Genomic DNA, 144,179 nt, shown 5'->3' on the forward strand with positions numbered 1-144,179 from the left:
TGTCTAGCAGTTATTGAATGCGTGGGTGTACCCGCTTTGCCCAGGAAAGTAAATGAACTCTTATTACCAGCTTTATGTCTCAGCCTTCGGTCTTTAGAACTCACTCCCACAAAACTCCTCTGGCTCCTGCTTGTACCTGTAGCTGGGTGTCGTGGCTTCCTGAGGGTCCCTTTCCTCTCTTATGGTGCCTAAGACCATCTTGGCTGGATCATCCCACAACTCCATCCTAGTTATGCACCTCATGGCCAGAAGGGGAGGTGGGAACTGATCTTGAGGGATACTGTTTTGAGGGGGAGAGGCAGGCAGGAGGGCTTGCTCCTAATAGGAAGCAGAGTTGAATTTTGCAGGCTCGTTACGTTCAGGGAATCTGGGAATTAAAGATTTTCAGGGACGTCAAGGCTGATTTCTATGCTGATTTCCCATCCGCTATATCCAGGTCTGGTTTTTTTTCCCCGACAAGAACCTTGGCCTTGTTATGGCAGACCGGCCTGAGTTGGGAGTTGAACCTCCTTTGCATCTCAGATCCTCTGCTAATTAAAACCTGAGCTTATTCCTCAGCCTTCTTGGCTCTTCTCCTGCAGGAGGTGAGGGTGCCTTGGTTGCCAAGGGAGCCTCTGACTTTCACTGTTGGCTTTTAGCTGCCCATTAATCACTGTCACCGGAGCAACAGTCACAGTGTCCTTGTAGTGGGTAGTATCCAACCCACTGTCCTTGTAGTGACTACTGTGTCCATCATTTTCAAAAGCCTGATAAACTGTGTGTGCTAGTGTTTTCCCTTCCTTAGTATATTATTCCAGTCTACCATTGGTGAAAGTCTTCCCAGTTGGGCCGTCCCCTTGTGCCAGGGGCTATCAACTCCGCCTATCACTTCCCCGATGCCAGCTTGGGGATAAGAGATTCAGCTCCCAAATTCTATTTTATACCTGCTTTCTCAGACTACTCTTGCGACCACCACAAGCTGAGTAGCCCAGGAAGCGGACCCTGAGACCAAGTTCAGTATACAGGCTATTTGATGGTGTCCTTGGGATCAACACGTGTGGATAGGGTGACCGATGTATTCTGGTTTTCCTGGGACATTTTGATTGTAGCACTGAAAATCCAGCCTCCTAGAAACGCCCTCTGTCCTTGGAAAACCAGGACAATCAGCAACCCGACATGTAGAAGGGAGGATGCAGAATCAGGGTTGAACGGAGGGATAAGTCAAGCTGGAACGCAGGCCTGATGGCCTCAGCTGACCCCGTGGAGAAAGAATTCTTGAATTAAGTTGGCCCGTCAGAAACGTCCAGTATCAGGCTGAACAGGTCTGCTTCCTCAGTCATTAGATGTGGGCTGGCCTTGGGAGAGCAGCTCTATTGCGGAGACAATCTCTGAATGGGGCTAACAGCTAAAGGCTGCCTGTGGACAGCACTCCTATGGGCTGGGGCAACAAGTCCTTCCCTGGAAAGGGATCTGGGGCTGCAGGCCTGTGTCCAATACAAATTTATGTAAACATATTCATATATCTGCATAAACATCCGTGGAGGGATGCACAAGACCTTTGTATCAGTGGTTGCCTCCAAAGAGAGGCAACCAGGCAACCAGGAGAACAAAGTGGGAGAAAGAAATAATCCAATGATACGCTCCTTTGCACATTTTGCATATTTTTATCATGTTAAATGCATACGTACCTCGCAAGCATGAATTTAGGTCGAAAAATCTAGGCAATAAATAAATAAACGTGGAAATAAGTTAAGAAATAACTCAACACCTAAGGATATAAAATGTCTTTTTAAAAAATCCACTCTGGGGCTCCTGGGTGGCTCAGTTGGTTGTGTCTGACTCTTGATTTTGGCTCAGGTCATGCTTTCACAGTTTGTGAGATCAAACCCTATGTCAGGCTCTGTGCTGAGAGCATGGAGCCTGCTTGGGATTTTTCTCTCTTAACCTCTCTTTGCCCCTTCCATGCTTGTGCTCTCTCTCTCTCTCTCTCTCTCTCTCAAAATAAATTTTAAAGAAAATTGAAAATAAATTAAAAAATACTAATTTGACAAATATTTATTAAGGACCTACTATGTCCCAGGATCCCAGCGTTCCAAAAATGAAAAATTGAAAAAAACCGCTGTTCTTGGAGATCTAAAAGTCTACCACACCTTTTGTTAACCAAATGGGTAAAAATATTTAGATTCCACCAAGTTTATGTTCTTTTTTTTTTTTTTTTTTTTTCAGTAGGCTTCATGGCTAGTGCAGAGCCCAATGCAGGGCTTAAACTCATGATCGATCCTGAGATCGAGTCTTGAGCTGAGATCAACGTCAGACGCTTAACCGACGGAGCCATTCACGTGCCCCTATGTTCTTATTTTTCAACCTAAACCCGCATAGCCAGCTGGCCAGCAAGAGATGAACGGTAACATCAACAAACGGGGTTGTGATGGAACTGCCACTTGATTTCACGTGAACTCCAAACAGCATATCCACCAACACTGGGCTTTCCACATTCATTTTGTTTTAGCCTTAACTTTACCCTTCAGTATTAATATTTCCATTTCTGTTTCTTCCTTTCCCTTCCCTTTCCCCACAAATCAACTTCTTATGTCAATTTTTATATGGTCCTCAATCCTTTGCAGAATGATTGTAGCTATGTATAAACAAAATATAAATGCCATCTGCTATATGTATATGTATATACATACATATACATGTATACGTATATACATATATACATACATACACATATGTATATACATATATATGTATATATGTATAAAACACTATGTATGTGGATGTATATATATACATGTGTATATACACACATACATATATGCATGTGTATATATACACACATACATATATGTGTATATATACACATGCATATATGTGTATATATACACATATGTATATATACACACATATATGTATGTGTGTGTGTGTGTGTGTGTGTGTGTGTGTGGCATATGGGGTCAACAGGGCTGAGCCAGACCACTAAACATGTTAGCATGTTTATGAGACCAGGCACCAGAATACAAATAAAAACAATAACATCACTAATAAAAAGGCTAGCAGGGTTAACTCTCTTCCAGTGTTTGCACTGAGCAACACCGTTAATCATGTATTTCCTTAGAATTCCATGGGGTTGCTCTTCCTCTTTTAAGATGTAGTTCTTACGAGGCATTCGCTTCTAAAAGACTCTATTTTCATCAAATTGAAAATCTGATCCAGTCTGAAACCTTCCCCATTAATCCGTTATGTTACGTCAGGGGAAATTTCTTCTTTGCGTCTTCATCCACACCTGCCCTGGATAGCTTAACAGAGTGAAAATACCGATGGCCCGCGAAACAATTCCATTAGCCCCCTCTTTATCCGCCCCCTCCCCTCTTCCCTCTGCTTTAAAGAATGACCTTTTGCAGCTTTTCAGCTTTTTTACCCAAGGTTTTCATGCATTTCTAAGACGTTCTCCTTCATCGCGAGAGCTTCCCCTGGCTGCTTGAAAACAACGCGCAGAGAAAACTTGTGCGTGAACCGACACACCTTCCGAGCCACGCGGGCGCACGGGCCTCATTTCTCTTTTTGCCACTTTCTGTATGAAGGAATGTGCCTAAAAGCCTGTAACTCATCGACGTTCGTGTGAGTTAGCCTTTTATCTCACACAGTTGCGTAGCCTCTCCTCTTAGACACGGGATCAGTTAAGATTTTGTTATGAAAGAATACATCTCCAAATAACTGAAGTTTAAGAAAAGCAAATTTGTTCATCCCTTCTGACTCAAAAGGCTGAAAGTGAAGCCAAAGGCACTGGTGCATCCAGGTACTGAAACTATTTCAGTAGATAGTTCTCTATTAGAACTCCATTTTTTTTTAATGTTTATTTATTTGTTTTGAGAAAAAGAGAGAGAGGGGAAGACAGAGAATCCCAAGCAGGCTCTGTGCTCTCAGCACAGAGCCCCACAGTGGGCTCAGTCTCACAAAGCAGGAGATCATGACCTGAGCCAGAATCGAAAGTCGGACGCTTAATGGATTGATCCATTCGGGCACCCCAGCACTCTATTTTCATATCTGCTTTTTATGCTGCTCTTTGTGTTGGTTTCATGCTCTTCAACCAGAGACAGATTTCCTCCGTGTGGCCGGAAAGATGAGACTCAGCAGCTCTCCTTGAGTCAGGAACCTCAAACTTGGAGCGATCCCTGTGGGCAGGGGGGTGGTGTGCCATGACTGGCCAGGCCTGGGTTATGTACTCACGCCTGCACCCAGAGGGCAGGCAGGACTTTGTGACTGACCGTCGTTCCAGAATATCATGGGGTAGCAGGCAGGGTGGAAGTGAGGAGAACGGGGCAGATTCGAACAACAGCTTACCACTACCTGCAAACCAATACCTGAGTACCGAGGAAGTACTGAGTATGAAAAGAAGAATAGTTGAGGGGCGCCTGGGTGGTTCAGTCGGTTGGGCGTCTAACTTCAGCTCAGGTCATAATCTCACGGTTCGTGGGTTCGAGCCCCGCGTCAGGCTCTGTGCTGACAGCTTGGAGCCTGGAGCCTGCTTCCGATTCTGTGTCTGCCTCTCTCTCTGTCCCTCCCCCATTCACACTCTGTCTCTCTCTCTCTCTCTCTCTCTTTCTCTCTCTCTCTCAGAAATAAAGATTAAAAAAAACCCACTATGTGTAAAAAGAATAGTTGAAGTTAGTTAAAAGAGCCTTAGGCGATGTCAGCCAAACAGTGGACGTAAGTAAGTGCTTCTGCTCAAGGTCAGTGTAAAATATTAAAAGTACTAGCTGCTGAGAGATAAAAATGTCAGGAGAGAAAGTAGAAGTCCAGAGAGAAGCTTAGAGGAATACAACAAAAATAAAAATACATGTTTAATGAGTAAAAAGGAAGCGAAACAAGAAAAAACACTCCCCAAAAGGAGGGGGGATAGAATAAAGCAACACACAAAATCTCCTTTATTAACAATGGGTGGGCAGAAGACATTAAAGAGAAGGAGACCAAGTAGGAAAACCTCATTCTCAGGACGTGAAAGCATTATGAGAAATTAGAAGTGATAATGCGTACTTTAGTGTATTGTGGATTTGGTTTAAGGGTAAAGTTTTGATTTCACATCGGGACTACAGGCGGTGATTTGTTTCTTAAGTAAATAGGAAAAATGCCTGATGAATATGTGAATGGCATTGAATGATTGAAGATTAACAGCTAGAAGCAGTTAAGGCCTGGGTTAAAAAAAAATCACACTCATGTGTAAGCTTGGTGAGTCAGAATCATTGTAAATGCTACGAGGTAAGAGGTAATTCTCGGGAAGTCACCCTGGCCGAAGTAATATCCTTCACAGCAGCGAGCTTTCACAACGGAATGAGGTTTTTTGACAGTCATTCTTGGCCGGGAAGGGAAATCAGCAAATGTGATGTAAGAGTTCCGTTTTGCTTCCCAGGTAAAAAGAGGCAAAGGGGACAATGACAGCAGGTTCTGAAATGTAGGAGGCTGGAGGAAAGAAGTCTTTTTCAGAGAATTTCTGTAAAAAGCGCACAAGGGTTGCTGCTGTGACATTGCGGAGTATGGGTTGGAATGAGTTACTTCATTCCGTTGCGTGATGAAACCACCAGTCAGAGATGCCATGCGATTAAATTAACTGAGATAATTGTTGAAAATAAGAGCATTTAAAGGGCAGAATTCGACCTGACATGCTGTAAAACGAATGGCTTTGAAAGTGCCATTGGAAAGGGTCGCTTAGGTGTAGGGCCCTTAGAAGTTTGAATTTAGAACAGAATCAACACGTTTCTAAGTTACACGGGACAGAGGTTATCAGGATCTCCGCATCTGCGAAAAACTACTGGAACAGAGGAGAAAGGGCAGAAATGTGCAGACCTACCGGTTAGCATAAGTTCATTGTTAGCAATTGTAGAGAAAGGAAAATAATTGTTTCTTTAATAATACCCTAATATTCTAATACTGTGATGTTAATCACTTCTATGAATATTGTTAAAATATGTATGCATTTTTACTAAACTGTCAGAGAGAATACACCTGAAATTTAAATAAGGAATAAAAACTTAGCTGTCAACCTAAAAATGTCCCTACCTGAAATTTATATAATAAAAACAGCTGCCGACCTAAAAAAGGTCCCTATGTGCATTTTAAGTCTTGGACAATTTATATAATTTAAAAAACCCATTTATTTATTTTTGAGAGAGAGAGGAGGAGGAGGGTCAAAGAGAGGGAGAGAGAGGATCCTAAGCAGGCTCTGCACTGTCAGCACAGAGCCCCAGGTGGGGCTCAACCTCATGGACCACAAGATCATGACGTGAGCCAACATCAAGAGTTGGACGCTTAACCCACTGAGCCACTCAGGCTCCCCAAGTCTTGATAATTTAAAAATGTCTAAATCGGGGCGCCTGAGTGGCTCGGTCGGTTAAGCGTCCGACTTCGGCTCAGGTCATGATCTCGCGGTCCGTGGGTTCAAGCCCCGCGTCGGGCTCTGTGCTGACAGCCCAGAGCCTGGAGCCTGTTTCAGATTCTGTGTCTCCCTCTCTCTGACCCTCCCCTGTTCATGCTCTCTGTCTCAAAAATAAATAAATGTTAAAAAAAAATTTTTTTTAAATGTCTAAATCAAATGCATCTATCTGTATTTACCGAGAGAAATTTGTTCATCCAGGTTGGACAAATGCCATGGAATGTAGAGTGAAAGGCTTAGGACATATTCTTACTGCTGCTACTCATGAGTATTGGGCAAGTTAATCTTTCGAAACCCATGTTTTCATCTGTAATATCAAGGTTTACATTCAAAAAACAAGGATTGCCTGCTACGTGTGGGCGCAGCGCTATAGAAATCGGTAGGACAGGGTGCTAGTTCCCTGGAAGCTTCTATGAGTGGGTGGATGGTGGTAACGCTACAATCACAGAGCTGTTGAGAAGCTGACTAGGAGAGTAGAAATGTTTGCTAAACTACAAGATTTTATGCAATTATTATTATTCAATAAAGTTAATGAACAAAGTGATTCATAGTTTGCTAATGGGAGGACTCATAAAATTAAAGACATTTCAATAAGGAGATATTAGATAAGCTTCATTGACTCAAGATTTTATAATCCTAGTCTTTCTAATCCCCACTTTTGCGATGCAATATATGACTGATTTGTGTGTTTATCACTCCCCCTCCCAATGCTGTCTCAACCAGGGATTTAAGACTTTTCCAGTCCTACTCCATTAACTACTGTGACCAATTATGTCCATAATATAAAAGCTAATAGGGCATTCATTCTTCCTAGACTCATTTCTCTCCCGGTGGAATTGGGAGAAGGAGGTGAGGCAGACATTTCACGTTACTCCTAATTCCCATCTGCTCTAATGTTTATGGGGGAGACGGGGCAAGTGTCATTCATTCAACATCTGTTGACATCTACTTACCATCCTTGGTTTGTAGCCATATCATTTGAAGGGTCGAGATTTCCCACCCAGTGTTGGGCAGGAACATTCAGTACCCTGGGGATGTCTATCTATTTCATTCCTTTGACTGCTGTATCAATCTTGTGGTGGTGTCTTTTAGTTGATTTATATCAAACTGATAGGCTTACAGATGACCACCAGTATTTCAAGTGAGGAAGCCATGCATTGAGCACCAACAGAACTGCTTGCTTCCAGAGAGAACTTATTACACTAACATATTGGATTTCCTTGGGATAGGCTATTTTGCTTTTTACCCAGTTTTTATAAAATAATAGAAGCCAAAATGAGCAGAAGATTACACATGCACATACACACATTCACATACACATGCACACACAATCGCTTTATATTTATAGCATGGGAAAGAAAAGCTTATTAATTGAATAGTTCATCCATACTTGAGGAAAGGGAAGAAATCTTAGCCAGCTAGTAAGTTCCAATTACAGTGGTATTGAATCATGTTCAAATTAACTTAAAGGGTTTGTATACCAGGACAGTATCTCTTGTTTCTTATATTAAAAGTGATGTATGCAATGAAACCTAACACCAATAATGAATATTTGTGAAACCAATGGAAAAAATTTTTGAGTGATTTTAAAACACATTGTTCAAATAGTAGATAAATGGTTGGTGATAGGCTTGGTCAATATCCTTAAGATGGGAAATAAGTGTGATTGAGGGCCATATATAAATACTTACTATTGAAAGAATGAAAAAAAAAAACTAGGCTAAATTCACAAATCACATACATAGTACTATACTTGATGGGTGATTCAAAGAATTTTTTTTAATTTTTTTTTTAATGTTTATTTATTTTTGAGACAGAGAGAGACAGAGCATGAACGGGGGAGGGGCAGAGAGAGAGGGAGACACAGAATCGGAAGCAGGCTCCAGGCTCGGAGCCATCAGCCCAGAGCCCGACGCGGGGCTCAAACTCACGGACCACGAGATCGTGACCTGAGTCGAAGTCGGACGTTTAACCGACTGAGCCACCCAGGCGCCCCTTAAAGAATTTTTTAAGGTAATTTTGACTATTGGAGATTTTCACTTTATTCCTTAACTTTCTTTTTAAAAGTTTTTTAATGTTTATTTTTGAGAGAGAGAGAAAGAAAGAGAGAGAGAGAGATAGAGTGAGGGAGGGGCAGAGACAGACACACACACAGAATCTGAAGCAGGCTCCAGGCTCTGAACTGTCAGCACAGAGCCCAACGTGGGGCTCAAACCCATGAACTGTGAGACCATGACCTGAGCCAAAGTCAGATGCTAACCAGGCACCCCTGACTTTCAAACCTAAGATGTAGCTCTACTATATATTGAGAAATGATTCCTTGGTTTTATTTGCAAAAATGTGGCCCTTATTGTGATAAAATAATATTAAGTAGGAAATTAAAAGGTATTTAGTAAAAGCATAAGTAAACTAATAGAAGGAATAGAATATGATATTTATATTCAAAAGGATAAAAATTAATCATGCAGTTGAATAGTAAGAAACTCAATGCATGATCAATAAATGATCCCCAAAGAAATTTTGGGAAGTATTAAGTCAGTAAAGCTAAAGATGCTTCTTTGCAAACATATGAAAATTCTTAGACTCCTAAGTCCCTAATGCCTATCTCAGAAGCCACATACACTTTAAGAGGCAAACTCCCTTTATACCCAAGGAGCAGTTGGTATTACATTGATGACATAAAGTTAATTAATGGAGGAAAGCGCAGAGGGCTTACTGAGTGATCTTGGTAAATTTTTTATTTGGGTAATTTAACTTCGAAATTTCATTTTCTTCATCTGTAAAATGAGGGGTAATAATACTTTCAAGGGCTATTATAAAAATTGGATATAATGCATTTAAAGGTCCTTACCATATGTACTGCTTAGGCTCCTAAAAAATACAAACTGCTATGATTAGTACAATTGTACCTGGCCTTTCTAATTACATGAATAAATTCATTTTATCCTTATGACCCTTACTTGTAAATGGGAAAGTTTCAAGAACAATCATATAGGAGATTAATACAATATTTATAAGAATTGCCTTGCTTATTCCCTGGCTTTTAAAAGTCCAGTAAGGAGGGGGCGCCCGAGTGATTCAGTCGGTTAAGCGTCCAACTTCAGCTCAGGTCATGATCTCGCGATTCACGAGTTCGAGCCCCGCGTCAGGCTCTGTGCTGACAACTCAGAGCCTGCAACCTGCTTCAGATTCTGTGTCTCCCTCTCTCTGCCCCTCCCTCGCTTGCACTCTGCCTCTCTCTCTCTCAAAAATAAACGTTAAAAAATTTGTTTAAGTCCAATAATGAAAAACTTGTAGAATTTTAATCAAGGAGACAGTATTAAAGTGAAATCCACAGGCCCCAAATGGTGTCACTTAGGCCAAATCATCAAACTGGGCTTAATACCCAACCTAACTTCAGTTTCAATGGCCCCAGAAATGTAGTCTCAACTATTCAGCCAGGAATGTTCTGATCAGCACGGATGAGGCAATCTGTCACATGGGCCTCCCCATTCCTGGACCTGATAAGACACCCCCCGCCCTTCCCCTGAAGGAAAGGTGATCTGGCCTGTAACAATCCTTTATTTTCTTTCATCAATAGCTTCTTGCCTTTTCTTCTCCCTATAGAAATCTGCTTTTTTTTTTTTTTAACAATTCCTTACAGCTCCCCTCTACTTGCTAGATGGAATGCTGCCCAATTCATAAACCAATTAATAAAGCCAGTTGGATCTTTAAAATTTACTTAGGCGAATTTTTGTAATTTAACAGCAGTAAACGGAGGAAAACTGCATCTATTTTTATTTTAAGTCATTTATTTTAATTTTCAGAAAATGCACTTTCCAACGACAGAATTACCCAGTTAGGACTGTGACAGAGCCAGGGATGAACATTGTTTATAACGCGTAACCACACAAGAGGAACATTTTTTTTTCTGTGATTATCATCCGACATGTGTTGATTCGATGATTATTGATGACAGATCAATGACTTAACAACCAAATTCTCTTTCTCTCGGAGTCCTGTTTTAAAGAATCTTGGAGGGAGAATTCCAATTGCGTCTCGAGACGTGCTCCCAATAGTGAGTCCCACATCTGACCCCCTTGACCAGAATTGCTGATGAGATAAACATTTTCTTCATCACAGGGGAAGTATCGGAACAAACTGAAATACAAGATGAAACTCTGTTTTAGGTTAGGACTTCACCTATGACTTTTTCTGGGGAACTATATCATTTTGAGGTACTTCTCACAAAAGAGAGCTGGGTGGGACAAAACAGCTCTGAAATCAGTTGAGAAAGAATGACATCCTCTTGACTAAAATACGTTAATCCCTCATTCAATCGGAGAGTGAATGGAATGTCCCGCACTTAACGAAATTAACAAATGAACGTATTTGATCTGGATCTCTTGCCAGTTGAATCCTTCATTCATAACTGACCTTTCCCCCTCCTTATTTGAAGAAGGAGGAATCATGGAGAGAACAGGTCACAAGGACGTTAGAAGGATGCTTGTTGCCTCCCTGCACAAATACTCTCAGGGCTGTGTCTGTATTCACCTTTGGACCTCGGCTTTCTAGCGTAGCGATCCACATCGATCCACATCGTAGGGATCTTAGAAAAACCAACGAGGTGACACAAACTCCCACCAGCTGTCTCTCCACCGCTCAGTCAGGTTTTGCAAATCCTTTCTGCACTTCCGGTGGGAAGAAACATACAATCCGAGATGTGCTGCAGTGTCACAGGCCTTCGCGGACTTACCTGCATCACAATTACCTGGAGGCTAGCTAAGTGACAGGTGTTTAGGAGAGAAATTTTACAGCATGCTTGGGTGCATTGACAGTTTGAGGCACTGCGGTAAGATGTTTACCTACTTTTTCGTAAATTGTACATATTTATTATTCCTATCTGAGTTGCAATTGCCTCATCCTAAAAAAAAAAAAAAAAAAAAAAGAATGGAACAATAATACCTCCCTCAAAACACTCTCATGAGAATTAAATGGGACTTCTAGAAAGGAGGGTAATTAATATTTATTGAATTATTGAATACCTACTAAAGGTAGGTTTATTTCTTCACATGCTTTATCTCATTCATTAGCTTCATTTTATTTTTAAACATTTTTTAAATTTATTTTTGAGAGCGAGAGAGAAGGAGACTGAGTGGGGGAGGGGCAGGGGGCGGGAGAGAGAGAGAGAGAGAGAGAGAGAGAGAATTCCAAGCAGGCTCCACACTGTCAGCATACAGCCTGACATCAGGCTCAGTCTCTCAAATCGTGAGATCACGACCTGAGCCAAAATCAAGAGTTGGACGCATAATCGACTGAGTCACCCAGGCGCCCCCTGCTTCATTTTAAAAATGAGGAAAATGGGGGAGCCTAGGTGGCTCAGTCGGTCAAGCGTCAGACTTCAGCTTAGGTCATGATCTCGCGGTTGGTGGGTTCAAACCCCATGTTGGGCTCTGTGCTGACAGCTCAGAGCCTGGAGCCTGCTTCAGATTCTGTGTCTCCCTCTCTGTCTCTGTCTCTCTCTCAAAAATAAATAAGAACATTACATTTTTAAAAAAATTTTTAATGTTTATTTATTTCTGCAGGAGAGAGAGAGGGAATGGGAGAGAGAAAGAGAGAGAGGGAGACACAGGATCTGAAGCAGGTCCCAGGCTCTGAGCTGTCAGCACAGGGCCCCATGTGGGGCTCAAACTCACAAACCGTGAGATCATGACCTGAGCCAAAGTTGGACGCTCAATGGACTGAGCCACCCAGGCACCCCTAAAAAATTTTTTTTTAATGAGGAAATTAAGCTGAAGTAACCAAAGCTAGAACCTAGCACCCAGAAAATAAATACTTAGTGGGTGCTTATAATGTGTCAGGCACTTTTCTTGGTTGTAGTAAATCTCTGTTTCAGAGAGATCTTTAGCATAAGCATCCAGAAAATGTTTGGGGGTGAGGGGAGGGTGATGGCTTATAGGGAAGAAAAATCGATAGCACTGTTTTGGGCCATGCTGGGTTTCAGGCATGCCCTCCAGCACTGTGGTGTGATAGAGGAGAAATAGTCGAGAAAAGAACCACGGACATGGCCAAAGAGGTGAGTGGAAAATCGCAGGAGTTTGAGGTCATGGAAACCTAGAGAAAAATGGAGGGAATAATCCCTAGTAAAGCTACGATAAAGTCATGTAAAATACAGAGAACTGATCACTAGTTTTGGCAAAAAGTTGGTCTTTTATTCAATAAATATTTATTTAGTACCAACTCTGTATTAGATACTGCTCAAGGGACGAGTGAACAAAACAGATGAAAATCCCTGTCCTCCTGGGGTTCATAATCTGGCGGGGGGAGGTGGAAGGTGAACAATTAAATCACAGTGTTAACCTTAAAAGTAAGACCTGCCTGTTATTTTACCTGCAAAAGAGTTGATTTGGGAGTAAAAGAGGATTTGCAATCTGGGACAAACTAGCTGTAGCAAAACCCTAGGCAAGTGGGGAGGGGGGGACAAAGGAGAGGCATGCTCAAGGAGAAAAGGGGTAATTTGGCAAGGCTATTTATTACGGACTAAAAGTCCCCTGGAGTAAACTGGGAGTTCGAAGCGCGGTGGCTTCTCATTGGCTGAGCTGTTGCGGGAGGGGCGGGGTTAAGGAAAGCCGGTCCTCCTCCAGCAGGCCGTGTAGAGGAGTATCTTGGGCAGGGTCAAGTCAGTCTCTTCCTGTTGGGCCTGCAATTGACTACTGAGTGGTAAGGTGTCAATGCTCCCCCCTGTGGAAACCTCCCGACTTTATTTTAGGGAGGTTCCCCCTTACTAATTTTCACAATAGCATGCTGGTTGGTGATAAGCACTTTGCAGAAAACTAAAGCAGGGAGGAAGCGAGTTCAGGATGAGGTGGGTAGGGCAGGGTGGTGATTAAAATAGGGTGAGCAGGGAGAACCACACAGGTGACTTTTGAAGACCTGAATGAGCAGAGGGCATGAATGAGCTATGCAGGGCCCTGGAGGAAGAGCCCTTAAAGGGGGAGAACACCTGCCAAAGAAATTGCCTGGAAAGTACAAAGACTCACCAGGATACTGGCCTGGCTGGAGCAGAGTAAGTGAGGAAGAGGGTAATCGAGGGGGGCAAATGGGGGCATGGGGGAGGCTGTGGGGAGCTTTCACTGTGAGACAGGAAGCCAGGGATTTGAGCAGAGGAGGGACACTGGCTGAGTTCCTTGTTAACAGGCTCATGCAGGCTGCTGTGTTGGGAATAGACTCTTGGGGACGGGAATGGGGTGCTAAGCAAAGGCTGAAGTAGGGAAGTTGGTTAAGAGGCAACCGCAATAGGTTAGGTGAGAAATGGTGTCCCCTGGGCCAGGTGGTCAAAGTGAACCCAGTGAGAAGTTGAGAGACTCTGGATACACCTTGGATCTAAAGCAGATTGGATTTGCTGATCAGCTGGGTGTGTGTGTCTGTAGCATGTGAAAGAAACCACCTAGCGTAACATCGAGATGATGGGCCTGAGCAGTTGGCAGGATGGAGTCGAGGAGGACTTCAGGAAATTCGAGATTCTGTTGTGGATATTGTCCTTAAACATGAGAGGGGGGCGGAGATCTGCTTCAGTGAAGGGGCCAGCCTCCGTGGGGGCGTGGACAGCTCCTCAGCAAAATACAAGCAGAAAGGTGCAAGCCCATACAAACTCTTTTTTCCAATTAATTTTTTTTAAAAATTGAAGTATAGTTGACATACAATGTTACATGAGCTTCGGCTGTGCAACATAGTGATTCAGCGATTGGACAACTCTATACATTATGCTATGCTCTCTCTGGACGGCTTCTATTTTTTCAATGAAAGAGCACTCGGGGTCATCGGTCAGAGTGAATATGCAGGGAGGAAGTGTTTGAAGTTTGAGGAGACAGTTGTTGAGGAGAGTGGGGGAATGAATGGAGGAAGGCAGTAAAATTCGGGGGCGGGCGGAAACAGCTCTAAAGGCCCACTTGACCTTAAGGTGGTGATGTGTTTTCCTTCAGGCACCTTAAGGCACACAGGTACAGGTGTGGAGTCAGAAGAGCCGGAATTAGCTGTGGCTGAAGGTTTGCTGAGTACCGTGGAATGAGAGCTGGGGAAAAATATTCAGTGTTCAAGGAATTCACTCACTCCATGCCTAGGGGTATGAGGAAGTGAGAATTACCACCACTTGAGAGCCTCAGGGAAAACTGTGTCTTGGGGGAGAAAAGGGTTTAATTCGAGACAAAGAAAGAAAGAAAGCATTCAAAGAGGCTGAGGAGGTGGGGGGGTTTTGTTACTCTTGGTAAATCTCTTTCAGTGGAGTGGTGTGGCCTGCCTGGAGGGAGTCAGGAACAAGTTTGAATAGTTGACAGAAAAGTGGACAACTCTTTCAAAAATTTTTGCTCTAAAGGTGCTGGATGAACTGAAGGCTGGTGTGTGTGTGTGTGTGTGTGTGTGTTGGGGAGGGGGGTGAATATTGGAAATTTGATGAAAGATAAGGGCCAGGAGAGACAGTCCTGAGGTTGGGAGAATGAATTTACTACGGAATCATAGAAAGTTTGCTTGGCAGTATTGAGGGTCCACTTGACGTGTGTGGTCCTAGATCTGAAGCGGGATCAGTCAACAGAGTTGTGTCATTTTTCCCCACCGGGCCATCCCCATCCCAGGGCGTTGGGATGTTTGCAATGAAATGCTGCAAATATGGGGCCGCCATCTGGGCTTCAAAAGGAGGGAAGCAAGGGCATGAAGGGGGTCCTGGATAACGACAAAGGGTCTGGTCGAGGGCCTGGAGTGAGAGGACTAGGGTCAATGTACTTGAAGGGGAGAGGGCAGTAAACAGAGAGGGGGGTAGATGAGCTTCAGATTGTGCAGATGGTGGGTGCCTTATTGATTTTCTCCTCCAACTGAAAAAAGCACTAACCAAGTGAAACCTTTATGATCAAGGTGATGTTGCTTTTGGCTTCCTGAAGGAAAACGCTTTCTGATTATATCACTGGTTTGGTTAGGGGTGGTTTGGCTAGTAGAGTTGGAGTCAGTGGGAATTTCACAGTTGATTCCGGTGTGAAATGAGTGCCTTATGCTTTGTTACAAGGAAGCACTACAGCAAACAGGGGAAACCTGTAAATTGTTTTGACGCCACTATGGAGAGATACATTTGGCTTTAACTTTTCACATACGTTTCATGATGCCAATATTAAAATAAGAAAATGCTCATTTCATAATGAATGGAAGTTTTCTCACGAATTTGATATCCTCAGCAACTTTAGAGAATAAAAGGGTTTCTCTGGGAGTGTACGTAAAAAAGGAATGAATTTAAGCGAGGATATTTTGCTGTTAAGGATTTACAAGTAAACATAAAAAAACCCTTCATTATAAAATTCTTTATTCCACCGCATTGCCATTTAAAATTCCAAGAATATAAGCAAATATCGTCCAAAGTCAGAAGTAGATTCAGGGTGACCATCTTCAGTGTTTAGTGACTTAATAGTATCATGGGAAGGTTCAATTCATTAAAAAGAATAATCAAGTTTCATTTGCATAATAATCAAGATAGGCTTGGTGTACAGAATTACATTTTCACTTGGCTTATACAATTCCATTTTCTCCAACCGGAAGCTGTGTAGGATCCAGGCCCACTTTCTTCATGGACACGGCCACGTCAAACAAATAGTCGTAACACTCACACCTAGAAAAGAAAAAGGAAAGAACGGAAGGTCTTAGTGAAAGAGAGTTCTCCAGCCCTCCCACATTTCTCCTCTCCGTCAGGCTAAGCCGGCTCCTAGTGCATTGTTTTTTTTCTCAATTCCAGGCCAGATTTTTCTCATTTTGCCCCCAGCATTATTAAAACATGGAAAGGAACCATTTTGAATCATGCAACCATATTACATGCATCTCAGGAAATAAAAGGGAGTTTAAAATATACTACTTAAATTTAAATTTTTTACTCCGTGTCACTTTTTGAAATAAATGTAGCAAATCATTATTAACTTGGGTTAGCCTTATTCTCCCTTCTAGCCTTACACTTGGGAGAAAAAGAGCTGTTTCCTTCTCCTTTGTATCAAGTGCACAGTGTCTCGCCAAATAACAGCTTGTCCAATAAATATTTTGTAATAAATGAATACATAATACAAATCAAGTATCTAGAAATAACAGACTTAAATTTAATTTTTTTTTTAATGTTTTCATTCATTTTTGAGACAGAGAGAGAGACAGAGCATGAGCAGGGGAGGGGCAGAGCAAGAGGGAGACACAGAATCCAAAGCAGGCTCCAGGCTCCGAGCTGTCAGCACAGAGCCCAGCACGGGGCTTGAACTCACAAACCGCGAGATCATGACCTGAGCCGAAGTTGGACGCTTAACCGACTGAGCCACCCAGGCGCCCTCAGATGACTTAAATTTAAACCACTTTGACCAATAACACACAAAAAAGTCGTACTTCCTTTCAAATCATAAAACACACTTCATTCCCTCTTCACATCTGGAGTATAGTGACTTGTCCCACATGCCCTTTGATGGATACTTACATGGTTTTGGCCTTCTCCCAGGTTTCTCCCCAGACGTACACTCCATGACGCCTGACCAGGACCGCGCAGGAGTCTGGGTATTCATTTATCGCGCGAGCCATTCGTTCTTTGAGGTCTTTCTCCTCAGGTGTATTCTCAATAATGGGTACCACTAACATATCATCATACCTATGGGACAAAACAAGCCATTTTCCCCACTAAAGCAAATAAAGGTATTCATATGTAAAATTTACAATTTTTTTCACGGACCAACTAGACATTCTCTTTGTATCTGAAAGCCACTCCACGTTATGAACAAGATTTTGCATGTTATTCTGTATATCTTGCATAGAGAGCTGTATCAAAAGACGCCTTGGGAATCTGGCAGGTATTATTCTAAGTGGCAGAAATTTGTATAGGATACCAAAACCTAACAAAGAAATTATCAAGATCATACAAGTATTTCCTTGAGGCAGAGACAATCATAGTATTTTTAATAGGAGATGAGAAATGATAGATCCAAGAACCAGAAACATAGAAAGGATTAACTATTGAACTACTTATTAAGTATGGGTTTTCCAAAGATACAAAATCATTTTATTTTATCTCTGCAAGACCTCAAAGTGTCTCAGGCAAATAAATACATACGGGTGTGGTTTATAGTACTGGGTTAGCAAGAACCTTCTGGAAATAACTATTAAAGGTGTGATAGTACTTTTAGAACATTCTCAAGTCTGTGGCATTAGAACTTCTTTCACTTCCACCTGTTTTCAGTAAATACATGTGATAAAATCAGAACATGCATTTCCTTTCTGTTCATGTAATAATATTTACGCAAATAACTTAGATACTGGTAAAATTAAGTCTATCTCTGAGGTCATTTATACCCAGTCAAACTCGGACATGTTTTCCCTTTTACATAAATTTCTCTTCCCTTGTTAAAGGAATATCTCCTTTGTCACTACCTCTATAATGGCCAAACTTAACAACAACAAAAGAAGTTCGAAGTAAAGTTTTACCAAAAATTGCTACTTTAGGGCAGGTATAGGCTAAGGAGCTGTCACGTGATAAACAGCCTGGCCAATCACTACCAGCAGCATTATGGAGATGTTTATTATTTCACTTAAGTGAAATAGAGGTAATTGAAGGATATTCTTAAAATATGGAAAGAATGAATTGCTAGCCCCAAATCTTTCTTTTTTTTTTTTTTTTTTTAATCTTATTTTTGAGAGAGAGAGACAGAGTGCAAGCAGGGGAGGGGCAGAGAGAGAGGGAGACAGAATCCGAAGCAGGGTCCAGGTTCTGAGCCCCTGATGTGGGGCTCGAACTCACAAAATGCAAGTTGATGACCTGAACCGAAGTCAGACATTTAACAGACTGAGCCAGCCAGACGCCCCCCAGATCTTTCCTAATGTTGGCCAAGAGAATCACAAACATATATTTTCCTCTAGCATACACTGAAAAGTCAGACATCTTTTCCTGAGTAAAATAATATCACAGCAAAATGAGACCTGAAATTCAACCCAAGCCACCCACTTTACAGACTGAACACTATTCCTTCTGAGTCAAATGAGGAACAGAGCCAAGATGGTCCTCTGACCTCTAAACAGCGTGCTTTTCACTCTGCCACAGGCCACCCGTGTTGCTGCCGGAAGGAAGGACAACTACACTTACATACATACGGTAACCTCCCCTGAGGAGAATTAGGTGTGTATTTGAAAGTTTTTGTTTTTCAAGCTGGACTTAAAAAATACAGAGCATCAAAACTCTCCTTTGTTCCTTCGTCCAGCCTTCACTGCCCCTTCTTTTGAAAACTGGACTCTTAGGATTCTCCCCAAATTCTGAAGAAAGATCACTGCCTCCTGAGCTGTGATAATGACCCTGTTACTGACTTCCCAGCCAGGATCAAATAGAATTGCAAAAGACATTTCAAAAAGGTTTGTATTCTTTAAAATCAGAAACGTTTAAAGTGATCAATAAAGCGTGTATGTTATGATGCATAAAAAGTGGCATGTCTTGATTCGGGCCATTCTTTTTCTCAACAGAATTCCAGAAGGCTCTCTGCTGTCCCTCTACCTGCCCTTTCACGCCTCCTTCTCATCTGCTTTTATTTCTTCACCAAAGCAACCAAACGCTGCTGAAATTAATAGCACACACAATGCCTCTCCTTGGAGACCCAGAATGGAAAGGCAATGTGGGGCTATCCTTTCCTTAGTATGTACACTTTCATAATTTAAACATTTCACTTTTGTAAATAGATATTCTGCAGTGCTGAGTAATGCTGTAGGCATACAATAAATAGTAACTAAAATCAAGTCATATTGAGTTCCCAGCGCACTAGTTTAAACATGTACATGGATTCTACTACGTGGATTAACAATAAGATATTGCTGTTAAGAACACTTTAGAAAAACTGGCACCCGTTTCCTCTAAGCAAGGTAAGGTAGGATCAGGCCCTTTGGCAAATTAAGCAGCTCAGGAATAAGAATGCCAGTACATTCAAATGAAATGCTTAGCTTGTACCTGAACACTGAGAACGCATTTCTTCCCATCCCTGTATTCTAGATTGGCGAACATTTTGGTGGGCTGGCGGATTTGGTTGATTTTATCTAGAAGGCCTCCATTCTATACCATCTATGCCACTTTCCATACTGAAAAATTATAAAAATACATAGATCTACTTAATTGAAATAATCGTATATATGAAAATATTCTAGAAATACTAAATTTGAAAAAATTAAAAATTTGTTTTATTTTTTTTTTATTTTTGAGAGCACGAGAGAGAGACAGAGCATGAGCAGGGGAGAGGCAGAGAGAGAGGGAGACACATGTCCAAAGCAGGCTACAGGCTCTGAGCTGTCAGCACAGAGCCCGATGTGGGGCTTGAACTCATTTATTTAATGTTAAATAAATTTTAACATTTATTTATTTTTGAGAGAGAGAGAGAGACAGAGTGCGAGCAGGGGAGGGGCAGAGGGAGAGGGAGACATAGACTCTGAAGCAGGCTCCGGGCTCTGGGCTCTCACGGGTCTTGAACTCACGAATTGCAAGATCATGACCTGAGCTCAAGTCAGATGTTTAACCGACACAGGCTCCCCTAGACATACTAAATTAAATCAAGATGAAGCTTTAGTCAGGGCTGAAGCTTCCTGGAGACAAAATGAAGGTGAGGGGACCACGCTCTCAGGGTGCTTCCATACAGGAACATAATCTTTCCATCTCTATAGAAAGCTCAGCCAAGGGTTTTCCACTTAACTCTGACAAACGGTTTCATTATTCATGTTGCTAATAATTTACCAAGGCTGGGGTGGTGGTGGGGAGGAGGAAGGGTGGCGTCTGATTTGTGTCACTGAGAACAGATCTGGAAGTGTAATATTAAGTGGGGTATTACTTAACATAGATCCCACAACATCTCATTAAAGGCATAAAAAAGATCAGTAGCCTCTTTATCAAAAGACAGAAAAAATACTTTTGAAATTACTTAAGCAAAAATAGAAAAAAATACCTGTAATACCCTCCCGAAGTACATTTCCTTATTCCTTTTATCATCTCTTGATGTGTAATTTTAAACTCTCGTCCTGGAAAGAGAAGGGTGGCCATGACAGCTGCTTTTGAGTGGGTATGAATCACTGCACCTGCTCCTGGAGGAGGGAGAAGAAAGTCACATACTCAGGGAACACAAAATGATACCTTTAAAAATATATATAAGTGATACATAGTATATATATATAACATATATATTATATATCACATATCATATATATATTATATATCACATACATTTATTTGTATATGATGATGACCTTGTTTTTCTTGGCATGGAATAATAAGTTGGCAGTAGACAGGAGGGGAGGGATGGAGGTAGGAAGAGAGAAATACTAACAGAAGCTGCAAAGCTGCAAAAAGCATTTAAACTTTATCAGCATCAGGGCAATGCACAATACACATGCTTAAGAAATAGCTTTTAGATGGTCTGAAGTGTAACTAGAATAATCATGGAGATCATAGTCCAATATTCCCATTTAATTAGGAGTTCCTCTGTGCCAGGCACAGGGCAAATCCCCATTATGTGTGATCTCTTGATCTTGAGTCCCCCACAACAACCAGAGATGTCAATTCTATCCCCCCGACTTAATGGTCAAGGAAACGGGGGTTCAGAGATGTTAAATCACTTGTCTGCGGTTCACAGATAGCAGTGGTGACACTTGGATTTAAACCGCGGTCATGGTGACCCTTAGTCATGGAGTTAGGCTTCAGAGTGCAGGCCATGTCTCGGTGGCATCGGGGTTGCAGGGTTTTAAGGTACAGTGTAATGGATTTACCTAAAAAAGGATTTGCATGCTATAAAATTCAGTAACGGCTATTTTTGCAATTGGAAGTTTATTTCGCTTTACGCTGGGAGAGATGTTTCATGCTGTTAGCATCTGTTCCTGAGATTTTACGCTGTCGGGAGCAGCTGACAGTGTGCGGGAACAGAACACAGCATGAGACCATGCTCAGAACAGATTTCATTCAGGGGCTATAAAAAGCATGGTTGTAATGACTTTATTGCTCTGGTGTTTCAGGTATAATTTTCTATTTTCACACCGTCCTCTAGGCTCAACCTTTCCAGACTGGTTTTCTATCACAAATTCTGGGAATTGAAATAAGACTCCTACTTTTATTATATGGTACACTAAAAAAAGAGAGAGAGAGAGAGAGACAGACAGACAGACAGCACTATTCCCACTAAAAGTAAAGGCCACAATTTTCCCTCACTTGTAATCTTACTTACCTTCTACAAGTTCCCAGAGGTAGACCTCTACACTAGAAGTAGGCATCTGATTGTAAATATGGTGTTGTCAGTCAACCTGACAATCTAGTGGAGTCATACTAGGTTGGAATTCTGGCCCCAGTACTCACTAGCTATTTATTTTAGGAAAATCTCCCAGAGCCTCTGTCCTCTCGAATACAAAATGGAGTAACAATGGGCCTTCCACGTGGGCTGATGTGAGCACTGAAAGTGTTAACATAATTAAAGTTCTTGCACACAGTAGGTGTTTGAGAAATGTTAACTACAACAATTACAATTATTTAGAAAACCTACTCTGTAGCAAATAGTTCTTTATGGTGAATACATTTTCTGCCTACCTCTCATTGTGTAAGCATTCATGAAAAGAGGAGTGCACTGGCTTTTTTTAAGATTCTTATGCGGCAGAGGTCCACTTATGTCCTGTTCATTGATGTCACAAACAAACATGTCTTCAGGCTGTTTGTAGAGGGGGGCAGAGAAGAAAAAAAAGGCTTATACGATATCAATTAGAAGTGTCCCCTTTCTGGTGTGTGCTAAGATGTATGTATGCATATTTAACCCATCTTTTAAATATTCATATAATTGTTTCTCTTCCAAAATGTTTTAGCCATTTTGAGAAATAAAAACTGTTTTCTACTGATAAAAATATTCTCAAGAGAGCTGAAGTTCTTCCTTTAGAATTTGAAGAAACAATTGATATGGAAAATTTCATATGCATGTAATGATACTTCATCAACTTAGCTTCTTGGCTTTCCCCTGTCACTTCACAACTATATTTCAGAGAAACTCTACAAAGAAATCATCATTCTAAGATGGGGGTTACAGTTTTTTCTTCATATGTCATCATAGGAGGAAAAATATAGAGTAGAATTTTCTCATCTCCTGAGAAAGGGAACTGGCACTCAGACATGTTAATCTCAGGAAGGTATATTATTCTTAAAGTTGAAGTAATTAAGCAGATCCACAGATTTTTTCCTAGTAGTGCATGCATACTTCTGACTTGTGACTTTCATTTGCCAGGGTTTATTACACTACAATATAAATGTTTTATTAATGAAGGATTATGCCTTAGGAGTTAAGTGTTATGTTTAAATTTTCAGCACTCCAGCATTAATATGGCATGAGGCTTCTCAAAAATCTGAAATAAAGTTTTATAACTTAGATTGGAATAGCTTTGCTATTGTTTAATATGAGCCAGTTTGGTCCATTGAGACCATCAACGTGATCACCCTACCAGCCTGATAAAGACAGTGTTATAATGCTGCAAAAATTATAATCACTTTGTAGTAGGACTTAAGATTGTGCCATTCACTTGTGCCCTCTAGAGGATGAATGACAATTCAAAAATATTAGTTGCATGGAGGTTCACCTTAAAAAAAAAATTTAATAGTTACTTAAGAAATGTTTATTGATTATTCATTTAAATTATCAATATAACCCCCCCTCAAAACTTCGTCTAAAATTAATTCCACTTCACAAAACAATAATAGTCAAGTAGAGAAGAAAAGAGCTTTGGGGTCAAGAAGGAAACTTTAACATACCTGAATCCGTTCCTTTTGCACTCCTGAAGGAGCGATGTAGATCTCATCGCTGGTAACACAAAATGTAGAAATTGGTATGTATTTAACTCTACTGTTCTGCTTTTGAACAAAGGCAAGTGTATTCTTACAGTCCAATCATCAATATTCTTTATAAATCAAATCACACAGAAAGCTGCTTGAATTAATTACTGATGTGTGCTGTATAGAAAGAATAACAAATTACTAATGCGCTATAATTACATTACAAACGTAATGCTGGTGATGCAGTAAAATGTTGACAGTTTTCATATATATTTCTTTATTTCTGTTTACAGTGCAAAATCAATGGTAACCAGATTTTTATCTGGTTATGGGAAATAAAACAAGTCTTTGGCATCTTTAAGCATGAGATTGCCGTTTATCTCATTAAATGTGGAACAGTTATTGCAAAATGGGAAGATATGCTCATGAGCAGATGATCTCTGTCTCACAAGGGATCAAGTTTAATTTTAGTGCTTGAAATGCTCTGCTTATAAAACATGAAGTTCAGGGACCCCTGCTGGACACCTTATTAAATTACAGCATTAACACTAAGCTACTTTTTGGGTGGAATATATGCTTCCTATTTGAAAAGCACATCTTTCTTGTGAAACTATTTGGTAATAAAGCTGAAACAACTGTGGAAAGTTAAAAATACAGATAAAAGGCACGGTTCCATCTGGAGATGTGTCTGTTACAGAATGTTGTGCTAGGGGAGATGCTATAATGTACCATTTGTCACAAAGTACTCTCAAATTTGATTGGGAAATTAATTTCAAAATCTTCTCTAAATTCTCTCCAGCCTCAACAAAGGTCCTTTGTCTCCTTTGTCAGTTTCAGTGGCTCCCAGAAGGTAGTAAAGAGCTGCCACATACATGCGATTGAAAGAAATACCAGCACCTGAATGCTCCAGCTTCTGCCGCTGAGACATGGATGTAGGGACACTGGTTCCTGGTGAAAAATGAGGATGATGGCCTATATTGAGTCAAGCCATCAATCCAGTTATTAATAAACCCATAGACTTGTAACTGACAAAAATGAAAGTTCCTTTAAGGGTCCACTTGTAAACTAAGATCTGGAAAAGAAATGTCTGGTAATGGGAGTGAAATCCAAACCACAGTAAGCTACATTCAGTTGTTTTCATGAAATAGCTCGCTTTAGAGCTTTGTTGCATAAAAAAAGCCCACGACATAAGAAAACAGAGTGGCACTCCTCTGGAACCAGTGGAATCAGAGGGATCATACGGTTAGAAAGAGTTCTTTGCAAATACCGGGGATCCAAATCTTCTTTCCTTATGTAACATGGAAGAAATTCTAGACTCATGTGTGATATATACTCAGTGGACTTGTAGGGTAAGTCTTCTTGTGTGGGGAGAAATGTATGCAGTCCTGGGAACAGACCCAAATAAAGTTTAAAACAGCCTGTTAGTAAATACACTCCATCTACAAAGTGGGAAAATTCAGGGTATTCTGTTTATTCAAGTGATTTTGTAATCTGAATCTGTTTTTATTGCTCCCTTTGTGAAAACAAAACTGATCAACTTTGGGTAATTAAAAGATTAGCTAAATATGTTTTAGAAAAAATATATATTTACATCTACAAAGAAGCAGGTACCTGGATAAAAATGTAAAGATGACAGAAACTCTATTTTATTTTTGAGAGAGAGCGTGGGGGAGGGGGAGAGGGAGAGAGAACCTTAAGCAGGTTCCATGCCCAGCACAGAGCCTGATCTCAGGACCCTGAGGTCATGACCTGAGCCAAAATCCAGAGTTGGACACTTAACCGATGAGCCGTCCAGGCGCCCCGAGAGCCTTATTTTAGAAGGGAAATGTGCCAAAGACTAAAAGGGAAGTATTTACTTGGTGCCGTAAGCCACAAACAAAAAGCATTTTGCATCTGAAGTATTAAGTTTTGAAATTTATTTCCCGGTACTGCTCTTTCACTATTCCATAAGGGGGGAAACAAAATTCAAGAGTTCAAAATACATCTATGTTCAGTTGCGTCTATTTTTATTTACTGCCTAGCTATTTAAAAAAATTTAAATCTAGGGGCACCTGGGTGGTTCGGTTGAGCGTCTGACTTTGGCTCAGGTCATGATCTCGTGGTTCCTGAGTTCAAGCCTCCCATTGGGCTCACTGCTGTAGCTCAGAGCCTGTTTTGGATCCCCTGTCCCCCTCTGTCTGCCCCTCCTATTTATGGTCTCTCAAAAAAAAAAAAATTTTTTTTTTAATTTAAATCATAATATACCTCACATATCTTGTCTACACTACAGGTTTATCAAATTTAATTTTAATAGCATGAATAGGACTGGTGTCTCTGACACGTTTCAGTATCACACCATGAAAACAGGAAATGCGGGGCACCTGGGTGGCTCAGTTGGTTGAGCGTCCAACTTCAGCTCAGGTCATGATCTCACACTCCGTGAGTTCGAGCCCCACATCGGGCTCTGTGCTGTCAGCTCAGAGCCTGGAGCCTGCTTCAGATTCTGTGTCTCCCTCTCTCTCTGTCCCTCCCTTGCTCATGCTCTGTCTCTCTCTGTCTCAAAAATAAATTAATAAAAACATTAAAAAAAACAAAAAACAGGAAATGCTAAATGTGAATGGTAGTGCCCCAACCTAAACACAGTGGCTGCTGAGTGTCTTGGAATTGCTTCGATTACTGTCATTTTCTTGCTTTTCTATTTCCTCCTTCTGATTTAACTCTCATATGTATCTTAAGCTGTCTTTTATACACATCTTTTGGTACCACACACAAGTAGTATAATCTAAAATGGTAGCAGCCAAACCTTGGAATCAGTAAATAATTTTATATCTCCAAACATAATCTATTGGGTCTGTCCTTCATTCCAAATTTATTTGCTTTAAGCATCAAAGAAAACCAAACTTTCACCTATAACACGAGAATAACATAGCAGATAGTTAATGATGTGGGTTTATGAAGTCATTTAAATACTAGGAAAAAAATTCAACATTTTACTACAAATTACCCCTTTACTTTGCTTTATTTTGCAAAGCACACGTTTAATAACAGTCCAAACAATGCCATAAAATTGGGGCTGTTTCCACCCGTGACCTCCAGGAGGAGCTCCTCACCCATTAAGAACCTAACCAAGGACCAAACATTTTCGCTTATGACGCAATGTCCCCATAAATTGATTGTAGTGCTGTAAAAACCATTTAATTTTAAAAGGTGCCCCGTGAGTGTTTTAGGGTGACCACACACATTTTCAGTGCATGGGTTAGTAAACTTCTTCTAGAAAGAACATAGTCTTTTATGTCTTTATGATAAATAAATTTACTTTTGAGATTTGCATTCCATTTTCACTTTGCCATTTTTTTTAATGTTTCTTTGTTTTGAGACAAAGAGTGAGGGAGAGAGAGCAAGCGAGCAGGGGAGGGGCAGAGAGAGAGGGGGAAAGGGAATCCCAAGCAGGCTCCACGCTGACAGCATGGATCTCACGAACCATGAGATCATGACCTGAGCCAAAATTCAAGAGTCAAATACAACTGACAGAGCCACCCAGGTGCCCCATCACTGCCATTTATTTAAAGAGCCACTTCAAAAATGGTTATTTGAACTCAGTTTGATAGAATTATTTTGTACATATTTGTACATACATAAATTTCTGCATATGCAAATAAAAAGCAGTTAACTAAAGGCAATGTTTAGAATAGGATTTATTATAAATATAGCTGAGAAACCAAATTATTGGGAACTCAACTAAATGGATAAATGAAACAACAGTGACAAATGTCATTATCTTAGGACTTTGCTCTGAAGAGTCAACTTGAAAGCTTTGGCAAAATAATCTGAAAACCTGCCAAATGCTGAATTGGATTGATGGAGCACTGGGTTGACAGAGAGGAGGCACGGATGGATGTGCGATGCACCATGAGGAACATGACCTTTCCAGACTGAGTGCATCCCTATACATGGAACTGTGACAGCTGGGTCCCTACTGACGTTGCCCACAGTTCAATTACTATTCCATGAGTTACTCGGTAATTTGAAGTAGATGAAATTTCACTGGCATCATCCTGTAGTATACCGAAAAATCTCTTTTGTTCTAAGCATTCTGATTAAATTTTCCATTCCATTCCTTTCTACGAAATGCAGCCCCCTTGGCGGTATTACTATATAGATTCGATATTATATAAATGTTATATTAATTCAATTTTGTTAAAGAAAGTGAATTAGGATAAAGAAAGAAATCAAGTTACTCAGTTTAACATTCAGCCTCCAGATAGTACTATTCCTAAAACAGTTCAGGAGAAAAAAAAAACATTCATCCTATTCCAGAAACACTTGAAAGAATGAGTTTCTACAACTTGTATTTTCATTACTAATAGTCACTTGTTTCTTTAACTTCTTGGAGGAAAGACACTGAACATACCTAATGAACAAGTAAAATTCTTTCTGTTTCAACCAGTGTTTCTTGTTTTATCGTCTGAGCAACAAAGACCAGCAGGTGCTATCCATGAATGATGATACATGATGCACTTAGAAAGGCATAATGTCGTCTTTTGACTTAATAAAATGTAATTTTTAGTACTTTTGATGGTTCGTAATCTGTGTTTAAGTGACTTTAAAATATGTATCTGAACCCTTGAAACAAATCCTGCTTACCTAGAAAGGACCCTTTCTTTCTTTTTTTTTTTAATTTAATTTTTAATTTTTTTTAATTTACATCCAAAGTACTTAGTATATATATAGTGCAACAATGATTTCAGGAGTAGATTCCTTAGTTCCCCTTACCCATTACCCCGTCCCCCCTCCCACAATCCCTCCAGTAACCCTCAGTTTGTTCTCCATATTTATGAGTCTCTTATGTTTTGTCCTCCTCCCTGTTTTTATATTATTTTTGTTTCCCTTCCCTTATGTTCATCTGTTTTGTCTCTTAAAGTCCTCATATGAGTGAAGTCATATGACATTTGTCTTTCTCGGACTGACTAATTTCACTTAGCATAATACCCTCCAGTTCCATCCACGTAGTTGCAAACGGCAAGATTTCATTCTTTTTGATTGCCGAGTAATACTCCATTGTATATATATACTACATTGTCTTTATCCATTCATCCATTGATGGACATTTGGGCTCTTTCCATACTTTGGCTATTGTTGATGGTGCTGCTATAAACATGGGGGTGCATGTGTCCCTTCGAAACAGCACACCTGTATCCCTTGGATAAATGCCTCGTAGTGCAATTGCTGGGTCGTAGGGTAGTTCTAGTTTTAGTTTATTGAGGAACCTCCATACTGTTTTCCAGCGTGGCTGCGCCAGCTTGCATTCCCAAGAAGGGACCCTTTCTAATTCCAGACATAGAAACATACCTGGCAGTGTGCAATTTAACTTTGGGACTCCAAAGACCGAGGACCAAATTATTCTGTTTAGAAATTGTGATTCTTAAATCCTTAGGTATTTATTGTATGTACAACTTCTACACACTTGTCATTCAGTTACGCAAATACTCATTTCTCCATTTAGAAACTAGATACTTTCACTATCACATAAAACTGAGTACCAGTTGTTCTTTGTACATAACACATATTAGGCTCTTCATGGGCTACTTACATGGAGAATTCTCACAAATGACATCAGGCAGAAACTTACCCATGTTTCAAGCTAATTCCTCCTCCAGTCCCAGTGACCCAGCCCAAGTGGTAAAACTGTTTGCAAAGCTCTGGGATCAGGTATCTTGGATGTTCCTTGTCCTTAAAAAGAAGATAAGGATTTTTCAAACAGACATTATATTATTGGGTGACTTTTCTAGCTGACATCTTTGCTAAGAAGCCAAGAAAATCTACTATAGAGAGGGTACCATGAGGGAGAAAACTATTACAAAACATACTTTGTTTTTTAAAGTTTTTATAAAACTTTTTTTTTTTTTTTAATGTTTATTTTTGAAGGAGAGAGAGAGAGACAGAGTGTGAGCTGGGGAGGGGCAGAAGAGAGGGAGACACAGAATCCAAAGCAGGCTCCATGCTCTGAGCTGTCAGCACGGAGCCCGATGTGGGGCTCGAACCCACGAGTTATGAGGTCATGACGTGAGCTGAAGTCAGACACTTAACTGACTGAGCCACTCAGGTGCCCCCATAATTTGTTTTCGATGTTTAGAAAGTGGATCTATGTTATTTGGCAACCTGGAATTATTCAGGATAGGGCCATATAGTCCAACGCTATGGAATAGGCTATAAGAACAAGGTGGGGAAATGCCCAGTATATAATGCAAAGCACCTACTGCAATGGCTGAAATAAAATAGAATTTAGTGCTGAAAGGAACATGTTTTGGTCTGTCCAGCAAACTTCATTACACAAAACATCTTATTCAGTGAAGTCATGATATACATATGACAGCTATTTGTTCATATTCTGTGTTGGTCTGATTTTATTTTTATTCTAAAATGTCTTTTTTCCATAGTGATTACATTGTTTTTGCTTATTACAAAATCAATATATACTCACTATGGAATATAAAGTCAAGAAAAAAACATAGGAAGGACTCACTCAGAAGCAATCACAAATAATACTTTCTGGGCCCATTTGTATGAAGATATGTGTGTATAGGAACAAATGTATATATGCTGGGATGAACATAGAGCTTTTATTCATGTATTTTTATTGAAGTATAACTGACATATAGCATTATATTAGTTTCAAGTGGATAACATAAAGAGTAGGTATCTGTGGGGGCGCCTGGGTGGCGCAGTCGGTTAAGCGTCCGACTTCAGCCAGGTCACGATCTCGCGGTCCGTGAGTTCGAGCCCCGCGTCAGGCTCTGGGCTGATGGCTCGGAGCCTGGAGCCTGTTTCCGATTCTGTGTCTCCCTCTCTCTCTGCCCCTCCCCCGTTCATGCTCTGTCTCTCTCTGTCCCAAAAATAAATAAACGTTGAAAAAAAAAAATTAAAAAAAAAATAAAAATAAAAAAAAAAGAGTAGGTATCTGTATATTGTAAGTGATCAGCACAATAAATCTAGTTAAAGTAAGAGCTTATTTTTATGAAGTCTGATGATTACTTCTTTAGGAATAAAAAAATATGATGTTTCCCCATTTTTTAAAGTTAAAGTTAATAAAACCCAAAACAATAATGAAAAATGCAATGAATTCCATTTCTGGCAGTATGAAATCTAACTTTTACCTTGAAAACAACTGAAAATGTTGAGTAATTTTTTTTTCCTGAATAAAGTTAAAAACAAAATTTCAAATTAAATTGCTGAGCTAGCAAAAAAGTAAAGAAGGCTTCACAGTGGCCATAAAAGAAAGCAGGGTGGGGGCTCCTGGGTGGCTCAGTCAGTTAAGCATCCAACCCTTGATTTCGGCTCAGGTCACGATCTCATGATTCGTGAAATTGAGCCCCACATTGGGCTGTGTACTGCCAGCGGGGAGCCTGCCTGGGATTCTTTCTCCCCTCTCTGCCCCTCTTCTGCTTGTGCAAGCTCACTCTCTCTCTCAAAATAAATAAACATCAAAAAAAAAAAAAAATAGTTGTTAAAAAAAAAAAGAAACCAGAGTGAGTCTACCCCGGAGGGAAGCTCTGAAGCCATTTCCCTGAAGGTATTTGCAGATCTCTGGTGAGCTTGACCTTCAATTTTGATAGCTATGCAAGCTGTCAGAAACACGAAATAAACCCTAGGGTGTGTGCTCAGAATGAGGTACCTAATAGGAAATCCCTCCACAGGCTTGAAACCAGATAAGAGGTTATACCCCCCAGGTAAGGGTAAACAAGAAATAGACCCTCTGTGCACAAAAGCACAGCTGGGAAGCTTGCCTGTATAAATCTTGGCACTGGATAAAGGGGAGAAATACCTTTGGGCCCAGAGAGGGCTGACTCTTGAGCACACCAAGTTTTTAGCTACTTCACTGGCTTTCTGAAATTATAGTGTTTTCCCCGATTCACTGTTAATATTTTACATACACTTTGTATTTTATCATAAATAATAGTTTGATGGAGTCGACTTCAAAATGTAAAATTAAGAACATGGGAATGTTAAAATTTTTTAAAGTTCTGACTCAACACAGGCTTAGGAGTTAACGGACATAAAGTCAAACTTTCGTTACACTATTTATTGCTTATATGACTATGGGTTTCGGTTTACTAATCTACAAAATGAGAATATTATGAGGAGTAAAAAGAGATACAGTGCTACAGGCTTCCAGGTATGGAGTGAGTAAGTTTTTTTAAAAATGAGAAAAAATGGAGATAAAGCATCCAGGACAACGTGTGACAATGTTAGTTTCCCTCCCATTTTTTTCGATGTTATATTAGTTTTTTCAATGTACAATAAACTCTGACAATTTAGGCAATGCTCGCCATAGTAAATGCAGTTACCATCTGTCACCATACAGTGTTATTACATTATCGACTATATTCCCTATGCTGTACTTTTCATCCCTATGACTTATTTATTTTATAATTGGAAGTTTTACCTCCCTCCCATTTAAAGTGCTAAAAATTCTGGAATTGAAACTAATAATAAAGCTGTGTTGGTTTTCCTTATATCTGTCCCTACAAAATCTAGCCAGAATTATCCATGCCTTGTATAATTTGCCATTTTCTTTTTTAGTGATACAAATGATATTTTAATTATATATTAAAGAACAGATAAGGAGAAAACTCCTACAGTTTTCCAATCCTTAAAACCATCCATTTGCACAGAAAGTTGCAAACATTATAGAAAACAGTCTGTTATTATGGGTCTCCCCTTTCCCTTTTGTCTTCCAGTCCTGAGTTATTGTAGCAACTAGCCAGCTTCATACTACAGTGATAACCATGATAAGGCCGTTCCTGTTAATAAAGTTTCATTCATTTGTTCATACCCACAAAATTTCAATTTTAGGAAACTGTAGCAGTGGGAACTAACAGATATATTTGGTAAAAATGCAATCATCTAAATTGTTCAGAATGGTAAGAAAGTAAGTATCAGAATGTATATTTCACTAAGAATTGACAAGAAGCTTAGTTAATATTTACTTCTCCCCTGAATGTCAGTAATATTACTTATCTGTGACTATTATGTCTGGGTTTGTAAGAATTTTGAAACACATAACTGAAGATAGATTGCAATCAACTTCTGACAGTAGAGGTCCTATAGTGTGAGGGAGAAACATTTAACAGTATTTTGTATATAGCAAAAACATTAAAGCCTAAAAAGTTTTTGAAGCAATACTTAATTTTTCCGGTTTTTCAGTCCCGTTATTTTTTTTTTTTTTTTCAACGTTTATTTATTTTTGGGACAGAGAGAGACAGAGCATGAACGGGGGAGGGACAGAGAGAGAGGGAGACACAGAATCGGAAACAGGCTCCAGGCTCCGAGCCATCAGCCCAGAGCCTGACGCGGGGCTCGAACTCACGGACCACGAGATCGTGACCTGGCTGAAGTCTGGACGCTCAACCGACTGCCCAGGCGCCCCTTTCAGTCCCGTTATTTTATGGAAATCAGTTTCACTGTCACTGAAATACTTGCTCACAGCCAACAAGGATTCTACTCCCCTTCCCCACCTTTTCTTTCAATTGAAGCATAAGAGAGGTACTGCTTGGACAGAGGTTTGCCTGGGGGACTCTCAAAACAAATATAAAATAAACACGTGTCAAATATATTATTTAACCCATCAGCTAGTGAGGGAACCAGAAACATGATACTGCTGTGTCCAAAGAGAAGGCAAAACATCACCCATATAAGTAATTAGGAATTCTAGATTTATAAATGAGGAAAAACTGGACAATATCCACCAGGCAGCAATGAACTGAATGTCCAGAATGCAGCCTGCATTTCTAGGGTCAGTAATCATCTGCATTACTGTCAGGATTCTACAATTACAGAGTTGCACAATAGCTCAAAGATAGCCCGTGACACCTAGTGATCTTTTCTGCTCATTTCAGTCTTTCAAAATTCTTGACACTGGCCCAAGGGAGGGACTGGATTCAGACACGGCCAAGTTGTTGGCCTTTTTTCAGTCTCTGGGCTTTGTTTCTCTCTGCACATCTCCTTCTCCTCTCCGTGCGTACTGGCTTTCTTTGCAACTTTACCTCCACCGACCCTATTTCTCCCTCCCACTTTCACCACACTTACAAACTCTTTTTCACGCCAGTTAGGCACTGACTGGAAGAAATGAGAAGGCGTGGAGGCTTGCTTCAGCTTTGACCCTCAACTAGCTGAATGCCCTAAGGCAAGTCCGTGACCCTTTCTGGGTATCAGTTTCCTTATGCTAATAATCTGGATCAGTGATTTCCAGACTTCTGATTTTCAAAACCAGAGTTTGTAGGGGCGCCTGGGTGGCTCAGTCGGTTGAGAGTCGAACTTTGGCTCCGGTCACGATCTCACCGTTTGTGGGTTCGAGCCTCACATCAGACTCTGTGCTGACAGCTCAGAGCCTGGAGCCCGATTTGGATTGTGTCTCCCTTTCTCTCTGTCACTCCCTGACTCATGCCCTGTCTTCCTCTGTCGTCTCTCAAAAATAAATAAACATTAAAAAAAATTTTTTTTAAGCCAGGGTTTGTTGTTGCTGCTGTAGTTTAAATTTTAGGGACTGACATAAGGTTGCCAAGTTATAACGGTAATTACATTTAACCAGCTACTCTCACCTTTTTCAAAAAAGAAAGTACATTTTAAAATTTTATTTTTTTTAAGTTTATTTATTTTGAGAGAGACAGAGAGTGTGAGTGGAGGAGGGGCAGAGAGAGAAAGAGGGAGAGAGAGAATCCCAAGCAGGCTCCGCAATGCCAGCACAGAGCCCGATGCAGTGCCTGAACTCACGAAACCAAGAGATCATAACCTGAGCCGAAACCAAGAGTTGGACACTTAACCAACTGAGCCACCCACGCGACGCCCAAAAAGTACATTTTTAACATAAAGAAAAGAGTAGGAAGGTTCATCTCAAAATAAAAGGTTGTCCTTTAAACCGAATGTGTTAATTTTGTGAAATTCACTTTTTGATTGTCCTTACTTTCTTATTTTGCAACAGTTGAGTAAAAACTCTTTCAAGGACTCATTTGGGGAGGAATAAGGTTATCTGTCCCTATTTGGTCTCCTTGCCTACAATTTCTCCTTTCTCTCCCTCTTCTCTAGCTTACCCTCCTCTCTCCCATGAGCACTAAAAGAATATACTGCTTTGATCACTGCACCCCATCCCTCCAATCACTTAATGCTCAGGTGCACCTCCTTGGTCTGTTATTTAAGTCCTTCTGCTTTCTTGCCCCAATTTTACTTTTCACCCATTTTCTTTCAGTCCATTTTGATACAAATCTCTCAGTTCTATTCAACTTAGTTGTAGTCAGCCTCCAGGATGGCTCTTTGTGATCTCTGCCTCCTGGTATTCACACCCCGCGGTGTAGGCCCTTCTCACATCGTACTAGGGCTGCGTGGCCAAAGGACTACAGTAGTACAGGGGAAGTGACAGCGTGTCACTTCTGAGATTAGGATATAAGACACTATGGCTTCTGTCTTGGTTGCTCTCTGGGGGAGCAAGCCAGCGGCTACATGGAGAGGGTACTCAGCCTACACAGAAGGCTGTGTGGTGAAGAATTGGAGGTGTATGGACAATCATCAGTGAGAAATGGAGGCCCGCCAACGACAATGCGGCATGCCTGCAGCTCCAGCTGCAATCAGGCCTCGAGATGACAGTAGCTCCAGGGGACAGTTTGTCTGCCACCTTAGGAGAGACCCTGAGCCAGAACCTTGAGCCAAACTCCCCTAGACTCCTAATCCTCAAACTCTGCGAGACAGTCAGTGTTTGGGTTTTAAGCCCAAGTTTTGGGGTACTTGCTATGGAGAGCACTAGTTAACTAAGACATATTTTCTTTCTAACCAAGTGCGTCTTTTTTTTCTCTGCACTGTTGTTGCTCGTGGTGGATTTTCAATTATTGCGACTCTGTCAGGCTCCTGCCTATCAGCGTTAACACCAGGCCCCCTATCGCTTCCCCTGTAATTCCTTCTGCCATCATCCCAGCAGGAAGTGATCGCTCCTTCCTCTAATCCCATGCCACAGCATTTGCTCTATGTACCTGTCCTTTCGTTTTTTATTATAGAGCCTTCTCATCCATTCATTTGGCAAACTTCTGCAGGCCCTGAAGAAATGAATAGGAGGAAGATAAAACCCTTGCCCTCAAGAAGCTTACAATCTAGTATAGAAGTTATGAAAGGACAAAGCAATACATAATACAGGGCAGTCCAAGGAAGCCACTTACCGGTGGGAGGAAGAAGCTAGCGGTGGGAGGGAGCAGGAGTCGGGCAAAGCTTCACAGAGGAGGGAAGGGTGAGTCAGGTTTCAATGAAAGATGGTGGGAGTATGCCAAGCATTTCCTGGCAATTCAGCCACTAACACTTGACAAAGTCCCTGCCCTAAAGAAATTTACATTCTGGGGGTAGTTTTAAAAGAGCAAAGAGAGGAATAAATTATAATAAGTAGGAAGAAGGAGGGGTGCCTGGGTGGCTCAGTCTGTTGAGCGTCTAACTTTGGCTCAGGTCGGGATCTCCACTGAGTTCAAGCCCCGCGTCGGGCTCTGTGCTGACAGCTCAGAGCCTGGAGCCTGCTTCAGATTCTAGGTCTCCCTCTCTCTCTGCCCCTCCCCCGCTCATGCTCTCTGTCAAAAATATATAAACATTAAAAAAAATTTTTTTTAAATAAGTAGGAAGAAAACAAGGAACTTAAGAGAAACGTAGCAGATTGACTTTGAATAAGGTGGTTACGGAAAGCCTCTCTGAGCACTTGACAATCTAAAGCCCACAGAATGTGAAAAACAAACAAACAAACAAACCAGTGTGTAATAAATGAATGTGCTTGCACACACAAGGTTTGTCTGGGGTGCAGCAAGCACTCCAGGCAGAGAAGACAGCAGATGTAAAGGCCCTGGAGTGAGACAGTGCTTAACACATTTGATGGAAAGAAGGCCAGGTGGCCGGAGCAGAGTGCTGACAAGGAAAGTGCTGAGAGAGGCAGATGAACTTGTACGGGCCAGGTCACGCAGGGCCTTGGAAGCCATGCTGATGAGGACAGTCTGGCCGAGAGGGGGCTGATTCACAGTAAGAGAGACAGGGAGAGGGACAGGAACGACTTCTGAATGTGAGAGGGGAGGCAGATCCTGTGCACAAGAGGAGAGATTGGGCTTCCGCCATCTTGAAAAACGAGAAGGTGGGTTTCCGTTTCAGCAGGTCGCTAGGTTTTGTGGTAGGAAGGCAAGTAAGTTCATATCCGGTGTCTTCTATTTTCTTAAGTATAAACAAAGCCATCAGCTGAGGAACGATGTGGGGACGGGGTATGAGAGGCTTGAAAAGATAATAAAAGGTATAATCTAGTCCTCTCAGGGAGTGGGACAGTCAAGTACTGGGGAAACATGGGATGGTTGTTGGGCAGTGGTAAGGGTCAATTTGGGGTTGAAATCTTGAATACGAAGTGAGGCCGCTCAGTGCAGTGATGTAATTTTCTCTAGGAATGCAGCTCGGTGCAATCACAAAAACGATGGGTTCACTTTGGGTTTTTGCTAGGCCAACTATCTTTGTAAATTAGGTCAACCTTAAAGTACGAATTGTTTTAATAGGTTGGGTGTGGAAACCAGATCTTAGTGGGTTAAGAAGTGAATAAAACTTAGAGGCAGAGAATTGTGAAGACTCTTTCAATAGTGTGGCTATGAAGGGCCAGATAGGGAAACCAAAGGGAAAACTGGTTAATAACAGAGTTTTAGCATGTAAAGGAAACTCTGAAATAACCAGTTTTCCTTTCATGCTAAAAGGTAAAATTAGGGAAGGGGGAGAGATTAGCACCACAGGAAAGCAAAAGCCTAATAGGTCAATCTTTGTGGAGACAGAGCAGCCGGAATTAGACCAGGGAAATATTTATCTTAAAAGGAAGAAGAAAAGTAAGGAAGATATGTAATAATACGATTAATAACAAAAATAGTTAATATTTATTGAATACTTATTTTATGCCAGGTAGTATTCTAAAAGCTTATATATACAACTTAATCCTTATAATAGCTATATTATGCTAAGAAAGATTGAGGCACTTGGGTGGCTCAGTTGGTTGGAGGTCCAATTCTTGATTTTGACTCAGGTCATGATGCCAGGTTTGTGGGATTCAGTCCCCGTGGAGCCTGCTTCATATTCTGTCTCCCTCTCTCTGTCTGTCCCTCCCCCATTCACTTGCTCTCTCTCTCTCTCTCTCTCTAAAAAAAAAAAAAAAAAAAGAAAGAAAAAAGAAAAAAAAAGATTAATGCATCCAAAATTGCCCACATGGCAACTGGCAGAACCAAGATTTTCGCTGGCAGTCAAATTCTAGATGTCTTGTTCTTAATCTTAACATTATAATGTAGGTGGGAATGGGAAGAAATTGAAGTTAAGATGTTCACAACTAACAGCTTCATTTTCTTTGTGTTTCTGGAGGCGAAGTCACCTTCAAAGCAGGTTTGGGGGAAAGAATGAGAGGAGATGGTGAGGTCTGAGGATAGTCACTTCAGGTAATGTAAAGGGAAGCTCCTGGCGGGGGGGGGGGGGGGGGGGCTCCCAGGAGGTGTCCAGGAGCCAGCTGCAGTAGGACACAATAATGTTTGTAGAGACACAAATGTGTGTAGTTGAGGGACACTCTCTCAAACCCCATCCCTTGGGGGTCTGCGTGGGAGGCATTTAAGTAAAGGCAATTAATTATTTGTAATCCAGTATGATAGATCCTATGATGGGGGCTACACAGAGAGAAGCGTCAGAGTAAAAAAAGAAAAGTCCTTCACCCCAAAAAGGTGTGAGGTGAAGGGGCAGTGGTGGAGCAGGGAAGGGTATGGCCATGGGAATACGTTGCTAGAGTGGAGGGGAGGGGTAAAGATGTACAGAACTGATGAGGTCAAGGGAAGGGTGTTGAAAGGCCTTGTGTTATAATAACAGCAAAGAACAAGTATTTATTCAGGGTTGACATACATAGGACACTATGATATGTAAGGTAAAATTAAAAAACAGAAGTAGTTCTTGGTTTATTTCCCAGCTAAGCTTAGCTGCCTACAAAGTAGGGAACATGCTCTTGATATATACCTACCGGATAGTGCTTTGCCCAATAAACACTGTGAATTAAGATCACATCTCCGACATTAAGAAAAGTCCTGTATCAGAGCTTACGAACTGGTGGCTCATGGACCAAACGAAGCTTACTGGAAGTGGTTTATTTAAGTGCATATGCAAATCTGTTGTGGGTAGGGCAGCTCTGTAACCTGGCAAGCACATTTAGGTGGTAGTCACTAGTCAGCTCAACCCAGATCCCATGAAGGAATACAAGCTCAATGCCATCAGATGTACCAAAGTTTTAACAGAAGCCTGAAGTGTTCTGCATTTTGAAAGGTTGGCTAATATTTCTTATGAACAATAAGTGAAGCAAACACAGCTGTTGGCCCAGCTGTCTGTTGGCCACGTTTGGTTTGAGAGGTCTTGTTTATTCTCAGATCCCTTGATAAAGGCTCTCTTTGATGCTCCTTTAGATAATATTTCACCAAGATTCACTTATTGGTGGCATGAACACACATGCTATTGAAACATCTTAGCAGAGATTCTACTAACAGGTTGCTTTCTGCAGTTTCCACGCACGCCTGCCTAGCCATCTGACCTGTATCCAACATCCTCCCCCTTGCTATCCAATTTTTCCTGTCCAGCATTCCATCCTCACAGTTGTCTTTGCTAAGCTGTCTTTGCTTAGCTTTTGCTAAGCCGTGGGAGTATTCCCACAAGATTGACAAGTATTTCGCAATAAGATCTCCCACGTTACGACTTTTTTAACTGGGACCTTCAGTCAGTCCTAAGAAAGAACAGGAGGAATAGGGGGCTAATTTTAGGGGGCTATCCCTGCCTCTTAAGCAGGGGTTCTCTCATTGTATTGTAATTGTTTACTCCTCTAGTTTTCCTCCAGACCGCAGGCCATTTGTCTTAATCCTCGCTGTATCCCTGGGCACACAGGTATTCCATAAAGCTGTTGGGGTGTATACCCAGTGAATGAAAAGCAGATGCAGCCCGAGGGTGGATTTTCCTTTGACTTCTGCTCAAGGATGATCATCCCATAATCACTCTAAACTGAGGCAGGCCGAGAGGGAAAGTGGGGGCTACTGAAGCACAGCCTCGGTTTGGCCACCGTCTCCCGAGCGCCTACTGCCTGCCAAACGTCGGGCTGATTGCCAGGGCGCAGAAAATAAGCTCGAGGGCAGTCTTAGCTCCATTTCCACTCCAGTGCCTCCTGTTGCCTCGTTTGCCCTGTATTCCCGGTAAGTTGTTTCAAAACACACTCAAGATGCGCAGCGCTCTCCTCCGTTATTTTCCCTTTTTCAGCGTTTGGCGCCCAGCGCCCGTCATCGGAACCCAGCCTCGGGAACAGCGACTGCCGGGGCCTCGAATCGGCCTGCGGAGCCAGGGCGGCGGGTAGCGGGGGTGGCGTCCACACCGGTCCCAGGCCCCCCAGGTCGGCGCCCCGCTCCCGCCGCCGCACGCCACCTGTGCCTCAAGTCCGGGCAAACAGGGCACCCGCGGCCCCGCCCCTACCTTAGCGCCGCAGTGCTGCGAGCAGCAGTCTCCCTCCGGAGCGTGACAGCCCGACATGGCCCTGATGAGGGGAACCCACGGCCTCCTATCTTTGAGCGGCTTCGGGACCGAGGTTCGTCTGGGCTAAGAGCAGTCTGTGGCGTGACCACCGCTGCAATCGGGCGGCGCTGAGGGCAGCTCGGGGGCGGGTCCAAAAGGCGGAAGGCGGGTCTTGGAGGGCCTCGCGGACAGGAGATCCAGAGGCGCGGCCTCCTGGCTGAGGGGCGGGGCCAACGAGGTTGGAGGCGGGACTAGGAGAACCTCTTGATTCCGAGACTCACGCGCACCACTGGAGCCAGGGGGTGTGGCCAACGTGACAAGAGGCAGGGCCTGGGAGGGTCTTGATGACTGGGCGATCAGGCGGTGCTGCGGGCAGCCCGCGACAAGGCCGGGAAGATGGCGGCCTCCTGGAGGCTGGGCTGTGACCCTCGGGTGCTACGCTACCTCTTGGGCTCCGGCGGCTGCCGAAGACTGGGGCTGGTGAGGGGCGCTTCCGGATGGTCTTTCGGTCGCGGAGCTAGTTGGAGATGGCTTCACAGCACGCAGTGGCTGCGGGGTGAGTGGTCGGGGCTTGCTCAGCTTCTCCGTGTAGCTGAGTAATGGGCCTGGGTCAGGGGCTTTTGGATTCAAGGCCCATCTGGGTGTGGAAGTGCCCGCGGCTCCCGGTTCCTAAGGCCTTTTCTCGGGGAGAGGTCCGCTGACTTGGCCTAGTGCATGCATGCCGCGAAGGGTTTTTCTTGGGAGTTGGGAGAACTTGACTCCATTCCTGGGCCCCTGGTTAGTGTGGCTTCTCTGTGACCTTGCCTTGGAATTTGGGTTATTTGTGACGGGCGGAGAGAGGTCCTAAACGGCTTTCTTTCAAGCCACTTCCCAGTCTCAGGTTCCCCTAAAGCTGTCAGGGTGTCGAAGCTTGCTGAGATTCAAAAGCCACTGGTAGCCATTCTTATTCATTCTCTTGGCCCCTCTCTATTGGGAGATCTTTTCTTCCAGGCCTCTCGGGTTGCCCCGCGCGACGACAAGCAAGAGACTTAATTTGTAAATACCTATGACATCACAGACGTAGGTCGAGAAGAATGTTTTAAGCAAAACATGCGCGTGAAAGAGTGGAATATTAGGAGGGGAATCATACCAAGAAGTTATTACAGAAAGTAGGCATTAAGTAATGACATTAACAGAATTAACATAATTCTTTTAGTATTTAACAGGAGGTAATATAGTATGCTGGGCATTATTTTTCTTTACATGAGGGTGGGGGGATATGGCTAACATTTTTTGAGTGTGCTGTATTACCTGCCAATCATCTGGCACTTCACAGTCTGAATTTTGATATAAAAAATTAGGGGTAGTAGGCATTGCTTACATATTCTGAGCTACCTGAGACTCAGGAAAAAAAAAAAAAAGTTACAGAGTCACACGGTAAGATGAGTACACTGAGATTTTAAGCTTTGGTAATGGGAACAATTTATTTCAGTTTCTTCAGTTGAATATTTCATAAAATACCTCTTGGTGTAGTGTTTTTTGTTTTTTTTTTTTTAAACTGTGTATAGAATTCCCTGTTTTCCCTTTCTCCATTTTGTGAAATATTGAGCTTTCCTGTAGCTCCCAGATATTCTGTCTGGGATGGAGCTCAAGTTTTGATATTTTATGGTGGTGTTTGCTGGGCTACACTTTAAGACTCACTACCTTAGAAAATCATGACATAGTCAAAGCTCAGTGTTGCAAATAATTTAGGAAGGTATCCTTTTGTTTTCTTTCAAATTTTTATTTAAATTCTAGTTAATATAAAGTGTAATACTGGTTTCAGGCATAGAATTTCGTGATTTATCACTTATATGTAATACCCAGTGCTCCTCATAACAAGTGCCCTCCTTGATGCCCATCACCCGTTTTGCTCATCCCCCACCCTCCTCCCTCCATCAACCCTCAGTTTGTTCTGTATAGTTAAGAGTCTTTTATGATATGCTTCCCTCTCTCCCTTTTTTTTCTTCCCATGTGTTCATCTATTTTGATTCTTAACTTCCACATGAATGAAGTCTTACGGTATTTGTCTTTCTCTGACTGACTTATTTCGCTTAACATAATACTCTCTTGCTCTATCCATGTTGTTGCAAATGGCAAGATTTCATTCTTTTTGAAGGCCGAGTAATATTCCTGTGTGTGTGTGTGTGTGTGTGTGTGTGTGTGTGTACACTTTATCCATTCATCACTTGATGGACATTTGGGCTCTTTCCATAATTTGGCTATTGCTGATAATGCTGTGATAAACATAAGGGTGCATATGCCCCTCCGGATCTGTATTTTTGTATCCTTTGGGTAAATACTTAGTAGTGCAATTGCTGGATTGTGGGGTAGTTCTATTTTTAACTTTTTGAGGAAACTCCATACTGTTTCTTAACCTTGTTTGGAAAACATTCTTTTTTTGTTGTTGTTTTTTAATGTTTATTTATTTATTTTTGAGAGAGAGAGATAAAGAGCAAGGTCGGGTCAAGAGAGAGGGAGACAGAATCCCAAGCAGGCTGTGTGCTGTCAGCACAGAGGCTGATGCGGGGCTTGAACTCACAAACTGTGAGATCATGACTTGAGCCGAAACCAAGAATTGGACGTCTAACCTACTGAGCCAACCAGGCGCCCCGGAAAACAGATTCTTTAGAGAATCTTTGAATGCTTTAGACTCTCTCTACAGAAAAAGGAACATAGGTGGTTACAGACCGAAAGGTGCATGCAGTTTCAGGGGTTTTCTTTAGAACCTGTTTAAGGACTTCTGCCTCTGGAAACTCACTTAGGCCGTCCTTATCTGATGCATCATGACATTTTTTTAAAAATTTTTTTTAACATTTATTTATTTTTGAGAGAGAGAGAGAGACAGCGTGAACAGGGGAGGGTCAGAGAAAGAGGGAGTCACAGAATCTGAAACAGGCTCCAGGCTCTGAGCTGTCAGCACAGAGCCCGACGCGGGGCTGGGACCCACGGACCGCGAGATCATGACCTGAGCCGAAGTCGGACGCTTGACCGACTGAGCCACCCAGGCGCCCCAGATGCATCATGACATTTTACCTACTCCCCTGCACACCATGAACAACTTGGCTCACTTGGCCTGAACATCATCTGTAAGAGGGAGATCACTATATCTCATGGAAGCTAAGTTTCCCAGCTCCTCCTTCCTTCATGTATAAGGACTCTGGTGATTATATTGGGCCACCAGGATTCTTTCCCCATCTCAACATGAGCTGTTTAACAACCTTAATTCCTTCTTCAAGCTTAATGCTCCCTTGCCATGTAACATTAATGTATTCGCAGGTTCTGGATGTTAGGATGTGGGACATCTTGGAGGAGTGGGGCGTGGGAGGCAGGGTTGTTATTCTGCCTACCTCAGTAGCTGACAGTGTTGTTGGGTAGCTTTAAGTTATTTGGAAATCTTGGGTTTTTTTTATTTTCTAATATACGGAGCTAAAATTTGTCTCGTAACTTTCCACATACAGGTTTTTGTTTGTCGTGGTAGATACAGGTGGTGGTCCTTGAACAATTTATTTTACAAAGCATGAATTACATGGTGTTGGCTTGTTTTTCTCTGAGCTTGTTAGAAATTGTAATTTCATAAAACTAAACAGCTATTTGGTAACCTATAGACTATAGGAATTAAGTACACTTACTGAATAATTTCTCTTTTCATACATCTAATCCAGGATCTTAAACTCTGTCCGTGGGAGTCATACTTGGATTATTGGTTTCCTTAAATGGTGTTTGTTGGCAACATTTTTATGAGCAATGACGTGTGTCCCATGCTTAGTGCCATCTATGAATTAGGAAGTGGACCCTCATCAGCCACCATACCACATCTGCCAGCATCATGATCTTGCACTTCCAGCCTCCAGAACTGTGAGAAATAAATGTTTATAAGCCATCCGCCTCAGGTATTTTATGACAGCTGTCCAAATGGACTAACACACTGGGCAATGAGGTCACTACCTCAGAGCACATGTTCACAAGAAGGGTACACGATTGGGGGCGCCTGGGTGGCGCAGTCGGTTAAGCGTCCGACTTCAGCCAGGTCACGATCTCGCGGTCCGTGAGTTCGAGCCCCGCGTCGGGCTCTGGGCTGATGGCTCAGAGCCTGGAGCCTGTTTCCGATTCTGTGTCTCCCTCTCTCTCTGCCCCTCCCCCGTTCATGCTCTGTCTCTCTCTGTCCCAAAAATAAATAAAACGTTGAAAAAAAAAAAAAAAAGAAGGGTACACGATTGAACAAAATTGGGTCTCTTCCAGCAAGAAAGGAGTCGGGGAAGTGGGTTTGAGAAGAACATGTAGCACCGAGAGCTTACTATGTACCATGCACCCTTCTCAGCACTTTACATGACTTAATTCACTTAATACTCTCAGTGGCTAATGCTGTGCTCTGGTGATAGAACTCCAATTTCAACCCGGCTCTGCCTGACACCGGAACCTGTTTCCTTAACCACAGTCTACCTCAGTGTCAGGTGGTGGCCCGGCCGTAGCCATCAACAGAACGATGTCAGCATGCTGAAGCTGTGTTCACCATGTTTATATTCTGTTGTGAACAACCTCCACTTTTTTTTTTTTTAAGTGAAGTGAGAGCTATTTTAGTAATATCTACATTGTGAAATAGTATTTCAGTGATAGTCGTGATATCATTTTTTTAGAACAGTTTAACCGTTACAATTCTAGACTGACTGTATAAAGGGTGGCAGAACCCTTTAAGAGTTAGAGTATATGTTAATGTCCTCCTATCTGCAAGTTTCTAATTGATATACAGTTGCCCCTCGAACAACATGGAGGTTAGAAGCATTGACCCCTCCCACCAACGCAGTGGACAGTCCATGTATAATTTTGATTGCCCCAAAACTTAAGTACTAATAGCCTGCTGTTGACCAGAAGCCTTACCAATAACATAAACAGTCAGTGAACGCATATTTTGTGTGTTATACGTATCATCAACCGTATTCTTATATACATAACTTTTTCTTAAATGTTTTGGTACTTCTAGGCTATGTGGTTTGTGAGTTCTTTCAAATTGTTGCAGATCTCCAAAAATTTTCCCAATATATTGATTTTTTTAAAAATCTGCATGTAAGTGGACCTGTAAATTTCAAACTCATGTTGTTCAAGGGTCAACTGTCCTCCTGAGTGTGCCTAATTGTTAATGTCTTGACCTTCATTTGCCTTTTAAAATTTTTTTTTTTCAACGTTTATTTATTTTTGGGACAGAGAGAGACACAGCATGAACGGGGGAGGGGCAGAGAGAGAGGGAGACACAGAATCGGAAACAGGCTCCAGGCTCTGAGCCATCAGCCCAGAGCCCGACGCGGGGCTCGAACTCACGGACCGCGAGATCGTGACCTGGCTGAAGTCGGACGCTTAACCGACTGCGCCACCCAGGCGCCCCGACCTTCATTTGCCTTTTACAGCCAATGTGTAAATCCCCAAACTTATGCATGTGTCCATTTTTTTGCTAGACTCTTAAGTAATGGTTTCTTTTTGTCCTGTTCCAAGATTGCAAAATAAATGGATTTAGGTAGAATTTTAATTTTATAATTTAATAGCAAGAAGACCAGTATTGCAAGCTGAAACCTCTTCTGTCGTGTTCAGTTTCTCCCACTCGGAGGAAGTATTTCCATAGCCATGGAGTACCTACAATTCTGGCCAGCTTCCTTACAGATGCACCATTGGATACTAAGTGTATGAAAGAATTAGCAGATTCTGTAAACAAAATGGAGGGAATGATTTTATTTTATTTTATTTTATTTTATTTATTTTTGTACTTGGTAAGCAGTGCATTTACTATAGCTAGTGATCTGCTCAATACTTTGCTGCAATCAAGGGCTTTCTTGTATTACATGAAAAATTTTAGGGAAGAATTAAGGTTGGCACATTTCAGGAGAACTTCCTTGGGATTGTACTAGTGCTAGGTTTTAGGGGAGACACAAGTCTGTTTGAAAACTGATTAAAGTTATACCACTTCTTCAGAAAAATTTGTACGTGCAAAATTTTCTATGTAGTTTCAGGAAACTTGTGGATCTCCCTGTAATTTATCTATAAACACCAGTTAGTCTCCAGCCTATTTCCATAAACATGTCTGTCATTTCCTACAGAAAATAGTGCTATTTTGCAAGGATATTTACCATACCTGAGAACAAGAAGTGAATGTTTTTGTATAGGGGTTCCCATTATAAATAAATGGCTAGGGAATACATTTATATAAAGCCAGTTATTTGGAAATCTTGGTTCGAACTATTTCTTTAAATAGAGTGACCTCTTCTGCGGGTTGAAATTTTTCTAATTACTTAAATGCTATTCTCCTAAATCTTCTGTAGGGTCCTGCAGGGAATAGATGGCACCGTAAAAATGGGTAATTGAGGAGAGTTTACTAGGTGACTACTTTTTGTGAATTCCGGGTGTAGAGGTGGTGCTGTGCTGCGGGGCTATTTAGAGCAAGGTGCTGAGTGGCATCGTGAAGAGGCATGGGAAGGGGGCAGTTGCTAGAGCTGGAAAGGAGGGAGCCTGCGGGGAGGATCCTGTGATGGAGGTGTGTCCTTCAGTTGAAGGATCAAACCAGCCCAGGTGGCTACACACGGAGGGAGCTGGGGAAGTAAATACCTTGACCACCCCCCTCTCCGCTCTCCCTTCATCTCCTGCTTCTACTGCCCTGTGGCTGAACCCCGGTGGGTTCAAGGCACAAGGAAGCGTGTTGTTGAGGCACACACAGTGGTCTGGGGAAAGTCGAGGGGTAGATTTAGAAGGGCAGATGGGAGATCTCTCCCATCCCCTCCTGCCTCACACCCTTCAGTCATCTCACTTTGTACTTTAGGTGAGCACTGAAATACCAAGTACTGTATTGTTTATAAATATGGTGGCTGTCATGCTAAGAGAGGGGAAAAGAGCAAGTATAAGTTCTCTGGATTGTGTCCTGAGGCCAGTGCCTTGCACAAGAGTAAGCACAGGGTCTGTGTAACTGACTTGATGTTTAATGGGATTTTTCTGTATACGTTTGAACAACTGGATAGGAATAGAGTCTATATCGTTTATAAGGCTCTTTGGGCACTTCATACAGGTAGAAAGATTTTGTTTTTGGAGCGGTGGCATCTAATTTTGATTTTTGTTATTTCACTTGTATCACAATTAGAGTCATCCCTGACTCCTTTCATATGGCACATCTAGTCTATCAGAAATTTCTCTTGACTCTACCTTTGAGATGTAATCTGACCACTCCTCACCAACTAGCATGGTCCAAGCTACCATGATCTCTGCTCTAGATTATTGCGAGTGTCCCAGTAGGTATCCCTACCATTACCCTTGGCCCAGTACAGACTGTTCTCCATGCAGCTTTCACAGTGCTTTTAAATTATAAATTAGATCATGCCAGTTCTCTGCTGCAAACCCTCCAAGGCTTCTTATGAAACTCAGTCTGAGATCTGAAGTTCTGACTGTGGTTTACAAGGCCCCATATGGTAGGAACCCTCCGCTCCCTGACTTCAGCGGGCCGCATACCTCCTCACTTTCTCACTCCATTCCCGTGCGCTGGCTTTCTGTGTGTTTGGAACATAGCAACAAGCATACTCTCTGCTCATTCTTTGTGCTTGCTGTTTCCTCTGTTTAGAAGGCTCTTCCATCAGATATTTGCATGGCTTCTTCCATTCAGCTCTGCTCATTTTATCAAAGGAGGCCTCTGATCAACTGATAAAATAGTTCTTCCACTGTCACTGTATTCCCTTACCTGCCTTTCTTTTCTTATTTCTTATCACCACCAGACACGTCATGTTTATTTTCTGTCTCCCCTCTTTAGAATGAAAACTCCATGAAAGCAGGAATTTTTGTCTGTTTTCACTTTTGATATCTCCAGCCCCTAGAAGAACACCTAATACTTGGTAGGCTCTGAATAAATATTTGTTGAATAAACAAGTGAATGAACAAACAGGTGTCCTTGTCTTTCTCCTTTCTTCACTCCACTCCTCTGCCATGAAATGATCTTCCAGAAATGCCTCCCATTTCTCTCTACCACTGTTAGAACGAAGGCCAGACATTTGAAGATCTAATGGAAGGTCCTAGGTGCCTTTTCAGTCTCTCAGGCCAAGCGGTCTCAGTGAGTAAAGGAGAACAGGTAACACATTCATGGGTAGCTTTTTTGGTACTTGAAGCCCCTCTATTTTAATTTTTCTGCAAGGTTTATAATGGCGACCCTGTCAAAGCAACTGTGCAGTGTTATTTTTTTCTGTAAATTGCAGATTTGTGAAGGTCAGCTGTTTATGTGGAACTGCAAACAAGTTCAGTTTTTAGTTGTGGTATTTGTCTTGCTCAAAAATTCTTTCATAGTTTTCCATTGCAGTTTAAATAACGTCAAACCCATTAACGAGGTATTCAAGTTAAGCTATAATAGTGCTGTAACATACGTTTTTAACTTACATGCCCACTTTTTATGTTCATTCTATTCCACTCTCCAGGCACTCTGAACTGTAATTCCCACTCCTTCTGTGGATGTGATGCTCTCCTCACCTGGAATGTCTGCTCATTTTCTCACTTTGTTTTTTTTTTTACCTAGCACAAAGTTTTTAAATTAAAAAAAAAATTGTAGTAAAATATACATAAAATTCACCATTTTAATTATTTTTATGTGTTCAGTTCCATGGCATTAAATACGTCCACATTGTTGTGCAACCATCGCCACGGTCTTTATCTCTAGAACTTTTTTCATCTTCCCGAACTGAAACCCTGTGTCCCCTAAACAAAATCTCCCCTTTCCTTTCTCTCTCCTTCTTTCTATCACTATGAATGTGCCTGTTCAGAGTATCTCATGCAACTGGAATCCTACATCGTTTGTCTTTTTGTATTTAGCTAATAGCATAGTGGCTTCAGGTTTCATCTGTCCTGTTGCCTGTATTCCAATTTCATTCTTTTTTTAAGGTTGATCATATTTCATTGTAGTGCTATAGCACATTTTGTTTATCCATTCATCTGTCGATGTACATTTGGGTTGTTTTCACCTTTTGGCTGCTGTGAATATTGCTCCTGTGAATATGGGTGTACAAAATCTGTTCCAGCCCCTGCTCTCAGTTCTTTTGGGTATATACCCAAACATAGGAGGCCTGGAGAAAATGGTAATACTTCTGTTTAATTTTTTGAGGAATCCTATGGGTTTCCATAACTGCTGCGCTATTTTACTTTCTCCCCAACAGTGCACAAGGATTCTAATTTCTCCACATCTTGCTAACACTTGTTTTCTGGGGGTTGTATTTGTTAGGATGGGGTGTGTGTTTGTTTGGTTGGTTGGTTTGGTTTTTGATTTTTTTGATAATAGCCATAGCAGATTTTTTTTTTCCTTTCTTGATCAGCCGAAGTCTCAGCTTTCATTGCTCTTTAGTACTCTTACAGCATTTTTATCTACTACCCTCTAGTACTTGTGTATATATCTTGACTTCCCATTTAAACTGTAATCCTTTTGAGGTCAAGATTCTGGTCTTATATTGGTCTAGGACTAGGATAATGGGAGCTCAGGAGGCATTTACTGAGAGCCTGATTTGCTCCTTAGCTTTGGTAGTGAATGTTATGACAGCACCACTGAAGATCAAACATTTGCTGATGATTTTTTAAAAATGGTCATTTATTTATTTTGAGAGAGAGAGAGAGCACAAGCCGGGGAGAGGGGCAGAGAAAAGGAGAGAGACAATCCCAAGCAAGCTCTGCACTGTCAGCACAGAGCTGGACACGGGGGTCAAACCCACAAACCATGAGATCATGACCTGAGCAGAGATCAAGAGCTTAACCGACTGAGCCACCCAGGTGCCCCCACATTTACTATTGATTTTAATGAGAATTTGGTTTTCAAACGTACACTACAGTTAAAATAGAGATCAAGAGCTAGTGTATTGTAGCTGTGAGAACGAGGCCAGGTTAGGTGAAGGAGAGAGTAGAAAGGAAACCTTCGTGTTTAGGGTTGAGATGTGAAAGGAACAGTGAATCTGTTTTTCATTACTTGAGGAAGGAATTGTAATGCACGATATGGTAATACATATAGCCAACTCCGGATGTGTGCGAGTTCACCCTCTTAACCGTTTCTGTGCTACCTGTCAGTAATAATTAGCTAACGTTTTTGAGACAGACTGGCTGTTTGCCAGCCCCACCCCCACCCATGAAGACTTTGCACGTGTTAACCTTATTTAGTCCTTACAAACTGTTCTGCAGAAGAGGCAACTGAGGCACAGAAGGAGTAGGTGACTTGTAAGTGGTGGATCTATACTAAACCTAGGCGGTTTGGTTCCAGCGCCTGTGCTCTAAATCACTATGGTATGCTGCTGCCGCTTGTTAGGATTTTTATAAAATTAACTAAACATGTTTATTAAATAATAAAATATTTACTTTAACACAGTAATACATGCCTGTAGTTTAAACAGTCAAATAGTACTGAAAGGTTATAACAATGCAGCAGATCTCCCCATCTCTCCCTGCTCTCCCAGTCTTCTTTCTTATAAGCAATAGGTTTCGTCTCTTAACTTTGTTCCAGCGTTTCTTCGTCTCCCTATTTCTGTTTTACATATTATCTGTGGATGAGTGCTGGTCAGTGCCATCCTCTAGGTTTTCCCTCTCTTGTTCGTCCAGTGTAGTTACTTTGCAATTCTTGGTTAAATCCGCATTCAGTGTTTACACTGAATACATCTTGAGATTGTCCTATATTGTCCCAAATTATCATTGTTACCTTTCTTACTGTTGGCTTTTCCTGTATTGTTGCCTTAAAATTTTTTCTTTAGTTTTCTCTGATAACTATTGCTGATTCATCCCGCAGTATCTAATAGCTTCTCAGCACAGCTTGCCGTATTGTCAGTCACATCAGATAATCTGCTAATTTCTTTATACACTTCCTGTCTATCCCCACATGTGTAAGTTGATCCTTCATTCTAAAGGTCTTCTCTTTTGCCTTCTCCAGAGAAACAGTCTCCAGTGTCCCAGTCTTCTGTTGAATGAGGATGGGTTGTTACCCAGCACTGGACTGCAGGAGGGGATCCAGTTAGCATTCAGATAGCATTCCCCAGTTCCAAAGGTCCTTGTACAGCTGGTTCCTGGGCGTTTGGGCAATTCTGTTGCATGAACGGGTGATGATCTCAGCTTTCCCCACTGCTGGCTTAGGATTCAGCTTACTGGAATCTCTTTGGACAATAATTACTCATTTCTTTACTTTTCTGCCTCCAAATTTGTGTGCTTTTACTCCTCCTTTTTGCCCTGTCCTTGTGGGGTTTATCCAAAAATAACCAAACAAAAGTACTTTTTTTGTTTGTTTGTTTTGTTTTCTCAGTGTTAGATAAGTTTTGGGCACAGAGTGAAATTGGGTAAACTTACTAGAGAAAACTATTAAAATGTAGATTATAAGAAACAAAAGAAATAAAAAGCACGTATATACCGTCACCAGCCAGAGAACCACTGGTGCCATTTTGGAGCACATCCTTCAGTCCGTGTGTGTACAAGCGAAGCAGGTGGGAAATGGATGATGCCGCATATACTGTTTGTGGGCCATCTTTTACCACGGCAGCACCTGTAAATGCCATTTTCACAAACTATTACGCATACATTTTCTGTTGTCCATTGACATTTTCAATTTATTCTTACACTGGTACTACACCTAAATCACTGCTTGAGTAAAGAAGACTTCTATGACAAGTACTCATTTTTAAGAAAATTTGCTTTAGTTACTTCATTCTGTGTTATCTCATCCAGCCTGCAGGTGGCACAATTGTTTTATTTTTAACAGAAATTCTAAAGGTTAATTATATGTAATGAGCTCTTGCATTGGAAAGAGAGGCGCTTAAATGAGCAACATCTCTTCCTATTAGAGAAGAAGCAAATTAGTGTTAAGAACAGGGAGGCGCACTAAGAAAGTATTGAATTATTTATTTCTTCATTTGGTCTATCTTCACGATTTTTTGTGTATTTGCATAATAGTCCCTTAAATGGACCAGAGCCTGATGCTCAAGCAATATTCATATGCAAACTGCTGAATTTCCTTAATTTCTTTCCTCAGAGTGATAGGGCTTAGATCTGCTTCATATTAACCACAAAGCAATCTGTTCTGCTTTTACATTTTAAGAGTTTGCATATATTATTATTATTTTTTTTTTAATCTGGAGATCTTTTAGAGTTGATGTATATATCATCAGTTTAAAGCTTTGATATAATTACTGAAGTATGAATGTTTTGTTCTTAGGATAAAAGAAGTTCTTTAGGGAACCAGAAATAGAAGTAGATTAGTGTACCTTATTTGAAATTGAAGACAATTATTCTGCAGAAAGATTGAAAGACCAGATTTGAAGAAATACAGGAATTACTTAGAGAAACTGCTGTAAAATTCAGTGATTGATAGATTGCTGTGTGCCTGATAACGACACGGAAGGCAGCAATATACTAAACAAAAAAGGTTGATTGTGTCATTCTATTAAAGAAAACAAAAGATTAGAATAGTTCTAGTGAGGGGCGCCTGGGTGGCTCAGTCGGTTAAGCGTCTGACTTCGGCTCAGGTCATGATCATGTGGTTCGTGGGTTCGAGCCCCGCGTCGGGCTCTGTGCTGACAGCTCAGAGCCTGGAGCCTGCTTTAGATTCTGTCTCCCCGTCTCTCGGCCCCTCCCATGCTCACTCTCTGTCTCTCAATAATAAATAAACATTAAAGAAAAAAATAGTTCTAGTGATTTTTGAGGCTCCACTTTTTAAAATCATTATGTTTTAAATATAAACTGGAAATGTACATTGCCACGGTCCTCTTTTTTTAATTACAGAAGGACTTCACAAGCCATTAGCTATAATTTGTTAGTTTGATACAAAGGAGTAAAATGCTAACACTAAAATGACTACCAGAGAGTTAAACTCTAACTAAAATTTGTGTGTATTTTTGAGTATTAATTGAAATAACTGGTAGGACCAGTGGAGAATAAAACACGTTTCCTTTATTCTTATTCATAGTTGTGCCCAGTTATTAGGAAATGTAATTGGTTCTCATTTCGAGGCCTCCTCAGTTCGACAGGAAAAAGGTAGAACAGACTGCTGACTGGAATGGAAAGAGAAACTATATTTAATTTCTAATGAAAGTAAAAATATTAGGTATAGGCCAAAATTCCAAGAAGTCTAGAAAAGCCCATACTATCTGAATAGAATTGATGACAGCCATAAAGGGCAGGTATTAATTATGTGCAGCCTGTCATTCAAAGATGATATGATTGCATACTTGCTTCATCACTGGAAAAAATACATATGGAAAAGGTATGTATAATGTTCCAGTTGAAAGAGGATACACTAGAATGAAATACGTACCATTATTAGTAAATTAATGTTTATGTTTTGACGTAATTTTCTGGCATGAGAATCTGAGGGTAGATTGGCTAGATTAATCAGAAAATACATTGCACATTTTACTTTCTTTAGTAAGCTGGTGTGATCAATCAAGAGATAGTACCAAATATGAGACATGTCCAAAATGTCTTTCTTTGTCTTTTATCACCTTCACTTCAGAGCAAAGGTAGTGATCTATTATAGAATTGTTATATTTTATTGTCATTATTCAGAGAAGCGATTTCAATTCATCCTTGAAGGGTGGCTGTATGAGGAATGATTATGTTCTTTTTATTTTTAAAATATGAAAATTTTTGAGTTCTTGATGTGGTAATTTGGAAAATAATACTTAATAAATACAAAAGTTTCATAATATAGTCCTTAACGTCAGGAATAATGGAAATGTGAAGGTCTCGTAGGTGAGAGATTATGATAGGAGTTAGAATCAAAATAAATATGAATTGTAACATGGCAACTAGAACGAAGGTATAAAAATATTGAAGTGAGATTTTGTTTTGGAAGACTTGATTTAGGGTTTGTCGTAAATTAGAATCTGGACGTAGAATCACTGAAGTCCATTTATATTGCTGCTCTGAAGTGGAATCTATTTGCTATAAATTTAATATATATGTGATTATGAATAATTCTGTCTCATAACACCAGCCTTCTTCTTGATGGAAGCAATGTATTAGGACTTTTTTTTAAAGCTGTGTTTTTCAAGAAGAGGCTGACCTCTTATCGTCATGCTATTAGAAGGTAATTTTTTTTTTTTCCAAACCCCCTTTGTCACTATGAACTTAAAAAAATTAAATGCTGAGGCTTGGACTTGCTTAACTTTGTGAAGACAGATGTTTTTGTTTTCTAAATCAAGCCGTGAAAAATATGCAAAAGGCATACACAACATAATGTAGGGAATTAGAAAGCTCATTTTATTGTTTCCAAATGTGATTAGTTTGTCGAGCGTTGAGCACTTTTTAAGAATTCTTCCAATTAAGCATAGGCTTGTTAAGGGTTCGGGTGTGGAGGTGCATCACTAATGTTAAGTTTGCCTGTTGTGTGTTGTGCTTTCCCTAAATGCACTTCCCCGAATTCTAATTTACTTCAGAATTTAGTACTCTGATGTTTATAGACAACAGTGCACTGGGGTTGTACATAGTAGTTTGCGTTCTTTTCTACCCATTCAGTATCTTAATGTGCCTTTTTTAGTCCATGAGGACTTATTTCACTACAGAAAAAATGCAAAGATTTTTGTAAGCTGTGTTACATTCATGGTTTGCATTTCAACTAAACCTAGCTTGGAAGTTAAATGAAACCGTTTTTCAGTGAAAGTTCTCGAAAGACATAATGCACAGGAGTTGATGGCTTGTGTTCGTTCACCAGTCTCTTCTGAGATAACTGTGTTTTAACAGTAAATCAGGTGTTAATAAGAAATAAGTGACTTAATAATAAGTCAATTATTAATAAATAATAAATGAGGATTTATCAGGAGTTAGGAAAGTCATTGTGGCTATTTTTACTCCGTTATTTTCAAGATACAATGCACTTAATGATTACTTGTTTTCTGCTACATTCAGAATATTCATTGTCGGTACGAAAAGTGGTTTCTCAATGCCCGAATTCTTTAAGCCTAAGGTGGGGAAAGGGCTTATTGGGATATTTGACTGAAGATATGAAAAATGTTCACATGGACTTGCAGTGTCTGATTTGCTGTGTTTGAATTTCTGGGTGAAGAGACAGTGATTAATTAATCTATATTTGTGAGGATCATCAATTAATGATGAAAGGTAGTACCATGTAGTAGAGGATAGCCTTGAGGTTTAGGCAGGAAGAATTCGAATCCCTTAATCAATGGCTTGTAGTTTTCTCATTGATGAAATGGGCATATTGACTTAGAGTTTGGTTTGGACTCCACCATTGTTGGGGTATAACGAGTGATAATTCTACTTTTCTGTCCTTAGAGTTTGGTGCCCATTGAGAGAGAGGCAAAAAAGTCAGATGGGGATCAAAGTCACAGTTTTAATGCTGGCGGTTTTGTTGTATTGGAGAATGTGACTTAGATCTGTGGCCCTCTACAGTTAGGCTTCTCAATATCACCCTATATTTTTTCTTAATTTTTTTTGATGTTTTATTTACTTTTGAGACAGAGAGAGACAGAGCGTGAGCAGGGGAGGGGCAGAGAGAAAGGGAGACACAGAATCCGAAGCAGGCTCCGGGCTCTGAGCTGTCAGCACAGAGCCCGACGCCGAAGTCGAAAGCTTAACCGACTGAGCCACCCAGTCACCCCAGTATCACCCCATATTTAGACTTTGGGCTTTCGTTTGAGGAGAGTTCAAACACAAACACACATACCTGAATTGCTTCCTCACACCCAGTGGACCCTGATGGCAGAAACAGAGGTAGGCCTGCTCTCTGTCTTTGAAAGGCATGTGCATTTATGCCTAGCACAGGAAGCGCTGAAAGAAAAATGCAAGTTCCCTAAGGAAGGCAATTCTTAGATAAAATGAGGAAGAAGCTGAGGCAGGTATGTGGGCTTGGTGGAGAGAGGACAGAAACTTCCCTCCAAATGGTTCAGAGATGGAACTCCTTTACCATGAAGCTATAGGAACTTTCCCCTTGAAGTCACAGTAAATTATTAATTTCCCAAAGGATATATTTAACCTCCTTTAACATTAGTGTTCAGTTCCCTTGCTTTTAACCCTAAAACATCAATGGGTGGGGGGGGGGGGTGAAAAAAGAAGAAGCCCTTTTCTGTGCTCTTCCTGATTTGAAATATTACATGTGCTATGTAGTGTTTTGCTTTTTTGGGTCAGAGAGTTGAATAATCTGAGGATAGAATAGGTTCTGTGGAAGGTTTCAGGGAATGTAATTTCTTACCATGGCTACTGCTGATAGCTGGAATATGCTGTTAACTGTTTTATTAGTATAAACTTTATGTGAACTTAATGTGCCGACTGTGTGCTCTTTGAGTGTGGTCCTGGACACTGGACAAATGTAGAGACTGTGAAACTGTGTCCCTTTTAGACTGTGAAGCTGTGCTTCACCGAATGGTGTACCTTTTGGGGTCCCTAGTTAAATTGTGGTGGGGAACACAATCTGAGGTCGATTTAACCATGGAGGTTCGCTTGCCTGGTCATCTTTGACAAGGCAAATCTTGACTTTAGTGCTTACCAGTAAGAACCTTTGATTCTTGAATAGTGTGATAGGAGAGGGAACTAAAAAAGACAGTTTCTTAAAGTCTAATCTTGATTACTTTGTTGTAGGTTATGAGAACCCTAGTTTTTTTCTTTTTTTCTTTTTTTTGTTATTTATCTTTTCCTTTGATCATTTTACTTGTAAATATACATACATATACATGTACATGTATATGTATATACATATATATATGTATGTTGCGGTAACAAACATGAAGGAGAAGGAGATGAAACATAAATCAACTTTTTTTTTTTTTTTTAATCTTGTAAGCATCTGGTTTGAAAATACACAGAGAGGACTGGGGAACTATGAAAAACGAGTTGAAATATTCTGTAAGAGTGTTATTTAAAAAAATACATAAGAATTTTATGCTTCCATGCCATTTACTGGACCCTGAATTTGACCACTTGGGAGTCTTAAGTTTTGGAATATTTTCCTTCTCAAATTGAATTTGATTTTAGAGTATTTGGCCTTTTAATTGATGCCTCGTGAGGGTGCATTCTTTTTTTGTGACTAATCTTTCTTTTTTTTTTTAATTTTTCAAAATGTTTATTTATTTTTGAGAGAGGGAGAGGCAGAGCATGAGTGGGGGAGGAGTAGAGAGAGAGAGAGGGAGACACAGAATCTGAAATAGGCTCCAGGCTCTGAGCTGCCAGCACAGAGCCTGACGCAGGGCTTGAACTCGGGAACAGCGAGATCATGATCTGAGCCGAAGTCAAACGCTTAACTTACTGAGCCACCCAGGCACCCCATCTAATATTTCTGTTTTTAAATTCCAGTTGATCCCATTAAGATACTGATGCCATCGCTGTCTCCTACAATGGAAGAAGGAAATATTGTGAAATGGCTAAAAAAGGAAGGTAAGCAAGTACTCTACTAATGCCTTGTGTTATTTCATCACTTGGGGTTCTTTTCCAATCAGTTGTATTATACAGTACATGAATTAAATCATGTCCTCCGCTCATTAATCTAAGTGTTTTTAGATAAAATTTTCCCATGGCAATATAATGTAGCAAAGGTTTTCTGATTCAGCCTGTATCTTTTCACAAGCAGAGAATGGCAGAATATTTTGGGGTTTTTGTTGTGTTTCAGTCCTTATACTTAGCTTTTAGTTTCAGCATCATAAATTTGTTGATCTCCTTATGTTAATCTGTGGCTTTATGATGATTCTGTGTATGTGTGTGTGTTTTTCCTGAAGCTAAGCAAGTTGATTATGAATGTCATTGGCAAGAACAAATAAGTAAGGATAATAAAGAAAGCTCCCAAAAGAAGAGAGTGGAGAAGGAGTCTAGCCCTGCTAGATAGTAAGTGTGTTATTATGCCTCTGTCATGCAGGGACATGGGGACAATTACTGTGAAGGCATCTGGAGAAGGAGACTTTATTTTTCTGGTGGCTGCTTTCTTTTCCTTCTTTTGCCCCTCTGGTCGCTGCCATGTGCGATGGTAGAAAACCTGCGCCCACGCGGGTATTGACGGGGGGACAGCTTCTTTCAGCCATCTTTCCCTGGGCTTTACTTGGTGTGCAATACATTAAAGTTTTGTGGAGGAAAGAGGATGCGTCTCCAGTCCCTATTAGAGGTTGTTAGAGAAATGGACCAGATGAGTTCCCCGTAGCCATTACTATGCTTCAGCTTGAGAAATAGTGAACCAAATGTTAAAAACAGAAAGAGGGGAGCAGAATGGATGACATGGCTTGGGATGCTATGTCTGATTCCAGAGACCGGCCCTGGCAAGGACTTCTAGGATGTCTGTATGTGACTCAGTGGGCACAGATGTCATCCAGGCAAATGCTGGTATTGAGTGGTCTAGTCTGGTGCTTATAAAATGGCACTGAGAGAATTTAGGTGGTAGGCAGGAATTCAGAGTGTGACAGTTATGCTATGATTCCAGGACACTCCTGGTGTCACTTTTGTAAGTGATGACAGTTACGGGGATTGGGAAGAAGGCTACAAGTATTCACTAATGAAACATAGCCAAATTGGCTTGAGAGTTTTGAGAGAAAGCCCCCTTTCTTTGAGGGAGACTAGGAGTGCTAGGAAAGGCAATAAGATAGGTTACAGAATGGACCTCACGGCAGGAGCTTGGGACTATGGTTTGGGCCAATATGGAGGCTAGGAGGTATGGTACATTGAGGCTACCCAGATGACCATGACTGGTCTTGGCCACGCTAGAGACCATGCTTGGTTGGAAGCATTACTTAATTCCGTTCCTTAGTGGGGAATATGTCTGCATTTTGATACTTCTCCTTCCCCCGTTATGACTAGCATAGTAATTGGAACACACCTGCCAGTACGGTAAGTGGTTGATCAGTAAGTGTATTAGCAGAGGGAAGAGTAAGCTAAAAGCAGGCGGTGTGTCAGGGATCTAAGAGAGCTTTGCAGATGAGGTACTATTTGCCTTGGTCCTTGTAGAATACTGGGGTTTTATTTAAAAAAGACAGAAATAGGGGCGCCCAGGTGGCTCAGTCGGTTGAGTGTCCGACTTCGGCTCAGGTCATGATCTCACGGTTTGTGGGTTCGAGCCCCGTGTCAGGCTCTGTGGTGTCTGTTCGGAGCCTGGAGCCTGCTTCAGATTCTGTGTCTCCCTCTATCTCTGCCCCTCCCCTGCTCATGCTCTGTCTCTCTCTATCTCAAAAAAAATAAATAAAAACATTAAAAAATAATAATAAAAAAATTTAAAAAACAGAAATAAACACAAAAGTGAGGAAGGACATGGGTAATGTAAATGATTTGGCAAGACCTTGGAAGTGAGATATCACGACATATATTTTGGCAACAGCAGGTAGCTCAGGCTGCATTAAGGGTGCCGCGTGTGTGTGGTCAGATAGGTTATAGGAAGGAACATCGATACCAATCGTCAGTGTGTCAGTCTGGGAGGGTCCCTATCCTAAAGCCAAGGTATCCACATTTAGGGTTATTTTATAGGAAGTGGTTTCTGTGTGCTTTTTTGAGCCTTGTTAGTAGCATTACACTGAACGGAGCGGGTCCTCACAGCACTCTGGTATCAAGAGCAAACTATAGGTGATTTAAGAGCCCTCTTTGCCTGCTCACACTTGAAAAGTCAACCCTGAGGACTTTCGGTCAGTATGACTATCTAAAGAGATGGGGTAGGGCCTCTGCTCACTACTGGATAAAAAACTATAAAACAAATTTCTTAATGGTAAGTAGCACTTAAATACAAGAAAAGGGAGTCACCAAATGCCCGCAGCATCCATAGTGGTCGGTGGGAGTTGAAGCCATGTGCCCCACTTGGCCTGAGCTGGAAGAAGAATAAATGAGAGTGGGAACAGGTGTTTTTGAGCGGGGAGGAGGGAAGGAAGAGAAATCAAGAATTAGGTTTAGGCTTTGACGTGGTAAATTTGAGACGCTTATTAGACATTCAAGCAAAGATATTGAATGGACATCTGGTTGTACGATTTGAAGTTCATGAGTGAAGTCATCAGCATATGGATGGAATTTAATGCCATATGATAACAGGCAAATTCATTTGTTTGACTTGATATGGAATAAGAATGCCTACTCCCTTGAAAATTTGCTCTCATAGGCATGTCCTCATGAGGCTTTGAGGTTCACATTTATAGTACTTGCATTTTCTGGAACTCACTGGCAGAGGTAAAGTGGTTCTGGGCTGATAATCTTCCTGGGTTACCTGGCAGAAGCCGTTATTCTGGAAGGACACAGCCTCCAATCCAAGCCATACAAGATTCCCAGATAAAGTCCCACTTACGAAGAGTTCACAGTCTCAAATTTAATATTGTACATGGAAGCAGTCTTTTAGGAGCAAGGGTCATGAGGCATAACAAGTCTCAGGACTAGATCTCCAAGGACTTAAGTTAATTGGAATTATTAGATACACAGAGATGTATGTTTGAAATGGCTAAACATGTAAGAGAAGGAGTTGAAAATATGAAAAGAGACACTCTGCAGAATGTCTAGGCAGATTTGGAAAGGACAAACAGAACTTCTAAGAATGAAAAATATTGTCTCTAAAATTAGAAGAGAAAAGCTCAAGGTTGGGTTGAAGTGTGACTGAGCAAAGAATTAGTGAACAGAAGTCTATCCTGAGAAGATTAGCTTACATGCAGCCCAGAGACATAAAGCAGTAGAAAATATGAACAAGACTTTGAGACATGGGGAATAAGATGAAAATCATCCGGTAATCCAATAGCAGGAATTCTAGAAGGAGAAAAGAGAGAATGTAATTTTCAAGGCAAAAGTAGCAGAGAATTTTCTAGAATTTGAGAAGGACATATATCACTAAATGAAAGAGCCAGTGCTTCATTAAGAAGCACTCTGAGCAATTGGCTCTACGTGGCTGCTATCTTTTAAAATAATTATCAGTATCTAAGAAAGCTTCACCTTTATAAATAATGGAATCAATTGGCATCTATTTTTAGGTTTCTTGTTCCTGATGAATTACAGAGCTTTGGCTATTTCCACATTCAATATGACAGAGTGTTGGTGTCATTACATAATGATTCAGACACAGAACAGCCTTTTAGGGTTATTATAAAAAGATTAAATTTCTTCACATTTTGAGGCAACTAGATAAGAAGGATTCTTTGGAGCACATTTGTCTTTCAGACTTCTAGCTCACTGGCAATCTGGTAAGTTATTCACATCCATTAGAATATGGAGAGTATGATGAAGAGCCAGGAGACATATGGTCTCATCATTCTGTTCTTTTTTCCTTTTGATTTTACAATGTGCCGTTTTCACATAGGAAGAGCCAGGATATGCTTTAAGCCCCTGGAGCATGTTTCCCTGAAGGTTGCTCTTAAAATTGTGTTCCGCCAACTGAAGAGAAATGTTTGTTTACTGATAGACTATAAATAATTGAGAGTAATCTTAATCTTTGGTCCAAAGATTCAGTAATTCGCTGTCTTCTTTTTTTAAGTTCCATGTTTATGATTTAATTGTGATCTTTTGAGCGTAACTTAAAACTTCATTAATGTTTATGTACTGTACACATGTGACTGTATTTCTAAGTATGTTTGGTGCTCGATACATTTATGATCGCTTGGTTCAGTCATTCTGTATTAAAAACATATTCATGCATAAAACTTTATGCCATTTTTTCTTATTAGCTGTGTTTTAAAAAAATTATCTTGAGATCTTTTTAATGCATGATCAGTGTTATTTAAAACAATGAGTTTAGACCTTCAGACATGAAGAGGACTGAACGTTTTTTCATAGAAAAGAATAGTGTTTTGTCTAATTATAAATCTAGTTTATTTTTAAGCAAAGACTAACGATCTGATGACCTTTAATGGATAGTAGTTTGGTCTTACAAACCTATAATGTTGTGAAGGGTGTGTGGGGGTGTGTTTAAGCTAAGGCAGTGGGAAGAACTCTGGTCTGGGAATCACAGTTTGTCCTTTGGGGTTCCCACTCTGGCATGAAAATATCTGGGGGCGAGTTGAAGTAGTTGAAATCTAAGGAGTATCTCTAGCTTTAGAGTTCTGTAATTCAATTTCATTTCGTTTTGATGATGGATGTCTTGGAAATACTCAATAGCACATACATTTTTCCCATTGTTGATTGTTAGTTAGCAAAGCGGTTTCATAATGAGTATTAGAGTACTTAGTTTTAGTCTGGGATTATGTAAAGAGTATGCACTATAAAATTGGTAGAGAAGACACTTCAAAAGTGACAGGTAACACGTACAACGTCAGAATCTCTTGAAAGGTGAACTGAGCTGTAATTCCCCATCTATTTTATAGGTTTGTTACTTAGAAAAATGTGCTTCAGATATTTTCAGTTTAATTAACATGGATATAACTTATTTTTTAATCAATTGAAATCAAATCTGTTAGAATAACAAAACCAAGAAAATATTCTCATCCCCCCCCCCCCTTTCGTGAAAGCATATTTGAGGGTGTGAAAGACATTGTTTTCTTTCTTGAGATATTTCAGAGTATGAACTGTCTCATGAAACACTGTGGAACAAAACTCGGTTGAGGTAGTAACATGAAGTACTTCCTGAGCCACAGTGTCTGGCACATAGCGTGTGCCTCATCAGTGATGTCTCCTGCTGCCCCTCTTCATGTTATCCCTCAGAGACTGGCATTTCATGTGGACATTCCAGGGGATTACGACTATCGCAGATAGCTTTTATCTCACTAATGCAGAGTATAAAATTCCGAAGTGAAACTGTTTTTGAAGGGGTTGATGACTGTTTGAAGTGTTATCACTAGGGCCCATTGCAGAGTTACACGGGTCTCTGGCTTCCCTATGAGAGCTCTGGTGTCTGTCATTTTTGGGGATTTGTATCCATGTTTGTGGTGCTAAAATGAAAAACTTTTGAAACATGCATTTCACAGATAGCTTCACCATTTTTTTCCAGGATACGACTATGTTAACAGCTTTATTGAGGCATGATTTACACACCATAGACTTCACCTATTTCAAGTGCACAGTTCCATAATTTTTACTAAGTAGAAAGACGTGTGTGACCTCGCCAAAATCCAGTTTCAGAACATTTTTGTCACCCAAAAGATCCCTAGTGCCTGACTGCGTCCACTTCTTGCTTCCATCACTAGTGTGATCTGCTTTCTGGCTCTAAAATTTTGCCTTTCCTGAGCATTTCCTGTAGTAGAATCCTGTAATGTGTCGCCTGTCTTTTGTGACTGGTTTCTTCCATTTAGCATGATTTTGAGGTTCGTTCATGTTGTAGGCTGTTCCTTCCTTTTATTGCTGAACAGCATTCCGTCAGCACACTTTTTTACATTTATTGTTAATATTTCTGTTATGTCGGAATTTTAGAATTGGGGGGTGCCCTTACTGATTACCACTTTATTTAATAGAATTTTCTGTGGTGATGGAAATGTTATGTATCTGCACTGCCCCATATAGTGAGTGACCCCTAGGCACATGTATGTTGAGCACTTGAAATGGGCCGTGTAATAAAACGTAAGAGATCAGAAGGATGTGAAGGTTAATTTTGCCCAGACGTTTCCTTCTCTAACTGCTACTCACGCCTTTAGCCTTCAGGGCAGGACCTCCTCTGTTGGCCAAGGAGCCCAGTTGCCTGGGGTCTTTGGTCCTACAAATATCTTTTTGGGTGTAATGAAGTGGAAAGGGTTGGCAAACTGTTGAGTAGGGCCCCCTCCTCTGTCTTCACACGCTGCTGGAAACACTGAGTGGATGGGATTGGCAAGGCCTGCTTGTTTGTACTCTTCAGTCAAATTAGGAACTTCTTGAAGCAGGTCTGTCTCATTTTATCATTATTATTTTTTACCATACTGTCTTGTATGTCATTTACATAGGGGCAGCTCGTAAGTATTTGTCGTGTAAACAATTGAATTATTTTGTTTCTAATCAGAGCTGCCATTCTGTTTCAACTTAGCACTAAAAAGAGGGGTTTTTCTTTAATGTCCATATAGGTGTGATTTACTTGGTCTTACAGATAAAATCTAGCTCTCCCCCACCACTACCACTATATACCCCTTTTAAATAAAGACTTGTATTGCTAATTTGTGGCAGGACAGAATTCTTTTGTTAAAGCCAGAGGATGTGTTTAGTTCATAAACATCACCATTGTGTTTGATCAAGACTCTACTTTATGCCCAGAATTTAAAAAGGGAAAGGGGAGCCTCTCTATTCTGCAGTCCTCCGCTCCGGCAGCCGCCCATCTGGACAAAGGAACGGACGATGATGCTGGCTTCGGTGCTGGGGAGCGGCCCCCGGGCGGGCCTCTGCTCTGGCCCCTCCTGGGGCCCGCACTCTCGCTCCGGGCCCGCTCCACCTCGGCTGCTGACGTGCACCACAAGGAGATGGGGCAGGGACACACAGGAACACTGCAGAGCCGCCATCTCCTGCAACCTGGCTGCTGAGGAGCTGTCTGTCACCTCACACCATCCATGATGCTCTGTCCTGGCCTCTCAGCCTTCCCCTCTAGAATACAAGCTCTTTGTGGACAGAACCATGTCTTATTGTTGCGTTTCTACCCAGTGCTTAGTATAATGCCTTGTATACTGATGTTTGTTGAATGATCTGTTTGGAATGACAGAGTATAGGATAGGGAGTGAGGAGGAGTCCTGGTTCTTAATGGTTCTCAATAACATACCTAACGTTTTTATCTAAACGTGTTGCGAAGTGTTAATTTGAAGATGTATTTGAAGCGTTAATCTAACATATCCAGTTCCATGATCTTTTTTTTAAAGCAGCTACGTATTCAAAACAAAACTGTCCTGAGAGTCAGAGAGATTAAGTAGTTTGGTCAAGATTACTCATTAAGTGTCAGAGCTTGGAATCAAACCTGTGTCTCAGTTGGAAAACTTCCTTGTAACTACTCTGCTTTGCAGCTTTTCTCAATTGTAGCACTAAATTGTTGATCAGGGCCCAAACGGAGGATACTTCGAATCATCATGGCTCGTTATTAGTCTCAAAATATTTTTCTGGCATTTACATTATGTTTGATTATTGATAACTCAAAGCTTAGCTTCATAAAATGAGGGGTAATGTGCCCTCATGTAATAATATGATGTTTTAAACTTTGCTGTGGTTTCTGAGGAAAGTTTGCCACATAGCGAATCGATCCTTTTCTGTTTCTTTCTATTTTCTCTCTCTTGGCATTCTCGTATAGCTAATATATATGTCTATGTTACGTGAATAGGTGTACATAAAATTAGAATACTGTAAAAAGGAAATAGGCTACCTGAGATGTTAAATGTTAGAAGCATGCTACAAATCAAATATTAGAACCAAATGAAATGTGAATGATAGTTTGATGTATACCTTATGATGACATGAGAACTTGTGAAATTATTAGAGTTTTGTCCTCAAGTATTTTAATCTCAAACTCATTATGTGTGAAGCACTAGCTGGAGTCCAGGGTAATGAAGTAGAATGTAAAACATTTAAGATGTGTCCTGTTCCTATCGTGAAGAAGCTCATAGTCTGGTAAATAGAGGAAAACCCGAGCAAAAAAGAAAATTAACAGTAGCAACATAACATTTTATAATGCAATTTGTGATGCATTTCAAATTAATTACAGCTGCTGTAGGAATTCAGGAATAAGAAGAAAGACATCTGAGTTGATCGATGGTTGATCTGTGGTTTTTAAAGGAATTTGCAATAGGTGAACACAAGTAATAACATATCATTTTACTATTTTCCTATGGGCAGAATTTCTAGATGTCTAGAAGTATTTAATGGCCAGGTTGCCTAGTTCAACTGTTTTTTCCATGGTTATAGCAGAAACATACAAGGGTGTGATTTTTTTTTTCCTTTTGAAATACAATCTGTTTTAACTATGGAAACATCTGTCATTATAAAGAAGCGTGTAAGGTGATATAATCTGCTTTGTCTGTATGGCATACAAGGTTCCTTTTTGGTCTGATTTCTGCTTACCTCACCAGCCTAATCTCTCATTGCTTCTCTCAGGTACTATTAGCCAGCTCCTCCAAAGTTTCCTGTTCTCTTTTGCCTCCTGGGCTTTGGGTATGTTGTGCCTTCTTGGATCACTGCCTCATTACTTGATTGTCTTCTCCTCATCTTTTCAGGCTTAGATTACATATATATACATACACACACATACAAATATGTATATAGTATACATAATGCACATAAATAATATACATAGTAATGTAAATCTGTATATATCTCCTTGGTTTAGGAAGCCTTTCACCTTGCAAAAACTGAATTTGATACCCCTCCTGAATGTTCCTATAGCATTCTGACTTTACCTAATCCCCACCATAATTTCCAATTTGTCACTAGGTAGTAAGCAAGCTTCCTGAGCTCAGAAATCTTAACTGTTTTTCCCCCCACTGCTGTATCCTCAATGCCCTCATGCATTTGCAATAAATATTTGTTGAGTAGAAAAATCTCCTTAGGGTTAGGCCAATCACCTTTCAGGTGTTTCATAAATACCATCTAACAGATATGTTTATTTCATTAAAATAGTTTGTATTGATGGTTCTGAACTGTTTTAACTGAAGATAATATAACCATCTATGTGAACATCTTGGAATACAGTGAAGTAGTTTCTGTACAGTGAACTTCCAGAGCATATTCATCTTAGGGTTTTAGATTTTCCTTCATGTTGTTTTATTGAGTGTGCCTATTGATACTGCTATACCAGCTATTTTTGGTTTATGTGTGAGGGAATGTATTTGTATGTTACATGCTTTTCTATACCTGTATTTTTATTGTGTTTTTGTTTTTAGGTCTATCTCTTGTAAGCCACATTTCTCCAGGTTTTATTTTACTTTTATTCATTTTGATAATTTCTGCTGCTTTTAGTAGGTTGTTTTAATCCGTTTACATTTATTACAATTACTGATATATTTGGACTCATTTCTACAATTTTTGTGTTGTTTTTTTTTTCTTTTCATGTGTCTGCCTTCAATTGGATGAAGTTTTTACTTAATTTTTCCTCTGCTTTTTTAAATGCTGTAGATTATATTTCTGTATATTTTTTTGGTGTACACTATTAGGTATTTTGGGTACATATTTAATTAAATTTTGCCAATAAAGTCTAGAGTTAGCCTTTTTTTTTTTTTTTTTTGGCCTATTTATGTCAAAGTTCTTAGCATGCTTTAACTATCAACGAAACATTCCCTTATCCAGCTTATTGTTTCTTAGAAGTTGAGTTTTACATTTTTTAAACCCTCAGAAATTAGCTTTTAAGTGATTAATAGTTACCATTCTGTCAACCTCTAGTAATTTGCTTTGTGTAGCCCATGGGTCCCCTCTGTGTCTATTTTTCTTCTTGATGAACTGCATTTTCTAATAGCTCATCAATAGGTGGTAAATTTTCTTAGCCTTTATATGTCTAAGGAATCCTTTTCTTTTATTCGTGAATGATGGTTTGGCTGCATATAAAATTCTACAGTTCTTTTTCCCCAGCTTTTTGAAGATACTACTTTTTTGTCTTCTGACCTTTATTACAGCTTCTGAGAAGTGGGCTGTCATTCCATTGAAGTAATCCGTTTTGTTTTTTTTGTCTTTTTTCTCTGATAGCTTTTAAGATTGTTTTTGGGGTACCTGGGTGGCTCTGTTGGTTGAGTGTCTGACTCTTGATTTCGACTCAGGTTATGATCTCATGATTCGTGAGATCAAGCCCTGCGTGGGGCTCTATGCTGGCAGCATGGAGCCTGTTTGGAATTCTCTCTCCCTCTCTCTCTGCCCCTCCCACCCTTTCTCTCTCTTTCTCTCACTCTCAAAATAAACTTAAAAAAAAAAAAAAAAGATTGTTTTTGTGTAGAATTTCATGACAGTGTATCTCATGTGGATTCATGTTTATACAGTCTAATGCTCTTTTTCTGTTTGAATTTTTTTTTTTTAGTGAGGCATAAATTGCATAAAGTATAAGCTCAGTTAATTTTTACATACACATACATACCAGGTTACCGCTGCCTAGTCAAGATTCATAATATTTCTAGCAAGCTACAAGGCTCCCGGTGCCCCCTCCTAGTCCATACACCATAGGCTAAAATTACTCTATATTTGTTCAGAGCTCTTTCATGTTGAGGATACATATTTCCTTTCCGTTGTAGGAAATTCTCAGCAATTATCTTTTCATGTATTGCTTCTATACTCTTCCGTTGGAAAATCCATTAGACGGACATTGGCAGCCTCAATCTGTGTTGTGTCTCTTAAGTACTCTCTTCTATTTTTAATCTTTTTCTCTGCCTGTATTAAGTTCCAAGTAGTTCCTTAATGCCACCTTTAATTCACTAATTCACTTCACTATGTCCAGTCTAGAGTACATCCCATTGATTGTTTCTATTTCAGTGACTATATTTTTCATTTCCAAGATTTCTAATTAGTTCTTTCCTTCCTACGTGATATTACTTTGTTTCATTTCTGTACACTGTTTTTTATCTCTTGTTCTTGTGATGGGCCTTTTACCTTCATTTGTATTTCTGAGCATCCTCAAAATACTTATTTAAAAATCTTTGGCAGGCTGCACTAAATGAGTTGCATCTGAAATATTTTTTTTTCAGTGATTGATTTTGTGGTTTTCTTTCTTAGCATTAAATTTCTTCAAATGTTTTGGAATTGCATTTTGTAATTTACTTTTCAGTGGAAGGCTTTTTGTTTGTGTTTCAATGTCTTCCTGCCCTCCCTTTCCTCACTCCCAATCTAGGGATTTTGCTGTTGATATTGGAGATATTGGTAGGATGCAGTGATGGAGACAGAGGGGGGCTTGGCTCAGATCCTGGTACTAAGGCAGTGTTTTGTACCCCACCTCCTAGACTACTGCAGTTCTTTGTAAAGCCATAGTCCTAGTCAACATGTCTTCATTGCCCACTTAATCAGCTCCCTATTTTGAGTAAAGGCACTGATCCAGCCCTGGCTTTAAGGGGAGATTCCGATTTGCAAATCACTTCAGCAAATCACTTTTAGTTCTCTTTACTCCAAAGAAAACCACTGCATTCTCCCCGCTGATCACCCTCTCCACACAACACACACACCTGCTTCTGGGTCCAGAAACAGCAAGGCAGGTACTGCTCAACATTTTTGAGTTTCCATACTTTCTGTTGCACAGACGTGTTTCTTATTTGACCTCAGTTGTGTGTATGACATTGTCTCATTTTGTTTAATATACTTTATTTATGCTCTGCAGTGCCAACAGGGTTTCTGAACTCACCCTACAATATTAACCCAGAAGCGCTATTAATTGTAAAACTTTTCTCTTCATGGAATGATAGTCAAAATATATTAAAAAGAAAGGAATGGGTCTGGAATTGATTTGTTTGGAGGAGAATATGCATTCGTTGCTATTGTCTCTAAAATGTAAACTTCATTTTTTAACATTTGCTCAGTAATCTTTTGTAATTGTCTTTTATTATAACAGATATAGTTTATGTCCATTATAGAGCTTTTGGAAAATACAGCAAACCATACATTTATACACACGTGCAAACACATACACATATACAATGAGAATTACTTGTAATTCTATAGCCCAGAGGTAGCTACCGAATATTTTGGCATTTATTATTCATGTTTTACTTAAGCACACTCCAGCCCACATACTAATATTCATATTTTTTTAAAAAAAACAAAACAAACCCAGTCTTGTTTTGTAGGTGAAGCTGTGAGTGCTGGAGATGCCTTATGTGAAATAGAGACTGACAAAGCTGTGGTTACCTTAGATGCAAGTGATGATGGCATCTTGGCCAAAATAGTGGTAAGTTTATATTTTGATGTCTTCAACAGGATGAAGATCTCTTAAATGGGAAATTCCTTGAATTAGAGTCACCCTTTATTTTTACCACTGTATTTACAGTGTTGTGTTATCTGTATGTACATAATACATTTTTAATTCAGATGTTTAAAATAGTTGAGTTTTAAGGTCTGGTAATAGCCAGTGATGATCAGACAACATGGAAATATTTCAACCATGACAGTGGTACTCAGTGTTTTGGGTTTCCTCATAGAGAATGAGAAGCATTCTGGCCTGAGAAGAGAGAAGGCTCTTTGAGGTGGAATTTGAAGACAAAGCAATAGGTTAAAGCTCAGCACTAGCAGTTTCCGAGTTTGTAGTCAGTTAAACCAGAAAGAAGAAACGTTTTACTGTATCACACGAAATCAAGAAATCCTTTCTTCATCTGTCCCCAGGACTCCCAGGATTGGAAGTATGTAAAGTGACCATCTGTTCAGCTCCTGTTCTCCAGACAAGAATATCTTAAGTTGTCCAGTGCAGATTCTTGTCTATAGGTTTCATAGCCTCACTCAGTGGCCTGGTCCAACTCTGACTCATCCTTACAGTTTGGACATTTTTGCAATCATTTAAAAATATCCATATAAAAAGATACATATGTGGTATTTTTCACATACTTAAATATAGTTGAGTTGACAGTCTTGTCTATTGATAGTATATTTTCTGTTTCATGAGCTTTTTAATGATATATATATTCTTGTGGGTTTAGCAAAACTGAAGTCATTTCCTTTGAGATCCCAATTTAAATAGATGCAGTAATTTTGAATATTCCTCTCTGGGCAATCTTTGCTTTATCGCTAATTTAAAATATGGAGCTATGCCTTGAATACTGTAATGCTATTACTAGAAGTGGAAGCTATTAGTACAGACGTTCAAAGTGTCTAGCAATAAAAGAAAGGTTAGTTAACAGAAGAAAATGTGGAATATCATGTAGCCATTAAAAATTATTTCTAGAAAAAAAAGTAATTTCTTTACATGTTATACATTAATAAAAATTTTTAAATTTTTTTGAAAAAACGCTTTTAAAATTGTATATGGGCAGGGGCGCCTGAGTGCCTCAGTTGGTTGAGCGTCTGACTTTGGCTCAGGTCATGATCTTGTGGTTCATGAGTTCGAGCCCAGCCATCGGCCTTTCTGCTGTGAGTGCAGAGCCTGCTTCAGATCTTCTGTCTGCCTCTCTCTCTGCCCCTCCCCTGCTCCTGCTCTCTCTCTCAAAAATAAAACATTTTAAAAAATTTAAAAATTGTATATGGACAGTGATTATAATCTTGTAGGACTTAAAAAAAATTTTTTTTTAAATGTTTATTTATTTTTGGGAGAGAGAAGGAGATAGGGATCCGAAATGGGCTCTGCACTGACAGTAGAGAGCCCAGTTGTGGAGCTCAAACCCACAAACCTTGAGATCATGATCTGAGTTGAAGTCAGCCGCTTAACCGACTGAGCCACCCAGGTGCCCCAATCTTATAGGACTTTAAAGAAAAACATGTATAGAAAAGATTAAAGTGTTGTAAAAATGTCAGTTGTTTTTGGGGGGATGGAACTAAGATCCTCCTACCCCATATTTTCTATTTTTCTTTATTGTCTAAATTTTCTATAATAGCTATATTGTTTTTATAATGAAATAGTAGCATTTTTGTGAAAATTAAAATAACATGCTTAAAGCCTACTTAGGGTTACATGATATATTCACTGATGGAGCGTGTTTGTTTCTTCTAGAACATGTAATGATTGATATGTTGTAACAGCTAAGATTGTAGGCTCTGGAGTTAAACTGCTGCCTGATTCATATAGCTAATAAATTCTGCTAGTTATTAGTTATGTAATAGTTGGCAAATTCTTTAACCTCTCTGTGCCTTTTTCCTCGTAATGAGGATAATGACAATACTATCTACATTATGGATAGTAGTAGAGATTGAGATAATACATATATACTCATTACAAGACCTATTGCCCACCAAGTGTCAATATATATTGCTGTCTTCATCATTATTACAATTACTCACCCAGCTCTTGGTGACCATTAGCTCGCATGTCAGTCTGTTTTTTTCCTAATAATTTGTATTCGTTGTTTGCGACTGAATGGTTAATATTCATTTGGGCCTCTGTAGTTTGGTACAGAGATGCCGCACATCTATTAGTAGTCCATTGTTGATGGGTTTTCAGTTCTGAGACACCAGCTCACCTCTGTTTTGGGCATGGATAGAACACCTTCCTTTGTACATTTTATCCAGAGGCTACACTTAGGAATGTTACAGTCTATCTAGATGTAGATCTATGTATAGTTTTCCATTCGTGTTTTCTACTAGAAACCTTTCCCCTTTTTTCTAGTCATTTATATGTTGCTTTTTACATTCTGATTATCAAACTTTCTTTACTTGTCATCTACAATATTAACAGCCACGTTAAAACACATTGTTGAAAATACTTCCTTGGAGGAAATATGAATGGAACACTAAAATTTCTATACCTTCATAATAAGGAAAATATAAGTATTCATACCAAAAGCATCCAACTTCGGCTCAGGTCATGATCTCACAGTCCGTGGGTTCGAGCTCCGTGTTGGGCTCTGTGCTGACAGCTCAGCGCCTGGAGCCTGCTTCAGATTCTGTCTCCCTCTCTCTGCCCCTCCCCCGTTCATGCTCGTGCTCTCTCTCTCTCTCTCTCTCTCTCTCTCTGTCTCTCTCAAAATAATAAATAAACATTAAAAAAATAAAAAAAAATAGTTTCTAACTAATTTATGCAGAGTTTGAAAAAGGAAAAGATTGCTTGAATTACAAATATGTAACAAACCCAGCTACGTTTTATTGTGTATGCTTTTGGCACGCTGTGTTCTTAGACCTAGCTCTGGGTCCTTTGACTATGAAAGTCTTTCAGAATTGATAGCTTTTCCCACTTAGCTGCTTTGTAATGCATTTCACATTGCTAACAGTGTTATAGGTGGGTAGTGCCTATTCATCTGGCCCCTAATGCTCTGAAAAGGTAGGGGGCCTAGTGGGAGTATGTGATTGATAAGGGCTTTAGCAGCACAAATGGCTACTTCCTTGCCAAAGAAAAGATTGTATGTATATTTTAGGGCCTTGTGGCTTTATTATTATTCCACATGCGTTTTGGGTAATAGGAATGGGAGTAAATTCATGTCCTAATGTACACAGTTTTCTGGTGAAAAAAATCAAGGTGATATTACTGGGAATTTTTAGTCTTTCACCCTACTCCACTCTCAGCCCTCCCACCCTCCTGCCAGTTACACCTGTCTTTCACTGTAGAATAATTCTCATATGAGCAAATAATAAAATGATTTTAATAAGAATACATATAAGAGATCTTTACTTTCAGAGTCAAGGAGTTGGATGATTGATCTCATCAAAAGGCAAGTGATGACAAAAAGCTCGAGTTTTTAGTTTGCCCACGTTTTTGAAACAATTAGAAATTATTGTCTGTTTTGCTCTTAATGGAGGTTTGTTTGCAGAGTCTTTGAGAGGTTTTTGTATTCTTCTCCTCCCCCTGCCCAATTTCATTCTCTTCTCATTCGTAATTTTTGCATCTGATTTCCATTTTAGATATAAACTAATAATTATTACATTTTAATTAGAACCAGAAAAAAACTTAGAAGCTCTTAATAATGTTAATAAAGAGCAATTGCTGTCAGTGTAGATAATTTTATGATTCATTTCCAGTTTAGTTCAGTTAATGAGGGAGTTGTTAAAAAGTCTTATTTAATCACTGCTAAATTGCTGTGTGGAAAACCTTAAATTTTTACACACATGCCAGTTCATAAGCTTAGTCTTAAATTTATCTGGCAAATTGGACAGCACGTGTTTTAAGTGATAAATTAGTAAAATAGCATATTAGGATGACATATTTGGAGAATTTATTAAAGATCGTCTGGTTTGGCTTCTTATATGATTTGTTACAAACCAGGATACTTTTGAGGGTGAAAAGGGTGGGGATGTGAAGATTATTTGAACTTCTATAATTTTTTGAAATTTTAATTTATTGACTAGCAAAACATTCACTGATAGATTTTATAATATTGGTAGACCATTACTATTCAAAACAATTTTCAAGAATAGATTTTTTTCTGAAATCCATGGATATTAAAGCAAAATTGTAAAACGTACTTGCTTTAGGGACACCTGGCTGCCTTAGTCGGTGGAGTAGGTGACTCTTGATCTCGGGGTCGTGAGTTGAAGCTCCACGTTGGACACGGCTTACTTGATCATCCGAAAATTAAAAAACAAAGATTCATTATTTTTGGTACTATTTGTGTTCTCCAATCAATTTCTTAGCTGCATCTCACTCTAATACTGTGTCACTGGTGTTTTTTTAAAGACTGTAGTTTTTCAATATAATTTTGTTAGGTCCCTTTCCTCCCTTATTGAGCAAGTTATTTAACCTTTCTGTGCTTCAGTTTCCTCATCTGTACATGAATAATAATAGCACTTACCTTGTAATGTTGTTAGGAGAATTAAATGAGTTGACACAGTGCCAGAACAGTGCCTGGCGATTGAATGCCAAACTGTTACTCAAAGACTTAATGAGTGTTTTTTTTCTCCCTGCTGTGCATTTTTAGCTTGCCATTGATTTGTTGTCAGTGTCAGTATTTCTTATGTGTCTTCCTTTAAAAAAAATTTTTTTTTAACATTTATGCATCTTTGAGACAGAGAAAGACAGAGCTGAGTCGGGGAGGAGCAGAGAGAGAGGGAGACACAGAATCCTAAGCAGGCTCCAGGCTCCAGGCTCCGAGCTGTCGGCACAGAGCCCGATGCGGGGCTCGAACTCACTGACTGCGAGATCATGACCTGAGCCGAAGTAGGACGCTTAACTGACTGAGCCACCCAGGCGCCTCTATGTGCCTTCCTTTTAGACCAAAGTTCATTGGGCACATGAGTTATAGTGTGTATATTAAAGAATACAGTTTAAAGCTGTATAATGGTTTGAACCATGATAGAAAATTGTTACTAAGTTTTCAAACCAAGTCAGCAATGCGACTCGGCTCAACTCTACTGACCGCAGTGCATGCTCCTTCTGTGCTCAGCAGCTCTCACACTGTCCTATTTTACAGAAGAAAATATTTAAATAATTGCTTAACTTATTATTTTTTAACATCACAATCAAAATACAGTTTTTCCCAGCACCTTGAGTGGAGTGAACCGCCTCAAATAATTTCTCTGTTGGGAAATTCTGCTGACTTCAGCATCTCCTATTAGCGGATACACTGAGGAAGCTCCGGTGGGCAGTATGGAGCACATTTGCCCGTGATTCATTTCAGCCTATGGGAATGTCTCTTGTAAAGAAAGAGGCCCCATCCCTGGGGTCTGTGTCTGGGGATGGAGTTCAGCAGCCTGTGTGTGGTCCTGTGGAGAAATAGGTTTGCCCCAGGCCTTCCTGCCTATTTTCGCTTTCGTTGCTGTCCTGCCGTCCGCTGTCTGCTCCCCAGTCCTGCCAGCCTCCTGCTGGCCCTTCAAGCGCAACTTTCCAACCCTTACCAATGGGGCACTCCTCTCCTGTCCACTCTTGATCCATGTTGAGTGTATTTTTTGTTCTAAAATAAAAATTTTATTTGAAATAACATTAATTTATCCTTTTGACATAATAGTAAAAAAAAAAAAAAAAAATGAGTAGTCCGCAGAACTAAAACTTTTCAGTACGTGACAGACAGCTAAACAAATTGTTCTTGGGTTGTTTTGTGTTTTTTTCACAGGTTGCACTTCATGAAATGTCCTTACCTTATGTACCTGTGTCTTATATATGTATTTAGCTTCATCAAAGTGTTATTTCTGTTCTTCTCCATCAGTAATTAGTAAACTTTGAAAGCTTCCTAACTTCCAGAACTTATGCCTTATTTATTTTTAGACTAGTGCATATACTGATAATCATCAAAATTAATGTTAATCAGAAATGTCATACCCATTTTAGGAGTTAAGCTCTTATAATTACTCTATTAGTGAACATCCTACAGCCTCACATTCTATTATTCACTACATTACATCGGTAATGAACTTTATTTAATGTAATTGAAAGAGAATAATACAAATTTTAAAGGAATGACATTTTCTTCCAGTACTGAACTTAAAAACATTGACATCTGAAGGTTCTCTAGGGACTTATCTTACTAACTAAATAAAAAGCAACTCTTCCTTTATAAATGAATGCTGCTGAAATGTTTAAAATACATTGTTTTTTTTTTAACTTCAATCTTATTTATTCTTTTAATTAACATTATCTACGAAAAATTGTTTGATTAGCTGAGTCACCAGTGTGTTTCTGTTGTACTTGTAAAAATTCATGGGGTTTTGGGGGCGCCTGGGTGGCGCAGTCGGTTAAGCGTCCGACTTCAGCCAGGTCACGATCTCGCGGTCCGTGAGTTCGAGCCCCGTGTCGGGCTCTGGGCTGATGGCTCAGAGCCTGGAGCCTGTTTCCGATTCTGTGTCTCCCTCTCTCTCTGCCCCTCCCCCGTTCATGCTCTGTCTCTCTCTGTCCCAAAAATAAATAAACGTTGAAAAAAAAAAAATTAAAAAAAAAAAAAAATTCATGGGGTTTTATTTTATTTCTCAGGTTTTGTAAATAGATACATAGGGAAAAAATTAAATATAGGGAAAGACAGAAACCAACATTAGCCAGAGTAGTTAACCAATTCTGTTTATACGATGGGATATTCTTTTCTCCAGAGACTGTTCACTGAATATATTTTATGTTAACATTAGTCAGTAGGACTCACTTAGGAGAGTTAATTCCTTGTGAGCTCCTGGAATTCCTAAGCCATTGTGTAGAAACTGTCTGGGAAAGACAAGTAGTTGAAGGATAAAACCATAGTCTTCTGTTTGGATTTGTACGATTGACATCAAAAGGAAGATGGTATGGTCACTCTTCCAAATTTGAAAGCTGTCAGAGAAGAGATTCTGGATTTTTTTTTTCAGGCTGTCGCATGAATAACTGGGAGAGGGAGAATGGTGAAGGAAGGCATACGTGGGGGAAGGCAGGAAAGGACGGTGGTGGGTGGAAGGAGGAGGCAGGCTGACTTGGGAGCAGATTTTAGCTCAAATTAAGATCTTTCTAATCAGTACAGAATTATGTAAACTACTTGGTGAGGTCATGAGCTTTTCCATCTCTGCAGTTATTTTCTTTTTGAAATATAGGTTGAAGAAGGATCTAAAAATATACGGCTAGGTGCACTAATTGGTTTGCTAGTTGAAGAAGGAGAAGATTGGAAACATGTTGAAATCCCCAAAGATGTAGGTCCTCCATCACCAGCTTCAAAACCATCAGTGCCTTGCCCCTCGCCAGAACCACAGATTTCTACTCCTGTCAAAAAGGAACATATACCGGGAAAACTACAGTGAGTATGTTTATTTGGATGCTGATGTAAAAAAAACAAAACAAAACCAAAAGTGACGGCAACTCCTAGGGTATCTTAATCGTTATGAAACATCTTTGTACCTTATATATGAAGTGGCTGATCTTCCTTTTTTTCTCTTAGGTAACTGACGCCTAGGAATGATTATTTTGTGTCATTGTTCATTCAACAAACAAATAGTTCTTGAATACCTGCCCTGTTCCAGGTAGTAGGAAAGCTCTGCTCACCTGGTGGAGAACAAAGCAGTCTGTGTTGTCCATGTTGAACTTGAATTAGGTGTTAGCCTTCTGGGATGGAATTTAATATACCAAATTTCAGATCGTGTTTTCATCCATGGAATTCTAGTTACCATAATGTGAATTCCAGTTTTAAATGTATAACTGATGTAAAATGGAATTAGCAGGAGTGCCTGGGTGGCTCAGTCAGTTAAGCCTCCGACTTCGGCTCAGGTCATGATCTCACAGTTCCTGAGTTCAAGCCCCATGTCGGGGTCTGTGCTGACAGCCCAGGGCCTGGAGTCTGCTTCAGATTCTGTATCTCCCTCTCTCTCTGCCCCTCCCCCACTCATTCATTTTTTCTCTCTCTCTCTCTCTTTCTCTCTTTGTCTCTCCCTCTCTCTGTGTCTCTCAAAAAATAAACATTAAAAAAATTTTTTAAGTAAAATGGAATTAGCATCTTAACATGCATTTCTTTGCAACTATTCTGCATGTGAGTGTCTGACACAGATTAGAGCTCAATTTTATCCCTGTATAACACACTTAGTAAACACCATTTCATTTCAGCTTTGCATAGCTTAAATGGATGGACTCAGAAAATTCTAACAAGTTCATTTGTTTATTTTAACATTCTCCATAATTATACAAAATTACTTTATAAGAAAAAGCTCTTCATCGAGAAGGGTCCTCTTATGAACCACTTTCAAACTTAAATAAAAGTGCAGAATTTTTCCTTTTTAAAAATTTTTTCCTTCAGCTTACCAATGTCAGCTTTTGTCAGAAAAAAATCCACAGTGATTTTGAAGTGCTGAGTTGTAAATTCCCATCACCGTTTACACAGCCCTTCTGACTGCATTGCTTTAACTTCCCTTCATTTACCATGAAAATCAGAGGCAGGCTCCTGGCTGTGTTCACTGCTCTTCTCCTGTTGCAGAGACCACAGTGTGTACTCCGTCATTCTGTGACGATCCATCCCTAGAGACTTAATGAGTCTGAGACCCGGGGGTGTAGGTTATAAAGCAGCGGACCTGTGAACCGCACAGCGTTGGCCCACACGGTGATTTTCTCAAATCAAAGTTTTGAATTGGTTATAGTTAATCTTCCCAAAAATCTAAAATTTCAGTTTCTTCTGAAAAATCTAAAGATTTGGTAGCACTGAGTCCATAGCGCCTAGAGCTGTTTCCCCAAAATGGAGCAAGTACCACGTTCCTTCCTCTCCATTTTTTAGTTACATACTTCTGGACCCAGCCCCTTTTATTCAGTTTTCAATTTTCACATCTTTATCAAACTGTATAGTTATTTGTATCTGCTGCTTTGCCTAAAGGTCATAATCGAAGAGTGGACACTCAGTAGTTGTGTGGCCTTTTGGTATGTCTCAGTTTCCATGTCTAATAATCAACCTAAGTGTTTTGCCTCTTAACTCTTTGGAGTAAATCTAAAATAATGCTTTCATGTAAATACTAATGTCTTTTAAAAATATATAAAGGATACAATTCAACAACAACAGAACAAACATTTCAATTAAAATAGGCAAAGTAGGGGTGCCTGGGTGGCTCAGTTGGTTAAGCATCCGACTTCGGCTCAGGTCATGATCTCCCTGTTTGCAGGTTCGGGCCCCGCGTCGGGCTCTGTGCTGACAGCTCAGAGCCTGGAGCCTGCTTCGGATTCTGGGTCTCCCTCTCTCTGCCTCTCCCCCACCGGTGCTCTGTGTCTCTGTCTCTCAAAAATAAATAAACGTTAGAAAATTTTTTAAAAAAATAGGCCAAGTACTCAAATATATATTTTGTCCAAAGAAGATGTATGAATGGCCAATAAACATGTGAAAAGATGCTCAGTGTCCCTAATCATTAGGGAATTGCCAGTCAATGCCACAGCGAGCTACCATTTCACATTCATTGGATTGGCTATTGTTAAAAAAAAATAATGATAATAATGTGTCGACAGAGAAATTACAACAGTTGTGCACTGTTGGTAGGAATGTAAAATGGTGCAATCACTGGAAAACAGCATGGCAGTTCCTAAAAAATTAAAAATAGAATTACCATATGATCCTTTTCTCGGCATATACTCAAGCAATTCCTTTTCTCGGTATATACTCAAAAAAGTTGAAAGCAGGAACTCAGAGATATTTGTATAACCATGTATAGCAGTGTTACTCACAGTAGCCAAAAGATGGGAACAACTCATGTGTCCAAAAGGTGCCGTATACATACAATGAAATGTTATTCAGCTTTGCAAAGGATGGAAACACTGACACATATACCATGACATGGATGAACCTTGAAGACATTATGCTAAGTAAAATAAGCCAACCACAAAAAGACAGATGTAATATGATTCCACTTACGTGAATTACCCAGAGTAGTCAAATTGGTAAAGAGAGTAGAAAGCTGTCTGCTGGGAGCTAGGGGAGTGGGGAGTTAGTGTTTAATGGGGACAGAGTTTCAGTTTGGGAGAATGAAAGTTCTGGAGATGGCTGGTGTAATTGTACTTTATGCCACTCAATTGTACACCTAAAAATGTTTTAAATTGTAAATTTTGTGTATTTTTACCACACAGAAAAAATGAAGGAATGATTTATCTAGTTCCATATTGATGTGTTTGATTAGGAACCATTTGAAAAATTATTACTCGAAATAGAAGCTCTCCTCTTTTGAATATTTACTTTTTTTTTTTTTTTTTTTTGAGAGAGAGAGTGAGAGCAGGGGAGGTGGGCAGAGGGGGAGAGACAGAGAGACAGACAGAGAGAGAGAATGAGAATCTTAAGCAGGCTCAGCGCGGAGCCCAACGCAGGGCTCAATCCTTGACAATCCTCATGACACAGGGTCCTGACTCTGGAATCATGACCTGAGCTGAAATTAAGAGTTGGACACTCAACCGATTGAGCCACCCAGGCACCCTGAATATTTACTCTTATTGAAAGAGTATTTTGAAATAGTAACTAAGTAACTTTGTATGAAATGTTTTGGTAGTAAAGTAAACCAGATTCGTACAGATTATTTTACCGTGACTATCTCTGGGAATCATTTTAATTTCATTGTAAGTTTTTATTTTTCTAAGTTTCAGCAAAATTGTTGACGTTTACGTACATTTGATTCAAACTTAAGTGTTTATTGGTTTCCTTAATCTCTTCATGTTTTCTTCTTAGGTTCCGTTTAAGTCCAGCTGCCCGTAATATTCTGGAAAAACACTCCCTGGATGCTAGCCAGGGCACAGCCACTGGCCCTCGGGGGATATTCACTAAAGAGTATGTTTGTGCTTTTTTTTTTTTTAATTAAAAAAAAATTTTTTAAGTTTATTTATTTATTTAGAGAGAGACAGAGAGGGCGGGCAAGCAGGGGAGGGACAGAAAGAGAGTCCCAAGCAGGCTCTGCACTGTCAGTGCAAAGCCCGACACGGGGCTCAAACTCCCAAAACTGTGAGATCATGACCTGAGCTGAAATCAAGAGTCAGACGTTTAACCAACCAAGCCACCCAGGTGCCCCTGTTTGTGCTTTTTGTAACAACCAATTCCATTATTTATCATGATCATCCTTTTCTGAAAGTATTTTAAGAAGAGCTTATTCAGTGTTAAGATTTAAAAGGATGTATACTGTTCTTTTGTATTTTTAATTGCTTTGGCAGTGTAAAATTATATTCTGTGCAAGGGTTGTTTCTGAATAATTACAGCATTAGTGAAGAACAGTTCTAATTTGGTAACAAAGCCAGATCCTTAGAAATGGTGATAAATGCAGAAAATTAGAGTGCAGAGTGGTGAACCTTTGTATTGTTTTATGTTTACTTGAAATAAGTTAGCGATCACATTTAAATTTTTAAAACCTAGATCATATACTTTTAAAAATACTTTCATTCTTTTCTGTTTGGAATTTAGTCAATGATATGACCAAAGAGATTTCCATATGCAGTTGGCCCTCTTAGGTCTTCTGTTGCACTGATCTCACTGTCCATGAGTTAGTACCTCACTTGCTTAGTACCACACTCTTAATTATAAATATTCTCAAGTAAGATTTAAAATTTGATAGAGTTATCCTTGCTCTTCTTTTTCAATAGACCAGCTTTCTTGGTTTATTCTTATTATTCTTCCAAATGAATTTTAAACCATTCATTTGCCCTGCTGACGAGACTCCGCAGGGGGATGATGGTGTTTTTATTGGGATTGTATCGCATTGTAAGTTACGTTGGGGAAGAATTGATATCTTGATGATCCTGAGTCTTCCTGTTCAAGAACACTGATATGTTTTACCATTTGTTTAAATTTTGTTTCTTTCAGGAGTGTATGAGAACAGATAGCGCCTGCTCTATTCAAACTTGGTCTATTGGGAAGACAAAGGTTAATCCTTTAGGCATATGAACTAATGTAAAATTGCAGTAGTGATGTATGTTATATTTCTATGGCAGTAATATTAAATTCCTCAAATTGAGTTAATGTCTTAAAACAATATGCTTATTCCCTGTTCATATAATATTGATAAAAAGTGATCGGTGATACTGGCTTAAAAGTTTTTAAGTTGCAATGGGGCAAGGGTTACGAAACTATTAAGTGGCAGTGCTGGACCAAGGGACCTTTCTTTTTTTTTTTTTTTTTTTTTTCCCATTGGTTATTTTAGTCTTCATTAAAACATTAGTTTATGTTTGTGTATTATTTTTATGCAGAGCGGTACCTCCTTAATTCTTAGATAGTCTCATTTATCTGTATTATAGCCTTATTGATTTGCTCATCAAACATGTGTCTGTGGTTCTCTTAAACACATCCTATGAAGTTCTGCCATACTTCATGAGCAGGAAATCAGCTGTCCTGACTCCTGACTGAAAAAGAGCATCCTAGGCTGTGAATTTTTAGTTAAAGGACCTAAAAACGTAGCCATAAAAAATTAAAATTAAGTATCTCGATAGCCAGTTAAGCCTAGTTTTTCTCCCACATTAATCCCTATTTCGTATCTACTATTCATACCTTAATTTTATTAATCTACCAGTCTATGCTTCAGTAAACTCCCTGTAAAAATGGGATAAAGCATCTTTCTTCATAACCAGGGATACTCACCTATATTTCTGAGGGATGGGACAAAGAGTCTATATTTAATTCATTAATCATCGAGTAAGATTTGGTGAAATGTAAAATAATCATAGCTGTACCTTAGAAGGATTAATTTTGCAAATTTGCATAAGATAAATTGGAGTAGGAAAATACTTGAGGTAAGGAGATAAATTAATAGGCTTATAAAGTAATTCAGGTAAAAGATAAAAAATGCTTGAATGTGTGTGGAAGAAGTAAAAGAGAGATTTCTGACGCAGACAGTGTTCTACGGACAGAATCCAGAAGCCTTCGTAAAGGACTGAATGTGGAGCATAGACCAGGATGGCAACCAGTCAAGGACTGAAGTTGGGATTCTGATCCGGGTCATGAAATTTTGGCTCCATAAATACAATAAGGGCTTTGGGAAAGTATTCGTCTCAGTGGCGTGAGTGATGGGGTAGCTCTGAAGCTTATTATCAGTGCTGATGAGCTGCGCAGGCATCAGGATCAGCGAGGTGAATGTTGTTTGCAGGAAACACTTTGGAACTAGAGAGGGAGGTTTGGTAGGTAGTAGAGCAGTAGTTATAATTGAGATAATCAGGAGGTAAACTTTTAGAAGGCTGAAATTCCTGTTTTGGAGGATATCTAGGAACTAGATAAAAAGTTAAGAATGTGTGATCTGAGAAAAGTCTTTGAAGTTGGTTATCAGGTGACATTTTAGAAGGCAGTTCAGGAATGAAATAGTGCTTTCTTCATTTCTCCCTTCTCTTTCCATGTGTGCTTAATACATATGTGATGAACAAATACCTTTTTTTTATTTTTATTTTTTTTTTAACGTTTATTTATTTTTGAGACAGAGAGAGACAGAGCATGAACGGGGGAGGGTCAGAGAGAGGGAGACACAGAATCTGAAACAGGCTCCAGGCTCTGAGCTGTCAGCACAGAGCCCGACGCGGGGCTCGAACTCACGAACTGTGAGATCATGACCTGAGCCAAAGTCGGACGCTTAACTGACCAAGACACCCAGGTGCCCCCAAATACCTTTTTTTTTAAACCTCAGTTGAAGTTATAACAGTAATGTAACATTTATTAAAGAGAACAAAATAGTATTGTCTTGCTGTATGCCCAAAGGCAGCACTATTAAAATAGAGTTACATGTTTAATATTTTTGCCATCTTCCTCCTCCTCATATCCAGTTCTCTTTCCTGTCCTTATTCTTTAACTCTGCATCATAAGGGAGTCAACCTTTGGTCTTCAAAATTTGACACATTACAAAAGATTTCGTGGGAAAAACAGATCCTTGAAAGCATGCATTATTCAGGATTTTTGCTTTGTATGCTACTAAAGATGCCTGTGTTTTGAGTTTAACATTAAGGTGGACTTTGGGAGAAACTTTGACTTGCTGTCATCTACAAAAATGTCATATTCTGGGGCGCCTGGGTGGCGCAGTCGGTTAAGCGTCCGACTTCAGCCAGGTCACGATCTCGCGGTCCGTGAGTTCGAGCCCCGCGTCGGGCTCTGGGCTGATGGCTCAGAGCCTGGAGCCTGTTTCCGATTCTGTGTCTCCCTCTCTCTCTGCCCCTCCCCCGTTCATGCTCTGTCTCTCTCTGTCCCAAAAATAAATAAACGTTGAAAAAAAAAAATTAAAAAAAAAAAATGTCATATTCTGATAAGATTGAAAAACTGCAGGCTTTGACATAAGCTTCCCCCCAAATCCCTTAGCACACATTCTTGGAATTTGGAGGGACATCCTTCCTTTTTCCACTGTTAACTAAAAATGCAAGTAGAATAGAAAAATCAGTTCCAACTGCTGAAGAAGTGCGTCTGATGCATTGTATTTATGAAGTAGATCCTAAGTGTTAGGGTTGCTATTTTAATGTTGCTCAAACATATCGCTCAGAATATATGTTGCGCAAAAGCATATGGACTTTGTTTTGCCTGTGTATGTAGTATTTTAGGAAAACGAGCGCTGGGGCCACCTTGAGAGAGAATATATTAAGTTCTTTGCCTGTAACCTAACATCTTTGGTATATCTGTGTCTTAAATCATAGTTGTAGTTAATGTTTGTATTCGTATCACAGCATCAAAAATCTGACCAGTGTGACAGGCAAGTGTCTAGCATTCTTGTAGTAGTATTTCTTTTGAAAACTAAGTCATTGCCCACCCAAATGAATTACTCTCTAAGGGATCCTGGTAGAGAAGATTCTACCCTGAGTGAACCACCAAGGTGCCTTCTGCCGTTCTGCAGAAGTGTGTGGTGTATTTGTTTCTCTCCTAATTTTTAGACCTTTTAATGCCTACCTAATTCTTCAGTCTAGTCTGATTAATTATTTCATGGACAGAATCATTAAAATCATTCTCTGCATTATAGAAACTAAATTGTTGGCTATTATTAAACAATAGTTAACATTTATACTTTACGAGGTATGTAAGTGTGAAATTAGCAATAAAAGCTGACTGTGAAGCAGTGGCCAGAATTGATTTTCTGTTTTCTTGTTTATGATTAATGACTTCTTTTATTCTTTACTAAGAGCTGTTCTACCCAAGAATCTTAATTACTACAAGAATGAAACTAAACTATTTTTTTTCTTGATAAAATAGTAATACCTATGCTGATAGTGTCAGTTTAGGGGCATCTGGTGGCTCAGTCGGTTGAGCGCCCGACTGCGGCTCAGGTCGTGATCTCACGGCTCGTGGGTTTGAGCCCCACGTCTGGCTCTGTGCTGACAGTTCAACCTGGAGCCTGCTTTGGATTCTGTGTCTCCCTCTCTCTCTGCCCCTCCCCCGCTCGCTCTCGCACGTGCTCTCTCTCAAAAATAAATAAAGATTAAAAAAATAAAAAAAAAAATAAAGATGTGTCAGTTTAGTGTGACCAGTCTTAAATCAGTGTATTCAGGCATTTTAGATTCTTTCGTCTCTTTACCTCTTATTTTTATCTGCTTATTTTTAACTGATAACTGAGAGTAAACTAGTGATCCCCATATAAAGAAAATAAAATGTATTTTAGATATGCCACTCTGATACTAAACTGTAATTTGATTTAAAACCCAGATTAGTAATAGGTTTTGTGAGAGAGATGTATTTTATATAATGGGAAGAGACTAGTAACGTTCACCTGTGATTTGTAAGAACCTTTAAAAGCTAAGTATCTTCTATTGAAGGCATTTTTCTGAATCAACAGAGAGGCCTTATATATCCATGCTCATATTTTTATTTATCTGGCTAGGGTTTTGGCTCATGGCATAAATCCCCAGAAATGATGCTGCCAGTCATTTACTTCATATGTAAATGTTATCATAATTAACTGGAAACTGGTGCTTTTGGTTCTAAATCTAAATTAAAAATTAATTTCCAAACAGAAGTAAGCTTGTTCTTCAAGGCCTTAACGGTACACAAGGTCATTCCCTAGGCCGCGTATCTCCTCCTCTCCCCGGTCCTTTCTGTTCCCGTCACTGTGTTGTTGCCCATGCCCTGAAAACCAGCACTGCCTACGTTTAGCTTTGGATTACATAGATTGCATTTTTTCATTCAGTCCCAGACTTGCTGTTAATCCTAGATGTGCTGAATTCTATTCTGATCTGTTCATGTGAGAAAAAATTATTCTGACTGTGCCGTGGTTTATATTTGCATACTATGTGCATAGAGGTGTTAGAAAAGTTGCAGAACGTGCACAGGCTTTGAAGTTGGCCATACCTGGGTTTGATGCCAGCCCTGGCGGCTGCTTGCTGCCCACCTCTCCAGCTTCATCTTTTAACCCCCTCCCCTTGTTCACTGCTCTCTTCGTGCCCACCTGCCTTCTGTTCTTAAGAGAGGCCTTTTCCCTGGCTGCTCTCCCTGCCTGGAAACATGCTTCTCCGGGCTCTTCTCGAGGCTTGCTCCTTCATCTTTCCACGTGAATACCACCTCCTCAGGCATTCCCTGACCATCTGCCCTATTTTATTTATTTTTTTTAAGTTTATGTATTTTGAGAGAGAGAGAGAGAGCGCAAGCAGTGGTGGGGAGGGTGCAGAGAGGGATGGAGAGAGAGAATCCACACTGACAGCATGGAGCCCGATGCAGGGCTTGGTCTCATGAACTGTGAGATCCTGACCTGAGCCGAAATCAAGAGTCAGACGCTTACCCTACTGAGCCACCCAGGCGCCCCCCATCCTCACCCGTCACTCATCCTGTTATTCTGCTTTATTTTTTTCATAGTACATCACTATCTGTCATTTGTTTGCCTGATTAACATAACAGAGAATAAAGCTGTTTGATGGAGTGTCTTGTTTAACACTGTATCCTTGACACGTGGAACAGAGTAGGTGATTGAGAAATACTGACTTAGACTTGGAATTTAACCTCCCTGAGCCTACTTACTCATCTTTGAATTGGGAATAATAATACCTCCCTCACAGGCCTGGTATGAAATTATGTAATTAGCATAAACACAATACATACATAAGAGGCTAATTTTTCCACTTTTACTCCCACTTAAAAAAAATTTTTTTAATGTTTATTTTTGAGAGAGAGAGAGAGAGAGAGAGAGACAGAGCACAAGCAGGGGAGGGGCAGAGAGAGAGGAAGACACAGAATCCTAAGCAGCCTCCGGCCTCCGAGCTGTCAGCACAGAGCCCGACGTGGGGCTCGAACCCACGACTGCGAGATCATGACCTGAGCTGAGGTTGGATGCTTAACCGACTGAGCCACCTAGGTGCCCCTTTTACTCCCACTTTGAATGCTTAGTTAAGGATCCAAGATGATAAAACATTTAAGGTTTCTTCGTCAGCTGACCTCTCATATTAAATGTCAGCTCTTTAACTTTGAAGCAAGTAAGTTATATTTGGTGTTAACTCCATGCACCCCTTTCTGGACCGGGTATAAAGCATGGACCCTCCTTCCTAAAAATGCTATTAGGACCCATTGGGGGATTCCTCTAATAATGTGCCCCAGGTTGGAGCATTCCTCCCTGGGTCAATTTTCTGTTGCTGCATAACAAATTACAACAAGCTTAGTAACTTAAAACGTTTATTTATCGTCTAACAATTCTGTAGGTCAGAAGCCCGGGCCCAGCATGGCTGGGTTCTCAGCTTATAGTCACAAGGTTGAAATCAAGGTGTTGGCCCAGGGTTTGGGCTTCATCTGAAGGTTGGAGTCCTCTTCCAGGCTCACGTGGTTGTTGGCTGAATTCAGTTCCTTGGGGCTGTTGGACTCTAGCCCCTTACTGGGTCTTAGCCAAGGACTGACTGGTCTTAGCTCCTCGAGACCTCCTTCAGGTCCTTGCCACATGCTCATCTCCCCGGGCTGTTCACAAATGCCTGTTTGCTTCTCCGGTGCCCGCAGGAGAGTCTCTCTCCGTTCAAATCTCTTCTTGAAAGAATTTCTGGTTCCTTTTAAAGGGCTTATCTGATGTGTCTGATCCTGCCAGGGTAATTTTCCTTTTGCTTTTTGATTAACTTCATGTCAGCTGATTTGGGACCTGAATTGTGTGTACAAAATCTGTCACGTTTGTCACATAATGTAACCTAATCATGGGAGCGGCATCCATCATACTCACAGGCCTACACGAGGGATTATGCAGGGTGTGTAACCAGATAATAATTCTGTGTATACAAGAATGTTGGGGTCATCCGTCTCAGAATTCTGCCTACCATGTTGCCATATTAAGTAAAAAGGTTTTGTTCGGGGAAGGATAATTTCAGACATGCCTGGCAGATGCTAGGTTTTTCCCCTCAGCAATTCTTTCAGTAAACAATAACAAATAATTAACCGTGTTTGAGAAATTTAAAGGATGTAAATTGCCTTTAAATTAGTGTCACCCTGAAGTTGTTTTTAGATTACATAAAACCTTTTTGAAAAAGTTTTTAGATTAAAACATTTTTTTTTACTATAAAATTCTGTTTTTGAAAAGAGTTCTTTTAAATTGTCAGGTATTATAATTTTCAAGAAGGCATTTTGTTTAAGAAAATGTACTATTTCATACCCACTATAACTTAGCATAAATTGAAAGCTTGATATATTTAGTAATCCACTTACAGCCTTTTAAAAAACAAAGATACCTTTAATGCAGGGTAAGTCTGTTACTAGTTTAGTTATCTTTCATTCTGAATGATGCTGTGGATTAGGTTTATTTCATGAGATGATGCTGTTAACATTTTGAGCAATATTTAAAATGGTATGAGTTTCTGACCATAACAAGGTTATTTACACCAGTAATTTAGTAAATATACTAATAAAAGTCATCAGAAACTTGACATTTTCTGAATGCCATGTGAAAATTATTTGACAAGTATAAAGAATGAGAGTATGGTTTAAGAACTGTTCATCTACCAAATGACACCCCCCTCCCCCAGAAAAGGACTAATTTCCTTTTTAAAGATATCTACGCCCAAAACTTTGATATAATTCAAATTGTTTGGTTTTTGAAAATGTCCAAATATTGTAGCCATTGGGTGAATAATATGAATCAGCAGACCAGATAAGATTTGCTTGTGTAACTCAAGTAATTCATTTTGCATCACAACCTTGACATCTCTCTATTTCAGTACCTTCCCTCCTTATCTCCATTTTCTAAACGTTCTCTTCTATTCCTTGTTGCTAATCGTGGTTATCTCTCTCTTCAGGGATGCTCTCAAACTGGTCCAGTTGAAAGAAACGGGCAAGATTACTGAATCCAGACCCACCCCAGCCCCTCTAGCTGCTCCTGCAGTGCCTCTGCCCCCACAGGCCATGGCCACGCCACCATACACACGGCCGATGATCCCACCGGTCTCAACTCCTGGACAACCGAATGTAGTGGTAATATCATTTGAATAGATTTTTATGTTTTCGGACTTAAGTGAGAACTAGGAACCCAATAAGAACCATTACTGTCTGTTTTTTGGGGTTTTTTTAAATTAGTTTATTTATTTTGAGAGAGAGAGAGAGAGAGAGACATCATGAGTGGGGGAGGGGCAGAGAGAGAGAGAGAGAGAGAGAGAGAAAGAAGCCCAAGCAGGCTCTGCACCGTCAGTCCAGAGCCCAACTAGGGGCTCATACTCAGGAGACTGCGAGATCATGACTTGAGCCAAAATTAAGAGTCAGACACTTAACTCACTGAACCACCCAGGCACCCCAGCTGTCTGTTTTACGTGTAATTCTACCAATCCATTTTAGTAGTAGCTAACAGTGATAAAGAAAAAATTCTCCAGATACTTCATGTTGTGCGGACTCCTAGCACAAACCCAGTTTGTGTGGTGCTAACTTTCAAGTCCAGTGCCATATAAGCAGGCTCTTTAATCATGCTGCTTTTCACGTAGCTTTTCTCTGGTGTGGTACTAATAGTTGGTAGCCACCACTAGCCCTCATCTGTGGCTGTTTTATTTTAATGTTTATTTTTATTTTTGAGAGAGAAAGAGCATGAGCGGGAGATTGGCAGAGAGAGAGGGGGACAGAGGATCCAAAGCAGGCTCTACAGTGTCAGCTGGAGCCTGATGTGGGGCCTGAACTCACGGACCATTAGATGGTGACCTGACCCGAAGTCGGACGCTCAACAGGCTGAGCCACCCAGGCGCCCCTTGACTGAGGGAATTGATACTCTGACTGTGAAGAACTATAGAGACTGTATAGCTAGTCATTCTTTCTCAGAGGGAGGCAGTAACAGCCCTTTTTTGTTGTCAGAATATTCCATTTTGCCTCTTTTTACCTCCCTTTCTTAGTATCTTTCATGTCATTTGTTTCCCATCAGAAGAAATGCAGGATAATCAGGTTCATGTAAAACTGAAAGGGAAAAAAAAACTGGGCACTTAAATAAACAAACCTATCTTGCTCTTTCTAATGGAGAAATATATTCCAGTATAGTATTTTAAAGAATTTGCAAACAGTATAAATTTCATGGGAAACAATTTTTAATGTAAATTCATGATTCGTGACTTCATATACAAAAAATTTATGTGTAATCAAATCTTATGTTTTTAAGAAGTAGATTATTCAAATTAGGAAGATAAACCTTACTTTCAAATTTTTATGGTATACAGAGAGCATTCATTCTATCTGAACAAATACTTTACTAACATAAAGTGTTTAGTTTCCTAAGGACTCAGGTATATTTTTAGCTGCTTGATTAGAAGTGACTGTGATCTAGTCCCAGAGGGGAGTGAAGGACAAGGAAGGAATCACAGGTAGTTTTATGTCCATCCTGCTTTTTGTTAGAGTTTCAAAGAACAGAGTGGAAAAGCTATAGTAAGTTATAGGAAGATTTTATTATCTCACTTAGACTTTTTATTATGAATTTTTAGGAAATATGATACTCATGTGATTTCTTTTTAAATTACAAACCAAAATAGAAATAGTTTGGCAGATTATCCAGTACATTATCTTTTTCTACTGCACACCATTTTTATAAGTAGGAATTGTCTGTTGTTGGTTTGTTGATGTGTTGGATGCTTTGAGTTTTATTAAGTGTTATTTGTAACAAGCTGCTTACAGTGGTATGTGTGTGTCTGTCTGTCTCTGTCCCATACACACACCCATGGGAGAATTATTCATGACCTGGTAGATTTCTTTTTGATCATCTTATACAAAGTAACATAAGATTCTCATTTATAACTAAGACATGTGGGGCGCCTGGGTGGCGCAGTCGGTTAAGCGTCCGACTTCAGCCAGGTCACGATCTCGCGGTCCGTGAGTTCGAGCCCCACGTCGGGCTCTGGGCTCATGGCTCGGAGCCTGGAGCCTGTTTCCGATTCTGTGTCTCCCTCTCTCTCTGCACCTCCCCCATTCATGCTCTGTCTCTCTCTGTCCCAAAAATGAATAAATGTTGAAAAAAATAAATAAATAAATAAATAAAAATATAACTAAGACATGGATTTTACCAATTTTTTCTACAGTTGTATACTATAAAATTAAAGCTCTCTGGATTTCTTAGATTCCTCCTTATACTAAGAATTTTTAATAGTATTTTTCCTCTGTTAATCTTTAATTACCAAGAGTTAAGTTATTGAGACTAGATTATAGTATTAGAATTTGCTTTTTCCACTTCCATTTATGGTTTAATGGACAGATTGCAATTTCTTTGCAGGGCACATTCACTGAAATCCCTGCTAGCAATATTCGAAGAGTTATTGCCAAGAGGTTAACTGAATCTAAAAGTACTGTACCACATGCATATGCTACTACTGACTGTGACCTTGGAGCTGTTTTAAAAGCTAGACAAAGTCTGGTCAGAGGTTAGTAAAGTTAAATTTACTTAATACAGTACATGTGCTAACTATTGTGAAATCCTCTACTTACAAAGGCACATTGTGCAGCTTCTTATTTTGGTTTCATCATCTGGGTGTATTTTAGTACTAAAGAAAAGAATTGGTTCACTTTTCTTATAAGAAACAAACCGATTCCATTGTATTGAGTAAATCATGTTTTTGGTATGATATCTGAACAAAGCAATCCATAACATGTTAGAAAGTAAAAAATCCAAAATGATTGAAAAATGTTTTAGATTTTACATATATCTTAGATATCACTCTTCTTTATACAAGTTTTAATTTTTTATATCTTTTTCAAAATGAACTTTCAGGTTATGAAATTTATAATGTACCTCCCAGCAAATTAGTTAAAACTAAGGTTGCTGGGAGACTTCGGAATTTTTAGCATGAACTGATGTTTTCTTTCTTTTCTTTTCTTTTCTTTTCTTTTCTTTCTTTCTTTCTTTCTTTCTTTCTTTCTTTCTTTCTTTCTTTCTTTCTTATCTGTATGGCTTTGATTTCATTTTCTTGCTTTTTTGAACTGGCTAAGACCTCTGGTACAATGATGAATATAAATGGCAAAAGCAGACATTTTTGCCTCGTTCTTGGTCTTAGGAGAAAACATTCAGTCTTTAATGTTAGTTGTAGGTTTTTTGTAGATTACTTAAATTGAGGAAATTCATATTCCTAATTTGCTGAGAGTTTTAGGCATAAACGGATGTTGAATTTTGTCAAATGCTTTTGTGCATCTTTTGAGATAATCTTTCCTTTTTCATTCTGTTATTTTGATGAATTATTTTGGTTGATTTCCAGATGTTGAATAAACTTGTATTCCTTGTATAAAACTCATCAATCATTAATTTTCTTCTATATTTCTTGATCCCATTTTCTAAAATTTTGCTAAGAATTGTTATACCTGTGCACATAAATAATACTACCCTGTGGTTTTCTTAAAGATGTTTGGTTTTTTCTTGGGTTTGTTACCAGATCTCACAGAATAAATTAGGAAATGTTTCCTTCTCCTTTATTTTCTGAAAGGTTTGGGTAGAATTGATTTTATTTCCTTTTTAATTATTTGGTAGAATTCACCAATGAGACTGTCTATCTAGGCCTTTGATTTTCTTTGTGGGAAGACTTTTAACTACAAATTCAGTTTTTAAAAATAGATGTATCGATTTCTTCTGGAATGAGCTTTAGTAGTTTGTGTCTTTCAAGGAATTTGTTTATGTCATCTAAGTGATAAAATTTTCAGTAGTCCCCCCTCATCCACAGGGAATACATTCCAGGACCCCCAGTGGATGCCTGCAGCCATTGATGGTACCAAACCCTGTATATACTATGTTTTCTCCTGTGCATACATACCTATGATAAAGCTTAACTTAAAAATTAGACATAGAGATTAACAACAATCATAATAAAATGGAGCACTGTAGTAGAATACTGTAATAAAAGTTAAGTGAATGTGGTCTCTCTGTCTCTAAGTATCTTACTGTGCTGTACTCGCCCCTCTCGTTATGATGTGAGGTGATAACATGCCAACGTGGTGAGATGACGCACGGTGAATGATGTAGGCATTGGGACGTAGTGTTAGGGTATTGATGACCCTCTGACAGTATGTCAGAAGGAGGATCATCTGCCTCTGGGCTGCTGTTGACTGTGGGTAACTGAAACTGTGAAAAGCAGAACTATGGATAAAGGGGTCGTTGGCATAAAGTTGTTTATAATATTACCTTACTATGTACTACTTCTAACATTATATAATCTGAAGTGATGTCTCCATTTTCAGTATTAGTAATTTGTGTCTTTTGACTTTCTTGATCAATCTGGCTGGGGATTTATAAATTTTATTGATCTCTTCAAACAATCACCTAATTTCATACAATTTCTTCATTGTTTTTATAGTTTTCTTTTCATTGGTTTCTGCTCCCACCTTTATTCCTTTTTTTTTTTTTTCTGTTTGCTTTGGGTTTAATTTGCTCCTTAGTTTCCTAGTTTTCTAAGGTGAAAGCTGAGATCAATATCATATAATAAACCTTGATGCTAACATAAGCATATAATGCTTTTAAGGTCCCTTTCAGCAGTGCTTTAGATGAATTCCACAAAATTTGATGTGTTTTATTTTTCTTTCTATTCAAGATGTTTTCTAATTTTCCTTGTGATGTGTCTTTTGATCCATGAATCATTTGCAAGTGTAAATATAATTTCCAAATATTTAGGGCTTTTCAGCCTTTCTTTTATGATTTCTTGCTTAATTCCATTGTGCTTAGAGAACATGCTTTGTATGATGTAAATCTTAACTTTTGTTGAGATTTTAGAGTCATAATATGGTCCATCTTGATGAATGTTTCATGTGTATTTGAAAAGAATGTGTGTTCTACCTCTGAGGAGTGTTCTATAAATGTCAGGTGAAGTTGGCTGGGAGTAGTGTTCATGTCTTCATATCCTTTCTGATTTCCTACGTGTTCTGTCCATTCTTGAAAGAAGAGTGTTGAGATCCCTGGTTACGTTTAGGATTTGTCTGTTTTCCCTTTGAGTACTGTTGGTATTATATCATCTTGAAGATATGTTATTAGGCACAGAACACATTTAGGATTTTATGTGTTCCTGATGAATTGATGCGCCATGGAATGTCCCTGTTCATTCGTGGCGTAATATTTCTTACTCTGAAGCCTTCCTTATCTGATATTGATACAGTCAGTCCAAATTTCTTTGATTGATGTTTTTATATCTTTTTACTTCTAATATATCTGTCTTTATATTTTTTAATTTTTAAAAAAATTTATTTTTTTTTTTTTGAGGGAGAGAGAGAGAGAGACAGAGCAATAGTGGGGGAGGGGCAGAGAGAGGGAGACACAGAATCCAAAGCAGGCTCCAGGCTTTGAGCTGTCAGCACATGGGGCTGACATGGGGCTCGAACTCAAAAACCGCGAGATCGGGACCTGAGCCGAAGTCAGGTGCTTAACTGACTGAGCCACTGAGGTGTCCCTGTCTTTATATTTAAACTGACTTCTTGCAGACAGCAAATAATTTTCTTATTTTTTAATTTAATCCATACTCTGTCTTTTATTTATTTTTTTTTTATTTTTATTTTTTTTCAACGTTTATTTATTTTTGGGACAGAGAGAGACAGAGCATGACCGGGGGAGGGGCAGAGAGAGAGGGAGACACAGAATCGGAAACAGGCTCCAGGCTCTGAGCCATCAGCCCAGAGCCTGACGCGGGGCTCGAACTCACGGACCGCGAGATCGTGACCTGGCTGAAGTCGGACGCTTAACCGACTGCGCCACCCAGGCGCCCCAATACTCTGTCTTTTAATTGAGGTGTTTGGACCATTCACATTTAGTAATTTTGTCCTTTGTTTTTTCTTACCTTTTTTTTTTTTTTTGGATTGGTTGCTTTTTAATTTTTTAATTCCATTTTATTTCTGTTTCACCTTTCTCTTTCTATGTGGTGGTTTCCTTAATGTTACGATATAATTCTTTAACTCATCACAGTCTACCTTCAAATTTGTATCACATCCCTTCGTGTGTAATGTAAGAACTTTACAACAACATACTCCATTTTCTCCCTTCTATCCTTTGTGCCTTTGTTGTCATGTTTTATTACCACATGTGGTATAAGCACCAGCATATATGTCTGATATGTTTTTGCTTTAGCAAATCAATTATGTTTAAAACATAAACTTTAAAAGAGTTTTAAAAATGCGGGGAAAAAAAGTCTTTTTGCATTTGCCCATTTTCTTTTTACCATTTTTTGGCCTTCTTCATTTCTCTATGTAGATACAAAATGCTTGTCTGGTATTTACTTCTGCCTAAAGAATTTCCTTTAATGTGTCTTGTAATACAGGTTGGCTGGCAATAAATTCTCAGCTTTTATCTGAAAAAGTCTATTTCTCCTTCATGTATTTCCCTTTGTTTAATTATTAATTATGGCAAAATATGTGTAACATAAAATTTACCATCTTAAACATGTGTAAGTGCACAGCTTAGGGATAATAATCCTTTCACATTGCTGTGCAACCACAGCAATTTATCCACAGAAGTCTTCATTGTGCAGAACTGAAATTCTATACCCACTAAAATGATAGCTTCCTATTTTCCTCTCCTCCCAACCTTTGTCTAGCAGCCAGCATTCTGCTTTCTGTCTCTATGGATTTGACTATTCTTAAGTACCTCATATGAGTGGAATCATGTAGGGCTTGTCTTTTTGTGACTGGCTTATTTCACTTAGTGTATTGTTCTGAAGGTTCATCCATGTTGTAGTATGTGTCAGAATTTCCATCCTTTTTAAGACTGAATAATATTCTATTGTATGCATTTACCATGTTTTGTTTATTTATATATGTCAGTGGACACTTGGGTTGCTTCCACCTTTTGACTATTGTCAATAATGCTGCTGTGAACATGGGGGTATACATAGCTCTCTCTGTCCTTGCTTTCACATCTCTTGGGTCTATCCCAGAAGTATTGCTGGAACATATGGTAATTCTATTTGTAGTATTTTGAGGAGCTGCCGTGCTGTGTTCCATTGTGACTGTACCATTTTGCATTCCTATCAGGTGTGCCCAAGGGTTCCAGTTTCTCCACATCCTTGCCAACACTTGTTGGCAACCATCCTGATGGGTGTGTCTCCTTCGTTTTTGGTATTTCTGCTGGGTATAGAGTTTTGAGTAAAAAGATTTTTGGTTTCACTACTTGAAATAAAGATCCCATTCCATTATCTTCTGACTTGCCAAATATCTGCTGCCATTCTTAATATCTCTGTTCCCCTCTATAATGATGTCTCCCCTCCGGTGCTGTTGTCTTCAAGATTTTCTCCGTTAGCAGTTTGATTATTATATGCTTTAGCGTTTTTTTTTATACTGTATTTATCCTGCTGGGGTTTCCTCTCAGCTTCTTGGATTTGTGGTTTGTTGTCTTTCATTAATTTCAGAAAACTCCTAGCCATTATATTTCACTTATGTTCTGCTTCATGTGTTTTCTCTTTGGAACTCTGATTATAAATATTCAATTGTTTGAATTGTCTAAAGCTCTTAGATCCCCTATTCTTTTTTTTTTTTTTTTTAACCTTTTTTTTTTTCCTCTTTGTGTTTCCATTTGGATAATTTTTGTTGATCTAGCTTCAATGTCACTGACTCTTTTCTTGGCTATGTTTAGTCTGTGAATCTTAACAAAAGAAATCTTTATCTTTGATAGCATGTTTTTTTTCCCTGAGATGTCCATTCGAATGCTGTTTTATAGTTTCCATCTGTCTGCTGATACCCCCTTTGTTCACGCACATTGTCCCATACTTTGTCCTGTACTTTCCCATATTCCAACAGCGGTTAATCATTTTGTGTGCTCGTCCTTCCTCAGAGGGGAGCCATCACCCTTGACGTTCAGTTCACTTGTTTGCCTTGTAACCTCGGCTCCCTAATGGACTCAAGAAAAGTTGTGATTTTGTAACTTCTGCTTTTCTTCTGCTCTATTAGGGTGGGAAAAACATTCTCTTCTGGGTTTCTACATGTTAAGTGACAACAGAACTGATATTTCAATTTAGACACACACTTTGAAGAATTCATACAAAGACAGCCTGACAGCTTTTAAAAGTTCAAGGAAACAAATGGAAAGCTACTTCAAAGAAAATTCTCTGTATTCAAAAAGTTAACCCTGGAATCTCTCTTTATAGATATTAAGTGTACTTGCTTAGTCATGATATAGAGATCATTAGGGGAATAATTTTCCTTGTTTCTTCCTTTCATGAGGCAGGAAACAGTACTATTTCAGTGGAGGGATGGATTAGTCTAGTATCTTTTCATGGTCCCAAGTTTGGTATGTCTTTGCATTAGGAATTTTCGGGGAGGAGGGGCTCTTAGAGCCCACATTATTTATCTCCAGTCCTCTTTCTTGTATAGTTATAATATAGTATTCTGTAAGCCTGTCTGCACTGTTTTGTAATGATAGGCAAATGAAAATGTTTGATATTCCCTCACAAACTATTTCTTATTCTTCTCAGTCAATGTCACCAACAGTCTCCTTTCTATATATTTGAAAATTTCCATAATAAAGAGTTAAAAATAAAATAACTTGAAAAAATCTCCTTTGCACTTTTTTGGTTTTCAATGCCTAAGAGAAATGTCATGTGAGAAATTGGACATATAATAAGCCTGAAGCTCCTGATGCATGGGGATTAGAGGTAGCATTTGAAGGAATCATCAGCATATGAATGGTATCAAAGTCATGGAACAGAAAGTTCTTGCCTGGGAAGATTCCACCTTTGAGAGGAAGGGATAGAAAATGAGTAAGTGGTAAAGAGTGGAAGAAAACAATGGAGAATATAGTGACACAGAAGCCAGTAAGAGACAGTGTTTTGAGGTGAAGAAAGTGATCAACTCAACAGTACTAAATGTTGGAGTACAATGAGGGCAGAGAATTTAAGTGAGCACTGTGGACTCAGGCAGTAGATTGGGAATCATCAGCCAGTGGATGGTTTGGGAAGTCTTCACTGTGGATACCTATGGATAGTAGATAAAGTGAGAAGGAGGTTGAGGGAGCCATGAAGAGTAAGCATAATGAGTTCCTAATATCTGTCCACCTATTGGAATTTATGTAGACCAAGTCTTTTATATGTGGTTATCATTAAAATTCTCTAAGCACTGGAAACCCACTCACATTTCTACTCATAAAGAGGTTTAAAACAAGCAAACAAAAATATTTCTGTCTCTGGAAATCTGAATTAAAAGAGCAATGATTTGGATGAGCAGGTGACTCTTACCGTGACAGTTTGGCAGTATTTGGGTTTATGGTAATTCATCTAGTGTCTTTCTGAAATCTCCAGCATGCCTTGGGAATGAGCTATTGTTCATATAAAATTCCATGATACTATAGTAACGGGATTTGTTTATCTTGCCACATACCATTGACAAGATCTTTATCTTAAACGCTTTGTCTAGAAGCCATTGCAATGGAGAATCAAGTGTAGTTTACATTTTTCAATACTTTCCTACCCACCTGGAAAAGCAAAAGTATAAATCAAATGCTTAAGTTATGATCAGCTCTGTGGGAAGGGAGGGGACTTCAGCTTTACCTTGAAATCATTATGTATACTGGAAGGAAATTGATTTAATGGAATCACCATAAAACTAGACAGAAAACCTCATTTTGTTCGTTGCACCAGGACGTGTGCCAACATTGCTTCATCTTTGGCCTTTGCTATATCCTGTTTTGTTAAGTTAAAAAGCAGCTCATTGGTCTTAAATTTTTTTGGTGTCCACTCCATTAGTAAGAAATTTCTTTCTAGATGGATGAATGGATAGATAGATAGATAGATAGATAGATATAGATATCTTTAAAGTGACTGTGTTACCACTGTTCTAGTATAATCAATATATTATAAAGCTCATGCAGAATGAAGACATTTGAAAAGGATGAGAGAAAAAAATGAATCATCTGAATCTATATAGAGAGACCATTTGTGTTTTTAGAGAGATAGGAGTTGGTTCTTTCTAATTACGGTTATAATGTATCCTTCAAGTTCTTGTATATGATATCTAAGCTTTAAAAGAATTATAATCAAGTTCCAGAAGTAGTTGTCTACATGTATGGCTAATATTATTTATCCAGGGCCTCATATAAGTTTTTCTAATCAGGGAAATTTTGCTAAGCGAATAAACAAAAACTTACAATATTTTTCATTATGGTTTGTTAATGAATAAGTGTGCAATCATAATGGTCAATGTTAAAGTTTCATTATGAACCCTAATTTTGATATGCTTGTTTTTCTTTCAGATGACATTAAAGTATCAGTAAATGATTTTATCATCAAGGCAGCAGCTGTTACCCTTAAAGTAAGTAGCAGACCCCAAATAATTTTGGCTTCTTTTAGTCTCATGTTGGGGCGGCTGGGTGGCTCAGTCGGTTGTGCATCCGACTTTGGCTCAGGTCATGATCTCATGGCTTCTGAGTTTGAACCCCGTGTCGGGCTCTGTGCTGACAGCTCAGAGCCTGGAGCCTGCTTTAGATTAGAAGTGTCTCTCTCTCTGTCTCTGTCTCTGTCTGTCTCTCTCTGTCTCTCTCTCTCTCTCTCTCTGCCTCTCCCTCAGTCGTGCTCTATCTCTCTGTCTCTCAAAAATTAACAAACATTAAAAAAAAATTTTAAATAGTCTCATGTCTTGGGATTTTTATATGATAAATGGAACTCTGATTTTTAAGTCCCCAAAATTTTAAATTTTTTTTTTTTTTTAACGTTTATTTATTTTTGGGACAGAGAGAGACAGAGCATGAACGGGGGAGGGGCAGAGAGAGAGGGAGACACAGAATCGGAAACAGGCTCCAGGCTCTGAGCCATCAGCCCAGAGCCTGACGCGGGGCTCGAACTCACGGACCGCGAGATCGTGACCTGGCTGAAGTCGGACGCTTAACCGACTGCGCCACCCAGGCGCCCCAAGTCCCCAAAATTTTATAACATTATTGCTAAAAATATATCATATAGTCTCACCCCCTCAGTAATACAAATGAAACTGAGAATCAGTGGGGCTTACAACTAATTATAGCAGAACAGAGACCATTCAGCAAATACGAATTGATCCCCGGTGTTGTGCTGAGTACTTTGTAGGCATTAGAGGTACAATAGTGAACGAAAGCCTACATGTTCTCTGCTCTCCTGGGGCTTACACTCTGGATGGAAGAGACCGGTATTTGTCAGATAGTGAAAGTATTGAGGAGCAAGAGAAAGCGGAGTAGGGGTGTCATTGTGCACAGTTAGGCAAGGAAGGCCTCTCTGGCAAGGTGATAACTGAGCCAAGGCCCAAAAAAGAGGGCGTGAGCCACAGACACACCTGGTAGAAGAGTGCTCCAGGCCGAGGGAACTGCAGACGCAACGGCTGGGAGGGGCGAGTGCTGCCTTTGAGACATGGCCCCAGGGACAAAGTGTGCCTCGGAGAGAGAAGGTAGGAGATGAGATTGAACAGATGATATTAAAAGAGGGAATGTGGAGAGGGCCCTGCAGTAGGTGAAGCCTTGGTGGCCATGGAAAGGACTAGGGATTTTATTATGAAGGGGAAGGAAGCCTTTGGAGGGGATTGAGAGAGGACTGACGGTCTACTTCACCTTTACAAAGAAAAAGGAGTGACTGTTCTGGTGGTTTGAGGAATGCAGCCTTTAGAGAGGCCAGGGGGCAGCAGTGCTCTCCTGGGAGGCTGTGGACCCTGACAGTGGTGTGGACTCAGGTGGCAGCTAGGAGGGTGGCTAGGGTGAAGGTGAGATTTTGGATACGTTTCAAAGTAGAGCCAACAAAATTGACTGATGGATTGGATGTGGAGTGTGAGAGAAAGGACAAGGGCTTTAGCCCAAGCATTGGGAGGAATGGAGCTTTCCACGTGTAGAGATTGGGAATGTGAGAGAGGAGCAGGTTCGAGGTAGGAGTTCTAGAGTTGGATTTGGACATAACTCAGTTCGAGAAGCCAAATGGTGTCCCATTGGAGGGGCCAGGAAGGCAGGTGAGCGGTGGGGTCTCTGGCTGGACACGTAGATTGGAAACCCAGGCTTCCTGCCTTCCTGCTCTGCACCATTTTCCGTCCTGCCTTTCTTTCTATAACCAGGCTATTTTTCTGGATCACTGCGTATTAAGTGCTATATTTAAAGTATGCTCATAAGGAATTTGTTTTTATTTCTTGGACAATACAGTAATGGAGAATTTTAAAGTCATGCCTTTTCTTAGCCATTCGTATCTAAGGGTTCATACGCTTTTGTGTTTTGACCAAATAATATTTTGAATTGTATTAGTGATTTTCTAATTATGAATCATTCTTGCCCTCCTTAAGTGAATCTCCAGTGGCCATTACATTACATTTCATTTCATAATTTTGTATTAGGAACCGTGATTGTAATTTAAATTTTGTGCTAGTTTTATCAGGTTTTTTTTTTTAAATCGGTGGTTTCTTAAAATGAATTTGGATCCTTTTTCTCTTTCCTTTCTCTGTACTTTTTTCTTTATTAAAAGATTTTTATTTCTTGAAGTTTATAGAATTCACCAATAAAAATATCTCAGCCTAGTTCTGTTTTGAGGAGGTAGACTTGATGACTTTCTCATTTTCCCCCATAATTATTGAGCTGTTTAATTTTCAGCTTTTTCTTGAATCACTTTTGGAAACTTTTATATTCCCAGAAAATCACTCATTTCATCTGGATTCCCAAACTTAACTAGCCTAATGTTATTTAAATCTGTTTCTTCTAATATCGTAATGTCCTCAAGGCTGGCATTATTCTAGACCCTGTCTCGCTGTTATTAATGTATATTTGTGTGCTCAGTCTTTTATATTGTTTATGTATTCCTTCCGTCATTTCCTTAGCTGCAGAGTAGAATTAGATTAGACTTCGGTTGAAAATATTTTATTAGAAAATGTGAAATAATGATTATAAATACGAATAAGAAAGTTTAAGGGTATGAATTTTCCTTTGCCTACAACTGAGACCATGTCCCCTGGGCTTTTGTTGCATGGCTGCGTAATTACACTTCTTTTGCCAGATATTCCTTACTTGGGAGGGGCTTTTCTTCCCCCTCTTTTGCTTTAGCGTCCTCTGTAAGAATTTAAAATCTTCGGGGGGTTTTTTGCGACTTCGCCGTGTCTGATTTTGACAAATGAGCTTTGATGACTTCGAATGAACGAGCAGCAGGAATGAACATAACAGGCCGGGGAGGAGCACAGTGGGAAAGGCCTCTTCGGGGAGGGCTCAGAAGTACACTTAGGTAGGGTGTTACCCAAGCGAAGAGTGGGAAGAGAAGTTCGTCTGTGTTTGCTGTTTTTCACCATCACTTTCTCCGATACTTGGCAACAGTGTCAGTATACACGGTCTCCAGGCGTTTAGCCATTTCCTCTGCTCTTTTCGTCTTCCGTGTAGTTGTATGTATATTAAACACATGCATGCTTATACACAGTATCTGTCATATGTTGGTGAAGCCTGGGAAATCTCTCTTAAATACAGAAGTCACTTATTAGGGGCCGGATGATATCCGCCAGGGCTGCGCTAGATAATTGCGCCGTCTACATGCCTCAGGAATTATGTGGCTGAATGTTGCTACCCGCTCCCCTCCCTTCTTCTCTTCTCCTTAAGGCCATGTTGGTCACTGTATGAGGCAGGAAGTATGGCAAATGTTAAATGCTTTTTAGTAATCAGATTTAACAAAGGGAGACCTTTTTTTAGCCATGATTTAGTATACAGCGATCAAAACAGGTCCATCAGTGTTTCCTGAAGCTTGCTTCAAAAAAGATGGTATGTTTATTCTTCCCAAACATAGACGACATTTAACACTGAGATCCAAATCATTGTTTCAAACCAGATCTTCATTTGTTTGCTCTGTCCACCTATATTCACGTTCAAAAATGCAGAATAATTTTAGTTATTTTTCTGTAACCGCCTTGCTCTAAAGCTGCTTCTTTAGTGACATGTTTTTTCTATTTCTGTTTCATAGCAAATGCCAGATGTTAATGTAAGCTGGGATGGAGACGGCCCAAAGCAACTGCCCTTTATTGACATTTCAGTGGCTGTGGCAACAGATAAAGGTTTAATTACGCCAATCATAAAAGATGCTGCCGCTAAGGGTATACGGGAAATTGCTGACTCTGTAAAGGTATGTCTTAGGAAATACTGTGCTTTCAAAATGTTAGCATTTACTCTCTGGTAAAGTCTTGACATGATCTAGTCACACTGTGATAGAGATATTTATGTATTAGTATTTTCAAGTGATTATCAATCGTGTATGAAAGTTTTTAAGGTTTTATCTAGGTAGGAACCATTTTAAGAAAATTTAATATTCAAAAATTCAGAAATAACATACAGATAGATTAGGATCTACTGTATTCAAGTTACAGGTGAATGCTTTATTTCCCAAAGTCTAGAATTCCACTCTAAAGATGATATTTTAGATAGTTTTAAAGTTAAAGCTGAAACTGTATTTCTGTGTAGGTGGTGAGTAGATCTCACTGTTCACAGTGTTTTATTCTTCAAAACTAATTTTATTCATTTCCTCTCTAGAATTGAGACCACTCAAAGTCCTTCATTTTCCAGAAGCAAAAGTACTGGATTTTTCCTGAGTTTCTTTAAAAGCAGTTTTTCTAGCTCCAATATGGAGGAGTGTGATTTCCCCCAGAATATCCCATTGAACAGCATGGGAACACGGGCAATAGATCGGCTCTGACAGCCTGTATAATTTCCAGAGGTATTTTTTGACGGAAGTGTCACTTCTCTTACAGCGTTAGAATTGAACATTTCAGACTCATTTAGATAATTGATTCTTCTCTTTTTTTTATTTACCAAAGACCAGTTGTATATACATAGTGGACGAGCAAGTATACTTTTAAAAGTAGAAGATAAGATTTCTTTGGGGAGCTGACAGTATACACGTCGTAGATGTACTTGCCCAAAATACACGAACACAAGTTAATCTGCTTTTAAAAGCATACTCTTAGAATCTTCGAGTTAGATACAGTTAATGCTGGCCTTAGTGGAACGGACATTGTTAGCTCTTTCTTTGCTCCTCTTTGAAAAGATTAGCAGAATGTGTTTTTATAGATAAAAATGCAACTGTTTTTCTTAATTGAGTGGTGACTTAGTTCGACCAATTCAGAAGTCAAAGTAAGATACGTTGGTTTACTAAGATAGTTGTGTGCCTTTTAGTCATCAAAAGTTTTCAACAACAATGAGAATACGTGTATTATTAGTGTTCTTGTGAGATTCAAATGAGGTTAAATTTCACTATAAAGTTAGAATTTTCTTACGTATTTTTATATGTTTCTTATTTTTAATATTTATGTGTTTCTTATATATTAAATTTTTAAAATTAAGCATTGTAGGAAAGTCTCTTTGCTTTTGACCAATTTACTAATTTTACTATGATAATACATAGTTCTTAAATTAGCAGTGTTAGCGTTCCCATTTTCTTATATCCTGAAAGAAGCTAAGTTGAGGTGTAAGGAAGCAGTGTGAGCAGCCTCTCCGCAATGGGAAGGGCAGCCTTGACCCTTTGGAATGTTCTAGGGCCTCTGTGACAGTCCTTGAGGTTTTCCTGTAATTCCTGGCAACCCTTAAGTTTCAGTGTGCTCTGGCTGCTCCTCTATGCTGCTTGTTCTCCCTGCTTCTCTCTCCCACCCCCTCCCACCCTCTCCCACCCCCTCCCACCCCCTCCCACCCTGCCGCCTGTGACCAACACCCCACTCTCTCTTCTTAGCATGTGTGAGACTCCAGGCTAAGCACTGTGTTTAATCAGCCCCGTATCTTAGTTGAAACGTTAATTCCCCCATTTTGAAATGGAGGAAATGGAGTTTTAGTGCCGTTAAGAAATCTGCCCACGGTGATGCATCTAGAAAGCAGTAGAGGTGAGGTTTTATTTAAATCGGGGCATTTCGCAATTCATGAGCCATTTTCTTAGGGCTCCTGTGGCTTCCGTTGCTGAAGTAGCTTCCTGACGTTATCCTGTGTTACTGTGTTCCTGCAGTTGATCATTCTCTGAGATCACCTCATTTCTTTATTTGTTGATCCTTCTCTGTTCCTTCCTGTCTGATGTTGACAGTCTTGCTCTTGCCATATATCCAATTCTAGAAGAAAGAGTGCCTGGAGATAGTAGGTGCTCCGTGAATTTATTTGTTTAATTTTCAATAAAAACTTGTACTGAAATGAACTTTTCAAGGAGTTTGCGGGTCTCTGGAGCTCCATCTGTGGACCAGGTTAATACCTGCACTAAGTTTTTACTTCTTGACCCTCACGAACCTTAAGGATGTCATTGTGTGGTGCTAAAGGCATGCCTTAGCTAAGTTCAAGTTTTTATTCCCTAAATAAAGTAATATAGTAACAAGCCTTAGATCCCATGCTTCATTAGTTATAACATTTTAAAAGACAGAGGCAAAGTTTTCCTCGATGTACCCGGTATGTTGTTTAAATGAGTTAGTAAGGAATGTGACATATTTTAGAAATATTTCCTAGTCATCTTGTATTACATCCTTTCGGCACGAGGCTTCAGGTAACATGTGTTTTGATTTTAAGTTTACATTACTGGGAAATCCCAGTGAGAATTAGGAATTTGTAAAACCAGTGATGCTCCTCAGAATTATTCTTACGCCAGGCTTTTAGCGTTCATTGATAGGAGTATCCTGCTGATATGTTTACAGTCTACAGAGAGATGTTTTTTTAAGTGTATTATGTGGGCTTGCAGTCCAGTTTTTAAAATGAACGTGTGTTTTATTTGTTTTAGCCTAGTAATTCATCAGGATTGTTGTGATCATCTGCCTTTAAAGAACTGCCTTTCAATCAATCAGTCGATACCTTTCAAAGTTCATGATACATGCCTGTTTAAATCATGTGAACAGCTACATCGCTTAAGGCAGAAAAAACACATTTGTAGATTGTCCTATTTCTGATATTTCTGATAGTCCAAGGACCATACAAGTCTAAGTTCACCTTTTCAGTATTCATTTTGGATCCAAGTAGTTTTGTAAATAACTGTATCCAACTAGTATCGATAAATATGTCGTCATCTCAGTTGTCAGTAAGTCACAGTGATGTGTTGAGATCATTTTTAGACTTTTAAAGAATGTTTTATTTTTCAAAAATTAAATCATCGATGGTGACCATGTTAGCTCTATAATACAGAAAATTAAGTAAGCCTCAGATTTATTTTACCTCCCCAGGTGACAGTGGCTTCATTTTTCTCTTTCTTCCCCTCCTAAATTAGTTCCTTATTAATTTTCATATGTAATGACTCAACCTCCATTTCTTTGTCTTTAAAGTATTAAAACAAAAATTAACACGAGGGTAGTCAGTTGCAAGCGCAAGTCAAGGAATATTTAACGACTTCCTTTTTTTTAATGTTTATTTTGAGAGAAAGAAAAAGAAAGAGAGGGGGAGAGAGAGAATCCCAAGCAGGTTTGTCTGTCAACACAGAGCCCGACACGGGGCTCAAACCCACACACCTTGAGATCATGACCTGAGCCAAAATCGAGAGTTGGATGCTCAGCAGATTTAGCCCTCCGGACGCCCCTGAACTACTTTTCTTAACGTCATTCTCAGAGTGTCATCTGTCTTTTCCTCTGTCAGTTTTTAGAAATCAATTTTGCTGAGAGTGGTATGAAGTTAATATATTCTTACAGTCCTCGTGGCAGGTGTAAAACTAGCTCATTCAGGAATTGCTTCAGCTGTAGATCAAGAACCCAAAAAATGTGTATGTCCTAGAGCTTTGTAATTGCACCTCTGAAGATTTTTATGAAGTAATTGAAACCAGTGGACCAAATTAAAACACTGGGGGCATGACTGAATTGTGGCAGATGTAGTCTTTAGAATGTTAAGCAGACATTTAAAAATCATTTATAAAGACTAACAACACAGAAGATGCTTATAATATTGACAGTGAAATACAATTCTGCTTTTTTTTGCAGCTGTCTGCAGTGATAGATATGATGTGTATGTTTCGGTTTTATTAAAAAGAAGGAAACATTGAAAGATGAAAACTAATATGCTGGTTGTGTGATGGTTGTCATTAGACAAAATTTATTTAAAAGCTACTAGGTCGACAAGAGTGGTTTCTTCTAATACTTTGTCTCACAAAAAAATCTTTATAGGCAGAATAATTTCATTGTATCTATAGAAAACATGCTGCATAGTTATGGTATATGGGGTAATTCTAATACTGGAAGAATTTTTAAAGGGAAGTAATTTTTGTAGAGTTTCGGTTCACATCTTTAGCTTCGTAGATGATCTGTGCTCTAACTTGTTCATTTTTGAATTGTATTAGAGAAAATGACGTGTGTGTGTGTGTGTGTGCATGTGTGTGTGTGTGTGTGTGTATATATATATATATATATATATATATATATATATATGTCTTATAGAGTCAGTGAGGGCACATCAGCGATGAGTGTGTACCCCAGACAAGTATTACAAGGGGCAAAATCAGCTGCATAACATGGTGCTGGTGGTCATGCTCGACGTGTATTTTTCTTTCTCAGGCTCTATCAAAGAAAGCGAGAGATGGAAAACTGTTACCTGAAGAATACCAAGGCGGATCTTTTAGGTAAAATTTAAACTCTGAATTATCAGTAGCATCAGACAGACGACCATGGGGTACCTGGGTGGCTCAGTCGGTTGGGCATTTGACTTCAGCTCAGGTCACAATCTCATAGTTTGTGGGTTCCAGCCCCGCGTCAGGCTCTGTGCTGACAGCTCGGAGCCTGAAGCCTGCTTCGGATTCTGTGTCTGCCTCTCTCTGTCTCTGCCCCACCCCCACTTGCTCTCTCTCTCTCTCTCTCTCTCTCTCAAAAATAAATAAACATTAAAAAAATTAAAAACAAACAAGCAGGGGCGCCTGAGTGGCGCAGTCGGTTAAGCGTCCGACTTCAACCAGGTCACGATCTCGCGGTCCGTGAGTTCGAGCCCCGCGTCGGGCTCTGGGCTGATGGCTCAGAGCCTGGAGCCTGTTTCCGATTCTGTGTCTCCCTCTCTCTCTGCCCCTCCCCTGTTCATGCTCTGTCTCTCTCTGTCCCAAAAATAAATAAACGTTGAAAAAAAATTTTTTTTAAAAAAAACAAAACAAAAAAAAAAACAAACAAGCAAAACCAGACGACCAGATCTAGAAGTCAGTCCTTTTCATCTATGTTCTGAAACACTTTTGTTTTACTGTAAGCGAAATATCGAGGCTCGTAGGAGCCTGCTAGTATTAGCTAGTTAACCTATTCGTGTGCTCTCAGAATGACATGCAGGTTCTGAAGCTTTAAAAAAGTATATTTATAGGGGCACCTGAGTGGCTCAGTTGGTTAAGCGTCCAACTTCGGCCCAGGTCATGATCACACGGTAAGTGGGTTCAAGCCCCGCGTCGGGCTCTGTGCTGACAGCTCAGAGCCTGGAGCCTGCTTCAGATTCTGTGTCTCCCTCTCTCTCTGCTCCTCCCCTGCTCATGCTCTGTCTCTCTCTCTCTCAAAAATAAATAAACATTAAGAAATATATTATAAATATAATACATTTATAAACTTCTACTTTTGTTTTCTACTTGCAATCTCTTTTATTTTAAGATAATTCAGGGGAAAATATTAACATTTGGATCCTTTAGGTATTATCAGCTCTGTTTTTAAGTGTCCCCTTCATACAGTGTATGTAGTACACTGTGAACTGAGTGTAGCGTGAATGTTTCAAAAAATGGAAGAACACAGGTTTCAGTGTAACCGACCAAAGCAAGTTATAGACTGTTTCCAGCATCCCAGAAGCTTCCCTTTACCCCTTCCTAATTATCCCCCTGGCAAAGGTAACCACCTTTCCGAAAATTATCACCACGGATTTGTTTTGCTACCTTTGGTCTTTATGTAAATAATGTATATCCCTTAGTGTCTGACTTCTTTCACTCAACATTAATGTCTGTGAGATTACCATGTTGCCATGTGAAGTAGTTATTTACTTTTGCAACGTATAGTATTTTGTAGCATATCGTCTGAATACGCCAGTGTCTGCTTTTACTCTTGGGCGTATGTTGTTGTTTACAGTTTGGTGCTGTTACCAATAACGGTGCCATGAACATTCTCATCGGTGTCTTACGGTGAATATATTTGTTGTATAGACCTGAAAGTGGAACTCCTGAATTAAAGCTTTAATGGATACTGCCAGTTTTCCAAAACGGTCATACAAATTTATACTTCCAGTAACAGCGCATAAGAATTCTCGTTGCTTCATATTCTCACCAACGCTTAGTAACGTTAGGTTTTAAATTGTAACAGTTCTTAAGGTATGTAGTGGTACTCTTTGGGGTCAGGCAAATTAATGCTATTGAATACTATTTTCATTATCTTTCAGCCTTTAGGGTATCTGGTAACTTACCAGATAAAGTACCTGTTGATATCTTATGTCCATTTTTAAAAATGGTATGTGGAAGGCTCTTAGCTCCAGACACACAGTTCTTTATAGGATACATATTATTTCACGTATCCTTTCCCACTGCGTCCCTTGCCTTTGGAACTTTCTTCATGGATTTTTAAGGAACACAAGTTGTGAATTTTAATGAAATTCTATTTTTTAGGGGTTTTTGTTTTTTTTTTTTTTTTTACAGCTTGTACTATTTGTTTTCTATTTAGAATTCTTGCCTCTCCCAGAATTATGAAGTTATTTTTCTATGTTATTTTCTAGAAGTTTTACAACTTTTCACATGTAGATCACAATCCATCTAAAATTGGATTTTGTATCTGGTATGAAGATAAAGGTCAAGATTCTGTAACCACCCCCCCCCCCTTATGGATATTAATTACATTGACCCAACATCACCTATTGAAAGGCTGACTCCTTCTCCATAGCACTGAAAAAGTGACCATGTGTGTGTTTGGTCTGTTCTGTGTCGTCTCTTCAGTTGGCCTGTGTGTTCATCCCTTTTGCTCGTTATCACCAAGGTGTAACCTTTGATACCTGGTAAGGGAGGTCTTTAATTTTGTTCACCCTTAAAACTGCCTTTCTTGGCTCTTTATATTTGCAAATACATTTCAGAGTCAACTTACCACTTTTCATATACAGACACATAGATGCAAACCTTGCTGGGGTTTTGATTGGGATTGCATTCAGTCTTTTAATCAGCGTGAGAAGAATTAACATCTTTACAGTATTGAATCTTCCGGGCAGTGAACACGGTTTACACCGTTGCTTATTCAGTTCTTTGGTTTCATTCAGTTCTGTTTTATAATCTTCTACATAGAGGTCTTATTAGATGTATTTCTTTTATTTATTTTTTGCTACTGTTGTAAATGGTATTGTTTTTAAATTTCATTTTTAACTACAGCAACCTGTATATAGATATAAAATGAAGTTTTACATTGGCCTTTTTATCTGGTGACTTAGCTAAATCCACTTACATATCCTACTATTTTATCTGTAGAGTCTTAGATTTTCTGTGTACACAGTCAATTCATCTATGAATAATGACTATTTTCTTGTTTTTTCTGGGTTTTTTTTTTTTTTAAGTTTATTTTGAAAGCGAGACAGTGTGTGAGTGAGTGAGGGGCAGAGAGAGAGGGAGAGAAAGAATCTCAAGCAGTCTCTATGCTGCCAGCACAGAGCCCAATGTGGGGCTCGATCCCGCACACTGTGAGTTCTGACCTGAGCTGAAACCAAGAGTCAGACGCTTAACTGACTGAGTCACCCAGGCGTCCCGTGACCGTTTTCTTTCTTTTTCCCAGTCCTTCTCGTACCTTATCGTTTCTTTTTCTTGTCATATTCTACTGCCGAGGTCTTCCAGTTCAATGCTGAATGAATGTTATATTAGACATACTATTTATATGTGTGTCGGTACTTGTTTTTTGATACTGTTGCGAATGGTATGTTTGTCTTTGTCTTTGGTCTTTGAATAACTTGGTATAAGGTTCTGTATCAGTTTTTTAGTGAAGGAAAAATGTAGGCTTCGGGAAAGGGTTCTTTGACTGAGGACGCGCCACCTTCAGAGTGTTCTGTTTTCCCCTAGTATTTCCAACTTGGGCATGTTTGGCATCGACGAGTTTACTGCAGTGATCAACCCTCCTCAGGCCTGCATTCTGGCCGTCGGGAGATTCCGGCCTGTGCTCAAGCTCACGCGGGACGAAGAGGGGAATGCCCAGCTGCAGCGGCACCAGCTCATAACGGTCACCATGTCAAGTGACAGCCGGGTGGTGGATGACGAACTGGCTACCAGGTTTCTTGAAAGTTTTAAAGCAAACCTGGAGAACCCCATCCGACTGGCCTAGCCTGCGACATGAGAAGTTGGTCTCTGGCTTAGTTAATTGAGTAGCTGGTACTAGAACCTACACTGTAAGAAAACAATTAGGTATACAAGCGCGAAGTGGATGAGTTGTTTATTTATTTAGGGTGAACGAGTTTGTCCTCCGAGTTGTCCTCATTTTCAGCTTGAGTTTAATGTTACAGAAATAAATAACAAACCGTAACTAGTAAAAGAAAGAGAACATTTGGTTCGTCAGATTCATTTTTAACCTCTGGTGCTGTTCTAAAGTGAAATGTAAATTAAATTGTTTGGCTCATGTGAGCATTTTAGACTATTTGAGAATGTATGATAAATTGTAAAATGGGAAAAATTGTTAGAATTATGTCGAAATTAGAAGTGAGCGTCAAAGAGAAGCCCATTAATTTAAGCAGTGGGACCTCACTTTTCATAAGCACTGCTCTAGATATACTTGAACAATTTAATATGTACAGAAGTGTATTCTGGATAATAGTAAGTAAATAAGGATCACATTGTATTAGGGGTTGTGGCAACATTATTGAATTTTTTATGTATATAAAGCCATAGGTTTTAGAGTGGTTTCTATCAGTCTTATTTTTCACTTCTATGACACTGTGAACTTATAAAGAGGAAGAATTAAAAAGTCAAAAATAAGAGAGAGAGACCAAAACATTTGTTTCAGTAATAAACTATAGGTAAAATATCTAAACTTTCTGAAATAAACTGTTCACCTTCATATTAAGTTGGAATATATTAAAATAAATTATGCTATTTCCTACCAAACATTTTGAATTAGTGTTAACTTAAACACAAAATGTTGGTTTTTTAGTGCATTTGAATCAAGTTTGTATTGTGCAATAAAATGTGAGAAAATACAAAAGCTTCTATTGTATTTTAAATGTTAGGACACAGAAGTTTAGCAAATCCTTGAAGTTGGTTAGTAGTTTGCCTGGGACAGCTTATAAGGAAGTCTACAAGAGGAAAGGAAGAATTTAAACTTGATCTAACATTAGGAAAACAACGGATGTGGAATGTAAAACTTTGAAAGAGAGTAGAAGGGAAATTTTATGAAGTAGGCAGGAACTCTCCTTTTTATTCCATCAATAGTATGAACTTTTCACTAATTATTGTAAAAGTTAGAAGAGCCTGTTTCTCTCTTTTAACAGCTTTACCACGATCGGCACGTCAACTGGCCTGAAATTGGGTGCTGATTTAAATACCCAGTCACAGAAAGGCTCGTGTTGGTGTCTGCTACCCGGAATCCCCAGAAAGCAGACCACGTGGTATGACAGCACGCTGCCTACGCTCTAACCGAAGAGCTTCTAAAACCATCGGAGCCCCAGTATATCAGCTGTTAAGAATATGCTTAATCCAGTTACTCTTTACAAACGGTGTTTTTCAAAGCAGTCTTAAAAACCTTTGTCATATTAACAGTTACACTAAAAATTGTCCCCAAATGCTCTTTTCAAAGTAACTCTTGCAAGTTATGTTACTTTCAGTTTTAACTGAAATTACTTGTTTTCTCTTAATTTTTATATCTGAGGAATAGAACTTGAGACAGCCATAAGCATTGGCGTGGAGCTCTGTTTTCCACAGACGGACATGCGTACATGGTAATGCACCTGTTTCCCCGGCAGGGAGCTGGACGCTCATAGCCACCACTGCCTGCCTTGGAAAGTTGGGAACTGCACAGCAGAAATACCGTGTACGCTTGAGGCATTTTGATTTTTCATGGGCTCACCTCGCAGCTTTTGGTACAAATTCATTCTGACTAGAAGCGTTTTCTCTAATACTTACACTGATTATGTAAGGAAATTGGCCGTAGCACTGATCTGAGTAACGCGGTTTGGGTTATTCTAGAGAACGAGCTCTATGCTGTTTGGGCAGGCTCCCTCCTCCAGTTTTTATAGATACATATATATATATATATGTTTATTTCTTTTTATATGTATTATTTATATCTTATTTTATTGTATGTGTGTAATAGATACTCGTTTTTGTAGTACTGAGAGGTATCACACTGAGAGGATATAAAAATTAAATTTGATATCTGGTCATCTTTTTCCTCATTTAAACAGGGAAAATGAGTAAAATGTTGGGAAGACTTCTAAGGAAAAGGCAGCACACGTTTCTTTTAACACTTGGGCATGAAAAGAAATATCAATGACTGTTTATAAGTCAAATGGCCCTGCTTCTCCCCTTGCAATTTCCAGGTGACCCTTACAGAGTTTGTTCACTATTTTGTGGCATCAATATATTGCTGGCCCACCTCCTTTGTTTGCAACAATACTAAGCGATTTATATGTACTAGTACAGCTATCTTACGTGTAATGTCAAATGGAACTTTTATTTTTAGATTTTTTTTTCTTCTTTGCATTTCGGATTTAATTTCATGCTAAATCGTGCAGGCCAGCCATTCAGACATTCTGTTAAAAGCAAGCCTAGTTTCCTAACCTTTTAATTGAAAGATAGGGGGTGCTATGAGTTAATGGATTATAGTTCGAGTGTGGAAGAAAAAGTAAAATGGCATTTAGATCTTCGTGTTCAAGGGAAACGTATCCTCATTACACAACTGCATCATGACGGACTTTGTCTCAGGTGACGTGAAGAAGTAAAAGAACCAAATGTGTTGCAGGTAACAATTAACTGTTAATTTAGATACGGCCTTATTCATGAGAAACTTCTGTTGATTTTTCAGTCACCAGAAGTAATGGCGTAGAATTGCTATAAGGTTAGGCTGGCCATGATATGCAAGGCAGGTCAAAATGAGGAGAGGACAGCAGTCGGCAGGAACCATCTGGAAGCTTTTGCCTTAATGAAAGAGTGAGTTAACTAGACTCTGCACTAGGTCAGGGGACGTTAAAGAAGGGGGGGGAGGTGAAGAATAGTGTACATGTTAATTTGTTGCGGTGCATTACAAATATTCGGAGTGGGCGTGTGCGGTCAGATAATGCAGCAACAGTAATGTAATTTCCCGGTCCCAAACACAGTCCTCCTCGGCCCACATCACCGGCATCCAAAAAATTAAGTCATGTACAGCAAATGATATATTTCAGAAGACATTTAAGCTTTCTGTAAATGGAAAAAGCAGCAGTCTTCCAATAAAATAATGTTAAATAGTTTTGTGGACTTTTAAATTTTACTTCCTAGTGTTTCCATTGGTTGCAGCAGATGGGGACAGGTGCTGGGTTGGAGGAAAGGTGTGGTTTGTCTAGACTTGTAATATTGAATGAAATTATAAGGCATAAAGATGTGTTTGGAAAAATGATTAGCCTCTGTTAGTAGCAGTCTTTTATTTTTTTGATCTATGAAAAGCTTACCTTCACATTTTATCACTCATCTGTATTTTTTGCAACAAGTTCGAGCAGCCTTTTCTTCCTAGGAAAGCGGATACTTTTAAACCTCTCACCTAACCTCTACTGCACATGATGTATACAATGAAAGGAAACCGGCTTTTATTAAAAGTTGAGAAATTATTCACAAAATCATTAATTAGTCATGATTTGCCTTTATTCACACCAAAAACGATTTACGTTTTCTGTTGTGAAATTCTTTATTACCCCATCACTTAAAAATAGATCTTTTAAAGATGAGGCTGTTGTGATCAAATGAGATATTCTATTAGTCAAGCACTTGATAAAGCATAAAGTATTACACGTAAGTTGTCAAAATGATAATCATATAAATTGCACTTTTTCTGCTTCTTTCCAGTGGCTCATCAACAGCCCGTTTGGTAAAGAATGGCATTGGTCAGGGAACTAACTATAGGAGAGCACTCAATAAGTTACGGTCCTTTGCGACAGAACTACTGCCCTTTAGTACGTACTTTGTGCTCCAAGTATTAAATCAAGAGTATTTTTGCCTGGGTTTAGCTTTATCTCTATTGTGTTCTTGGTAAAAACTTTTATTTTTCTGTGCCTCAACGTGCTTACCTATGAAAAATGAGGAAACAGGAGGGAAAATTAACCGTGGTGGTGGTGGTTGCTAGTCTCGTTTAATCTCAGTTCTATAAAGCGGGTCCAGCCTATTTTAACATCATCATTGCAAGGGAGGGTAATGAAACTCAAGAGATCATGTAATTTGGCCAGTGGCGCATGGTTCAGGCATCGCAACTGGGATTTGAACCCGGATCCGTGCGGCACCCAACTTCAAGCTCGCCACAGTGCAGGTGGTACCGTTGCTGAGATAGTTGGGTATTAACACACCGCACCTTCCCCCGGGAGTAACTGAGGGGCCTGTTCCTCAGTAGTAACACTGATGTGTTTGCTACATGGCCACTCTTAAATCAGCTCATTTTTTTTTTTTTCTGTAATAGTTCTCTTTGTGTCTTTCGGGTAATTGCGTGCAGAGAATGCTGAGGGATTTTTGTTTTCATTATGGACACCCCCTGTTAACTTGAAATGCTGACTTTAAGTAATATAACTGCTCCCTCTGAATGGAAGGCTTGGAAAAATATCAACTTAAACTAGGGGCTTAGTTTCTCTACGGATAAAAATATGACATATTTCACACTTAACAAATACCTGAGAATCTGGTCCAAGTTCAGAAGCAAAAGTAGTGACTCCCAATTTTTCCTTTGGAGGCTCCAGACTTCTGTGTGAACAACCAGTATCAGTCAAGGTCTAATCTTGTATATTGACTTTATTAGTCAGGGACCACTGGTTGCGGTTCACCGTCTGGCAGAGGTCATTGGGTCGTTGAAGCCAGATCTGTCCACATTCACCACGGGAAACCGGAAGCAGCTCTCCAGGGCACAGGTGAGCCTCAGCCACTGGGCTGGTGCACTTGAAAGGGCTCAGGGTGCCCCGGTGGATGGGAGGCCTGGAGCACACGGTGCCTACACTGAGAGGGCCATGGGGACATAGCATTAGGAGGGCCATTCCGGACATATGGCAAGAACGAAGACACCTGCTTATTCCATCACGTGCCTTCCGAGAGAGCTTAACAGATCGTTCTTGCTGTATGTTTCCTGAGATATGCTTCAGAGAATTGCATTCATTATTTTACAACAGGCATTAAAGGGTAAATTTGAAGTTGAGAGACAATAAATCAGTAACTGGCACAATAAGCCCAACCAGGAAGGCTGGGGAGTAAAGCATGATGTCATAATTTGGAATAACACCAAATAATAAGAAATCTTAGAAAAGCATAGCAGTCTACATTAGACCTGCTTTGTGGGGAAAAACCTATCGAAAATACCGAAAATATGGTCACTTCATCTCAAATAATTTCCCCTATTTCCTAGGTGGGACGTCCGTTAAAGTGTGAAACGAAAGTAAAATGTGAAATAGAGTATTCATTCAACAGTGCTGAGCATCTCCTGTGCATCAGCACTGCGGATTCATAGCTAATGGCTCTTGCCCTCACTCAGTGCAAACTCCAGAGGAGTGATACGCAATTCAGCAACTTCTGTAATCAAAGTATGTGCCTGGGCCTGGGTCGAGAGGCAGGCTTCCTAGAGGAGATAACATTTGAAGCAGGTTTTTACTGGTTTTAACCACCTCCCTTTTGGTTCTGGCTTCTCTAATTTCAGTAGCCAAATATTTAACACCTTATACACACCTAATGTACAAGTATCAGCAGTCCATCTTTTTTAACCTTGACTCAGTACCTGTGCATACCATCAGTAACTTAAACGCCAACAGTGCTTAGAAACTGAGTTGGGGGGGCGCCTGGGTGGCTCAGTCGGTTGAGCGTCCGACTTCGGCTCAGGTCATGATCTCACAGTTTGTGGGTTCGAGCCCTGCGTCAGGCTCTGTGCTGACCGCTTGCTCAGAGCCTGGAGCCTGCTTCAGATTCTGTGTGTCCTCTCTCTGCCCCTCCCCCACTCACACTTTGTCTCACTCTGTTTCTCAAAAATAAATAAATGTAAAAAAAAAAAATTAAAAAAAAAAGAAACTGAGTTGGAAGGAAAGGTACTCCGTGGGCAGTTGCATGGGCAGAGAGAGCTTTACACCCTGTTACCTGCAAGAAAATGTTCTTGCCAAAGTCATCATGCCTAAAGAAAGTCATGTTCGTTTAGGAATAAGCGCTCATGCCCTGTTTCATTGAAACACATTTTAATAATACTTCTATTCCCTCACCTCTTCCCCAGCCTCTGCTTTTTTGAAGATGCCTTGTGTGCGCAGATGCATTCTGTTAATGGAGTAAGTCATCTACCAGGACAGATACTTCTTTGGGTATCTTCACACCCATTGTTTCACATCTCAAGGGACCATCTGTTAAATTTATTTTCAGAGTCGTGATCATCTTTGGGCTCTCCAGCTAACTAAGCAAAACTATAGGAGCAAGTGAAAATCAAGTTCTATTTTGAGCACTCAGTATCTTTAATGCTAAATATCAGCTTAGTAGGTTCGGAGACCAACTTCATTCACCCGCTTAGCACCATGCAGCCCTTCCAGTTAACTTGATTTCTTTACTTAATACATTATGCAATCTGTGGGCGTTTCATTTTGACACCAAGTCATCTGTTCATTATTGATACATTAATAACAATGTATTTGATCTCAACTTGTTAATGAAATCTAATCAGAATGTAAGTTTCCAGGTATTCTACTTTTAATGCTTTGATACAACTTGAGGAGAATGAAACTATATGGTAAGTTTTATAGATCTATCTGTTCCTGACAGTAGACCCTAATCCTCCTTCGAAAAATCTCAGTTTGGTCCCTTTTTTCAGAAGCCATGATTCCTTTGAGCTGAGAGTACATGAGCCTGTGAATTGGGCAAAATGGAAACTCCATAGTCATTGAGGGATAGGGCTTTTATATGTGTGTCCTCATTTCCTAAGGGAGTCTTCCCAATGTTGGGGAATATTGGAAGAAATCACTTCTTAAAATTGTTTTAAAAATGGAAAAACTGATAAAATGCATAAACATACATTAAGCGCAAAGTATTCTTTTACTTGGGCAATCCTCTACAGGACTTTTATTTTCCAGGCAGATATTCAATATAATTTTTCTAGTTCTTAGTTCTTGATAAGTAGATGCAGAGCTTTTCTTTTCTTCAAACTACACATACGCTGACCATGAAAATATAATACTAATTGAATAGTGTAATGTGTTCCAAACATTCTTCTGAATGCTCTATATGTATTATTAACTCATTAAATCCTCACAAGCCCCCAGGATAGGTATTGGTATGATCGGAACTTCGCTTGTCTGAGATCCCACAGCTAGCAAGTAGGACAAGAATCAAGATAGGCAGGCTGGCCCCAGAACCTCACAAAAGATTTCTCTTTTCAAAAATGCCAATCTGTTAGGAAATTCTGGAGCTTAGCACATGAAAAAGACATTAGTTGAGGAAATGCCTCTCTTAATATAGTGTTAACAGCTTGTTGAACTCAGTAGCACCTCCTACAGGAATATCATAGAAATGAGTCTTGCTAAAGCCACAGTAATATGACATTTATTGTCCTCTAGTCTTTTATATTAATGAGTGACGTGTTCCTTTAATCTTCTGATTCCTGAAGGGGGTGGTAGTTGATGTGGTTTAAAAATTGAGGGTCAGACAGGAAGACACCTTGACCTTATTTACAGGGCAAATTTTTGGGTGATGACCAGAGTTCTTTAATTTTTGTCTGAGATAACAAGTTATGGAAAAAGAAGTGTCTAATAATTTTTTTAAGAAGCATAGTAAATGTCTTTGTGCTTGAAAGTATATGTTCTTTCTGTGCAGATACCAGATAAGTTACTGATAACGGGTAAGTAGAGACATCTTGATTTTTCCCGGATTGTTTTGCAAGTTTCTTAGATATGTTTTTGTTTGAAGCATTATCACTTCACCCCTCATCCTCTATCACCATCACAGCTATTAATTCAAAATATAGAACATAAGACTCATACCTGGTAGGATTCCAGACTGGGTCTCTCCCATCTTCCCCCCCTTCCCAATCCCCTGATGTGTCAGTCTGACCTTCACCAAACACTTCCTTTTTTAAGGGCCTGGGGAATCTTGTTGGAGCAGTTCTGTGCCTAGGTTTCAAGAACATACTGATCAAGTAAGAATGTTACCATGTATCAAGACTAACCCATAACATTACGCTTTCCATAAGATGAGTTCTGTGGCCAATTTCCCGTATATGGTGGGTAGATATATGAACATTTTCGGCTGGTAGCAGAATCCTCTCTTACTTGAAGGTCAAGGAAGTCTTGTGTGTTTATGTTTGCAATACCTTATATAAGGCATTCCAAAGCAACTTGCCTTTTGAATGATGAAGTCTCCTTATCTGCATCAATTGTGTGTGTGGTTTTTTTTTTTCATAATTGAAAGACTACAGTCTCTATAAATGGAGGATGACTCTTTAGAATAGGTTTCTAGCTCACGATACTCAGATAATAACAGATATTTGGTGGACTTTTGCCTCCTTCGCTTTTTAAGAGAAAAATCATTAAAGAGAAGATGAGGTGGGAGGCATAAGACACAAGTGGAAAAATATTCATGGTATTAAATAGGCACCTAGACAAGGACTCAGGGTTAACATGGACAGTCAGTAATTTGACTTGATAGAGACAGGACAGGCTTTTTTTCTTTTTCTTTTTCTTTTTAAGAAAACTTTAAAGTTTCATTGCAATCTATTTTTCCAGCACGAAAATAAACTCCTTAGTGATCGGTGTTGGCTATTGGCCCAAAGTTACCAAACAAAACTAGGAAGTAACAGAATTTTTAACATTTCTGTACATCTTAGGAGGATAGTTATTGGGCAGTGGTGGCCAAACTGCCATCTGTTAGGGTTCTTTCTTTCCACATGGCAGGTGTGGTCGGATCAGCCCAAAGCTGTCCCTGCTTGGAAGGCAACCTTCTTAGAAAGGGCTGGATTAGGCAGATTAAATTATCTGCTTCAGGTCTTTAGGAAAATCTCTTTTCCCTTTGATCCACGTTCTTGTACAATTCTTTCTATTTTTCTTGACAGGAGAATGGTAAACTTAATGGCTGAGATAAGGGTGTGGACCTATAGGATAGAAGCCAAGGAAGCTGTTCAACCTGTTTTTGTTCTTGGCTTAGGCAGTGGCCTGCTGGTAAATGTTTAACAGCTGGCTGTCTGGGGGGGGGGGGGGGGGGGGGGGATGTATAGGTGCCTATAATCAAATGTAAGTCTGTTATAAATGTTACTGATAAATAATAAAATACATAAATAACAAGTTGAAAAGGATATGCTATAAAATACAATAGTGTATAAATACATTAATAATACAATGCAATACAATATACAATAAAGAAATAATACTAGAACATACAGCGCTCTTAATTGTCAATTTTATAGAGCTCATTGATTCTCACAGAATGCATTCACTGATTTTATGGAACTCTTCTATCGGTAGCCAAACTATGGTTGCAGTTGATGAGTAAGTAGGATTCCCAGCACGAATGTTGGTTGATATTTTACTTCACACGAGAGAGTAAGATGGAAGTTAAACCAGCAAAGACATATGTTGGAATTTCGCTTATTTGTCAATGAAGAGAGTCACTTATTTACTGAAATCAGATCATTTTCACATACTGGAAGCACATTTCCTCAAATTTTGTGCCATTCACAACGTACCAGCTATGGATGCGACGTATTTTTAAGTTTCATCTGCATTATTTACACTTTTCCGGCACTTCCTTAAGCCTGGAGATAATCAACAATAAGCCAAGCCCTGATTTTTAGCTTTTGCCTATTATATCAATGCTCTGACCTCAGACTACCAATGTGATGCCACTGAATAGAGAGTTGGGAAGAGGCACGTGGCCCGTGCACCGTTAGATAAATTTCGCGCCATTAGTACAGATACAATAGATGTGAAAAACCTCACGCACGTAGATCACAGTACATGAGAAGGAGGTCAGGAGTGCTGGGCATTATTTGGGGTTTTGATAATTATTTAATAGTAAGCTTATGTAACAACTTTTAACAAAGGCTTGCAAAATTTACTGGAACCATCTGCTTCCCTTAACAGTACAGCGGTACAGGCCGGGTACCGCTTGCCCAAGCTGGTGCGAGGCAGCCTCAGCGCACCACTGGCTCTTCACCCTCCAACTCCGACCGGTGCTTCCTTAATGCCCGTGGCTTGGGGGACAGGGGAGACACGTGCCAATGTGCCTTTTAAAATACAGAATCCAGGGCCCTACCCCTGGAGATCAGTCTGAGGCGAGAGGCCGGGCTGCAAAACCCAGAGCTCCCCGGGCGATTACGATGGGCAAGGAGACTCAGGAACCGTTCCTTTGGCGAGAGTGCTCATCGTCCACGCCAGTCCCCCAGGACCCACTACTCCCGAGTTCGAAGCGGGGTCCCACTAACAAGCTGTCTTTCTCGCCTGGCCTCCTTTCTCCCCTCATACACGGTGTCCCTTTGGAACCCCACGGGGCAGAGGTGAGTGTGGGAGGCCTCAGGTGGGCAAGCGTTGATGCGCTTGAGATCCTGAAACCCCTGGGCTCTGGCGGCTAGCACCACTGCTGTTCTACGGAAGTCAGGACCAACCCGATCTTTCAGTTCCTAACCAGAAATTCGACTCTTAAGAGACCACTGAAAAAGCAGAACTGGATATGAAAGGCTGTGGGCTCGTTAGTTGGAACCGTGAGATCTTTTGCTGGGGGGTGGCTACTGACTCACGGGGAAGTTTGCAGTTTTGGTAGTCCACGGTGTCAAATGTCACCATTTGGTAAAGCTGAAGAGCAAAGCGCGATTGGCTCTTGGCTTGGTGCGGAGCCGGCTCGGCAAAGGAAAGAGAACGGGGGCCTCCGGCAGTGTTTGAGCTTAGCTCACGAAAACCGGAAATCAGAACCGGAATCACGAAGTAGAGACGGATACTTTTCCAAAGGGCCTTTTGTTTTTTGGAAAGATCCACAGAAAGGTCCCTGGAAAATACCCTTCAGATCGTTTTTAAATGGTGCTTACAAAAATCCTTATTTGTGTAAAAATTTTGTAAAATTTTTTTTTTTAAATATCTTGTAGAAACACACCGATTGCATGAAACACAGGAAACTTACATTCATCGTACAGCATCCAGAATCGGTCTTTTTCCACTTGTGAAATAGGAAATGTGACCCAAATGAGAGGAACTAGGGGGTCACATACAAGCACAGAGGGTACGTTTGAGGACAGTAACGACACAACTTTTTCTTCTTTGCTACGCTGAGAGTCACTACGCCAGCAGTTTTGAAATTACTTTTTGTCCCTGTAACACATTCTGGCCAATGAACTTACTAATGAACCTTGAGGAACCTCGGCTTTGGTGAAAATCTAAAGTCCTGAAAAATCCATCGTAAGACATTTATGGGAAGGGAAAAAAAATCATGGGTTGATGTGGAGCGGGGAGGCTGGTATTCACGGAACCAGATAAACTAAGTTCCGCTCACTCATCAGATTCTGGTAGGTATTAATTAGCTGTGCCCATAATTTCTCAAGGAAAATTTAGAAAGTCAGTGTCCAGGGAAAAACATGAAAATAATTTTTCAGGGATCGTTAGGCAACAAATTGTTCTCCTGAGCAGTTTCCCGGGTCTCTGATGAGCCTTAAGTGCATTAGTGCACCGTGGGCCGTGCTACAGATCGGAACAATAATAGGAGATGATTAGGACATTACATGAGCCTTTTTTTTTTTTTTTTTAAAGTAATGACATTTCCACTTACAAGCCTCCTTCAGCTCTGTGAAGGCATGATTTCCAAGGGAGAATGTTTAACCTGATGTGACAGGAAGGTTGCTTTGGACATGGAGACCAGAGATTGGAAAAAAGCAAGCAAACCCAGTTTTCTTAATTTTCTACTGCTTTGCCGTGTGGGCTGAGACCATTTACTCTATCTCTTGGTACCCTGGCTTCTAGGTGGAAATGTGTAAGATTCCGTATAGCAACACTCTCATGGAAGAGAACCAGCGAATTTTCTTTTTCTCCCCCTCTTCCCCTACCTCCCTTTATTTGAGATGTCACACGTGGGGCTTGCTAACTGTCTCTGCACACGCTGTCTCTTCCCATCTCCGAGTGCCATTTACACGGCTCTCCACCATCTAGATTCCTTATTTCATGAGCTTATGCAATGAGAGCGTGTTCCAGAAGGCTTCTGGGATGATCACTGTGCAGAGCAGAATACCGAACAAGCACAACCCTCTCAGAGTTTGAAGAAGGTCATTGCTGTAAGTCTCCTGGAGAGGCAGGCTGGCACCATGAACTGGCGCTAAGCCCAGACTAGTCCCCACATGCTCTGTAAGCCATGCCTGGGGCCAAAAGGCAGTGTCAGATGAAGCAAATGGGGACATAGAATCTCACTAACTTCTGTGAACTTAGCAGAGATCTCATTCTTTCATACGTGATACCCGTCTATATTCCAATTCTGCTGTCTCTCCCCTTTGGTGCTTCCTCTCTTTTTAAAGAGAAAGTTCAAATTTCTTAGCCCACGGGACAAAGGCCTTCATGAACCGACCATGACTCCAGCCACTCCCTTGGTTATGTCCCTCTGTCTGCTGCAACCACATCAATCCACTTGTTTTTTGGACTCTTCCAAAAGGCCTGCTATTTGTCCTTTAAAGTTCAGGTCAAGCATCATTCCTTGGCTTTTGGATGGATTTTCTGGGATCTGCACACCTACAAAGGCCTTGCAGACCTTTCCTCGGAGCACGTATTGCTTTTCTAATCATGACCTTATCTTGTTCACCGTATTGTGAGCGTCCTGAGAGCAGACCATGTTTCTTCATCTCTGGGTCCCCAACAAAGAATGGTTACTTTTCAACTAGTGCTGGAATGAATAAATGATCTGTTGCATCACTCAGAATCACTGAATTCTATTCATTAGAAATTAAAACTAATGAATAAGAAGAGAAGTGGGGGAAAGTTAAGAGATTGTCTCTGAGTTCTATTCCTAAGGAATTCAGAATTTTAGCACTGTTCAGAGAGGAAAGGAAAGATGCCCCCCCCCCCCGCCCGTATTTGATGAAGGCGGGAAATCTGACAGTTGACTCAGTTGACTAGGAGTATAAAGCCTTGAGAAAGGACAAGCATACTACTCAGGAAGAGCTTAAAAGAAAAATTATCATTAAACAAACACTGAGGGAGAGGTGCCTTCAGTAAGAAATAATGCCCTAAGAATGCATCAGGCTTCAGAACAAATAAATCTAGATAAAGAAGAGATTGTATCAAAAGGAACACGTTTTGTTAGCTGAAAAGTTAGGAAGGATGATTCATAGTTTTGGGTTACAAAGTACAGTAGATAAGTCAGTGACATGGTGGCAAAGAATCTGTAACTTCTTATTATGGCGTGCTGTTAGCTCTGGGGGAAGAAAGGTATTGCACTCAGTATGATAGCACATATGCCACATAGCTATTCAGTTGATAAGGTCAAAGAAAGTGTCGATGCGTGGCATTCCTTCCAAGTTGGCCATAACACCTGTCATCAAACAGCACTGGTGTGTTAGATTCCCCCAAAAGGTGGTGTTGACTTGCGGCTGTGCTGGTTGGCCCAAGGATAACTGCAACCTGAGTTGTTATACTAGTTCCCGGCTCAGCCCCACCCTGCTCCAAGAGGACTGAAGACAGAAAAGACCCGAAGGGCACAGAACGAAACAACGTCTAACACCCCATGATGTTTTAGCGTTGAAAAGAGGTCCCATTCAAGACCTTGGGCCCTAATGGCCATGAGCTTAGACTCAAGATAGCATTCTACATTTTCATCACTACCTCTCTGTAGTGAACTGGCAAGAACTTTCCTCGTAGAGTCTTGTTGAGTTTGGGGTTCCTAATGGGCCTGTTTTAGAAATGAGTGAGCATTGTCTTTCCTGTGCAAAGATCTCCCTGGGCTAGGATTGGCTTCCATGAAAGGCACTAAAGGCACTTGCTCTTGAGGGGAACAGCCAGGACATCAGAATAGGGCGGTCAGGACCTCAGGGTGGCTATGTTTGCAAGACCCCTGGAGACACAGCTTATTTCTTGAAATGGGTCTCGGGAGTGGCTCTCTTTGGCAGGTTTCTTGTGTTCCCTCATTCAGTATCACGTGAACATTTCTTACCCCGAACGACATCCATACGCTGACAGGTCGATAGGTGGCGAAGAGATCCCAAGCTGGTCGTTTTATCTTCGTGATTCTAGGCTTTGCCTTCCAGAATCATCCTGATTCACACCACTGCCACACAGTGCTTGTGCTTATCCATGGTAATAGGTGTCCGAAATAACGCGGGAGAACCAAGCAGGCGGTGGAGAGGGCACCGGCTGGTTCTCGTCTTGGGTCCTGCTAACCGCTATTGACTCTCAGATACACAGTGATTCTCACCTAAGCACAATAACGTCAAGGGAGCTCGGTCCTCAGATCTGCCTATTATCCTGTATCTCTCCTGGTCTCTAGTACCTAGCTTACGGCCAGAATGTCTGAGTTCAAATCCCTTTGTACCACCCACTGCATGACAGTTTAAGCTGCTCGACCTCTGTGTGCCATTCTCCTCACCCAGCAAATAGGAGTCACAATTACAATACTCACTCATAGGATTCTAAAGAGGATTAAATGCCTTAATACATGGAGAGCGCACGTTAGGTACTATTATTTTTAAGTCCCTCTGGAGTGTGCGGTTCTGATCTTCAACATTTCAGTTACAAAGCGCAGAACGTACAGCAGAGGGGCACCTGGGTGGTTCAGTCGGTTGAGCGTCTGACTCTTGCTTTCGGCTCGGGTCACGATCCCAGGGTTGTGGGACGGAGCCCCGCGCCTGCTTGAGATTCTCTCTCTGTCCCTCTGTTCCCCCACCCTGCTTGAGCGCTCTCTCAAGTTAAAAAAAAGAACGTGCAGGTGAAAGAAATATGACTGACTGCCCGGCCAGCTTCTCATTTGTAAAGAGGAGAAAACTAAAATCTAGAGAAAAGACAGGTCTTTCCCCAAAGTCAAATGGCTATTAGGGACAGAGCGAAACCTAGCTCTCCATGGGTACTGGGCAATGAGAGGAACAAATTTCTGTGGAGTCAATTGGCCATTGCCTAGATGCATTAGTCTTGCCTGCTTAGTTAGGTCTTCTGAATGGCCGTGAAGTGAAGGGCTTTACAGTTGAAGAATATGATGCCAAAATCCAAGTGTGTGAGCTCAGGAGACATAAGGGTTTCAGGGGGCAACATTACAAATACCAAGTGGCCATGGGGCGCCTGGGTGGCGCAGTCGGTTAAGCGTCCGACTTCAGCCAGGTCACGATCTCGCGGTCCCTGAGTTCAAGCCCCGCGTCAGGCTCTGGGCTGATGGCTCGGAGCCTGGAGCCTGTTTCCGATTCTGTGTCTCCCTCTCTCTCTGCCCCTCCCCCATTCATGCTCTGTCTCTCTCTGTCCCAAAAATAAATAAACGTTGGAAAAAAAAAAAAAAAAAAAGGAAAAAAAAAAAACAAAAAACAAATACCAAGTGGCCAGAGGTCCCATACTTTGAGGGCCATGGGACTTTGCTTTGGAGGTAATTGATGGCCAGGGAGGGACCAGGAGAGGAGGAGCTACAAGTGTATTTGCCAGGAAGGGCTAAGAAAAGACCTGCAGTCCATATTCATATGTAGCAGTCAAGTAGTGAAATTGGCTTCACCAGCCAGGCGGTAAAACGGGCGCCTTCGATCTTCGGTCCTGTCTCACATATCTACACTAAATCCCCCCCAGCCCACCCCAAGATCGTGACCATCCTTGTCGACCCAAGTAGGCTTTCTGACCCCTCTTTACCGCCTCTTCCCCCATCCGTGGTTCCTTGACGATGCTCAGAGTTCATTTCCGTGGGATCAAACCTGGATTTGAGATGGGGCACAGCATGGAACAGCCATGACAGGAAGAGAAGAATTTAAAATCACCCTTAGAGGGGCGCCTGGGTGGCGCAGTCAGTTAAGCGTCCGACTTTAGCCAGGTCACGATCTCGCGGTCCGTGAGTTCGAGCCCCGCGTCGGGCTCTGGGCTGATGGCTCAGAGCCTGGAGCCTGTTTCCGATTCTGTGTCTCCCTCTCTCTCTGCCCCTCCCCCGTTCATGCTCTGTCTCTCTCTGTCCCAAAAATAAATAAACGTCGAAAAAAAAATTTTTTAAAAAATAAAAAATAAAATCACCCTTAGAGTAAAAACAGTCCACAGATCCAAGCGGTAAGCAGAGCAAGCATTATGCCTTTTCTCTCTCTTTTTTTTTTTTTTTTTTTTTTAAGCAACTGTCAATTTTGCTGGCTGGGTGGTCTCTGAGAGCCAGGGACCCAGGGGCACCCTCAAAACAAGAGAAGAGGTCCTCTCCAAATCTGCAGAGCACATCACTCCTTTATTTTTATGGATCAAGATAGTCTCTGAATGCTCGCGAAGGTTCAGGATGCCTTTTACGGTTTCTCTTTTAAGTTCTCGGGAACTGGCAATTACCAAATTTTGTCAGTTAATTTACTTCATTTATTCTTTATGCCCCACTGAGCCCCAGCACGTTGGGAAGTAAATGGTATTTTCCTCTAGAACTGAGCCTGCAGACATGTTGCAATAGCCTAGGGTAGCCCTGGGGTTGACAACAGGGGGGCTCTCCCTCTGAGGTCAGGACAACCTCCGGTTGACCTGCCTCCCCCTTTCCTCCAAACTCCAGCTTCCTTGCAGCTGAAGATGAAGCGGGGTAAGAAAATGAATAGCCTGAGAAAGCCTAGCAGGATGTGAGTAAATTAAAGAATTGGGTTTTTTCCCTTGGGTTTTTAGGCAAAGGGGAACCTAGCTACTATAAAAACTTAAATAAAAAGTACCAACATGAATGAATGTAGGGGCAAGCCCAACGCTGAGATACCATTTTTGCTCTAAGGCAAAATATCCACTGAGGGAATTTCCTCCTGTAAAAAGAAGAAGAAAAGAAGGGTTAGAAACTGCTGCTTTCACCATTCTATCTATGCCTAAGTTTCCACTCTTCTAAGATAGGGCTGTGGAGGCTAATCAAGGAGAAAAATGATGGGGCACCTGGGTGGCTCAGCTGGTTAAGCATCTGACTTTGGCTCAGGTCATGATCTCGCGGTTCATGAATTTGAGCCCCACATTGGGCTCTGTGCTGACAGCTCAGAGCCTGGAGCCTGCTTTGGATTCTGTGTCTCCCTCTCTCTCTGCCCCTCCCCCTCTTGCTCACTCTCTCTCTCTTGCTTTCTCTCTCAAAAATGAACATTTTTGTCATTGTGTTGGGTGGTGAAGAAACTAATGATTGGAGCAGACTGACATGAACCAGGCACTTGAATGTGAGGCAGAGGTCACCCATAAGGATGGGGCGGGAGTATAACCCCTATGTTACTATCGAGTAACATAGTGATGACCTTGGTTGCTCCGAGGAAGAGGGATCTGGCTTTGGACTCGCCTGCCTCAAGCACTACACAAGCCAACTATCTCGGGTATTTTACCTGCTGACTTTATCTTAAGGGGTAGAGCTGGCTAAACATCTCAGTAGCCCAATTTCTAGGTCCCTGTGTTTTGAAAGAAGGCAGCGAACATCCTGACCCTACTCAGGTTCCTGATTACCTTGAATCAGGTGGCCAGGAAAGCCCCAGAGATTTCACTGTCTGATTTCTGGGAGTCAGTTGCAAGAGAAGGTTAACAGCAGAAAACCCAAAGAAAACACAAAAGCTAGTACCTTCCGGGAGTAGCTTCTTGGTCTCCGGAGTTAATGTCTACATGTAGCCAGCACCATTTCAAATGATGTCCCTTGGTTTGGGGACAGGCACGTAGGGCAGCGTAACTTTTACTTTCCCTCAGAGGTTTGCCTACTTGAGGGAGATGTTGCTTCTTTTAGTGCTGTTGCTTTGAAACACAATCGTCTTTTATTTTGCTCTTGCCACGGAAACTCATAAATAAAGGGAAGCGTGATTTCTTAATGGCCTCCATCTTCAGATGAACTTCTCCGCCCAATCACCTGGGAGAGCACACTGCTATTTGGAATAAAGGAGGAGGGAATGTGAATATTGGAGGTACTGGTCAGTAGACGTCTGGGCTTCATGTCTGGAAAATAATGTACCCTTGTGTCGCTTTCGGACATTTGGTGTCCTTTTATTTGCAAAAGATACAGTATATGCATGATGCTTTTAATTTTTTTAGAAAATGGAGTTAAATCCATTTTCTCGTGTGTGTTTTGGCCATCCTTCATGTAGGTTTTTTTTTTGGGGGGGGGGTTGTGCACAATTACTTTGACGTGGTGTCACATAGGCTCATTCCAGTGGAATCCACTTAGACAGTCCTAATGCTTTCGGTCCAGCTGTGGACATGTGGTTTGATTTACATTGCGCTTGGATGGACCATGTGTATGCTTCGTTCCTGTGGAAGACATAATTTGCAACAGAAGGCTTGGGATAGCAGCATCCTGCTTTGCAAAATTATTTAAGAAAAAGAAAAAAAAAAAAAGACTTGCGGTTAATTCCAAAATCTTCAACTGCCCTTCAGATAGGTACCACTTCAAGAGGTTAACCCAGTGTGATTCTCAACCCTGGGTCTCTAAGAGCCTCCCCTGGCTGGAACACGGATCCCTTCCACGTCTTCCAGGAGATGAAGATTTCAGTCCCAGAGATTCCCAGCATGTCTTGGATGGGGGCCTTGGAATAGATGGATGGATGGATGGATGGACAGATGGATAGATTTTTTTTTTTTTTAACACAGATGATTTTGGGGCCCAGCCATGGTTGAGAACCACATGTGGTCTTTTAAAGGCAATTTGCTTTAATGATAAATAATACACACATCTAAGGACATGGTGAGAAGGAGATGCTCACCGAAATAACAAATAATGCCCATGGTCACCAGGGGGCTTACTTCATGGTTATAACTAACTGTGCCCTTATCTCACGGGCTAATTCGGCTTTACATAAAGGTAAGGGCTACAAAACTCTATTACATTTCATTGTGTTTTGGAGATCAGACACACGGGGCAAACTCACCTTCAGCTGCTAAAAAGTAAATAAAAAGACCACCATTTTCCTGGCTAAACCCGGCCTCATGTGCAAAGCTGACAAGGATTAGTCCATAATTAAGAGTTGTTAATTATCTGGATAGTGGTTGGCTGGTTCCCGGTAAATACAGCATCGGTTAGAGATGGACCCAAGCTTTATGGGGTTGCTCGGCACATACAAAAGATATACCAGCTGATAACGGCCACTTGCCCTGCGCTACGTACCCTTCCAATGCTTTACTAACATCACCTCCCAACGTCTCTATGAGGTAGGTAGTATTGTTCCCATAATATAAATGGGAAACTAGGTACAGGCAATTGCCCACCACTGAGCTGGGATTTCTGGGATTGGAAAGCAGATCTGCATGGCCCCAAAGCCATGCTGCAACCACTATACCGTCTGGTCTCATCCCTGCCCTGCGGAGTGGGCCATATTGGAACAACAAAGACCACGAGGCTGACAGCCAGGTAAGCACGTCAGAGAAATATGTCGAACTTACACACAAGGATGTGCTCATACCACCCGTCATAGCAAAAGGAAAAATATTCTTGTAAATACAGCAGTGATGACTAAAGAGCAATATTACACTGGGCATATATGGTGGAGTACTGCTAAAGCCGGGTGATTTTATTTACCTAGTTCTCTGTATGTTTGAAATATTTCATTGCTAATCATTCTTGGGCAAAGGGAAATGGAAACAAGCCGATAAGCTCATCTGCATTATGAATTATTCAGATAGTTTTGCATAAATTGGGGCAGATAGTTGCTGGTACAACCTCAAAGAAGAGAGAAGGTGGCGAAAGGAATGTTTGCGAATTAACTACCAAAGGAAAGAGACATGAGACAAATGTGAGAAATAATTAAATCACCTTGCTCTCTGTGCCGCTCCCAAGCCTTCTCCCCACGTAGCTCTCCGAGCTTAACAGCTGAGAGCCATTAGCCAACAATACATTCTAGTAGAAAAGGGATCTTGTTAAGTTTTGAGCTTGACCCCAGTTCTGGGTGTACTGCTTTCACAAATTACCTTAGTGCTTGTGGACTGGAATCCCAGTGCTTTAAATCCTCAAAATTATGAGGCCAGCTGTTCCCGGTGGCCGTTCAGCCTTTGGAGTGAACCTCAAAGTCAATCCTTCGCTAGGGGAGGAGTCTTCCAGATTCCAGCAGCTTTTGTTCCATGCAGAGCACATCTTATTGACACTTCCCTCCAAGTTCACTGTGACCCTGGAGGTTGTGCTTTGATTTTTGACTCGGTCTGTGAAAATCATAAATGAAGTTTCATTGTCTCGTCTCGTACGCCAGAGCAGCTGGCACGTCTCAGCAAATGTTGTCGCACGTGCGGTATATAAGGCGTAGCCACTTGCTGTGGTCACATTCTTCTTTGAATTCCACCTGGGGTCACATAGATGCTGATACTTCTTCAGCAACGGATTCAATTCCTCTGGTTTCCAACTGGTTGGCCATTTTGCCGTGACACTCTTCATGGATAGCAAATGCCAAGCACGTTTCGTGTGCCATCATCAAGTGTCATAAGACACAGAAGTTTAGTATTTAATTTTCCACTAAACATACCCTTTTAGTTGAGTTAAAAATATATGGGTTTTTGTTGCCTAAAGGATTTATTGCAAAATTGTCAAGCAAATAGTCGTAAACTGTATGATTAATGACAAAAGGCTATTCTGACTACTCCCTAGAAATTTGCTAGTAGAATTGGGCGGTCGCTATTTCTTGCACATGATTCATAAACACCTAACTTATGATTTCCATTCTCCTCTGACTCCCGTGAATGGGGGCCTGGCATGTTCATCCATCTCATAGACTGTGGCAAGTCCCGTTGCTACATCAAGTGGCTCACAGGGATGGCAGCCGCATCAAATGGGTGTTCCAACATCGCTGGAGACCAGAAGGAATCAAATTGTCCCTAAGCCCCTCTAGGTGAGCTCTTGAATAAGCCATGCTAATTATGTGGAGTAGAAACCTGATTCCACTTGCATGAAACTCTGCAACAGGTGAAACTAACCTATAGTGGAAAAAAATCCGTACACGTGTTGCCTCTGGAGAGCGAGGGCAGAAGTGACTGGGAAAGGGCAGGAGGGAACTTTCTCAGGTGATGGTCATGGTCATGTACTAGAGCTTGGGAGGGTTGGATTACACAGCTGCATGCATTTGTCAAACCTCAGTGGATGTGCAAGATTTGCACATTCCATTGTACACAAATTATGTCAAAACAGAAGTTAATGTGCATGGTGAAGTATTGGGGGTGATATGTATTGACCCCTACAAGTTTACAAAAAAAGCAGATAGATGAATGGAAAGAAGAATAGATATATATGCGATAAAAGAAGCATAATGAAAATGTTAATGGTTGAATGTAGGTGGTGGATATAGACTGCTCACCATGAAATTATTTCAACTTCTTGTTTGTTTGAAAATATTCATGATAAGGGGCACCTGGGTGGCTCAGTCCGTTAAGCATCTGACTCTTGATCTCATTCCAGGTCTTTATCTCAGGGTCATGAGTTCAAGCCCTGCATTGGGCTCCACACTGGGCACGAAGCCTACTTTAAAAAAGGAAAGACAAGAAAACGTCTGTAATAAAATGTTTGGGGGATTAAGCAGCTTTCGTGTATATAATGGTCCAGAGGGTAGAAAGGACCACCCTTGTCTGTTCAGCCCCATCTATACCCACAGATAACAATTCTCGTTGGTATATTTTACATACACACGCATATCTACAACATATTTAAAAGATATACACCAAAAAGTCTTTTATTGAAAAGACTGTCCTTTCCCCATTGAATAGTCTGAGCACTCTTGTCAAAAATCTTTTGACCTTATATGTGAGTGTTTCTGGACTCCCCGTTCTAGTCCACTGACTATATGTCTGTCTTTATGCCCACCCTACACTGTTTTGTTTATTGTAGCTTTGTAATCAGTTTTGAAATTAGAAAGTGTGAGACTTGTAGCATGGTCCTTCTTTTTCAAGATGGGTTTGACTCTTTGGGGTTCCTTCGGATTTTATATGAATTTTATGGATTTTTCTATTTCTGGAAAACACATCGTTGGGATATCCAGAGGGATTCAATGGAACATTGAATCTATAGATCACCATGAATGGTATTAACAACAATCTGTCTTTTTTTTTTTTTTTAATGTTCATTTATTTTTGAGAGAGACAGAGACAGAATGCGAGTAGGTTAGGGGCGGAGAGAGTGGGAGACACAGAATCCGAAGCAGGCTCCAGGCTATGAGCTGTCAGTACAGAGCCCGACGTGGGGCTCAAACTCACAAGCTGTGAGATCACGACCTGATCCGAAGTTGGACGCTCAACTGACTGAGCCACTTAGGCACCCCAACAACATTCTGTCTTCTAATCCATAAACAGTGGATGTCTTTCCATTTATTAGTGCCTTGTCTAATTTCTTTCAGCAACATTTTATCGTTTTTGGTGTATAAGTCTTTTGCCTCCCAGGTTAAGTTTATTACTAAGTATTTTACTCTTTTTTATACTATTGTGAGTGGAATTATTTTCCTAATTTCCTTTGAAATTGTTCGTTGTCAGTGTATAGAAATGCAACTGATTTTTGTGTGTTGATTTGTATCCTGCAACTTTGCTGAATTTGTTTGTAGGTTCCAACAGTTGTGTGGGTATGCGTGTGTAATGTTTAGGGTTTCTACATGAGAGGTCATATCATCTGCAAATAAAGATGGTTTTACTTCTTCCTTTCCAATTTGGATGCCTTTTATTTCTTTTTCTTGTCTAATGGCTCTGGCTAGGCCTTCTCGTCTTGTGTTGACTAGTAGTGACAAGAGTGAGCATCCCTGTCTCATTGCTGACCTTGGAGAAGAACCTTTCAGTCTTTCGCCACGGCATATGATACTACCTGTGGGATTTTCATATATGCCCCTTATTATGTTGAGGTCATTCCCTTCTATTCCTACTTTGTTGAGAGCTTTTTCATTACCATGAAACGGTGTTAAATTTTGTCAGAGGCTTTTTCTGTATTATTTGTGAAGATCACGTGGGTTTTTCACCCTGCCTTCTGTTAACATAGTGGAGTATGCTGATTGTTTTTTCATATATCGAACCATCTTTGCACTTCAGAAATAAATCCTAATTGGCCATAGCGTAAAATACTATAATATGCCATTAGATTCTGTTTCCTAGTAGTCTGCTGAAAATGTTCACACCGATCTACAATACTGGTCTCTAGTTTTCTTGTGTTTTGTCTAGTTTTGGTATCAGAATAATGCTGGCCTCATAGAATTAATTGGGAAATGTTTCCTGCTTTTCCATTTTATTTGGAAGAGCTTGAAGAAGATTAGTGTTAACGCTTCTTCCGGCGTTCGGTAGAATCGAACAGTGAAGCCATCTGGCCCTGGGCTTTTCTTTGTTGAAAGGTTTCTTTGGTCACTATTTCATCCTGTTTTCTAGTTACGGTTCTGTTCGGGTTTTCTATTTCTTCGTGACTCAGCCCGGGTAGATTTTGTGCTTCAGGAATTTGCCCATTAAATGCAAATTTTAAAGGGATAATCAAGGATATAAGTGGCGAGAACTTCTGCTCTCGCATCCCCATCTATTCAGTTCCTCCCTTCCCCCACGGGTAGCCAAGTGTATCCATTTGGTGGGTAGTCTTCCACTGTTTTATATGCTGTTACTGTAACCTGAAGATATTTGCATGTTTGCCCTCCTTTGTAACACTAAGGGGTTTTTTTTGTTTGCTTCGTTGTCTTGTTTTGTTTGTTTCACCTAAGAATGTATTAAAATGCTCTCTCCATTGTGTGCTTCCACTGTGTGAATGAGCCATATTTATGGTGGGACGAAAATGTTCCTGGGTTTAGAATTTTTAAATGATGGGACGGCCACCTCGGCATTTTAAAGATCTTATTTCCTTTTTCCTGGCATGCCATGTTGCTGATAAAAAGCCAGGGATCCCAAGCCAGGTGCTTTGCATACACTGTTGCTGTCTTCTCATCGTCATATAAACCACACTTTACACATAAGGGAACTAAGGTTTAGAAAGTTTGACGGGTTTTCTCAGAGCCACACAGCCGTAATCCCAATTGCTCATTACTTTTCAGGTAATCTCTTTTATTTCTGGTTGTTTTTCATCGTCTTTGACAGTTTCCTCACAAATTGTTTAGGCGTGCATTTATTCTTACTGATCCTGACCGGGACTCTCGGGTACATTTTCTGAGATCTGAAAACGTGCGTCTTTCTGCCATTTTGGAGGTTTCTAATCTATTATCTTTTTTTTTTTTTTTTTTTAATGACCACTTTATCCTCATCTTCTCTATTCTCTCCTTTTGGAGTTCTTATCAAATAAAGGCTGATACATTGTAAAAATCCAAAACCCACCATTTATATTGGGTTCCCAATGAATGGGATAGACTTTAGAATTGTGCATCATGGCAGCCTGATTTTATATCTGCTGGATTTTCTCAATCTAGCTTTCATATTTTCTATCCGGCCATTTGTATTTGCCATCTGCTTTCTGTGATACAGTCTAGAGAGTTTCCTCAGTTCTGTCTTCCAGTTCACCAATTTTCTCAGCAGCTCTACTATCCTGTTAATTCTTTATTTTATTGACTGCATTTTCTTTCGATTCTTTTGCAAATCTGTCTTTTCTTTTGCTGTATTTTCCTCTGCTCTCACTATAGATCTTATTTCCTCCCTTTTAAAACATTTATTTATTTTGGAGAGGGAGAGAGAGAGAAAAGAGAGGGAGAGAGAATAAGCAGGGGAGGGACACAAAGAGAGGGAGAGGGAGAATGTTAAACAGGCCCCGCGCTCAGCATCGAGTGTGGTCCCATGACTGCAAGATCCTGACCTGGGCGGATATCAAGGGTCAGACATTTAACCTACTGAGCCACCTAGGCACCCCTCCTTCCTCCGTTCTTAAAACTCCTTAGTTACTTGAACCATGATGATTTTGTTGTCTCTTCTAGATTGTTCTATCAAGTTCAGCACCTCGGGTGCTAACCCTTTTGTTTATGGTACCTGATGATTCTCTCTAATGGCATTTACTTACTCACATAGTTTATCATTTTCCCTCCTTTGATGTTGTGAGCTTTCTTCAGCAGAAGGCCCATGTCCTCTGGATTTGGGAAGAGCCTGTAAAGAAATGTTTTGTTTTAGTTTCTGCTTCCAGGGCTTTCAATGGTTCTACAGCAGTTTTATGTTAATTCCTCAGATAAGACTTTCAGACAACACAAGTAGTAAAAATTCAAATACCCCACCTGTGTGTGCTGCGGACTTGGAGTGTTTATATCTTAAGTGCAACTTTTTTCTTCACCTATGACCTTGGCACATGGCAGGCTTCCTTGGTCTGTTTTTGTATTTTTATATAAATAATTGTATTTTTATATAACGGATCAACTCTTGAAAATTTTTATGAAAATCAGTCATCCTTTAAGTGCTATGGTAGATGTTTTTGAAAAGTAAACAATCACCTTCTAAATGATACAACAAGTAAGGCTTTATTTTATTTTAATGTTTATTTGTTGATTTTTGAGAGATAGAGACAGAGAGAGAGAGAAAAAATATGCGAGTGGGGGAGGGGCAGAGAGAGGGGAAGAGAGAGAATCCCGAGCAGGCTCCACACTGTCAGCACAGAGCCTGATGTGGGGCTCAAACTCATGAACCGTCAGATCAGGACCTGAGCTGCAATCAAGAGTCAGATGCTTCACCAACTGAGCCACCCAGGCCCTCCTAGGACGTTATTTTCAATTTAATTTAGTGTTGCCTATTTACCTAGGAAAGAAAATGATTGGCCCGTCTTCCTGGACCCCTCTGTATCCATGCCACCCGGCCTCAAACAGCAGATTCAGCAAGAGCTTAAACGTTGTTCAGTGACTCTCAGCTGTCACCAAAATTCGCTTAAGAAAAAAACAAACAAACAAACAAAAAACCAAAAACAAAACTAAGGTGTTGGATTTGCCTATGACTTCGGAGGTAGCTTGGGAGTTTGGGGTTTTCTGACCGTGGGTCCCCGAGGACCTCTTTCTGGTGGTCCTGCCGGCTTCTTGGGAAAAGTCAAGCTGCCTCTGTTTGGGGTGTGGCTCCCAAATTTTCATCTGTAAGCAGTGTGACTCATTTGTTGGGCTCACTTAATAGAAAGTGGTGGGAAGTTGTGGGAAGTGAGCTACTTGCCAGGAGAAAAATATAGTACTTTGGGGGTTTCTAATGGCTTTCCTGAGACAAGGTGTCTGCTGAGCTGAACTGGCATTAGCACTTTGCATGGGCGTGGTCTGGAAGGCCCGGGGCTGGTAGCCTCGGATGGGTTCCACGAGGAAGGAAGCTCACGCTGACTGCAACCCCCATGGGTGGGATCCTGAGCCAGGTGCTTTGCAGCCATTATCGTCTTTTCAATCACCCTACAACCCCCATGTTGTAAATTAGGGGACCGAGGTTTAGAAGGTTTGATGAGCTTGTTCGCAGTCACACGGTCAGTAAGCAGGTCATGGGACTGGGAGTTTAAAACCTGTTCTCTTTCTGAATCCGCTGGGCCTGGAAGGATGTACAGGAAACTCATAAATTCAATTCACTGCTGGGAAAGTATGTGACGGGCTTAAATTAGCAACTGGACGTCCTTAAGAAAAATTAAAGAGAAAACGTATGCGGTGAAGGGAATTTTTTTGCTAGCAAAAAAAAAAAAAATTGTTATCGCTTTTTCTGTATTTCCTGTATCTGATGCTCCTTCTTCCTGGGGAGACCGGACCCAGCGTGAACATTCTTGCGCTCCATGAATCTTGCTTTAATAAATCCTCTCAGTCCCTGGCCAAGGCTAAATTCTGATGCCCAGGATGAGCCCAAGCAGACGTCAAACTAGCGTGTCATTTATGAGCCTCCGAGCTAACTCCCATGAGCTGTGACTCACTGGGCTTCTAATTATACCTTGTCCTGGCTCCTCAGATAATGGGTTTGTCTCAATGGTTTCCAGGGACAGATTAGGTCAATCCTGTATTTTGCGAGTCTTGGGTGTTCTGCCAATTCGTGTTGTTCTTTGTGTAAATAGAGGAGAGATTGACATGCAGTCAAGAATTTGAGTGGGGCCCCTAAAGTTTTCACCGTCACGACAATACCTCTCAGCAAGTGCACCCACAGTTCAGGGGTCCGCCGTGGAGTTTGGCAGTCCTGCTTCAGGTTTCGACACTAGAGTGTACAAGTCCTCAAAGGGCTTTGGCACCAAGAGGACATGAATACCCCGGGGCCATGATGGTGGTGATAGGTAGATATACTTTAAACCCCACAGAGGCGGCAACTCGGGGGACGGCATAGGTGATATCCGTGGACACAATAAAGGGCAGAGCCACAGCAGGAGACATCAGATGTCATCTGACCTGTGGAAACTGACAGAAGTCCCGTCAGTATATGAGAAGCACCTCCTGGTGACTGTTGGGAGCAACAGGGGAGATGACAAGAAGCCTCTGAAACTCAGGCTGCGTTGACACAAAGTGCTGAGACCGGAAGGGACCCGAGAGGCCCTCCGCTCGATCGGCCCGCTTTACGGACCGGCCACAGCTCGGAGAGGCGAAACGGTTTTCCAACATTGCACCGCTGGTTAGAACTCACTACTTTTCAGCCCCCCAGTTGGCACCTTTGGTGCCCAACAAATATCCAAGCTTTTCCTCCAAAATGAAAAGATTTTCTTGGGTTTACCAATCAGTTGACTAAACTTGAGGGAGTGTTTGGGGGTCGTTTAAAAAGATATGGGCAGGATAACTCAGTGGTATGTTTCCAACTGCAGGAGGTCCAGAACACGACTGACGTTCTAAATCTCTGTATCTATACCGTTCTTACAGAAATGTGCACGAAGGGCTTAAAGCTCAGGGCTCCGAGAATGGGTCTTCACTAAGACCTTTCCCGTTCCGTCCTGCCTATTGCCCCTCTCCACAGATGCCTTGTCGACACCGACCAAATCACTCCTGGAGACAGCTCAGGATGGGGTGAGGGTGCGGAAGAACTGAAAGAAGGGCAGAGAGGGGCCTGGGGACAAGTCGCAGCCTGAGCTGGTCTCTCAGACTTGTGAGAGACCAAGACCATAGGCTGAGTATGGAAGGTCAGAGTCGAAGTAGAACCCACGTCGAGAGCAGGGAAGAGACAGGGGTTGAGGGAGAATGGGAATGACCAAGGGAGGAGGGTCTAGGCCTGGAAGGGCAGAGAGATTTCCTCTAGCGTCAACATTCGTCAGCTAGTCAGAGCTCCCAGAGCAGCAGATTAGGGGCCACGTGTGGGGGGATAGTTCTGTGACAGGCCAGTGGTGTCCACTCTGGACAACAAAGGAAGGGTACATGCTATGTATTTGCAGAGTATGGTGGCAGTGACGAATGGTCAAGAGCGCAAGCTCTGCAGACCTTCTCAACTCTACCCCTCTTGACTGATGACCTTGGACAAGTTGCTTGCCCCCTCAATGTGTCTCTTTCCTAATTTGTAACAAGGATGAAAACCCATAAATGTGTTGTGAACATCAAACACAGTAACAAAGGAACCGAATCTAGACCAATGCCTGGGACACGGTCAGCACTAAATAAATGTTAATTATAACTGCATTGCTATCCCTGATCTTGGATGAGTACCATGAATAGCTCTGGGGTATCTGCCATATATAAGGGTGAGGATCAAATTAAAAGGCCATAGCAAGCATTGAGTTCATTAGACTTCTCTCTCTCTCTCTCTCTCTCTCTCTCTCTCTGACAATATCTATAAGGTATTTTGAATCTAGACTATTTAAAACAAAGCTTAAAAGTTTGTTTGGAACTGAATGCTGGGTGTGGGGAGCGGGGGGATGGCTCTCAAAACAATGTAGAGTTCATAAACACAGCCTCTCCCTACTCCACATTGGTGCTACGTGTGGGCCTTTGTTTGAACCACTCATGCTGCTTAATTAGCTTACTCTGGTTATTTTTCCATCTGCAAACTTTTGAAAATCTTCTCCCTGAACCGGAAGTGGGGAAAGGGGGGATGGGAGTGAACAGGCTTTAAGCGGGCAGGCCGGGACTTTGTATTGTGTAATAGACTTTGCTGCGTACAAAGCAAATAGGGGTTGGAGCTGGTTGGGCCTCTTCTCTGAACTCCATGTCGTTGCCCTACTAAGAGCTGCCAGCTCACAAGTTTACCACTTGCTTCTAGGTCTGTCAACCAGAGACAGTTTGTTCGCTCACACCCCGTGTACCTCACTCCCGGTGGGGAAGAGGTGTCCTCCCCATTCTCTCCTGCCCCTTTGCTAAGTATGCTTTCTTGCTAAGCAACCGTCTCTCTCTTTCTCCCTCTCCCTCTCTCTCTCATCCCCTCTCATCTCAGCTTAGATTCCATGGACCACCATTATAATCACTCTCTTGCAAATGCCCCCAACTCCCTTGCCTCACCCTGCATCCCATGCATCTGGCAAGACTCCAACTCCTCAACGAATGCAATGTTCTACCTCCTACCTTCTCTGTGCTTCTATCTGAACAACTGGACATTGCAGAAGAAAATCAAGGAATGAAGTTCGCTGGTGTCACTAAAAATTCATGATCCTAAATCTCAAAACATGTCTAACAATTCTACCACTCTTCTCTAGATGAGTAGCCTTCGTGGTTTCCGAGGTGACTCTTTTGTACTCAAAATACGCTCTCTTCCTCTACTTTCCTCTGGGGCCCTGCCTGCCCCCCATACTTCACTAAGAAAGTAAAAGTGACCAGACAGGCACTACCTTCATTTCCCTAAGCAAGAAACTACAAACCTGTCTTCACGGTGCCCGTCTCCTGCCGACCTCCTGTTTCCAAACACAAAGTGTCTCCCATCTAACCAAAGACCTGCCTTCTCTCATCCTTGCAAGGACTTTGATACTTGACTTAGCACCTTCCCTCCTCTCTCCCCAATGTGTCCCCTTCTACCATGTTATTCCCATCGATACATAACTATAATGTAATAGTATTTATCTTAAAAAAAACAACTTGAGAGTCCTTCATTAGCTTAACGCCCACCCCCCCACCAATTCTGCTCTCCTTAGCCAAAATTCCCCTAAATTTCCCACATACCCCACATACTCTATTGCATATCTTCTCCCACTTAAGCTTCAGCTCAGTCCAGACTGGCTTCCGTTCCCACTTCTTAAGTGAAGAAGTCATTTCTGTCAAAGTTACTGCCAGTTAGTAACCCTCCTGGGAGCTTCCCAGGTGTAATCTGAAGCACGCCCCCTTACGCAGAGGGCAGGGAGAGACCAAAGAAAGAGGCCGCCACTCCAGGCGAGGAAGTGGCAATTTAATAAGCGAAGGGGACTTACTTGGGCAGCAGCAAGATGAATGGATCCCCGCTGCCAAATCTGAAAAGTTCATAAAGAGGCCTTAATTGGGTTTCAATCATGAATACTGCACACACATGTCATTCTTAACACCACATCACTGTCTTACGGCCATGTCCCTGGAGCAGCTCTGGGAGCAGGAGAGGTAAGCAGAACCCACGTTCTGAAGACAGGGTAGGGGGCGAGCATGGCTCGGGTCCAGCTCATGGGTCAATCGTGGTCATGTCTTCTCGCTCACCTTCCCCCATAGTTACCTATGACCTTGAAATTCAAGAGATGTTTTTTTCCATCCTCTTCCTAACCCAGTTGAACCTCCACTCCTTGAAATGCTTTCTTCTGTTGACTTTCCTCTTACCTCACCATCTGACCCCGCTTAGTCTCCTCACTGGTTTCATCTCATCTCCCCAGTGTCCCAACAATAGAGTATCCAAGATCAGTCCTGGACCCTCCTATGTATATGCTCATCTCAAGTCTTTACATACTGTCTATGTTGGTGTAGCCATCTCTATGTTGATGGCTCACGAATTCCTATGTCCCATCTGAATAGCTCTCATGAGACCCAGACCGTGATAATAATATTATCAACAATAGTAACAACAACAAAAGTAAATAAAACTCAACTGTTGACCGCATGCCAGGCCTGTTTGAAACCCTTCACATGATGGAATCATGGATCTTCATCCCATACCTTCGAAGAAGGTACAGTGTAATCCTCACTTTATAGATAGGGGGACGGAGGCAGAATGCTTGTGCGTTTTGCACCCCACAATTGGTAAACAGTATTTCTGGAATTTTAAACCATGCAATTGATTTTATCCCCTGGACATAAATTTTAATACCTATTCATCCAGCATGTTTTCCTGATATGTTGCTCAGGACAGAAGTCTGAAAGCCATCTTTGGATTATTTCTTTTTCGCATACTCCACTTTTATTATTTTATTATTATTTTTTAAATGTTTATTTCTGAGACAGAGACAGAGCATGAGCGGGGGAGGGGCAGAGAGAGGGAGACGGAATCTGAAGCAGGCTCCAGGCTCTGAGCTGTCAGCATAAAGCCCAACACGGTGCTAGAACTCACAAACCGTGAGATCGTGACCTGAGCCGAAGTCGGTCGCTCAACCGACTGAGCCACCCAGGCGCCCCCTCCCACACTCCACTTTTAATCTCTAGAATTCTTTGTCATTTCGACTTAAAAAATGCATCTTGAATCCAATTCCTTCTTTCCACTTCTCCGGCCATCACCTAATCCAAGGTTTGTCTATGTTGGTATTTTTGACATTTGGGCCTGGATCATTCTTCATTTGGGGGGCTATCATGGGCATTTTTAGGATGTTTAGCAGCATCCCTGGCCCTCTACCCACCAGATGCCAGAAGCAGCCCCCAGTCGTGACCATCAAAAAATGTCTCCAGACATGACTGCCCAGTGTCCCCTGGAGGACCGAGGTCAACTTGGTCCGAGTCCTCACCATCTCCTCCCTGAATGACAGTGATCTCCTACCTGGACTTCTTGCTTCAAATTTTATTTGTACTCTTGTTTTGTTGTCTGCAAAGCAAACAGAAAATGGAAACAAGATCATCATTATTCCTGTCTAAAATGCCTTAGTCCTTTCGTATTGAATTTGCAAAAAGTTGAAGAAAAAAATATCAGATTTTTGAAAGGCTTTGTGTGATCTAGCCTCTGCCCAGCTCACCGGTCTCATCTCCTATCACCTCCCCTGTGCCGCACCCGCACAGACCTCTCGCCGCTCCTTCCACTGGTGGAGCTTTCTACCAACGCGCTCTTCCCCCCTCTGCCAGTTTGGCTACTGTTTTCTCCACTTCACGATGCGTCTCATACACACACACACACACACACACACACACACACACACACACACACACCCTCTGCATGCTGCTCCTACTCTATCCTGTGTTACATGAAACTGGCGCCTTGTCGTCCTTCGGGTCTCTGCTCTAACGCTACCTTCACGGAGAGATGTCTAGTTGCTCTAGGCAAATATCTTCCTGGTGGCCCCCTGCCATTATTGTCCACTGCTGCACCGCCCTCCACTTCTCGTTTTATGTCCCTCGTTATTTGTTTGCTTTCAATCTCCCCTGGACTACAAGTCCCATAAAGGCCCAGGCCACGTCGGTCCCGTTTACTGCGGTGATCCTGATGCCTGGCCCGGGGACTGGCACATAAAGACACAGCCAGTCGCTCAGTGGAGAGGCGGGTAAATGCACGTCACTTAGGATAATTTCCAAGACTTCCCCCAAAACCCCGATGATGGGGCACAGTGCGCTCTTGGGAATAAGGATGTGAGTAAAGGAGGGGGATTTAGCCGCCACCAGGAGATTAATCAAAGCCGACATGGTTTGTCTTGGAAAAAAGGAAATCCTAGCTGGGCTACCACTGTGCATTCCCGAGCTATGAACTGGTGCGTCCCAGGTCAGGCTTATTATTTCTGGCCCCAGTTACCCACTACTGGCTAGGTCCTTGGGTAGCATGGTTTTCCCCCTTTCAGTGTGTGGTTAGTCACTGGGGGGAAGTACCCCATTATCAGTTCTGCTGGACCTCACATCCAGGATGTGAGGAAACAGGAATTAAGTACAACTCCCTGGGAGCTATTTCAACAGCTGTGGTTGGTGAGGAAGTTCGCCTCTTCCAGAGCCAGCCTCAGGGTAGAGGAGCTGCGCAGCAGGGACAGTATTTTGAGACTTCCTTCTTGGAACACACTTGCAGAATCCTCCCTGGTGCGTGCGTGCTTGGGTGTGTGTGCGTGCGCGCGCGTGTGTGTGCACGTGTGTGTGTGTGTGTGTGTGTGTGTGTGTAACGCAGGCACCTGAAGTGGACTAGACAGACATATCCAGAGTTAGAAGACTCTTTGGGCAATACTCAGCCCAATCTTCTCATTTAATAGAGGGGCTTTGAGACCCTGAGAAACTTGACTTACCTAACGTCACACATCTGGTTAATGGAAAAGCTGGATTCAAGTAAAAGGCCTCCTTCTACCACATCCTGCTGTCTGAAAGGCTCATTTCAAAGCATTACATTTGAATTTTTTTTTTTTTTTCTGATTAAAGAGTCATAAGTAGATGAAGAATTCGGAACTGCCACTCAGAATGCTCTGGGTTTGGCTACCTCTTGGAAAAACCACTTCCGGCTTCCCTT

General features: G+C 40.6%; 2 protein-coding genes and 1 long non-coding RNA gene across 7 annotated transcripts in view; 1 reads left to right on the plus strand and 2 right to left on the minus strand.

Annotated features, from left to right (window-relative positions):
• Positions 1 to 15,714: 15,714 nt before the first annotated feature.
• LOC123601583 (APAF1 interacting protein) lies at positions 15,715 to 39,983 on the minus strand. Its single transcript, XM_045484936.1, has 7 exons — positions 39,699 to 39,983; positions 28,813 to 28,913; positions 23,184 to 23,232; positions 21,981 to 22,098; positions 20,356 to 20,491; positions 16,872 to 17,039; positions 15,715 to 16,034 (listed from the first exon to the last, which is right to left on the minus strand). Exons 1-7 carry the CDS (start codon positions 39,753 to 39,755, stop codon positions 15,935 to 15,937), a joined length of 729 nt encoding a protein of 242 aa, XP_045340892.1. The 5' UTR covers positions 39,756 to 39,983; the 3' UTR covers positions 15,715 to 15,934.
• A 50-nt stretch (positions 39,984 to 40,033) lies between these two features.
• On the plus strand, positions 40,034 to 114,025 carry PDHX (pyruvate dehydrogenase complex component X). 4 transcript variants are annotated; one of them, XM_045484932.1, is made up of 13 exons: positions 40,041 to 40,293; positions 57,024 to 57,104; positions 65,631 to 65,687; positions 69,287 to 69,387; positions 76,557 to 76,756; positions 80,138 to 80,236; positions 88,603 to 88,777; positions 91,038 to 91,185; positions 98,967 to 99,025; positions 102,649 to 102,807; positions 107,174 to 107,238; positions 110,653 to 110,859; positions 112,071 to 114,025. In XM_045484932.1, the coding sequence occupies exons 1-13, from the start codon at positions 40,134 to 40,136 to the stop codon at positions 112,213 to 112,215; spliced, it is 1,656 nt and encodes a 551-aa protein (XP_045340888.1). In that variant the 5' UTR covers positions 40,041 to 40,133; the 3' UTR covers positions 112,216 to 114,025. The 4 variants fall into 4 exon arrangements, with proteins under 4 accessions (XP_045340891.1, XP_045340888.1, XP_045340889.1 ...); XM_045484933.1 differs by lacking the exon at positions 65,631 to 65,687 and having other exon boundaries at positions 40,044 to 40,293; XM_045484934.1 differs by lacking the exon at positions 112,071 to 114,025 and having other exon boundaries at positions 40,044 to 40,293; positions 110,653 to 111,784.
• Positions 114,026 to 135,130: 21,105 nt separating this feature from the next.
• The window catches only part of LOC123601584, a 16,687-nt gene continuing 7,638 nt past the window's right edge, over positions 135,131 to 144,179 (minus strand). For both annotated transcript variants that reach the window (XR_006714174.1, XR_006714173.1), the window contains one exon: positions 135,131 to 135,857. This is a non-coding gene — a long non-coding RNA (uncharacterized LOC123601584). The remainder of the gene's footprint in view (positions 135,858 to 144,179) is intronic.

This window comes from Leopardus geoffroyi, chromosome D1 (genome assembly GCF_018350155.1).
Source record: "Leopardus geoffroyi isolate Oge1 chromosome D1, O.geoffroyi_Oge1_pat1.0, whole genome shotgun sequence".
NCBI lineage: Eukaryota > Metazoa > Chordata > Mammalia > Carnivora > Felidae > Leopardus > Leopardus geoffroyi.

What these genes read in the sequence shown, in the direction of transcription:
- PDHX (XM_045484932.1), top strand. Translation starts at nt 40,134, where the DNA reads ATGGCGGCCTCCTGGAGGCTGGGCTGTGACCCTCGGGTGCTACGCTAC. An exon ending in CAGCACGCAGTGGCTGCGGG is followed by an intron (nt 40,294 to 57,023) that starts GTGAGTGGTCGG and finishes TTTAAATTCCAG; the next exon opens with TTGATCCCATTAAGATACTG. An exon ending in CATATACCGGGAAAACTACA is followed by an intron (nt 76,757 to 80,137) that starts GTGAGTATGTTT and finishes TTTTCTTCTTAG; the next exon opens with GTTCCGTTTAAGTCCAGCTG.
- LOC123601583 (XM_045484936.1), bottom strand. Translation starts at nt 39,755, where the DNA reads ATGTCGGGCTGTCACGCTCCGGAGGGAGACTGCTGCTCGCAGCACTGC. An exon ending in ACTTCGGGAGGGTATTACAG is followed by an intron (nt 17,040 to 20,355) that starts GTATTTTTTTCT and finishes TTTGTCCCATAG; the next exon opens with GTATGATGATATGTTAGTGG. An exon ending in TGGGAGAAGGCCAAAACCAT is followed by an intron (nt 16,035 to 16,871) that starts GTAAGTATCCAT and finishes TTTCTTTTCTAG; the next exon opens with GTGTGAGTGTTACGACTATT.